Source organism: Polyodon spathula, chromosome 6, assembly GCF_017654505.1.
Source record: "Polyodon spathula isolate WHYD16114869_AA chromosome 6, ASM1765450v1, whole genome shotgun sequence".
In the NCBI taxonomy this organism is placed as follows: Eukaryota; Metazoa; Chordata; class Actinopteri; order Acipenseriformes; family Polyodontidae; genus Polyodon; species Polyodon spathula.
The window spans coordinates 64,427,589-64,542,647 of NC_054539.1; the positions used below are offsets into that span (position 1 = coordinate 64,427,589).

Below are 115,059 nucleotides of genomic sequence, written 5' to 3' on the forward strand. Positions count from 1 at the left end.
GCAGATGCACAAATATGCAGGGAGGTGTAACTTCACTAATGGTAAATTTGAGCGCCAGTCATCTAATTTCCCTTAGACAGCATGTAATCTTATTCATCGTAACATTCATTCGGTGTAAATTGAGCAGTGCCATGTCAGATGAATTCAGTTAGTTTGGTAACTTGTTGATTTTCCATTCTTCCACTCCTTTATTTTAATACGTGTTTATTACTGAACTGAATTCATTTCAAGTTATTTTTTGTTATTTAAGCTGGGAGAAAATGTCACGTTCTCATGTGCATTTCTAATTCTGCACGCCTCAATATAAATAGCCTCCGAAATATCTTGCTTGCACAAACAAATATAAACACTTTATACTTTATATGCCATTACTCAAACGTTTTGTATAATAGAAGGGTTTCAATATTTCTATGTGCGATTATACTGTATGTTTTAATTCCTTGGCTTATATGTGTGCCCCGTTGAGGCAGTCTGCTGCATTTGACACAATTGTGTGAGAAGACTGTATTGAGAACAAAAGGGGAAAAAAAAATCTGTAATTTAGATTTTGAGCAGGATTTTGTGCCTGTTTCCATAGCGATGTGTTCTGAATCAGATCATTTTTTTTTTCTAGTTATTGTTTAATATGCTATGGAATTCTGCTGTACTGTAAATTCATGCTGGAAATGGAAATATTATTTGAGCACTATTAAAAATAGAAAATAAAAAAAATTCTTAAAAAGTACTTTGGCATGTTATTGTGCAATTATTTATTTACACGTCATACATTTTAATTATTTTTAAAAATGAATTAGAATCCCTTGAAAACTAAAGCAGACCCACCATGTCTCATTTGTGACGGCCTATGTATCACCATAGTATATTTTGAGAAGAGCGACATGCCCATGTGTGGAAGGGTGTGGGTATTCACTGACACTGGAGACAGAAAAGTGTATTTGCAAAAGACAGCACAAGTGCCCAGTTTTATTTATTTACTTTTTTCTTTTTCAATGATTTATTTTAGCCCGCAGAGGGCGCTGTTGTCCATGGCCTGAATACCAGCAATGGTAGACAGGACCACAGGAATACCAATTTTGGTAAACAGTTCAATGCGGGCACACTCGCAGGTGCTCAAAAGAATAATGAAAACAAAAGGTGAAAGAAAGATGGAAAATAAAACACAGTAATAAAACTACAAAACAAAGGTGCTGCACTTGGCACAGTCGAACTAGGACACAGTTCGGGGTTCTGCCCGGCAATCCTCCCCAAGGCCCGCCTCCCAGCCACTCAGAGAGAGGGAAAGCCCACACACCTTCTTCTCCACCTCTCTGTGTCACTGTCATGACTGACAGGCAGATCCCACGAGGCTGCTGCCCTCTTCCTGCAGCACCCTGCGTACTTCAGATGGTCAGCCCAGATCTCCCCTGTTACACCATGCCATGTTTTTCCACTCTTTTGTTCAAGCATTGTTTATGATCAGCGATACAAAATCTAAAACTTCAGATGTGGCAGACCTGCATGTCCAGATCATACCCATGCAATGAAAAAAGCACAACCATCACTGTCAGTGTAAACAAGCTTAACTTGTTTTACTGCCGGTCATACCTAGAAAAATCCAGAGCAGCACCAATTTGCATGCAAAGTAATGCGTTTTAAAGTTTTTCGTATTATGTCTAGAATGAAACTCCATCTCCGAATGTTCTCTTTTTTCTGTGTGCTGCAGTATGATAAAGCTGATCTCCTTCAAATACAGTTATGTGGTGGCATGCAGGGCCTGACATTGACTGATAAGGTTTTTTTTTTTTTTTTCCATCAGACTATTAAAAACCTCTGTTGGAACTTTATCACATGCGTTGGTGCTATGTTAGGGTTGGAATGGCACACAAACTAAATTGTGAAAGAAAGAAAAAAACACATTGTAAAATAACAATTCATAAAAACAAGTTTCATTTAACATGAAGGCATCATTTCCATTAACTGCTGAATTAGCTGAAATATTCTCCAGGGAAGGGAAGGGGCTTCTCTCCGTTCTTTGCAAAGGTTATCTTTTGCATTAACCTCCCAGCACTGCATTAGTATGTAAATAGAATAAACTGGCTCTTTCCATATGATTGACAACCAGCTCTCTGGCCAATAGCAGTTGTCTTGTTTGTGGCTCAGTTCAGAGGTGTCAGATTGAATTATCTATGTGGCACTTTGCTGAGCATTTATTAAGTAGTATTTAAACAAACTTCACCAGCACTGAAAGTGGCAAAGCACCAGCACTCACACAAGTCTGCTCACCAGGAGAGAGGGGCTGGCATTTTTCTAATCCAGGTCTGAGCCTAAGCAATAAGCAGTGTTGATCACAAACCAGGTTACCACACAGGTTACATCCAGGGTGCATTTTGTCTGTTTTGGTGGACATTTAATTAGGTGGTCCAACATTCTAGTAGTGGCAATGGTTATCAATTTACATTATTCAAATATATATTGTTTGTGTGAACACATTATATAGACACACAAGTTTTATCAAGTGTAACAATACGTGATGTTTCCCCTTAAAGCCCTGAGGCCACAAATGTGATCATGTCACTCAAGTTTTTACAAGACGTGCAATTAGCAACCAATTTTCTAATCACTTCAGTGGGCAGGTAATAATCAACAAAAATCAATGCACTGGGAACACTTAAGTATTCATTAAGCAAAAAAAAAACATGCAGCCGCTTCACAAAATACACCTGAAAGCATGTGCTATATAATAAATGCATTGACAATAGTGTTAATATTAAAAAGCAAGACGACATCGGATTTTTTCATTAGATTCTGACATTTCTCATCCCAAAACAAATACACACAAAAGAACTTTAACAATGAACAAGGAAAGCAAGTGTTTCTGGGTAACTGAGTCATGGCGATCAATAATTAATTCATTGATTCATTGTTGCAGCTCTAGTTTTTACTCTTTTATGGGTATTTTTTGCATACTGCCAGGAAATATGTAAATCCACTGAAATAAAAATATGTTTGCCACAAGGTGGCAGTCAGGGAAGCTAAAACAAATGACCCCAAATAGTTACAACACTACCGTTCTTTTGACTACTGTACTGTAAGCTGCTTGGTATGTTACAATCCAGTTGTGAATGTGAATCCAAGCAAAACATATGTCTTGTGGTAAGCAAATTATATGGCATTCAAAATAAGTTTAATCCAGTTCTGAAACTTTAATTTCTACAAACAGTATACCTTTATTACTTCATCCATTTCTTTGAATTAAAGCAGTTCCACACCCAATGGAAAAAGAGTCAATTAATAAAACTTAAAAAAAATAAAATAAAATGCCCCAAAGACTTAGGGAACGCATTGATCACCCAAAAGTTTCAGGATGTTAATAGGACATGTGTTACTCCTTTAGCAGTCACATTTCTTTGCACTCTTTCTAGAGCAGCAATATCTTTTTTATAGCGAGGTGACCAGAACTGCACACAATATTCAAGATGAGGTCTTACAAGTGCATTGTACAGTTTTAACATTACTTCCCTTGATTTAAATTCAACACTTTTCACAATGTATCCGAGCATATTGTTAGCCTTTTTTATAGCTTCCCCACATTGCCTAGATGAAGACATTTCTGAGTCAACAAAAACTCCTAGGTCTTTTTCATAGATTCCTTCTCCAATTTCAATATCTCCCATATGATATTTATAATGTACATTTTTATTTCCTGCGTGCAGTACCTTACACTTTTCTCTATTAAATGTCATTTGCCATGTATCTGCCCAGTTCCTGAATCTTGTCTAGATCATTTTGAATGACCTTTGCTGCTGCAACAGTGTTTGCCACTCCTCCTACTTTTGTGTCGTCTGCAAATTTAACAAGTTTGCTTACTATACCAGAATCTAAATCATTAATGTAGATTAGGAATAGCAGAGGACCTAATACTGATCCCTGAGGTACACCACTGGTTACCACACTCCATTCTGAGGTTTTTCCTCTAATCAGTACTTTCTGTTTTCTACATGTTAACCACTCCCTAATCCATGTACATGTGTTTCCTTGAATCCCAACTGCGTTCAGTTTGAGAATTAATCTTTTGTGCGGGACTTTGTCAAAAGCTTTCTGGAAATCTAAATAAACCATATCATATGCTTTGCAATTATCCATTATCGATGTTGCATCCTCAAAAAAATCAAGCAAGTTAGTTAGGCACGATCTCCCTTTCCTAAAACCATGTTGACTGTCTCCCAGTACTCTGTTACCATATAGGTAATTTTCCATTTTGGATCTTATTATAGTTTCCATAAGTTTGCATATAATAGAAGTCAGGCTTACTGGTCTGTAGTTACCTGGTTCAGTTTTGTTTCCCTTTTTGTGGATCGGTATTACGTTTGCAATTTTCCAGTCTGTCGGTACCACCCCCTGTGTCAAGAGACTGCTGCATGATCTTGGTTAGCGGTTTGTAAATTACTTCTTTCATTTCTTTGAGTACTACTGGGAGGATCTCATCCGGCCCAGGGGATTTGTTTATTTTAAGAGCTCCTAGTCCCTTTAACACTTCTGCCTCAGTTATGCTAAAGTTATTTAAAACTGGATAGGAACTGGATGACATGTGGGGCATGTTGTCAGTATCTTCCTTTGTAAAAACTTGTGAAAAGTAATCATTTAACATATTTGCTATTTTTTTTTCTTCCTCTACGATTTTGCCATTTGTATCTCTTAAACATTTAATCTCCTCTTTGAATGTTCTCTTGCTGTTGTAATATTGGAAAAACATTTTGGAATTGGTTTTAGCTCCCTTAGCAATGTTCATTTCTATTTCTCTCTTGGCCTTTCTGACTTGCATTTGCAGTTCTATGTACTCTTTGCATACTTTCTTTTTGGTCCTTTTTTTAATGCTCTGTAAAGTGCCTTTTTTCGCTGAATATTTTTTTTAATTGATCTATTAAACCATTTTGGCAATTTAGTTTTACATTTAGATTTGTCTACTTTAGGGATATAATTGTTTTGCGCCTCTAGTACTACGTTTTTGAAGAACAACCATCCTTCTTCTGTGGGTGTTTTCTCTATTTTACTCCAATCTACTTCTGTTAGTCTCTGTTTCATGCCTTCATAGTTTGCTTTTCTAAAATTGTAAACCTTAGCTTTAGTCTTTACTTTTGAGGATTTAAAAAACACTTCAAATGAGACCATGTTGTGGTCTGAGTTTGCCAGTGGTTCTCTGACCTCTGTTTTAGTTATTCTATCTTCGTTATTTGAAAAGACTAAATCAAGGCATGCCTCCCCTCTAGTGGGTGCCTTCACAAATTGTGTTAGGAAGCAGTCATTTGTCATTTCCACCATTTCTATTTCGTCCTTCGCGCTACCCACCGGGTTTTCCCATTTTATTTGGGGGAAGTTGAAATCCCCCATTAGTATGGCTTCTCCTTTGCTACACACATTTCTAATGTCATTGTATAACAGATTATTGTGCTCACCGTCTGAATCTGGCGGTCTGTAGCATGCTCCTATTATTATGCCTTTTGAATTTTTGTCTGTTATTCTGACCCATATTGATTCGGTTTTATTTTCTTTGTCCAGGTTTAACACCTGGGCTTCAAGACTGTTTCTTATGTATAGCGCTACCCCTCCTCCTCTTCTGTCCTGCCTGTCTTTCCTATACAGTGTATACCCACAAATATTATATTCGTCCCCATCACTCTCAGACAACCACGTTTCTGTAACACCTATCACATCATAGTTACCTGTTAGTGCAGTAGCTTCAAGTTCTAGAATTTTGTTTCTGATACTTCTAGCATTTAGATAAACACATTTAATGGTTGTCTTACCTGAGTTGTTGTTCTTGTTTTGATGCGGTCTCCCTTCTGTTTTTTTGTTGATTTCTCCCCCCTTCCTTTCTAGTTTAAATGCTTCCGAACCTGCTCGAGGATCTTTTCTCCAAGTAGACTAGTTCCCTTGTTATTTAAATGCAGTCCATCCCGTCTATACAGATAGTCCTCGTTGTAGAAAGTGGTCCAATGATCAAGATAGGTGAAGCCTTCCCGTGTGCACCACGTCTTCAACCATTGGTTTTGATTAATTATTTCCAGCTGTCCATATGGTCCTTTGCAAGGTGCGGGTAGTATACCAGAAAATACCACAGTTTTGGTTTTCTCTTTTAATTTCCTTCCTAGCTCTCTGAATTTGTTTTGCAGGGATTTTGGTCTGTCTCTTCCAATGTTGTTTGTACCGATGTGGACGACTACTACCGGGTCGTCTCCTGTTCGTTCTAGGAGCCTGTCCACGTTTTCAGTGATGTGCTTGACCGAGGCTCCCGGAAGGCAGCACACTGTTGTAGTAAGGGGGTCCAAACTGCGAACTGAACTTGCTGTGTTTCTCAATATGGAGTCCCCAACAATCATGACCTCCCTTCTTTTTGCTGTCTGGTCACCACTGTCAATAGGGTCCTGGATGTTGTTCCTTTCATTCTCTTGTTGTTGGTTCTGCTCATCAAAATTCTGAAGTGACTCAAATCTGTTGGTTGTTTTGATTTCTGGTGGTTGTGTTTGACGAAGTTTCTTTTTTTCCCCTGCTTCTGCCTACCTGAACCCAGCTGTTGAACCAGCTCGGACAAAGGTTACATCCTTTAGCAGTCACATGTTCAGCAATGTGGAAATGTTCTTTAACCTGAGGGATAAACAGTGCAGCGCTGAGCTTTGTGTAAGTCAGGGTTTGTATCGAAAGGTCTTGACTTTGCCACGTTTAGATATTCCGCTTTTAAACTGTGCACTGCTGTCACATTTAAAAGCTTGATGAAGAGGAGGTTTGTAATGCTGGTTACAAGAACCTCTCTCTATTCAAATCATAACTTCGTTATTCATCCCTAAATGAAGGAATGAAAGGTAATGGACACTGATGTGTACACAGGAACCATCTCACTACTGTGGCTCTGTAATTAACTAAACTGGCATGTTCCTGCTACTGACTGCTGCAGATCATGAATGCCATCTATAGCAAACTCCAGTGAAGCTCAGGAAAGTGAATGTGCATATTATTGTATGTAGCAACAGGGCTCCTTTCTAGGTCCCTTGTTGTTTTCATTGTATATGCTATCGTTAGGTGACATTATCTGCAGACAGCTATATTTGTCCCTAAAGCTAGGAATTTAGTTACTTGCCTTACAGACGTCAAGCAATGAATGTCATAGAATTTTCTAATGTTGAATTCAGATAAAACAGAGGTTATGCTAGTGGGATCACAGAATCAACTAAAAGGAAAGTGGGATTATATGAGCTTCACCCTTGTGGTCTCTCATCAAAACTTAAACTAGAAATGAAGAGTCTCTGATCCTGATCTCGCATATTTCATTTGAGACTCATATTAGGAAAGTATCTCGTCTAAATGGTTATTTATGATATTAGCAGTTGTTTTAGGTATTTGTTTTTGTCTTACATCTTTTAACTCTAAATTTTGATTTAAAATTTCAATCTTGATGTGTCTCTCCTTGTCCAAAATGAGGTTCAACAGCAATAAATATCTAGCAAATATCATTTGTGATCAGATTGTGTCAAATTGTAAAACCAATATTCTAGCTTGCTGTTGCTTTTGCCCCTAACAACCTCCCTTCCTTCTATTACATATCCTGGAACTTTCAGAACTAATGTCATCTTTAACTGAAGATATTATTTATGCTGAATAATTATAATGTATTAATTATGTTTGTATAATTTATGTGGAACTTACATGAACTGACAACGTCCGTGATATTCCCTCAGGATGCCCTTGCAAATAAGGTAATTTTATACCAATGGGTAAGCCATTTTAATTGAACTCCTCTAATTACAATTCATATCCAATCCATTGGGTACAATGTATTTAAATATACAGTATGACAATATTAACTGGGTGATTCCAACCTTGTTTTTGTACAACCCATCCAGAACTATGATGTATTTGTTTGTATCAGGATATTAATTGTTTCTCCTTTTATACATTTGATACAGTTTATTTTTTTTCCCCCGAGGTCACATCCCTGGGACTTTAAGACATTGCTCCACAACAATTTAAAGATTTATCCCTCCAGAACTGGTTCATTATTTTAAAAAGAATTTTCCGAAAAATTCCAAGATCCAAACATTTTAAAAACCTCTACATGTGCCATTCCCCTTACTGCCTATACCTAGCTGGTTGCCACCCCAGGTTGACCCTCTGTGACCTTCTTACCCAGCACCATCCTCTTGTGCTTCAATTAGATTTCCCTTGCCCTGCCTGTCCACCACCAGGTAAGCTACTCCCCTCCAAGGCCACTGTGAGAGTGACTGTACATCTAGCCTGGATTCAATAACAGGGTTATCAGGCTGTTCCTTGGGGTAAAAGGTACAGGGGCAAAGTCGATTTCGGTGGAGTGTTCTAACTGGGCCTTCTTTCCCTTCTGGCCTAACACTATATACTGGCGCCCCCGATGATGATTGTCCTATAAATGTCTTGGGTGTGGCATCCAACTGACCTGCCAGTTTCCCCCTGCTCTTGATTCTACTGGTATGAATAAGCACCCTTTCTCTGGGTACCAGGGGACCCCCTCTAACCCCACAATCATAATGTCTCTTACAGCACTCCGTCGCCTGGCCTGCTAGCTCACTAACTTTCTGGTATGCCCTCACTAGACATTGGTGATGATTTTTAACACAATCCTCCTTCCTGCCCTGTTCAAGTGTCTGTAATAAGATCCTACCAAGACATGCCTACCAAATATTACATAGACTGGGGCAAAGACCTTAGAAGTGTGGACTGTACTGATATAGGCTTGCATAAATTCTGCAAGAGCCTCTACCCATTTTTCCTGTTTCTCCTGCTCTAGCATGCCCAACATATTTATCAGGGTCTGTGTGATGAGTCAAAGGGATTTCGGTCTGTGATTCAGCCTCCCGACAGTAGATGGCATCAAACCAACTCGGGACTTCCCTTACCAAGATCTCGTGACCATGGCAAAAGTCATCTTTTGAGGGGCAGCACCTTGGTGAGGGGCGGAAGTACGAGTATGTAAATTCCAGCCACTGGAGTCAAATGAAAGATAAGGACACTTGTCAGTTGGGGATTGGTGTTCCACTGACTACAGAGGCGGGACATTACATACTAAAGGGAACGTACTACTGTGTTCGGGGTTGGTCCGAAAGTAAAAGAGGAGGAGTAACGGGTGGAGGGAGAGACTAGTTTGGTGCAGCGGGATTTTTAAAAAAATAAAACATTAACATTTCTTTTGTCTTTTTTTGTTTATGTATGGTTTACCACGAAGACGATTAAAGACGAGTTATCACAATCGGTTTTGGATTTCACCCCTGCACTCCTTCCCTCACACCATTTTTCTTTTGTTATTTAATTATTTTTTTGTGTATAGATAATAAAAATAAATTATTTTATTTCTGTACACATAAATTACTGTCTGGACATTCCATTTAATACACTCTCGCCTTACAGTCTGATTAACCCTCTCACAGGCCCCATTTTCCTGAGGGTGGTAGGAGGTTGTCCTATTCTTTTCAAAGCCTTAATACTTGCACAGTTCCTTAATTAGCCTCGATTCAAAATTAATGCGCACTGGGGTTCTACCCTGCTTTACTATCCGTACAGTGTGAGCCACACTCACAGAGCTTTGTAGATCTAAGGGCTCCACTATTCTACAAAAACTTTTTATGCCCAAGACCTGTAGGCACCCTAGCCATTACATTAATTTCACTCTGTGCAGGGACCACCAATGGGTGGCTATGCCCAAAGCGAGCAAAGTCAACACATCCATCTTTGCACACTGCAAATGTTTCTTCCCATAGCTTTTTACTCCGTCTTTCTGAGATGAAAAGACCCCTGACTTAGTCAGAGAGCTCCCAAACAGTTCCTGCCAGCAGGCACTATTTACATTCATTCCCAAGACTGGCAAACACTCAACTCCAACCCCACACCCATATTTAACCACCACTACCCCCCTGGTAGGTATCAATAGCTCACCAATCTTGAAATCCAGCAGGGCGTAGCCCACATTCAGCACCTCCAATCCATTGGCTGCACGGAGTCGGTATCAGTCAGAATTACTCCACAAATGTTTGCATGGTGGTCGGAGAGGCTCATGAGCATAAGCTCGACAGAAGAGAGACTGCGTTGCAAGGATATAATGAATTCTGGAGAATGATTTATGTCTCAGTGAAAAAAGAGTACTCCCTAGCCGAGGGATTAATCACTCATCAAATGTCAACCACGCCTATATCTAAGACGAGTTTTCTCAGTGCCGAAGAGGCTAAATGGTGTGAGGTCCCTTCTTGTGACACAAATCTGTCCAAACAATGGTTCATGATAGCATTCATGTCACCACCGATAATCAAAGAAAAGTCAGACAATTTCAGCAAAAGATTGGTCAGAGAGTTAAAGAAACCTGCTTCAAATATGGTGGAAGCTTATACCGGTATAAAAGTGATCATCTCATCTCCCCCTGCACCCAAAATCATGGTCTGGAAACTGTGGCCTAATAGAATTAATGCACCTTTAGTTTTGTTTTCAGCTGAAGAGGTATGAACCATGTGAAAATATTTATTCGCTAATCTAGGTATATCTTGTTGTTTAAGGTGGGATTCCTGTATTATGAGAAGATCTATTTTTTTCCTGCACAGGAGATCTAATCAAGCTGTGCATTTAATCAGTGAGTTTAGACCTCACAAGTTCCAGGACAGGATAGAAAGACTAGTCATAGGAGTTGAAAATAATTTTAGTATTCAGGGACACATGAACATGATGTCGTGTAGTATGACCAGTGATAAGAGATGCAAGTCTGACAATAGGAACAAGTATAACAATCTTGTCCTCCCTGATAGTCATAATTATCCATCCTAGCTCAAATATTGAGGTAGCCACCAGTATCCCCATCAACCACCCCCGTCCGCCCGTCAGTCCGTCCCCCCCTAAAGTCCTTGACTTGGGCCGAGCACAAAAAAATCTAATTTTTAAACCTCCTCCCTCGCCATATAAAACCTTGACAATATAGCAAAGGAGAGATAACATGCAACTTATATACAATCAACCCGAGCAGCTAAAGAGCATTCGATGTGGTTAGAACCTAACAGTTTCAACTGGAAAATATCATTGCAAGGAAATGAGAAGAAAGAGAAAAAAAGAAAACTCAGCTTGCCAGTTCAGTCAGGTAAAGAAGATCTCCGGTATTGCCTACAGTGAATGACCATTCTTTTAAGTCTCATCTACGGCACAGACAATGGTCCTTAGGCTTTGCAAGGGGTCATGGCACAATAACCAGGCCCAGGGAAGTGGCTCCCCCATGTCAGAGTTAAACTGTAGCTCAGATGAAGTAAGAGTTGTTACAAGTCCTGTTGGCGCCGGGAGGATATTGTCATTGTTTCATCACACTCCATCTCATCAATAGGAGGAGAAGAGGTTCAATTATGTGAGGTCCTGGAACGAGACAAACCAAGGATATCCAGTGAGTCCAGGTAAATCGGCCGAAGACTGGAACATATCTGTCTGTAAGCTATAAATAATCTTGCAGATTACAGGATAGAGGAGGAAGGCCTGCACCCCCTGGGAACGAGCCAGAGCGAGAGACTGGGCAAATGCACGTCTGCGCTGGGCAGTATAATGACTAAAATCCGGATAGAACTTGAGAGTCTTGTTGAAGTGGCAGGGGCAGGGGGGTGGGGGCAGGGGTGGGGGGGGCTTTCTGGCCGGAATTGCAATATTAGCTAATGGTCTGAGTAATGCAGTAGGTTAAATATTAGTGTACAAGGCCTGTCATTAGTGTCAGATTTGTCAGTGTAAATACGATGTGCTCTCATAACGTCTATCTTCTTGTTTGCCAAAGATGGGAACCATAGAGGAAGGTACTTGTTTCGAAAAGTGGTGGCACTTTCAGCTTCCGATCCCTCAGGTAGGCCTACGAGACTAAGGTTATTTCGGTGGTTCCGTCCTCCAGATCAGCGATCTTGGCTTCCATGCGGTCTACTCTGGAGTTGCAGAGGGAGACTGCTTTCTAGTTATCCTCAGCTGATGTTCACACAGGGGTGATATCAGCCTTTATTTCTTTGAGCTCGAGCTTAAGAGAGGATAGTTCCTTATGTATCGAGCTGAGTTTAGAGTCCGACCATGTACATATCCTCCAGTTGGGAAAACTGGTGTTCGAAAAATAGACTTTTTTTCTCCATATAGGCCTCCATCACAGTGGTTGAAAGAGAGTCAAGGGTTGCGTTTTCAGCCTTGGATGGTGATGGTGCCTATGACGAAGGTCGTTTTTTCTGCAGTACCAACATTCTTGGGTGTTCAGGAGACCGTAATAAATTTAACGGGTAAGTGGCAAGTTAGTATTACTATTTTTCTTTCCGTTTCTCTCCCTTTAGCGTGTATATTAGGGCCAAGAGATGACGGGAAAAGAGGAGAAAGACTATGCAGCCATTGAACCAACGGGTCACGTGACCTTCCTATTGGCAATTATTTTAAAGTTACAAATATTATATGAAAATGACCATGCAATTAACTAGTCATGTAAATTAACATATAGTAATCCAGGCTGTAGTATCCTTTGTTTTATGTTAATGAATACAGTGAAAAAATTCAACACTTTACCTTTTGAAAATGTTTTAAGAAAAAGATTTGCATAGCTGTTACACAAACTTTAACATAAAGGTTTGGACTATTCATTTTAGTAAACATTTATAGAAGGCTGTGCAGTCTAGTGGTTAAAGAAACAAGCTTGTAACTAGCAGGTACCCAGTTTAAATCCCAGCTCAGCCATTGACTCATTGTGTGACCCTGAGCAAGATGGACATAGAAGACAAGCTTGCCACTGTGTCTGACATAAATTAAAAGTGTGGCAGAATTCCTTAGAATAACTCAGGTCTGCATGGTATCCTGATGTTATTGCTGTCCTTGAGAAGTGTATCTGGGCTGGTTTGCTGTGAGGATGTTAAAGGTGGTATTTGTAGGTAAGGTGAAAACAGCCTCTATAACCATTTACAGTGCAATCCATATCTGTGAAATGAAAGTGTTTCATCATCGCTGGGGATCACACGATCAGTTTGCACGACTGAAATTCATCAGATTGTTTTAGAGCAATCATTTTACTGCTGGTAGGAGGTCAGAGTGAAAGCCTCTCAACAAATTGCCAATTGGTGGTTGTTAAAACATTCAAGTTTCAAGTCATTATATAACAAATAGCCTCGGAGATACAACCAACACATCAGGCATCAATTAAATAGAGTGCTCTGTGGACTGCTTCCTGGAAACCTTTCTTTTTCTTAAAATCTTGTAGTGATTATTGATGTTAACTTTAGTGGAGTTCAGGGGGCATGAGCCAGGGCTTCCTAATTTCATCTGCCTATCATTATTGATTAATTTCACCTGTCTATCATCATTGACTCCCTATTTAAATCCAGTCACAGCTCAGCTCTTTCTCTTGCATTTCGCTTTTTCCCTCCTCCTCCTCACTTCTCTCATATGCCGCGTCCTTCTGTGTCGGTCCCCTCTTGGGGGATAGTGAGTCTCACTTCCTGGACCCAGAGTTCCAGTAACTCTGCAGGTTCTTTGTGTGGTCAGAGGGGACCACTGGCCACAATAATCTTTCGCAGCTCATGCGCTATAGCTTTTCTCAAACTCTTGCCTCTTTATCCTCCTTGGACATGGCCCTCATACTCTTAGTGCTCAAGTCCCATAACTAAAACAATTGTTTGAGTTATTTCAGATTCTCTTTTCTTCCTTACGTCAAGGCTTCGTATGAGCCATTCTGTCCTCTGAGGGTCGAACCCAGTCGGTAACTAGGACACAGTCACGAGGCAACACCTATAATGACTCTCCGAGAAGTCAGAGGACACTGTTCAGGGGCCCGGAGTCCATTAGGGGTAGACTCGACTCCATAGGGAAGGCTCTCTAGGTCGGAGTCCACCCTGTCCATTTCTCTTTCCTTTGTCTAGAGGCCAAGCCTCCAATCCTAAATTGCAAAAAATACTTCCATCCTCCTGCAGCCCTGGCTCCTGCCCTGTGAACTTTCTACTACTTGCCTCAATTACTTTTTTTTATTACATTTTTTGAAACTGGCTGAAAACTGGGCTGCAGCAGGTGGGTTAATAATTGTGTACCTACTGTCTTGTTTCCTATAAACAACAATACAAGGATTGAATATGGCATACAATACAGATGCAAGTCCAAAGCAAAATAAGCAATTATAAAAATAATTGAATGCCTTGCACAAAACTTGCTGCCTTGCAAATTGCTGTTTGCATTGTGTAATGAACTCTTTCCAGTAGCTAACTGAGCTGATTGATACCAAGTTGCATCTGCCTCTTCTGCAAACCGAGCCCATCTCTACTGGCATAGCAGTCAGTTTATTTTCCCGTTATCTTGTGTTATATTATGCTAGATTACCATAATCCACACTGGATAACAGCATAGCCAAGGCACATTTTAAAAGTTCTCTCTTTTTTTCAGACAAGTTAACAGCTCTTCATGGGTCATAATGCTTTTTTTTTTTTTTTTTTAGCCTAACTGCTCTATTTCAATACAGTTGAGTATTTTTGTGACATGTGTTTTGCAAATTCTCAACAGAGCATGATAAACAAGTGCAAAGCTGAACATGTCTCTCTGGGAAATGAGAGACAATGGTTGCTATGGGTAACAATCGGTGTTGATCATACAAAGCCAGTCTCAGTACACTTATCTACAGCAAGAACAATTGGCTGAGAGAATCATAGAGAAAAAAAAAAAAAAAGCATTATTAGTTTTGTATAAGCCATTCCCATATAACCTTCTCAGGACATCATGTCAGACATAAAGTAATATTGTTGTTACAGTCTGATCTGTGAGCTCCATTTTTAGGTTAGGCTTCATAGTTTATTTTTATATGGTATATAAGATGCACTGTATTATAAACTAATGATAAATTATGTTTTCCTCTAATCAATAAATTGACTTTGACATTAAAATGTATCTATTCAGCAGGTATGTAAAGAAAACTAGACAAAGTGTAAACAATTGTTGAAGTGCACTGCTTTCTTTCAGATGTCACTGTTCCCTGTAACACAGAGACATGCATTGGGGTTTAAATGTTAGAGCCCTTGTCTAACAGAACTAGCTTGCCATGAAAGGCTTAAATGCACTGTTATTTTTGTGCTCCTTCTGGTGGTCATTCTACAGTAGTACATTATCAGACATTGCATACTATAATGCTCCATACTGGCTCTACAGTATGTATATCTATCTATCTGTCTATCTACAGTACTGGTACAAATTATGGAAACAGCAAATGATTTACAGCAAGACAAGGGATATGGATTATATAATATTGCCCATGTTTCCTCACTCAGATCCATTACTTACTAAATACCCTGTTATCTCTGAATAGATAATCGTCTTTTATTTAAAAAATATGCTAAATATTTTAATGAGAAAGACATCTCAAGTAAAATTGTACCCCAATGTGATGTTCTCCTTTGGGGATGAGGAATTTGTTGCTGGATAACCTTCACTCAGAGTACTTTCTTACTAAATATATTGGTATCCCTGAATAGAACATGGTCTGGAAAAGAAAATATGCAAGAAATTTTAATGAACAGTCTCCGACAAGTGCTGAGGCACCCCAAATATGACTGGATATGACCTTTGTTCTTAATGTTACCCTCCATAATAAGTTTCTGACTAAGGACAACACTACATTAAATATTATACCAGTCTTGGCAATTAATACTCAGAAAAATCATTTTTTGGGTAAAATAGAGAGCAAACGCTCCACCTTTGTCATTCAGTATTGTTAGTAAATGGATCATATTTAGGGTACCTCTTAATCTGTGATATGGATTGCTCATTGAAATCCTTATCATATTTTAAAGAGGAGCCAATGATCTATTCAGAGATACCAAGGTGTTTAGTAAATAAGTTATATGAGTGAGGGAAAATAGCCAATACAATCCACACCCCTGTTCTTACTGTAAATCATTTGTTTCCATAATTTGTACAAGTGATGTGTCTAGCTATACAATTTACAATACAATAATATTGCACATATATTGTGAATTTAAAATGGTCAATTAATATGTAAATCACACATTCATACGTAAAGCAAGAAATTAGAAAGAACTGTCAACACTAAATACCAAACACATTGTGTATTTAGCAGGGGGACCAAGAGACAAATGTCCAATAACAGGTGGGATACATGCAGTGATCCAGAAAGAGCAGTAGTACAGAAAGTACAATAGATAACCAGATAAGCCTGGACCAGCCGGTCAGACAACTAATATTAGACAATCTAGATAACATCAGTAGCAACCTAAATATTTTATGAGCGATTAAACATTATTTAGTGAGAACTGCATATTTAGAAGAATTATTATTTTATTTAATTTTTTTTTGGTGTTACTGTGTTATCAATTTCCCATTGTGAATGTAGATTAATTCTACTAATACAGCAGTAACGTTGATATTATTGAGTTATACACAGTGGCTTGCAAAAGCATTCAGACCCCTGACCAATTCTCTCATATTACTGAATTACAAATGGTACATTGAAATTTTGTTCTGTTCGATATTTTATTTTAAAACACTTAAACTCAAAATCAATTATTGTAAAGTGACATTGGTTTTATGTTGGGAAATATTTTTAAGAAAAATAAAAAACTGAAATATCTTGCTTGCATAAGTATTCAACCCCCAAACATTAATATTTGGTAGAGCCACCTTTCGTTGCAGTAACAGCTTTAAGTCTTTTGGGGTAAGTATGTACTAGCTTTGCACACAGTGTCGGAGTGATTTTTGCCCATTCTTCTTGGCAGATTTGCTCCAGGTTGTTCAGGTTGGTTGGACGACGCTTGTGGATCGCAATTTTCAAATAGTGCCACAGATTCTCAATGGGATTGAGATCAGGACTTTGATTGGGCCACTGTAGGACATTCACCTTTTTGTTCTTGAGCCACTCCAATGTTGCTCTGGCCTTGTGCTTGGGATCATTGTCTTGCTGAAAGGTGAATTTCCTCCCAAGCTTCAGTTTTTTTTAGCAGACTGAAGCAGATTCTCTTGCAGTGCACCATTACTCCACTCCCAGCCACTGAACTCTAGCTCCTTCAAAGTGATTGTTGGCCTCTCTGTGGCTTCTCTCACAAGTCTCCTTCTTGTTTGAGCGCTGAGTTTTGAGGGACGGCCTTTTCTTGGCAGTGCCTGGGTGGTGTGATGCAGCTTCCACTTCCTGATTATTGATCCAGCAGTGCTCACTGGGATATCCAAACACTTGGATATTATTTAGTACCCTTTCCCTAATCTATGCATTTGTATTACTTTATCTCTAACTTCTGTAGAATGCTCTTTGGTCTTCATTTTCCTTCAGATTCACAGCCTTACCAATGATCCTTCAGCAGTTGAGTTTTTTTTTTTTTTTTCAGTGTTTAAAAATAAAATATCAAACAGAACGAAATTTCAATGTACCATTTGTAATTCAGTAATATGAGAGAATTGGTCAGGGATCTGAATACTTTTGTAAGCCACTGTGTGTGTGTGTGTGTGTGTGTGTGTGTGTGTGTGTGTGTGTGTGTGTATATATATATATATATATATATATATATATATATATATATATATATATATATAATAAAATTCCTGAGAACCCAGATGTTTCCACTGAGACATACATCCAGTAACACATAATTGTGCTTCCAGTCTGAAGGCTAAGCTGGAGGCGTTATTGTGGGAGTTACTGTAAACAACATCCCGACAGCACACAGCTCACCCTAGCGTGCTTCTGCACAGCTGTCATTTGTACAGTAAGATGACGTCTCCCATTAAGTCACATGACCAGCCCCTTACAGTAAGAACCCAATATGGCAGCAGCAGTCGCTCCTGCCCTGTAACTACAGCAATATTTCCACAAATACAGCAATAACACGCACCGACAGATAGTAATTACAACCCAACTGCAGGCATGAGGGAGAAACAGAGGAAGAAGAAAGGGAGGACCTGGGCAGAGGCTGCCAAAACGGTAAATTGCATGGTTATTCGCTGTTGTTTTGCTGTACGTATTCAGTGGCCAAACAGCCCTGTGCTCACCCAGCGACTGCAACTGTGTAATGGTGTTTATGAGTTCATGACCTGCTGCTGCAAATGGATTCTTTCTTGAATATACAGTAAACAGAACACGGCCTTGCAGTTGTTTCTCGGGCCATGGGAGTGTGTATATACCGCATACATGTTGTTACGATGGTGTTTACCGTTCTACAAGCTTTGAAGGCTCGGCACCTCTAGATTTATGTTTTTGTTTTTGTAAGTATTGCTTGTGCATGACACTTATTCTATCGCGTACACGGGTTCACACAAGAATTCTGTACACTGCAGTACATTGAGTTTACAATATAAACTTGTAATTTGTACTTTTTGTTGTTTGTTTGTTTGTTTGTTTGGATAGCCATTTCACCCCTTTCAATCAAGGTGGCAGTGTCAAGTGCGCCTGAGCAGACTAGCGCAGGTTACCACCAGTGCCCGGGGCTATGCCTGTTATCAGTTGTGCGTGGAAACATTGCTTACATTGTTTGTACTCACAGAGTTTTAGAATGCTCACACGCAGTTAAATTCTGATTGATCGGTCTTGAGTAAGGCATTAGTACGCATGTTTCTAAGTAATACGTGTTAGTAAATCTCAATTTCACAAAAAATTTTCGCACGTGGAAATTTGCATTTAAAATGCCCCTGTACAGCCTATGGTAAGTGTAGCAGACTGTCACGGCTCTGTTTTCTCCTCGAGAGCCCTTACTGCTGTTTTGATGAAGAATACATTAATCGTGGGCTCTGCCTGGCCATTTAGCTACGGCATTTAGTAGACCGGGTCGTACGTCACATTTAACCTGCACATTCTTTGTATGGTACTTGTCTCCATTCACGAAATTCAATTCATTCAGTGTCAGTGCTTTGCAATTGCTATTTGGGTGCAGTCTGTAACACCAACGACATCGGGAACCCAGCAATTAAATAAACATCCCTTTTTATTTATATATGCTCTCCATCAGTATAAGGAAACTGAATGTATGCTGCTGAGAACAAAGGGCAATGATGGGATCCAAAACCATCGGTACCAATGCACTAGAGGCTTGTGAAATGCACCTATGTCTCCGATCTGCCTTTGAAAGGTACTAGTGGCCAAAAAGCCAAGAGTAGGCAGAACTTGAATATGTGTGCGCTTATTTGATCTGTATAGCAGCATATTGCACAATTCCAGTAAGACTTCCTTGGGAAATCGGCGTCTTGCAAAAAAACAAAAACAATAAAAGTGTTTCTGTGCTTTGTGCAAAGTCTGAACGAGCCCTAATTCTCTGTCGACGAAAAGTGTAAGGTCAGCCTTTTTCAAGTGGTTTGCAGTTATTCTGTGAATTTATAGTGAAAATGTTTACGTGTTAATAGGCTGCACGTTTGTTTCTGCTTATTATATTATTTTGTAATTCACGAGGACTAACAACAATGTTGTTTTCTATTTAGTTTGTACTCACGGTGGTGATAATCAATATTGATACCACAGCATGAATAATATGGTCGATCACACGCATGGTCCAGAGAGTGCGTGAGTCGACGAACATTTCCACGCTAAATTGTATGTTGATAAATCTCATAGTTTCTGTTAGACTGTGCCTGTGCACAGTTGATAAATACAGCCCCTGGTCTGTACCAAAACAACAGTACTGACTGTTTTTGACTGACTGGTCATTTGGTTATATTATATTGAGGGATCTGAATTTAAGTACCTTTGAAACAAATGGAACACAAAATATAATTGTTATAACAGAATTGTCAACAAAATGCTTCACAAACCTTAGAATATACATTCGTATACAAAATATACACAGGTGCAAGCAAATAAAAAAGTTCCCATCTACAATGTATTTAATCACATTTATGCAAATCTGTGAAGCATCAATTGGTATGTATTAAAAGTAAAAGTAAAGTCAACATTTCTGTTTTTGACAAGAATGTGCCTCACTCCATAAGAAATGTCTATAGCTACTGTCACGTTTCCCATTACAGTTTGTGAAATGGCATTTGTGGAACTTTTGCTACCTACTAGGGATGGGACAAATACAGCGGTTTCGAATAATTTTCCTTTTAAGGTCTCACTGAACCGACACATTTCAGTTGAAAGCTGGTTAAACTTTTAAATCACAGTTAGATTGTGCTGTGTGTATAATCTCCAAAGTGCTTTCAGTTAAAAATAAATTGTTGTCTTTTAATGTGCAGACAGTTGACTTTCGCTTGGCCGATGCAGTTCCACTTTTTAAACACACAAGTATAACAGCAGTGTGTAATGGCTTCATGTAGGGTTTTAAAAAACACTATTGTTATGCTCGTGTATTTATAATGTGGATCTGCATCAGCCACGCAAAATTCACCTGTCTACAGATTAAAAGACAACAATTTGTTTTTAATTGAAAGCACTTTGGAGATTATACACACAACACAATCTAATCTCTAGTAGAGTTGGCATTTTTGGTCTTCTGGCTAGTTCAATACTCCCATTAGCAAATACATTTAATATAATACTGAACTAATTCCCATTGCTACAGTATAATGGGAAGTCTGGCAGTCCATACTGTGGTCAATTCCAAAGCTCTGTTTGAGTCTGGACATGACATTAGCAGTAGCTAGAAAGTACAGTAACCAATTGAGTACCATCCGTCTTGAAGGCAGATTGAAGGAACAGTACATAATGCTGATGAAGGTTTGTGTCAACACACACACACACACACACACACACACACACACACACACACACACACACTATATATATATATATTTATTTTCTAAATCACTGTAAATGTGAAAGGGACATTTCACACTCTGTGGGAGCTACATTAGGCTATTTCAAAACTGGCAAATAATATTTTAAAGGTTACAGAAAACTACAGTGCATGAACAATGTGGCAGGCTGGCAGCAAACACATTGTGCTTGGATTTGCTTCATACCTGTTTAGTTAGCTTTTTTGTGTAATGTAACATACTGTAAATGGTAGTAGTTACCGTATCCTAACATTTTAAAGACTGTAAGCATTATTTGCAACGCTCTCAAAATATATAGATCTGGACAATTGAAAATGTGAAAGCTTTGGACAGGTGCTTTCAAACAGTAAAAAATTTTAAACCAATAGAAAATGGAAATATTTAAGTAACATTTCAATTTAACTTTTCAAGGTGATACTTACAAGAAATGCCCTCAATTTGCAGAGTTCAAGCTACAAACAAAATATAAAGTAGACTAATCTTTGAAAGGTGGTGATTTGACAGCATAAGAACATGAAGATCTACTGTGCATAGTACAATGAGAGACTCCTCACACAGCCCTACAGTACCAGTGTGTATTAATACTGCACTAGAGGGACTGCTGTCTTAGGGAGAGAGAGAGCAGGCTTTACAGTACCCCCATATGGGAGACAGGGTACAAGTGTACCAATTAGTGCAGATTGTGAGACTGGATGATGTCAAGAAGAGCACAGACCCTGTACCATGGTAATTACAGTAGAACCCGTCATATCCAATTTAATTGGTTCCAGCGATCCATCGGATATGGAAAAACATCAGATCTCAGAGGGAGTCGTTGTATTAGATTGTAGTTGCTTTATTAACATCTGGGCATTATAAACTAACAATTCATGTATGGTATACAAATAAAATAGGTGAAAATTATTGCAAAACAAAGCACTGTAATACAGTATTTGAAAATTTACAAAGCAACATTCCAAAAAGGAGTTTGTACCATGCTTTCTCATTCTGTGCCAAAGTAATTCGACTGCTTTTTTATTTATTTAGCATGTGAACCTGAGACAAACAAGAAGAAAGCGTGTATACAAACACACACTGGCTTTGGAGGTTGGCGAAAAAATCTTGTTCCAGCTTTTTAACAGTACAGTAATTGTGTGAATCATTTTTTTTTTTTAAATTAACATGGTTAAACTGGGTAGTCACGAGATGTGTCAGCATGTAAAAAATGAAACTGAATTTCCAAAAGTCTTTTCTTTTTTCTTTTGACCTGCAACTGAATCCATTTTGTCCTGCTAAGAGCACTGATCATCAGTTTCCATTAGTACCGTTCTCAGCATGTGTAAATGGCACATGCCAGAAGTCTGTCGGTTAAATACTGTACATACTTGCATTTGTTATAGACTTATATTGGACCTGTAATGTTACTTTGAACTACTGTACAAAAACTTGGTCTTACAATATATTTTTAATTCCAACGCTGCAGATAGAATATACTAAACAAAAGGCCTGCATGCACATACTACAGTATATATTTCCAGTGATTTAAACTAAAAAAATGTTTTTCTAAAGTATTGTGTTGGAATTGTATTGATTTATTTATGTGTTATTTATTTTTAAAGTTTAAATCAGTAAGTTTTCACTGGGTTTAGGTACAATACTGGTGTTTACTATGGAAAGCCATCCAGGTCAAAATCACGTCATTTAGTACAAGTTTTAAATATTTAGTACACATTCTAATTTAACTTTAGTGCATGTTGTAATTCTAATTATTACACATGCTAATTTGGCCAATCAGAAAATGAAACGAGAACCATTGAATTTAAAGAAAATAATAAGTGTAATACATTATCGAATTAAAAGTCGCCTTGCATCTGCCATTCCTGCCCAGTTCGGGGCAGTATATGGACTTGACATTGGGTAAAGTCTAGTAAAAGATGGATAGACCTGGACCCTCCGAGATGAGCATCAACTGGTGGTTTTAGGGCCTTAGAAATCGCTTTAATTCAGTGGGAACCCCACTGTAACCAATATGTAATTTTAAACAAGTGTTGAAAGATCTGACATTGAATCTAATATTAACTATGGTAACTCAATATTTTAAAACATAAGAAAATAAGAAAGCTTTCAAATGAGGAGGAGGCCATTCGGCCCGTCTTGCTCGTTTGGTTGTTAGTAGCTTATTGATCCCATAATCTCATCAAGCAGGTTCTTGAACGATCCCAGGGTGCCAGCTTCAACAACATTACTGGGGAGTTGGTTCCAGACTCTCACAATTCTCTGTTTAAAAAAGTGCTTCTTAATTTCCGTTTTGAATGCCCCTTTATCTAATCCCCATTTATGACCCCTGGTCATTTTGTTTCGTTTTTCAGATTGAAAAAGTCCCTTGGGTCGACATTGTCAGTACCTTTTAGAATTTGAATGTTTGCGTCAGGTCGTCGCATAGTCTTCTTTGTTCAAGACTGAATAGATTCAATTATTTTAGCCTGTCTGCATGTGCAATGCCTTTTAAACCCAGAATTATTCTGGTCGCTCTTCTTTGCACTCTTTCTAGAGCAGCAATATCCTTTTTGTAACGAGGTGACCAGAACTGAACATAATATTCAAGATGAAGTCTTACTAATGCATTGTGTAGTTTTAACATTACTTCCCTTGATTCAATTCAACACTTTTCACTATATATCTGAGCATCTTGTTGGCATTTTTATAGATTCCCCACATTGTCTAGATGAAGACATTTCTGAGTCAACATAAACTCCTAGGTCTTTTTCATAGATTCCATCTTCAATTTCAGTATCTTCCATATGATATTTATAATGCAGTACCTTACACTTTTCTCTATTAAATGTCATTTGCCATCTGTTTGCCCAGTTCTGAATGCTGTCTAGATAATTTTGAATGACGTTTGCTGCTGCAACAGGGTTTGCACTCCTCCTATTTTTGTGTTGTCTGCAAATTTAACAAGTTTGCTTACTATAACAGAATCTAAGTCATTATTGTAGGTTATGAAAAGCAGAGAACCTAATACTGATCGCTTTGGTACACCACTGGTTACCTCTGTCCATTTGGAGGTTTCTCCTCTAATCAGTACTTTCTGTTTTCTACAGTTAACCACTCCCTAATTCATGTGCATGCATTTCCTTAAATCCCTACTGCATTTAGTTAGGAATTAATATTTTATGCAGGACTTTGTCAAAAGCATTCTGGAAATCTAAATAAATCATGTCATATGCTTTGCAGTTATCCATTGTCAATATTGCATCCTCAAAAATCAAGCAGGTTAGTTAGACAGGATCTCCCTTTCCTAATATTGCATCCTCAAATATCAAGCAGGTTAGTTAGACAGGATCTCCCTTTCCTAAAGCCATGCTGATTGTCTCCCAGTTAATTTTTCATTTTGGATCTTATTATAGTTTCCATAAGTTTACATAGAATAGAAGTCAGGCTTATTGGTCTGTAGTTACCTGGTTCGGTTTTGTCTCCTTTTTGTGGATCGGTATTACATTTGCAATTCTCCAGTCTGTCGGTACAACCCTTGTGTCAAGAGACTGTTGCATGATCTTGGTTAGCGGTTTGTAAATAACTTCTTTCATTTCTTTGAGTACTATTGGGAGGATCTCATCCAGCCCAGGGGATTTGTTTATTTTAAGAGCTCCTATTCCCTTTAACATTTTTGCCCCTGTTATTCTAAAGTTATTTAAAACTGGATAGGAACTGGATGACATGTGGGGCATGTTGTCCATATCCTCCTTTGTAAAAACTTGTGAAAAGTAATCATTTAATATATTTGCTATTTGTTTATCTTCATCTTTGATGTATCTCTTAGACATTTTACCTCATCTTTGAATGTTCTCTTGCTGTTATAATATTGGAAAAATCTTTTGAAATTGGATTTAGCCCCCTTAGCAATGTTCACTTCTCTCTCTCTCTGCTTCCTTTTTGACTTGTGTTTGCAGTTCCAGGGACTCTTTCTGTTCACTTTGTGCTTGGTCCTTTTTAAGCTCTCTGTAATATATTCATCTATTAAACCATTTTGGCAATTTGGTATTAGATTTAGAACTGTCTAATTTTGGGATGTAATTGTTTTGCGGCTCTAGCACTACATTTAAAAAAAAAAAAAAAAAAAAAAAAAAAAGCCATCCTTTGGATGTTTTTTTTTTATTATTTTATTCCAATCTATTATTTTTTTATTATATTCTAGTCTAGTTTGCCTTTCTAAAATTGTAAACCTTAGCTTTAGTCATTACTTTTTGGTTTTAAAAAGCACTTCAAATGAGACCATGTTGTGGTCTGAGTTTGCTAGTGGGTCTATGACCTCTGTTTTAGTTATTCTGTCTTCGTTATTTGAAAAGGCTAAATCAAGGCATGCCTCCCCTCCAGTCGGTGCCTTGACAAATTACGTTAGGAAGCAGTCATTTGTCATTTCCACCATTTCAATTTTGTCTGTCTTGCGCCCCACTGTCATCCCCCTGTCGCCCACCCCCCCCATTTTATGTGGGGCACGCATTTCTAATGTCATCATTGTATAACAGATTATTTTGCTCGGTGCCTGAGGTTTCTGTAACACCTATCACATCGTAGTTGCTTGTTGCAGTAGCTTTAAGTTCTAGCATTTTGTTTCTGAGACTTCTATCATTTAGATAAATACATTTAATGGCTATCTTACCTACATTGTTCTCCTTGTTTTGATATGGTCTCCCTTCTGTTTTTTTGTTGATTTCTCCCCCCTTCCTTTCTAGTTTAAATGCTTCTGAACCTCCTCGAGGAGCCTTTCTCTGAGTAGATTGGTTCCCTTTTTATTTAAGTGCAGTTTAGTGTAAAAGTGAAATAGATATAATTAGAAAATAAAAATAATAACAAAAATGTGTACATTGTTAATACAAACTGAACCGTGTCATAGTCAACATTATCTGTCTCAAGAAGTCAGCAGCACTCAGCAAATCTATATTTGCACCATAGAAGAAAATCTCTCGGCACCATGATTTGCATTTTTTTTTTTTTTTTTTCCGTATTTCATGTCTGAAATTAAAAAGATGTTATCCCCAAGTTGATTGGTTACTCTTGTAATTACGCTGCATGACTGTAAAATGGCCAGCCCCTATGTAGGTACTACTGTAAATTGAGCAGCTACTACATAGGTACTACTGTAAAATGACCATCCCCATACATAGAAAATGTGTAGTTCATTTACATTTATTTAGAACACGTAGTATTTTATGTTTGACTTTTAAAACGCTGTGAATGTAGAAGCTGTTAGGCAACTTTCACACAATTTGATTGGCTGTTGTAATGCTTTATTTGCATCTTCCTACAACAGATAGTATTTTATGTATTCTGATTGGTCCAAATCAATACATGTGCTAATATTTGAAATATGTACTAAATAGCGTGTTTTGACTGGGATAGACTTCCAGAGTTCACTGGTGCCAACACACAAACGTAGTTACAACAATGCCACGGTGTCTCTTTCCGCCTTCTCAGCCTGGTCCTGGATTAGATCCACAGTAGCCGTCCAAACCCCCTTGGTTCTCCGGTCCATGGCAGCTCTTAATCCTCCTGGAAAGGTAACTGCCAAGAGATATACCTCGCTCCCGCACCAAGGTCCCCTGACTGAACCAACTCTCTTAGCTACACAGTTCTATTATATTCAAAGTCCCGCCTGTTAACCCACTGCAGCCAATCGCTATTCGATATAACTGCCATTGAAACCTCGGTCTTAACTAGTACGAAACTCAGTACACGTGTATAGCCGACCTGTCCAAGATGGCCACCACACCCGGGCTCAATATCTACTGTCTTGTTGAGGTCATGTCTATCAGAGCCTAGCGCCTCTGTTGGGAGGCCAGTTTTTTGACCCTCCATCTTCCTTCACCCTGTTACAGTTACAGTCAATTCCATTTCCCTTCCCTTAATTCTCTTTAAATGTCTGGATGCTTGTACTGCATCTCTAGTGATTTAAATAAAATAAAAATGCACTTTTGCTTTTTCTGAATACTGCTTGCCTGTATATGTTTAATCTTTTTCTCCCTTGTTTTCTGCAAATCTGCCTTTCTCAGTCTCTAGTGCTCTCCCTTTCCAAGTTGACAGACATGACCCCTAAAAAGAAGAAATGTTTTAAAAAAACAGTTTGGCACTATTGCAAATAAAGAAACAATAATATTGCATTATTTACTTATTGCCTTGCTATACAGTAGCAATATAAATCTCCAAACACAGAGTATTTTATTTATTATATGGATTTACCTTCCAAAAATTCAGTTAACATAGGTTATCTGATAGGTTGGGTAGAGGGGGATTAAGACAGCACAGAGAAATCCTAAAGATCAAGAATCCATTGGTTATTCACCCTTCACAAACACGCATTACAAGTAATTCACAATTGCCCATTGAGATGCCAGGAACCAATGAAGTACAAGAAGCTTGATAACATGCAAACTCAAGCTGTGCTGCAAAGTTGCTACGCGTAGTCGTTACGCATTACATTTAAATATCATGCATAATTCATATTTATTGAATGCATTATAAATATCCCACCATGAGAGCTTATAATTAGAAATACATTACTTCACGCAAGTATGAAGTATGAGATTTTTATTATTTATTAAAAAAATGGGTTTGATTGAAACCCATCATTTCCAGAGCAGCACTAAAGTTTATCAAGCCAACATCTCACACACATCAGCTTGATAAACTACTGGTGTTGCCTGCAATAAGCAGTACATAGTGCAAGTCTATGAAAAATAAACAGTACCTCTTGTACTGTAAGTGAGGCACCATCAACCAAAAACATCTTGATGCAGTAGCTAATTGAGGAAGGCAGTACACCACATGGTCCCAACCACAACGTTGATATCAGGCACCTTTTTGTGCATTTGGAAAGTATAAACTGGGTGTACCAGATGAGTTCTGATCAGTTCCATTGCTGCGTACTGATGGTTGACTATATACTGTGTATTTTATTTTGTACCCAGGCTGACATGGCATTAGTTTTGAATCCACTCATTTAAGTGTAATTTTTATGAGCTGGCCAGTCTGTTTTTAAATAAAAAAAATTTGAGCTGTCACTGGCTCCCTCTAGTGGACCCAAGACAAGGTGAATTTGAAGGATGGTTCTGTCCTTTAATAATAGTACCCCAACCATGTACAGTACTGTAAAATGTTGTTATTTTCACAATAAGTGTGAACAAGAGACTATGAATATTTAAACATGTTCATAAAACCTACAGGTTAAGGGGACAAGGCTCATTTACAGTAAGGTATTGTGTGCATGCTTTTAAAAGATCTGCAAGAAAAAAAATAACACTGTTAATTGCATTGAATGATTATACTTTAAAACTTTTAATTCACTTATTTAACCATTTGGAATGCTTTTTTGAATTCTGATCACTTACAGTAGCAAAATGAATTTGGTCCCCTTTTGCATACCCTCTAGACACCACTGGTCTGAAGGGATTAAGGGATTAGTATCAGCAATTACAGGACTTACCTCCCAGACTGTTTGGACTCTTGACTTTTAAACTCGTCTCCTCTCTCAGTTCTCTTAATAGAAATACCTAATAGCAGCAGTAGATGTTTTATTTTTACCATTACTAATTCTACACATGCGTACATTATAAAGTGTTGTGTGCAATGATGAGAAAACTGTTGCAGAACCAGCAGCTTGCCCAGTGTACACAAAAGTGCTTAACTCTTCAGGAATCGTAATAATTACCTGAAAGATGGTGGGCAACCCAGATCTAGGAAAAAAGGAAAGGGCAAAAACCTAGCAGAAAGGAGTAGAGTACAACTTGAGTGAACACTTGAACATTTCCACTGTCACACAAGTATGAAATTGAAAAGGGGCTATCATGTTCTGGTTCCATTGGGTATTGATATCTTGTTAGAAATCTTGATTTGCCCATTAGATTCCCATAATTAGATATAAATGTGATCTGTGCTACATTCAACAGAAGTGCATGGCTTTGTGTTTGGAAGGGAGGACAACTGTATGTTGTCAGCAGTACTGTAGCAGTGGTTATGCCCTGGACAATTTAGCAGTTTTTCTTTTTAAAATTCTGAAAACCAAAAAAAAAAAGCAATGTCTGCATAGGAAATAAGTAAATGCTGTACATTTCTGCATCCTTTTAAAACAAAGCTTTATGACATAACAGAGGGTTCTGTTTACCATTTCTTAAAGGTTTTACTTTGAGAAACAGAAAGGAAATGTAAATGTGTTCTCAAAATCAGATTGAGATTACATTGGGCAGTAAACAAGCCTAATTTAGATGTGGGGAAACTAGAAAACATACTCTGAAGTGATTTATTTTTGCATCTTAAGACATTCATTTCAAACAGGGGCTGCCGCCCACTCCAAGCTCGCCAGGGGGGCCCCCAAATGTCAGTTTCTGTGAAAGTTAAAAGGCTTAAAGGAGAGTGTGCATGCTTTGGGACATCGAAAGTGCAGCCGCTAGCCTGACAGTGTAACGTTGCTGAATGAAACATTCCCTTTTTTCTGGCCAAAAGCTGCTGTTTTACTATGAGATTGAGTGATTTAGCCACCAGCACTAATTTTTACAGTGAAATCCCAGTGTTAAGCAAGCTCTTGAATGCATAGCTTCTGAGATCCTCATACACACACACACACACAAAAAACTGTATCTGGAAAATGGTGTATTATCTTTATGCTGTAATTCTTCTTGTGGGGAAAGAAATATGAACTGATAAGGTCCTAATAGACAACAGAGAAGTAAACTGTTTTTTTTTATTATTATTATTTTTATTCAGTGAGTTGTAACACTAGATTACATGCAGTCTGCATGTGGGTGTCATTGTTTTTGAGCCAAGTCAGCTCCATTGCTATTGGTGCAGGCTAGTTTTTCTCTCCGTATAATCTTTTTTTTCTTCTGTTCATTGGCCCAATAAACTATATTGTTTTTTGTTAGTGAATAAATGTTATTACAGCAAAGGTTTCCCAGTGAACTACAAAGAGCAGGACCATCTAGTAACAAGACATGATAATAACTTGCAAATAGCTGTGTTTCGATAAATCCTGATACTTTCTTTACACAATATATATTGCATAGTACAAGAGGTATGTATTGTTTGTATTGTGATAGAAGAACAAAAGCATAACATACAGTAACTCATTGCAGTTGATGGTTCTTCAATGAAGTCTAAGTGTGTTTTATTATTGATATGAATACATACTGTACTGTTAACTGGTCTTTTAACTGAATAATCTATCATTAAACAATCATTTGATCTGTATGTATCATACAAGTAGCCTATCTGGACCATCACATGTATAATGATACAGTACTTATAGTATCTTATTCTGACATTAGGGTATTACTACACCCCTTTTTGTAAATAGTATTTAAATTTAAATGGCTGAAAATACATGATTGCACACTTTCAATGTTATCATTATTTGTTGCAATGGAGATAATACTGTATGTTATAGTAGTATTTTTATTGGGCTGGCATTCCAGACATTACTGTAATGGGGCTTCCCTACCCAAGCCACCTTCTCTCTGCCTCTGATCAAGCAGAATATGAATTAACATGAAACGTACAGTACCAACCAGCAGTCCAGATAAGCTGCATACTTGTTGTTTTTACTCAATAAAAAATCTGAAATACTCACTAAATTTTAATTTAATGCAATAGCAATTTTGCTGCACAGCTTGTCTGCCTCCCCTCCCACCTCCCCTAAAACTTCCACTAACAATTACATCTCCCAGAATAAAATGTCTTCAGTTAATAGGAAACTAGACACAGGAAAAGCCAACCCAACAAACATTATCTCTGGCTAGCCCTGTTGTCTTTGCAGCCAATCACAGTAAGAATAAGAAACATTTGAAGCTACACAGGTTAAAGCGTAAACACCCCAGTCCAGCTACAGATCCAACTGGAACCATCATCAGAGGCAACCACTAAAAAATGGTGCCTATAATATTAAACAAATTATTTTATAACTAATTAATGCATTTCCTTATTTTATGCATCTGCATGGCTTTATACTTGTTTTAACATGTTCACTGAGTTTAAAAATGTAATGTTAAATATAAGTAACGTAATTAATTTGGAGAGTCAGTGTTATACTTTGAAAAAAAATGCATTGAGGTGTTAAAGAACCTTGTAGAACACACATGTGGTTGTACAACAGTTCAATGTAATATTGCAGTTAAAATCGAAGGCTCTTTTTTAATGCCTGCCATTAAAGATTGTAAAGTATTTATTAAGGTTACTCATGACTTCAAGGTAATGTTGCATTTCCCCCCCTGAAAATACATTTTACTCTCTCAGTGTTAAAATTAGAGGTTAAGTTACTCCCAGACCCAAAACCTTATCTGGAAGTACCAACATTTATTTAATTGTGCTCGCCTTGTATTGTAACATGTTCCCCATTTTATACCTACCAATGTACAATGTGAATATTGCTGACATAAAGCTGGACAGGATTTTGATCTATCTCAGTTGCCATATCTTCCCACATCTCAGCGTGAATAATAATCTCCCTTGAGAGTTAAAGTCAGATAAATTTACAATGTACAAAGAAAATTGAAGACAAATTAAAGAAATTTTAAAAAGACCGTGTTGTATAGTGCAGTTGGAACTGAGATGTAATGTATTAATACACATTTAAAGTATTGATAGATGAAATGCAAACAGGGCTGCAACCAAGTGAAACTACTCAAAAAGAAACAAGGTACTCCATTTTTAATGTCCCCGTGGGCAGTATGTTGCTTTTTCACAAAGTATCAAAAAATCTTCTTCATGCCACTTGTTAATTTGCCCCAAATTTTGTTATGAAACTATAGTGTCTGTTTTAATGACTAACACAAGAGAATGTGGTATGCAAGTTAAGCCGGATTTGATTGCATAGCCTCATACTGTAGCTCAGAGTAATGGGTCTACACTTTAATCATCCCTGGCTCACTGTTATGAATCTTTGTATGGGTTTTAAGACATTCTTGTTGTGCCTGTAGGCTACTACGACAGAGTGTAACTGAGTCTGAAGCCTGCAGCTTCATATAGCTGAACTGACTCAGTTTTCAATTTCAGCCGAATCAATGTTCCTTAATAATCCCTCTGGAGGATTAAATGGTTATAACGTTCAGGTTCTGTTTTTAATTTCTTCTCAAATAATAATAAAACAAGTGCATTGAAGGGGTGCCAGCTAAAACTGTAATGACATGTAAGTACAAAGTGGTCAAGTTTGTTTAACCCTGGGCACTCGAGGAAATATTTGCCACTAGATCTGTATCTTACAGTTGTAGTTGCTAAATATTGGCTAGTTGCTAGCCTTTATTCACTGTACTTTTGGTTTATCTGAGCCCTTTTGGGATTTACAGTGGAGAGTGAAATTTCCAGTACCCTTTTCAGTCATTTCCAGTACCTTTTTCAGCTGGGCTTGAAGGATCTTGAGACGGATAGTAAGTTTTCATTCACAACATTTAAAAGACTTGAGCTAACTGTCAACAAGTCATTTACTGTAAACCAGGTTTGCTTTTTAGCTGTTAGTACAGTATGTAAAGCATATTGAGATACTGATGATCACAATTCAGTATTTTGGGTTTCAATTTTACAAATCTCTCTCGTTACAGGGTAAATTATTTTTGACATTATTGATAAGTTATTGAAGCACATGGGTTTATCACGAACCGTTGCATATTAGCTGGTGGAATGATGTAGCAGAGTGCTTTCAGGAAGTTGCTGATTTCATTTTCTGGGTGGTGTTTGATTGTGACAAATGTGCTGCTTGTGTAAGGTGAGGGCTTGGCAGTACCAGGGAATTGAGCTTCCTTTCTTTCCTCAGGCAGGTGCAGTGCAGTAGAGCGTGGGCAGGAAGGATAAGTGCCAGGTTTCACCATGCAGCTTCAGCACAGTTTCCTTATCTCTGGCCTGGAGAGATCACCCCTTTGTTAGGCAACAGGATACATTTTTTTCTCCCGTCTGGTTCAAGCTAGGGGCTCAAAACTACAGCCAATCTGTGTGACAGGTATTCATAAGTCCAGTGTATGTTTTTGCCTGTTCTATCTAATATACTAAATTCAAATGGTTGTTGGGTTCAAGGGCTGGCTTAGACACCTGTTTTATGGGCCCTATTCATGTTACTGTTATTGAATTGTTTTTTTTAAAGAGACAAACAACAGTGTACTGTAGAACATTATTTTAAATATCAAACTTTTATACAACAGAGCTGACTTTTTTCAGTAAGATTTTCAGTGAATTCTGAGTGGTATTCTGGAATACTGATGCTGACAATCACTACTTTTACATGGCACAAGTATTCAGAATATTAAGAATATTCCGAATGTTCTGTATATATGCAGGCGGAATTCTCTTATTTCTTTCATATTCTGCGTTTACATGGTAAACAAAATATTCCTTTTATGCCATTAACACGCACCTTGCTTCCCACTGCAAACCAAAAGAGAGCTGATTATGTAGAATAGCTTGTTGTTAACTGTAAAGAGCTGGTGGTGTGGACGTATATTTCTGTTAGTTTTTGTTTTTTCAAATATGATCTCTGATATTTTGAGATTGTGTAGCTTGTGGGTCTTAATTCAGTGAAATTTGTTCACACAGACATGTACGCTTATATCGTTATTAATATAACAAGGAGACAGATTGAAGATGAGTTGCCACTGTTTAGCCAAGCACATCATCAACAGAACCTACAGTAAACAAATGAACAGTAAAATAATAACCATAGTAAATAAATTAATAAAGCAAACACTGTGTGTGTTTTGTGTGTGTGTGTACAATTATGTCCTCACATGCACAGTTGCTTTTTCGAAGAGCATTTGATTGAATCTATGTTATCGAGAGCTGTAATTTTATATAAATAAATAAATATGTGATGTTTTTAAATTTAGATGTAGGCCTTTATTTGCAGATCTAGCATGTATTGATATTTGTTTTCTATGTATTCATTTTATACCTACTGGTGAGTGGCACTTTATAAAATTTGAAAAATAAATAAATAAATAGATAATATGTATGTGATGGCAAATATATTATAATGTGATTACATACTGATAGAATTATTTTCCTTCAGTCTCGTCAGTCAGCTGGTCAGGTTAACTTTCTTCTTCAAACCCGATGTCCACACCACACCAGAGTGAAAATGCACCCTGTGAGATAGTGCACCCCTTACATAATAAATCTATTGTTCCTTTTTGTAATTTTACTTACTTTACTTACTTATATATTGTTCCTTTTTGTAATTTTACTTATTTTTTTACTTACTAGTTATATACAGTTTTTGATACACTTATTGTCAATTTTGCAATACGAGTAAAAAGAAAACACACCTACAGCAAAAGTACAGAAAAGCTTGCAAAGAGGAAAATGTACAATATGTGCTTGTTTCTTCTTCTATTTTTAAAATGTTAAAGTTAGGGTTTTTTCCATCGTCTCCCCTTTACATCGCATGACGTGCACATGTTAAAGCACACCGCTGCACTGAAGGGGTGCACTATCTCACGGGAGGCACTTTCACATGCTTCACCAGGTCGGTGATTACCCAGTATGCAATTCAGAAGGCTGAAGTAAGGAACAATTGATAGATTCACCCCACTTCTTTTTGCTTTATAATACTGTGCTTTTAAAACTTTACATCGATGATGAACTGGATCCACAGTTCAAATCCCCCATCATATTTTGCAATCCTTTTAAACATTTCTGCACATCTCTGTTTCTTGCCATCAAACTGTTTTATGACCAAAAGTAGCTGCATTTTCTCGCATGTGCCGTCATGTTTATTGTGCTTTTCTGTTGTGGGCTATGCTGCATAGTCGGAATATGCTGTTAACATGGCTTTATATTCCACTAGTATTCAGCATTCCTCCAATATTCTGAATATGCAGAGATGGGATATTCCTCTTCATATTCCTAATATACTGTTTACATGACGGAATATGTATTCAGATTATTCAGTATTCCGAATACTAGTGGAGTATTAGTGGCCATGTAAACACACTGACTGATGATTCAACTCTCTTGACTCCCCTTCTCTGTGGCATAATGTTATTGCAACTATCTTATTAGTTGTAGAGAAAAAAAACAATACATTTCACTGTTAGAGCTGCTCTGAACCATCATAAAAACAACAACAACAAGAACAACAACAACAGCAACAACAACATTAATCATAAAAAGGGTAAAATATCAATTGCGTTTTTTTCAGTACACTTTAATATATTGAAAACTTTGATCAAAGGGACAAGGGCAAAAAAAAATTAGATAAAGAAAGATAAAGACAATGTTCACCACTGTCTTCCACTGTAGTTCAGTATCTACAGTAATGTCAAAGTCATATTTGGCTTATCAATGTAACGCAGCACCGGGGAGCTCATTAACATTCAGTCTCAGCGGGGAGCTTGTGATATTCATCACACTCTGGGGGATTTTCAAAGGCAAGGTCGTCGGATCTAAACAAAGAAAACACAATAAAGGTACACTGTTTAAGTATATTAAACATTCAACTGCACTTTGCCGCATAAAATATACTGCAAGATTTAGGAGCCATGTTCCCTGGAGCTGTCTGTGGTTTAATATTATTATTTTTGAAACAGATGGTGTCAGTTGCACAACCTGTGCACATCTTAACCTTTTTATTATGTACAGTACAATATAGTCGTTCAGCATGTGTTGGCTTTAGGGATTAAAATTAAACTTGGTTTGATTTTAAAAAGACGACAACCATTACAAGCTGTAAAGAGTACTGTACAGTACCAATCCAGTTGGGGCAATTTAAAATACTTTATTTTAGGCAAATTGAATGAGATCTCTGCTTCTTCCCATTGGACCGGAAGACATTAAAGACATACATCTGTTCAAGTGAAACTGCCTCTGCTTTAGCATCCTGTGACTTTTTGCTTCTGTTTTTTTACTTTGTATGCTAGTTTACTGAGCAGGTACATGGAAGTATATTTATAAGCATATTTGGATCTTTTTGTAGTAGTATACTTATTATTAGTCAGTATGGTATGCGTCAGTGCTGCAGTATAAGATATTGCATTAAATTCAACAGATGATGGGTAACTACATATACACTTCACCTGGTACCGAATACTGTTCTCATACAGTTGCTATTGTGTCTTTGTGATGATTAGTTTTAATTGGAATGGTAGTCTGACAGGTCTGCTATATTTATCCTTGCGTTAGTTATCCTTCACAGTGTGTGAGGATAGCGTTTACTTTATCACATAGGAGGAATTTTCTCAGAACTGTTACTTGCGCTTGATAAGATTTGTTGAGTTCATGCAGTAGTTGACTGTGTTGCGTATAATATTCTCTATCCATTTTTGTGACAACGTTTGTTTGTTGGCATTTGTATTTTTGCAGTTAGTTCTCATCAATTTCTTGAAAACAAATGTAATGTCAGGATATTTTTCTGCTGCGAGTGATGTGTCCACTAAATGCATTTTACATGAGTAATGACATGAGTATGAGTATGACATGATCAGTAGACCCCGCCCCTTTTAAACCACAACATTGGCAAGGCAAGAGGAGTATTACTTTAGCTTTCCCTAGTAGATAGTTATTTTGTTAAGTGCCAGGAGATGCAGGAGGGTTTGGGAGGAGCAGCCCACTCCTCCACAGGTAAAATCAGGGGCTGCTTAATTAACAAGGAGCAAAGTTGCCAGCTTCCCACATACAGTAGAACCTGCAATATCTGATTTAATTGGTACCAGGGGTCAATCTAAAAAGTAAAAATATTGTATCTCAGAGGGAGTCATTATACTGCATTGAGGTTGCTTTATTAACCTCAGGGCATTAAAAATTAAAAATGTCAGGCACATCAGTGTGTCTCTACAAAGAAAATCAGTAAAGATTATTGCAATACAGCATTCCAAGAACAGCTGTTGCCGTGCTTTCTCAGTCCATGCCAAAGTTATCCGACAGGTTTCTTTGCACCATGCGTTTTAAACTGAGACAGAAACAACAATTAGAAAACACACACACAAACACAAACTGGCTTTGAAGGTCAGCGAAAAAAATCTTGTTTCAAGTAATTATATGAATCCCTTGCTGTCTTGTTTTGTTTTATTTAACATGGTTAAACTGGGCAGTTATGTGAAGTGAAAGCTTGTAAAAAGTAATTAATCTGCAACTGAATCCATTCTGTCCCACTAATACCCCATTTATCACTGGCACACCCGACCCGTGACGGGCTGGGACCCTCACAGGTCGGGGGATTTTACACTGGCAATATACTTGAACCGAATTGATCCGTACCGCGAAACTCCGGCCCGATAACATATCTGAATCTAGCATGGGGCCGAGGCACACCGTGGGAGGGGTTACTGACTCTCGTCATGACGCTGGTGCATTTTGACTACTGCATCTGTAACCTTATTGCATTTGCCTTTATTTTATATGTTTAAGTTTATTTTTCCATTGTATACTGTCGTTGAAGTTGTCTTTTCACAGATCAATAAAACTAAAGTATTACTGATTTGTACTGTATTTATTGTTTTGTCAATTTCACTAAATGTGAATCTCCATATATTAACAGTTTGTAATTATTTGACGAGCGAGTTGATGTTTTGATTTAACTTGGGCCCTTCTGTTAAGTACTAAACAGAAATAATGAAACTCCTTTAAGTTACTTTAGATGACATATGGCTTTAATGTCGCTTTATAAATAAGTAAATCATAAATAAAATAACACAGAAAACTAAGGACCATCTTTGTATAAAGCTATAATAACCAACATATTCAAGCATGACTTCATGGTTACTTCTTATTATCATTATTACTAAATTTAGGCTAGAAAGTTCATACTGCATGCAAATGTTTGAATGACAAAGCGTGAGTTAAAAAAAAACATTACGTTTTTTGCCATACGCCTCTTCTCTATTCTCTGCAACTTAGCATGTTCATTACGCATGATGTCATTCGGTCGTCTCGGATCTTCAGTGTAAAAGCAGCTCAAGGTACCCAAGCCGTACCAAAGTTGAATTTACTGTTTTGGTAGCAGCGTATGTGGCAGATCTGCAAGGTGTGTCAGTCAGCACTATTGAAAATTTTGCTTGGTGCTGATTGCCACTCATAAGGTCTGTCACAGCGTCTGTGGGGAGGGGAGAGGCTAGAGCTCAGTAGGAGCTCCAGTGTGGTGCTCATACAAGGTAGCAAAGCAAGCTGTGTATAGAGATTTTGCATGCTCTTCCAGCCAGTCTGGACTTAAAATTAAAATATACAAGAACTCTTAAAATGCATAATTTGTTTTTTTTTATCTGATCCCTACCTGCTAAACTGAAACTATCAGTGACATCACATCCTGCTCAGGCTTGTTACACTGAGCAACCAATACATCTACAGTGTGCATAATATCTAAAACCAGATGTGAATCATTTTGTTTACATGTTACAGGAGAGAAACTAAACAATATTGTTTTGAACTGGTAAAAGTAGTTTTGAAGCTAATTGGTTCAGGATGGAATAAATGCCTATGGTGGTAAACACGTGGAGAATGTTTATTGAGGTGCAGCGCAGGGCAGTAATTCTTAAGATAGTCTTATGTTAGTTACTATATTTAATGAACATGATTCTTATCAACATTACAGTGTGACTGTTTTCAACATTTTAGAGTTACATTGTGTTTCCTCTTGTCAAGATAAAAAGTATAACATTTCATCAACTGTAGTTCTGTACAATACATTTTCTTTTTTTTAACAGGCAAAAGTGAGTCAGCAGGAGCGAGCTCTTTCCACTGAAGCATTGAACTTTACAAAATACTGCAGCACAGCACAGGTTTAACAACTGATCTTAGCACAGTAACATGAAGGACAGGGCACAGGGAAACCAAAACCATTTACTGTGTCAGACTTTTACTTTTGTAACTGTTCTATTATTGGAAACAATACTGTAGGTAAATGATGATTTTATTGCTTTGAGAAACAGCTTAGAAGCAATGCTCCAGATACATTCAACATTTACTGTACACTAAATAGTCCAAACTTTGACTGTAGCACAAGTGTAATTTTCTATCTGCTGTACATCAGAAAACCCATTATTCTAATGAAACTTAAGGATCGATTATTTGGCTGCACTGTACTTTTAAAGAACATTACTCAAAAGTATATATTTAATATGCTTCAAAATATTTAAACTTTGCTACAAATTAAGAACATGAGAGCAGAACTTAAGTGACTTATAGCAGATCGGTCGATGCTTTCCAGCATAACACAGAGGTTACGTCACTCCTGTCTATCTCAATTTTAAGCCTGGCCAACAAGATAAGGTTAATCGGGAGGGTGTCAAACTGCACCAACTGATTTGAATGAGGTTCTTTGGTGTATGAGATAGGTTTTTTACTAAATTTATCGCTCAAAGATTACTGTAGTTAGAAAAGGCCCCAAGTGGATAAAAGGAACTCTTTTTCCACCTGTCTGACTGAGTAAAAACATATTGACTTGTAAACAAACCCTTTAGGATGCTGACTTTGGGAAATATGCTTGTCTTCTAAAATGTTAAGGTACAGTACATATTGAATAGTGAACACGTTTAAGGACGAACTTTGGGCCATAATGCAGCTTCATTTTGCAGTAGGATTCTGAGAATTATTTCCACAGACAGAGTTATACTGCATTATTGTATCTGCAGCCTCTGTAAAGAAAATTGCATAAAAAAACTAAATGTATTCTGGGAGAGTAAAAAGTCTGTACGTCTCCAGATACCAATAGGTCGGAGGCACTGTGGCAGGGCGGAAACAGCCTTGCCAGTGATGTTATTCCTTCACACGTGGTGAAGGTTTAAAAAAAAAAAGAAAAGGTGAACCACAGAGAAAGACCAGCAGCAGCACCAGTTGGAGGCAGAAGGAGCTCCTATTTGCAGATCATGTGGGGACTTTGGGCATTGTTTCAGGGTGTGTCCATGGGGAGACCACCTCACATGGAGGCCTACTTTTACCATGAGATGGAGTCACGTGAGGAATGGCTCTGCCTGAAGGCTGTCTAAAGGGAGGGTTAATCGTTCCCAAAGGCGAGCAGGGAAGCCATCTGCAGCTGCACGTCAGCTGCACATTTCCACTGTCAGCACTGCTTCCGCCTGTCTTGCCAGCACCAGCATTGCCACAGCCAGTGTTGCCACTGCCGGAGTGCCCCACACCGTTGTCAGCCTTGCCACTTCCAGCATTGCCAGTCCTGGAGTACCCTGCACCGCTGACAACTTTGCCGCTGACAACATTTCTGCTGCCAGCGTTGCCACTTCTAGCATTGCCACTCCCAGTGTCCGCACCTGCCAGAGGGCCCAGCACCGTTGTCAGGGTTAGGACCCCCCCTTGACATTGATAAGGTTACTCGGGCTTAGGGGGTAGAGGGGGTTAAACGGGCAACCTTTACAGAATACCCAGAACCATTTCGGCTGAAGGAGGAGGTGATAGGAGCACAACCACCACAGCCCCGACCACCACCCCTACGTCCCGACCTGGTGCTGATGGATCAGAGCTCTCAACCCGGGCTCCAAGACACCAGGCATTTGTGTCCGGACCTTTGGTCAGTGGGCCTAGCTCCTGGGTCGCTGCATCACCACGCACAGTTGATCGTCTGGTCTCCTGCTTTACTCCCCCTGCTGGCCCATGCGTGGCTCCACAGTTGCCGGGGCTCACACCTCTGCTGGCTGCTACACCTACGCTCCCAATGCCTCGTCCATGTCGCCTGGGTCCTCTGTCACTGGTTGTCAGCCTCTGGGGTCGGGATCAACCTGCCCACAAGAATCCACACGTGCAAAGACGGACATGAAGGGAGGGGTTGATGTTTCAAGGGTGGGGGGTGGATGGTTGTGGTCAGATGTGCTGTGCACATGAGGGGAGGTATGTGGCAGGGTGTATTGTGTGCCGGTGTATTGTGTGGGTGTATGTGGGGAATTGGGTTGGCAGGGAGGGCATTAAATTACTCCCTGCCAGAACACACATGGCAATGTGGCTGGGGCCATAATGGGATAATTCATGATTAATTAGGCTCCAGCCACAGGTGTATAAAAAAGGGGAACTCAGTGGTCAAATGTTAATGTTGGTGTTAATGTTGGTGAAGGTGCGTTGGAGATGTGTGCTGTGCTGTGTAGTTATAGTGTAGGGCATATGTATAGTAGTGTTTTGCTTCAACCGTTTATTTTGGCCACTGTGCCTAAAGTGCACAATAGCACTTAAACCTGCAGCTTCTTCTGAGTCTCTCTCCCTGACGGATGCTAGACTTGCCAGTGACTCTGTCCTTTCACAGGCACTTCTGACAGTTTGGTGCCCTTGACTACTAAGCCTACACATGGCGGAAACCGTTATGCAGTGGCCATTCAACTCTGCTGGATTCAAAAAGTATGATGAAGGTGAGGCAAGCACAGTTGAAATGTCATTGCATCATGTGAGCCTTTAACTCTGAGCAACAAAACTCAGAAATACTCATAATCATAACATATGTAAGAGAAAGGCATTTGAAAGACAATAAAATGACAGTTTGAAGCTACTTACAGTTGCCTTTACTTTTTTACAGTTTCCTGACTGATGTAAATATTTTACGGCTCACAGTGTTTATCAAGTTCCCCTGGTCAGGTCCTATAAAATTAAATATACATTACTTGCTGTTGAGATCTCTTTCACATCTAAAGCAGGTTCCAAAAGCAGATCAAAAGGAAGAAAAATATATTGGCAAAAACAACACAGTGCATTCCTGCTGTGATAAGAGTCCCATTGTTCTCAGTGAAGCCCTGGTGCCCATAGACTTCTATGGAATGAAAGCAATAGCAAGTTCAGACAGGTACAGTAGTACAGTACAGTAGGGAGCACACTATAAACTATTGTACTATATACTGTTGGTGGTTCTGATAAACACAAATTAAATAAAATTAGTACAAACATTTTAAATTGATGTGGCAAACTAATACAGTACTGTATGTGCAGCGTTAGTTAAGGTGTACAGTACAATTTGCTGTATCGATGAAATACAATATATTGTACTACTTTGTGATGAAGGTGCCACCTGGTCCATTCTTTAATATTTGCAGACAGGAGTGATAAATGGAACTGTCATGATCATTCTTGTTTGTATCAACAACTATTTGTGTACTCAGGGAAGAGGATATACTCTAATAATGATGTATATTTTGGGATGTTCTGTAGAAATCCATACCATCATATTTTCCACAGATCTACTGTACTGTACAGTAGATCTCTACACACTATGCAAAGATTGGATGCATAAGAAGTCAATGACTACATATACTGTATCTGTCTAAATACAGAATACACTGTCAAATGTTCAAATTACTGTAGTTATTGAGTACGATTTATCTAATAATTTGCTGGCCTGTGATTGTAATTTAGTTTTGAGTTTTGATCTATTTCAAAATAACTAAAATTGAAGTGAAATAATAGCATTATTAAAAAAAAAAGTTTTTTCAGATTTTTCACATGTGGCTTAATGTACTGTATACTGTAACATAATGCACACTTTTGTATTAATAGTTGTTTTACAAGTTGGTTCAGTTCTGTGCAACTTCACAGTAATTTAAAACCAGACCTTAAACATCTCATATTATGTAAACAAGCATCCATATGGTCTTGTTTCACTATAATTATTATTTTCTTAATTGATTATTATTTTGTTTGTAAAGGATCTTATCAACTCAAAAATCCAGAATGTTCTTTTTATTTTCCACAAAAACCTTTTGAAATGCTGCAGCAGTGGGTCTGTAATTACTGTATACTATACTGTAGCACTATTATGTGCTATCATTTACCAAAGGCTGTGGATGGATGGTACTGTACCAGGTGGGGAAGTGATAGCCCTGTAGTTAATCAGAGCACTTTAAGGTATTCTGTGTAAAATTTTACTAAAGATTGTGGTTATTGGACCAGAGAGTACAAGCTTCTCCTTTTCTGTTAAACTTTATTCCCATTAATTTTGCACCTGACAGTGTGTTTAGGGTGCATGATGAGTTTGTCATAACTGTTCAAGGGTTTAATTCCGCAGGGGCTCTGGGTGTTGTCTCAGACACATTATTATTATCTACTCTGGAGCCCTGCAATAGCATTACAGCTGAGAGTGCTCAAAATGAGATGCAGCGGTATTATGGATATTTAATTACATTCTGTCAGTACCATCCATGGCTAGTGGGAATAACTAAAGGAGCTTATTTCAAGTCATGGAAGAGAAGAACACAGTTACTGTCAGAACTATTATGGTCAGCTCTAAAGCCTTTGGCACCCGTATGATACTTCACTTGTACTCTACTGTCCTTTTCTCAGATCAGTTTTTGTATAACAAAATCTGAAACAAAAACACATTGGAAATGTGAAAAAACGCCTAGCCATTTAAAGTGGAGATATCAAAAACACAAGCCAAGTTTCAAAAAACCATTGGTGCAACTGATCCATCTGCGTAATTGTGTAAAGACAACCGTGACCAGCCAACCTTCACCAGCTGGCTGCAGCTGCACAGGAAGTGGTGGAGCATCCCACTTCAGTCTATCCAGAGGCTTGTCAGGTCTACACTTCAATGCTGCCAGGATTGTGTTAATACTCAGGGAGGTCATACCCAGTTCTAACTTTGTAATGTTTTAATTTTGACAGTGTGTCACGTTTTATACTGAAAACTTATCATGATTCTTTGATCTGTATTTTTGTTCACATTTTCTGTGATTTTGTTTGATATCTAGTTTTTTGTGTGTGTGTGTGTGTGTGTGTGTGTGTGTGTGTGTGTGTGTATATATATATATATATATACACACACACACACAGTGCCTTGCAAAAGTATTCAGACCCCTGACCAATTCTCTCATATTACTGAATTACAAATGGTACATTGAAATTTCATTCTGTTCGATATTTTATTTTAAAACACTTAAACTCAAAATCAATTATTGTAAGGTGACATTGGTTTTATGTTGGGAAATATTTTTAAGAAAAATAAAAAGCTGAAATATCTTGCTTGCATAAGTATTCAACCCCCACACATTAATATTTGGTAGAGCCACCTTTCGCTGCAATAACAGCTTTAAGTCTTTTGGGGTAAGTATTTACTAGCTTTGCACACAGTGTCAGAGTGATTTTGGCCCATTCTTCTTGGCAGATTTGCTCCAGGTTGTTCAGGTTGGTTGGACGACGCTTGCGGATCGCAATTTACAAATAGTGCCACAGATTCTCAATGGGATTGAGATCAGGACTTTGACTGGGCCACTGTAGGACATTCACCTTTTTGTTCTTGAGCCACTCCAATGTTGCTTTGGCCTTGTGCTTGGGATCATTGTCTTGCTGAAAGGTGAATTTCCTCCCAAGCTTCAGTTTTTTTAGCAGACTGAAGCAGATTCTCTTGCAGTGCACCATTACTCCACTCCCAGCCACTGAACTCTAGCTCCTTCAAAGTGATTGTTGGCCTCTCTGTGGCTTCTCTCACAAGTCTCCTTCTTGTTTGAGCGCTGAGTTTTGAGGGACGGCCTTTTCTTGGCAGTGCCTGGGTGGTGTGATGCAGCTTCCACTTCCTGATTATTGATCCAGCAGTGCTCACTGGGATATCCAAACACTTGGATATTATTTAGTACCCTTTCCCTAATCTATGCATTTGTATTACTTTATCTCTAACTTCTGTAGAATGCTCTTCGGTCTTCATTTTCCTTCAGATTCACAGCCTTACCAATGATCCTTCAACAGTTTTTATCCAGAAAATGTGACAGCAACTTTAATGGTTCACAGGTGGAGGCCAATGGTAAGGTAATTGTGTCCTCGTTAGGGCAATTTCTTTCATCGGTGCAAACTGGGAGCTTCCATAGCACAGGGGTTGAATACTTATGCAAGCAAGATATTTCAGTTTTTTATTTTTCTTAAAAATATTTCCCAACATAAAACCAATGTCACCTTACAATAATTGATTCTGAGTTTCAGTGTTTAAAAATAAAATATCAAACAGAATGAAATGTACAATGTAACGGATGTGTAATTCGGTAATATGAGAGAATTGGTCAGAAGTCTGAATACTTTTGCAAGCCACTCTGTGTGTGTGTGTGTATATATAATAAAATTTAAAAGCACAATAATTGCAAACAACATCCATCTACCTGTAATTTTAAGCAACTTGAAAACTGAACAAAAATCGTACCTTACATATTGTTAATACTGTGCTCGGTTTTTGCACAGTATAGTCCTTTTAGTACAGTCTCCTGAGCTTTACCGTTTAGCTGTCACTCGCTGAAGTTGATTTTTCAGAAAATCTACAGATTCTAGTTACTGATGCTTCGTAGAACAAAAGGTTCCCTTAAAAAACGCACATTAGGGCATTCAGGCTTGTTAATTCCTGCCACCCGGATACAAATGCCAGTTCCCGGACTGTCCGGTCAAACCCGGACAGGTGGCAACTCTAAATCAGGGAGATGGTGTTGAATTCTCAAAATGCTCTATAACCCCCTGTAAACAACAACACACATTCTCCCCACTCATTCTATCACTCTCCCCTTATAGTACATGTAACATATATAAAAGACAGACGTGACAAACTGAACAGACAACAAGTCCTCCAACAAAGCAATTGTCTGAGTCATTACAATATATTTTGAAATTTGAAAGTAAAAGTATATGAAACCATGACAACCTGTATGTATAAAAATCTTCACTATATACAATTGAACAAGAACTGGTGAATATTTATTTTCATTTAATACAGTATTAAATGCCAGTGTTTATCTGATAGTGAAAAATAAATAAGTACATATCAAGATAAATAAAGAAATAAATGTCTATATTAATGTATTTCAATATTTATATTAATGTGTTTATTTATGTTTTACTTTTACCAAATATATATATAGGCTATCCTTCAGTATAACTAATTAGCAGAAATGAATGTTCCTTTTTGTCCAGTGGGAACCACAAGCAGCATTACTCTCATCAGCCAGTATCGAGAGAGGAAACCGTACTTCCTTGTGCCAATAGGGAACACAAAGAGCGTTACACTGACAGGAAACCAAAAATTTTCAGAGCTGAACATCAGAATCTCAGAATGATGATGAAGATGATGAATGATGACTTGAAAAAATCCTGAGAATTCTCAGCTGGCTGACTTCATCTTTCAAAATACTGCTTGGCTCAACTAACCATGTAGCACTGATGACATTAACACAACACGCTTGCAAACTGAAGGTTATAGGTTCATATGCCACGTATACCAGACCTTTTTTTTTTTGTATTTATATAAAGAAAGAGTTTTTTGCAGGCAGCTGTTCCATTTTAAAACAGAAATACATAATTTAATATAAAAGATACAGTTGTCACAATAAATGCTTTCCCTAATATATTTCCATGTTGACAAAACAAGTTAGTTGTCATTACACACGGATGTCCTGTAATGTACATGTGTGTGGATAAAAGTACCTGGGGTCTCAAAAAAAAATACGTGGGAGAAAAAGGAGAAGGGCATTTTTACCTGACTTTGGTGACTTATTTTTCTTACTGTATGACAAGTATTGTCTTGTTTCCTACATTTCATCTAAGAGTGTTGGGACCTACAAATTAAAAGTGTAATGGAGCTTAAGGCTGATTTACCTTTGTTGTGCCAATACCCTGAGAACACAAAAACTATCCTTGCTGTTGTCAATCTCAATTGAGGAACTGCCTTTCCTCTCAATAATATTACTTTGTAGTGTAATAAAACAAGGAATAACATGTTCCTGTTTCATTTAGGGAAATTTTAAACCTACCAAGTTATGGTTGTAGACAAGGTACGATTGCAGTTGGTAGGATTTATTGGAAATACATCTACAGAGGTTAAAGCCTTCTGCTTGTTCGAAACAAGGACTAGCTTTCTAATATAATATGTTACCTTGCCAAAGTGCCTCTGTCCAGACCTAGGAGGACCAATCCTGTGGGGCAGTGTAAAAGCAAGCCTGTACGTTCCTGATAATGCCTAACATGCATTTTGTTAAATCCAGCATGTGCACACTTTGCAGTTGTTTTGATGTGTACAGTAAATTATTAGCTGATGAGTATGGGCAAATGGAGTATGGATTTCTGCAGAACATCCCAAAATATATGTAATTATTACAGTATATCCTCTTCCTTGCGGTACACAAATAGTTGTTGATACAAACAAGAATGAGCATGACAGTTCCATTTATCACTCCCGTCTGCAAATATTAATGAATGGATTAATGAATGGACCAGGTGGCATCTTCATCACAAAGTAGTACAGTGTATTGTATTTCATCGATACAGCAAATTGTATGTGTCTGTACTTGTAATGGTTTCTTAATCTACTGTAACACAACTTCTTTTCACATATGTCTGTAACAAGTTAAACTTTTTGCTCTGATGAAAAGTAGATTATATCTTGACTTGTTTCACATGCGGCCTTCTGATTGGGCACAGTTGTTTTTTTACACACAATCTGTACTGTACTGTAGGTGTTTGGTAAAGCAGGGATGTTTGTTGAGGTATGAATTTGTGTGGTAGTCAGGTACTACAATATTAATGTTGGGAATTATCTCTACAGATCCAAAGCATAAACCCACAGATGGCATGCTGCAGTAACTACCCATACACACAATAGGTGTGTATCATTCAGGATCCCTAGAGAGCTGGAACGATGTGCTTCTGGGTGGACCTTGTTGTCCTGGAGATAGCACAAGCACTTTCATCAGCTCATCAGGAAAGAGCAGATACAGGCACTACCTATAGAGATTGCTTTACTACAACCATTTCTACAAAGAAAAATAACCCCACCCTTTTTTAGTACATGCCTAGATAAGTTAGTGAATGAAAAAAATAGGAAGAAAAAAAGGATTCTTCCCATATCGATACATTAAATCTAGTTTCTCGTGAACATAACAACATTTCACCATATTGCTTTGCTATTGATCTTTTTAGTAATGAAGTTTTTTTTTTTTATTTGTCTGCCACAAAGTGTTCAGGTATATGATCCCAGCTTAAAACTTTCTAACAGTCTGTAATTTACTCCCCCCTTTTTTTAAAGCAGAAAACAAAAACACATGTGAATTTTACTGAATTCTGCAGCTGGATAATTTTCCCTTGAAAAATAATTAAAGAGTGGAGTAAAGCATTTTGCGAATAGGCCCTTACTGTATGTAGACAGAGATGTAGTGCATTGGGAGATCCCAGGAATGATGAGAGCTTGTGATCTGCTGGTTTTGAGATGCTCGTGCTGTTTCAAGCGACATGCTGGTTGGGGAACGTGTTAAGCAGGTCCATAAAAATCCTTTTACTGCAAAGTAAACTGTTGTCTACTCTCCTAAATTGAACTGTTTGGATTATACACCAGTAAGAGGCCAGTAAACACTTCCCATTCCCAAGTTTAAACTCATACATGTACCAAGACTGGAGCTGCTAGAATTTTTCAGCAGGACTTTTAGAGTAGTTCTGGCATGTGAAGAGGGATTTCACAAGTTTACCATAGTTAACAAGAGCAAAAGTGGGAAACAAAGTGATCAGCAGCAAATTAATAAGTGACTTCTGAGAAAGCAAGTTATTTAATTTAAAATGGTGTTATTGATTCCTTTCATTTATGAAAGAGGGATTTCCTCTGTAAAACAGACTTTAGTTTCAACAGGACTTCTTGAATAAATACAATTGTCATCTGCAGTCTGTTCAGTAAATACCTCTGACAAAGCTTCAGTCTTAAGTACATACAGTATACCGAGTACTGCTTTAGTGAAGTTAAGATTAGCCCAGTTTTAAAATCTATAGCACCGATAAGTCTATAATCCCTCTGTTTTTCTTGCTTTTTCAGGTACTGGAGAAGTACTCCAACACACCCATGAGCCATAAAGAAATTCTTCAGGTGATCCAAAGAGAGGGTTTGAAAGAGATCAGGTAAGAAATGCACTTTGATTTGTCTCTTATTATAGGAATACATTATGTGATAGTGTTGAAGTTACACCACACCGTCAATAAACAAGAACTGTCTATCAAAACCGCTTTCCTGTCCTCATTTATTTATTAAAAACATACCAAGATCTCAGGCAGTGAAAAATACTTTCTTTTCATGACCGTCACTGGGCATTAGGGTCATTTTAATGATCTAAACTATCTGATTGTGCATAATACAGTAATCCGTTGCGTATCCGCCCTTCACATATCAGCCATAACTGTTTATCTGCCATGATCAATCTCTTCAACAAGGCTAGTTTAATATTGAACAGAGAAGATTAGTTCAGAGGTTATAAATCCAACCAAAGTTTTCGTACACTGTGTTGTATGTGCTCTGTGCGCAACCATTGCTGGTAGCATCTGGTGAGCTGTTCAGTTTGTCGATATGTAAATAAATCCTGTTCGCCTGTGGGGCGTATCAACCTCAAATTCCATCTCGATCTCCTGCCTGTCACTCAGCAGCAAGTGCACACACCCACACTGCAGATGACTACCCTGTCACAAGCATTAATACCCTGTATCTTTTTAAACAAGGCATTTTAAAGATTTCATTTATCTGCCTTTTTACATATCCGCCCTTACTCTGGTCCCACCGCAGTTGATAAAGTACTGTAATACGAGGCTTAGGTTGGCAGTACTATCTTGTGCCACTGTTTAGATTATTAAAAAAGACCCTATGGTTATTACATCCTTGTTCAGTGACTGCCAAAAAAGGGAGGTATGCAAGATTGGTTCTGGATGTTACAATAAGTGTATACTATCAATTGACTACCAAACACTGTCATTCTAAAATTTGTGTGGCCTAAAAATATGAACTTTGGCATTGATTTAAGCAAAGGGTATTTTGTTTTATCAATTTCACTGCAGAATTTTGTTTATATGAAATAACAATTTAAATATGATTACTTTTCTAATCTAAATTAAATTAAAAGAAACGCATGCAGAAACTATTGGCATAAACATAGTGCTGGCAGAATACGAAGTGCAGTTCCTAAAGCCTGGGTTTTGGAGACCATTACTGATCTCCTTGGGGAAGGCTGGTATCTTGAACTCATTCTGGGCAGATTTGTTTACTATAGGGCTTTGTCTGGTTTCCATTGTGGTTTATAAGATTATGAGAAACAACTTCAGTGTCACCTACTGTACATAGGGTATTGAGCCAACGTCATCAGATTACAAAAGCTCAAAAACGTACTTAGTGCTGAAGAAATGTAATAACAGTAATGACGGTAGAGTTGTGTATTACTATGTTAAACACACATTTAATTAGCAACAGGCATACTGAATATTACACATGATACTTAATTAGGAATCTTACTGAATTTCAGTTTTCATATCCCACATTATATTTTCAACTAAAATGTGTCTCACTCAAGCATGTAAAAATACTCATTTACACCAAGAAAATCCATGACTTTACATTCGTTAGATACAATTATATACGTAAAAAATTATAGTTTTAGTGTATTATGGGGCTGTCAGTTAATTACTGATACAGGTTAACCATCTTTATATGGTTTGAATTTACAGAATAGAATCATGTCTGCTTGTCTGACCACTCCCAAATGTTACCACCAATTTTTACCTGAAAACTTGGAAATATATATATATACACACACACACACACACACACATACACAGTGCCTATAGGAAGTATTTAACCTCATTGGACAATTTTCACAGTTTGTTGTGTTACAACCTGAAATCTTGATGCATTTAAATGGGATTTTTGTGCTTTGATTTACACAACCTACTCAACACTTTCAATGTGTGAAAAAACTTGTGGGTGAAAAAACAAATCAATTAAAAATAAAAACCTGAAAAGTCTTAATTCGATAAGTATTCACCCCCTTTGCTGTGACACTCCTAAATAAGCTCAGGTGCAACCAATTGCCTTCAGAATTCACACAGTAAGTTAAATGGAGTCCATCTGTGTGCAATAAAAGTGGTTCACATGATTTCAGATTAAATACACCTGTCTCTGTATTGTCCTGCAGTTGGCTAGTGCATTCGAAGCAAAGATACTACCATGAAGACCAAGGATAAAGTTGTGGAAAGGCACAGATCAGGGGAGGGGTATAACAAGATTGCAAAGGCATTGAATATCCCTTGAAGCACAGTCAAGTCGATCATTAAGAAGCGGAAGGTATACGGCACCACCCAGAATCTGCTTAGAGCAGGCCGTCCTCACAAACTGAACAGCCGGTTAAGAAGGGCATTGGACAGAGAAGCCACCAAGAGGTCAATGACAACTCTGAAAGACCTACAGTGTTCCATGGCTGAGATGGGAGAAACTATCAATGTGTCAACAATAGCTGAGGTGCTCCACAAATCTGGCCTGTATGGAAGAGTGGCAAGAAGAAAGCCATTTCTTTGAAAGAAGAAATCCATGTAAAATCCTGCTTGGAATTTGCAAAAAGGCATGTGGGAGACTCTGAAAAGATGTGGCAAAAGATTCTGTTGTCTGATAAAACAAAAATTGAACTATTTTGCCTCTGGCGCAAACCCACACAGCACATCACCCAGGTAACACCATCCCTACTGTGAAGCATGGTGGTGGCAGCATCATGCTATGGGGATGCTTTTCATCAGCAGGGACTGGGAAGCTAGTCAGGGTAGAGGGCAAAGTGGATGGAGCTAAATACAGGCAAATCCTTGAGGAAAACCTGCTTCAGTCTGCAAAAGACCAAAGACTGGGACGGAGATTCACCTTTCAGCAGGGCAATGACCCCAAGCACACAGCCAAAGCGATACTGGAGTGGCTTAAAAACAAGAAAGTTAATGTCCTAGAGTGGCCCGGTCAAAGCCCGGACTTGAATTCGATTGAGAATCTGTATCAAGACTTGAAGATTGCTGTCCATCAAAGATCCCCATCCAACTTGACAGAGCTTGAACAATTTTGCCAAGAAGAATGGACGTATATTGCATGATCCAGATGTGCAAACCTGGTAGAGACTTACCCCAAAAGACTCACAGCTGTAATTGTTGCTAAAGGTGGTTCAGGGGGGTGAATACTTATTTTACCAAGACATTTCAGTTTTTTTTTTATTTTTCATTAACGGTTGTTTCACAATAAGAATTCTCTTGCCGCTTCAAAGTGTTGAATAGGTTGTGTAAATCAAAAATCCCCTTTAAATGCATCAAGATTTCAGGTTGTAACACAACAAACTATGAAAACATGCAAGGGGGTTGAATGCTTACTGTAGGCAATGTGTGTGTGTGTGTATATATATATATATATATATATATATATATATATACACACACACATTAACACACACACACACAGTGTCGTGAAAAAGTATTTTCCCCCTGTCTGATTTTCTGACTAATATAAATCTGACTAACTTTGGCCCTTACCATCAGAGTGAAGTTGTCAGCACACAGATTCTAGAGGTACATTATACCACAATCAAAATAAATTCCTAAAGACCTCCGGAAGAAAGTGATGCCTATCAGTCTGGAAAGGGTTGCAAAGCCATTTCTAAGGCTCTGGGGCTTCACCAAACCACAGTCAGAGCCATATTGTCCAAATGGAGAAAGTTTGGGACAGTAGTGAATCTTCCCAGGAGTGGCCGTCCTGCCAAAATCTCTCTAAGAGATCATCCAGGAGGTCACAAAGAACCCTAGAACAACATCCAGGTTATCTGCAGGCCTCTCTTAACTTGGCTAAGGTCAGTGTTCATGACTCCACCATCAGAAAGACACTGGTCAGAATGGTTTTCATGGCAGATTAGTAAGGCGGAAACCACCGCTCACTAAGAAGAACATGAATGCTTGTCTCAAGTTTGCCAAAAAGCACCTGGGTGATCCTCAAGAGTTCTGGACAATATTCTATGGACATGGGCCCCGTTATGTCTGGCAAAAACCAAACACTGCATTCCACAGTAAGAACCTCATACCAACGGTCAAGCATGGTGGTGGTAGTGTCATGATTTGGGGATGCTTTGCTGCATCAGGACCTGGATGACTTGCCATCATTGAAGGAACCATGAATTCTGCTCTATATCAGAGAATTGTACAGGAGAATGTCAGGCCATCCGTCCATGAGCTGAAGCTGAAGCGCAGCTGGGTCATGCAGCAATGATCCGAAACACACAAGCAGGTCTACATCAGAATGATTGAAGAACAAGAAATTTAACGTTTTGGAATGGCCTAGTCAAAGTCTAGGCCTAAACCCCATTGACATCTTGTTGCAGGACCTGAAACGAGCAGTTTATGCTCGAAAACCCACAAATGTCACTGAGTTGAAGCAGTTCTGCATGAAGGAGTGGGCCAAAATTCCTCCCCGGCGCTGTGAGAGACTGATCAATAACTACAGGAAGGGTTTGTTTGCAGTTATTGCTGCTAAAGGTGGCATAACCAGTTATTGAGTCTAAGGGGGCGATTACTTTTTCACACAGGGGCATTGGGTGTTGCATAACTTTCTTTAATAAATAAAAGAAATAAGTATCAAAATTTTGTGTTATTTGTTCACTCAGGGTCCCTTTTATCTAATATTAGATTGTGTTTGAAGATTTGATAACATTCAGTGTCAAAAATATGCAAAAATGCAGAAAATAAGACAGGGGGCAAATACTTTTTCATGGCACTGTATATAAATGCCCTCTGGCAACTGTTGTAAAATAAAGGTTGGACTCGTAAAATCTATAGATCCGAGTTATTGAACATCCCTATATATCCACCATCTTTATTGTTGTCACTATTATTAGTAGTAATTGTAGAGGTAGTTGTAGTAGTAGTCTGATTTGAAGCTTATTACATCTCCAGCTGTCAGAAGACTGCTGGGCAATAGTAGTATAGTTGAACTGATATTTTCAACAAAATTATTTTATTATTGTACATTTATATATATATATATATACAACTTACTGCAATCTCAATTGTGTTTCTTTAAAAATTCCTTCTTTGATCCAAAAAAATTGATAATTAAACTATAATATTATTATTATTATATATTATTATTATTATTATATATTATTATATATATTATTATTATTATAAATACCTGTTGCTGGAAATGTTGCAATTATCGGCCTTAGTTTTACGAGCTATAGAATAGCAGGACCTCGATAATATTTTTGTTTGTTTGGTGAATCTCCACAAAACTTTGCTTTATGCATATATGAAAGCCTTCTTCTGTCACAGATTTGTGCCACAGAACAATTTGGTGAACAAAATGTAATTTATCATAAAAACAAACAAAACATTAAAAAAAAAAAAAAAAAATTAAAAGCCAGCAAAAGTGCACATTTTCCATTTAAGTGCTGGATGTGTAGACTGCATGTATGCTCTGGTTTATTTTTGCTTATTAATAAACCTATTTTTATGCAACTTACATAATCGGGAAAAAAAATGTCTCGGAGCTGCTAAATGCACCACCTGCAAGCCATCCAGGCATTGTCTTTCTCCTGGATGTCTTTGTAATTGTTCAATTTGCAGTCATAAAATAATGGATACTTGCTGCGGCTCATAAATTAACTTTGTCGTCCATGATTAACTTGTTTTGAGGCGTGACGTGTTTTGAGGCATGTGTTTGATGTATGTCAAGTGTGTTAACCTTGCTTCTGGTCAGTTTCATTCCACTCGCGCGATGAAAAAAACAAATAGAAACAGGTTCTATTTTAGAGATGCAAAATTTTCTCAAAGCGAAGTTGCTCGCATCGCTGGTGTGGATACTTTCCATTTGCAGTGACTTCTAAATTATTCACTCGCATTGCTCACGTCCAGTGTGGATGCAGCTTTAGAAGAAAAAATTATCATGTGCATTCCCTATTGTACCTTGCATACTGAGTCCGGAATCGAAACAAGTTCGATTTGATGCGATTTGGTGTGCGTTAAAAACGCCATTGGCCAATGAAAAACGACTGGGAAGACATGTGGATTGCTGCAGTTCTCTGAACAAAATAGAAAAACTAACTGTGTGTGTCACCAAACAAAAGTTCACCTATTACCATCAGTTCGGACACGACCTCTGGAGACCTCCATGACGTGACCCACCATCTGTTTCTTTATGATAAATCCAACAAAAGATTGCAAAGACTTTAAATAAAAAGAAAACATATGGAAAGACATTGCTGCTGATTGGCTGTGAATGATATGGATTATAAAACATGAAATTATAAACTGATAGCACATAAACGTGGATTTTGTGCACTATAGGTTATTACAACCATATACTTTCTATTTCAGTTGTAGTCGAGGAAGTAAAGAAACAATGGCCTAACCTGGAGACACATATCAGAGAAAGAAGTTTGGCAGGGCAAGAGCGGTCAGGGCTTAACAGTCAGAAAAGAGGGGCAGTACATGAAAGAGATGGAATTTCTGGCTCCATGCACAGAGAGTAGTAGAAGGTCATTGTTATAAAGTCTTTTCAGTAGGTTATTGCTAGCTTCCCAACTTTTAGATATATTTATTGCAGGAGAAAGTGTTTGAAAAATTAAATATTGGTCATATGGTTTCTGATGCTATGACAGCTGTGTTGTATAATATTTTATATTTTATTTTTTATGTATTGCCTAACTTCCATCAGCATTTGCTGATCATTAAGTTTATATTCATTAACATTTTTTGTGTTCAAAGTTATGTAAGAATTAACAACAGAATTGTATTTATTTGTTATTATAATACTGAAACTAGGTTTGTTTACTACAAAGCCTCCACTGCACATCAGCGCTCTGAAGTACGATATTAACTCATCTAGTGTGCAGTGGATTGATGCACGACTTTTTCAGATGACTGGTGCTAAATGACAGACTGGATCCAGTTTGCAATGGCCTTAAGTGGTGGTGACTGTATCATAGTTCCTTTATGTCTGTAGACATTTTAATTATTACAAAAAAAAAAAAAAAAAGATACTGTACCTTTAGTTTACAAACCAGCTTAACATAGCTAGTCAAAGCATTCACGTTTTTTAATATCCCAAATTGCATTGATGGCAAAAATATTTAACACATTTCAGAGATCCGATTGATTAGGCTATAATTCAGCACAGATTGGGAGTTTAGAAAACCACCTACTTCTGCCCTTGTTAACTGCAATCTTGCTGAGGCTGGAATAAATATCTTTGCTGCTGAAAACGGAGATGTCCTTGCTACATAGAGTACAGCACCTGCTGCACTGGTGTATCAAAACCATTACATCTCCCAGAGAAAAAGAACCATGGACGACGTACTGTATTGTTCCCAAATAAAATACACAAGCTACTGCAAGTTAAATTTGAACAATTTTGTATGCACATGGTAGGAAGTTATACTTGGTTAAGTTAGGTAAGCTTCCCCTTGAAAACCAATGCTTATTATAATTGCATTTCTAACTGAGCTTTTCTGGTAGTAATCTACTTTATGAGAGTAACAGCACATTTTTGTTAGGAGGGTATTTTTTGTTGTTGCCAAAGGAATTTCCCTTGTTGTAATTAACAAAAGACTTTTACAGAAAAGACTAGTCAGGTAGCTAGTCAGGCTTATGGGAGTGGTTTACAATGGGATCAGTAGCCTGCCTGTTGCAAACAGAGCATCATCTCACTGCTTCTCATGTCTAGACATGCTGGGGGCTCATTCCTCTGTAAGGGGTGGCAACAGTAATGACTGTAGTGTATACCCCAAAGTGAACCAATTCCCAGTTAGAAACATGTTGCTACAAGGCTGCCATCCTTAGGTTGCAATAAACTGGTAACTGTGTTTTTCATTTTTTATGTAAACGTTTCGACTGCAAACAGGTTTGTAGTATCGTGGAACAGTTCACTTATGTACTGTACAATGATTGGGAAATAGTATGCCCAGTAGAGATGGGTTACCTTTTAACTACAGCAGAATTCAGCAAATCCACAGGTATTAATTTATAATGAATGGGAATGGGACTTGCAGCAGCCATTCAGGGTGCAGGACATTTCCAGGCTTTTAATACACTTTATACCTCTTAAACACAACTAAATGATCACAGGTGTGTACCTGTATCACTCATAAGCGTTATATCTGTGGAACCACTTGTCTTATTGTGGTGGAACTTGCTGAGGACATTCATAGCACAAATAATTGGAGGTATATAATAAGTTGTCTGTATGTAGTTTATGTCACACTAACATTTTAACACGCCTAGATAACCGCTTATCTAGTTATGATAAAACATAAAAATGAGACCGATCGCTCTGACTTTATATTTACAGTTGTGGTGGTTCCTCTGTTCCTTGGACATTACCACTTTATGAACGGATGCTTCTGCAAATGTTTAATGGTTTTTGAAATAGGAAGTAAGAATCATATGTTTAAGCGCTCTTAACACTTGCCGTACAAGTTTCCCTATGGATAGCCTTACCGTTCCAACACATGCTGATTACACTAGAGGCTAATGGGTGTAACTGTCATTTCAACAAGGCAATTAGAAGAGACATAACCTTAGTTTAAGTCTACTGCAAGGTTCACCTTTTAATGTTAATGTTAATGAAATGATGACTATAAACTGGCTTTTGTGTTAGAGTGCATTAAGTGGCTAATACATTTTATTTCTTTACTTTTTTGTTTCATTATGTCTGTTGTCCTCCAGAAGGTAAGAGAAACTGTTGTATAAACCGTCTTAAAATAACTCTTCTTAACACACTTTAACTGCATGAATTTAAATTAAATGTCGCCCATCACTTAATAAATAGATGATGACAATGCGGCACTTGCAGTTCTGTAAGCTTCAAGAAAGAGCAATTCATTCGTAGAATGATTTTCAATGCATGGTGATGTCTGCCTTGGTAGCTTTAGGTTTTTTTTTTTTTTTTGCAAATTAAGAACATCTTCAGCTTGTGTCTGTAACTAGAGGCTGTCAGCAATTCTAACATGATCTAGCATGCTTAGCCACTTAGGATTTTGGAATTGAATCTTCAGGCATCAAAGCTACAACAAGTATGTGTCTTCTTCCTTTGTTTGAATCAAGGAATAATTGTACTGTTTTTGCAGACTGAGGTACAGTAACCTTTTTTCCCTCCCTTTCTTCAATGTAATTTTCCAGGGCTGTTTACTCAGGAGTGATGCTTGTGTGTGTTTCTGTAAGCCCAAAAATTCTACCATTTTACACACAAACAGATATGTTATTCTGACATGTTTACATTAGGAAGAAAAATCTAGCAGATTATTTGAACTACTGTATGTAACTAGACTCAAAGGGAAAGGATACATCTGAGTCCTGTGACTAGAGGAGAGGTGATATCGGGAAATCGAGAAGTAGAATGGAAAGAGATGCAGAGCAGTTTGCGCCTGATTCATTTAGTATAAAATAGCAGTTTCAGTGGAGTGTGCCGGGCAAAAACCAGCCTGGAGGGGGTTGAGTAGAGAATGTGTTAACGGAGAGCAGAGAGCTGGCGCGCAAGGGTTTTAGAGAGGAATGGGAGGAGGGAGACAGGACGGTAGTTCTGGAGGGATGAGGGATCCAGGGAGGGTTTTTTTTTTTAAGATGGGGGTGATGCAGGCTGGTTTGAAGGCAGAGGGGAAACAGCCAGAGAGCAGAGAGGTGTCGAGTAGAGAGGAGATGAAAGGGAGTAGAGCAGGGGCAACAGATCGGCATCTAATTTCCAAGGGATCCTGTAAAACAGCAGCGGTAGTACACAATAACAGCCAGCTAAATAAATAATTAGGGAAAATAATGAGTGCACATACACTTTCATTTCCCTTATGGGCTTGAAAATTATGATGCAGCACTTACAAAATGACTACTCCAAATAGTTATTAACACATTTATTTTTAAAGAAAAAACTCACCCAATAAAGATACCAAACAGAAATAAACTACTGAGACAATAAATTAATCTTAAACTGTTTATTATTTGTTTTAGAATTATTATTAGTGGGTTTTTTTTTTTTCCTTTCAGAAAAGAACATTGCACAAATGGCGATTTGGAGTAAAAACAACATGATTTTTACAGTACCAAAATGAAAACTGAGATCACTATAGTACAATTCAGTTACAGTTGATCATTTTTTAAGCATGCCATCAAAATAAGCCACTTACGTTTCTATATTATTTAACTAAGTACCGTACAGAACTGAGCCTTGTTGGTTGAATAATTTTTTAACGTCAGTGAAGGCTGCAGCTGTTGTCTAAAATTAGCCATGACAGTTCTTTAATCAGTACATGGTGCAGCTGTTTGTGAAATAATTGCAGGATGTTACAAACCGGGTTATGTTGTATAAAACCTAAATTTTGTGAAAAGAGCCTTTTAATACTGCTTTTTGCTTTTTATAGCACAACAATGTAAAGGGGGAAAAAGCAGGGTGAAAGAATCAAGTGAATTAAGATAATGTTCCAAATAACAGGAGAACCATTTTACACTATTTCTGTTTTGATTACCTAATGTATCCAATAATAATAACACAGACACACTGTAATAAGCACAGTAAATATACCCTTAAACTTGAATGCGGTATGCTTTCACAGATAAGAGGTACCTGTGCCTGTTCTGGTGTAATTGGGTTTCTTTCCTATTTCTAGTGGGACTTCCCCTCTGGCATGTTTAAATGCAATGCTACACACCAACTCCCGAGGAGAAGAGGGAATTTTCTACAAAGTACCCGGTCGTATGGGAGTATACACATTGAAGGTGAGTGTGAAATAATAAGGCTGTATGGGATGTGTTTGGCCTCTCTTTCAGATAAATCAGGCTATATTTTACATTAGTTAAGTGTATTTCTTTACTCTGAATCGGTTACCTATTACTCTGTTATTTACTTGGTAATGTAAGTACAGCGCTCTGTTACATACACTGTATACTACTGCACTTAAATACAGTATAAGCTATCTTGATTTCTGCATAATGAACGAGTTATAATTTAGTGTTTTATATTTTGCAGATCATTTCATGAAGTTAAATTATACTTTTTTCAACCTACATAACAGTAATATCCATTTAAACAAGGCATCCATCCTGACCAGCATGCCCAAGAAAATGGATTTGCTGCACAGAAATGAGAGATTTGTGTCTTTTTTTTTAAATCCATTAATTAGGTAGTAAAACTACATTGGGTGTTACTTGCTGCCCACTATGACAACTACGTTATATGATGAGAAATTACAGTTGTGGCTCAGCTGCGTATTGTTCTCTAAATGAGATAAAAAGGTGTTACATGTGTTAAAAAGGCTACTGCAGAAAGAGAAAAAAAGAGCTGTCTGTGAGTTATGTATCAAAGACTCGACTTGCAGCATTTGACTGGAACTTTCATCAGCTGTTAATGGTGAAGGAGGATAACATAGTTTATTAGTACATTGGCCTTCCACTTTTTTCAGCAAAATTATTTGGTACAATTTATAATTTGTATTCAGCATTTAGTTTTCCCATACCATCTATACAGTTTAAAACTGCAGCTACTGTATAGGTATCCATTCAGTCATTTAGTGATTTTTGACTGCTTGCTGCATCTTCTGTAATACGTAATGTCTTTCCTGAAGTTGTCCACAAGGATTCCAGTTAGAGTTACAGGATTAAACAGCCCTCTGGAGATGTCATGCATTCATTGTTTGGATCAGGGAATCATCATCTTCCTGTCAGAAGGTGTTCTGCATTGGGGAGAGTACAGGGTTCTTTGAAGTTGTGAAAACTTACTGTAGACTGACCCTCAAGTGTTCCAGAACACCTCAATGTAATGCATACACACAGCTTTAGCAAACGGCCATCATTTTCACCATGACCTGTGTTCATTGTAAACCAGTACATCACTTTGCAACAGAGTGAACCATGGTTTGATGGAACCACAACACCCACTGCTGCAGTAATTGTGGTTAATGGAAATTATTTCTTTACTGACTGTTAAAGGCAGTGGCAAAGATGAATCATGTTTAAAATTCTCAATACGGCATAGGCGTGCATATTATACTGATTCAACTGAAAATAAATTATTCTCCTATAAATAATTGTCAGCTTAATTAAGAATCAGTATCAATTTCCACAGTAATGAAGGTGCTCAGGCTTGTATTTGCCTCAAGATACTGTATACCAACTTGGTTTTCAGTAGCACATGGGTTTAGATGGTTTCATTGTATTATAGCTATTTGCTAACATTGCAGTGGTCACTCTTTTCAACCTGCAAGTATGTACTGTCTTCAGAATGCAATGAAATACACAAGATTCTTTGTTTAAAACAAAAAATGAAATGTTACTCAATAGTATCTCTGACATCCCTGTTATGTCTGACATCTCTTTATTGATTTTACAGGCACTGTCATAGCCATTGCAGAGTTCTTTATTGATCTTACTGGCACCATAATGGCAGTGCCTGAGATTTCCATTAGATGTACTAAGATGGGCCAGTCACAGCGGAAACATTTTGCATTTTCGTTGCGACAATTTACAAAGTATATATTTTGTCGTGTGTACTATATTATACTACTAGAAAATATGTTTGTGAAAAGAGCCGCAATATACTAATTTAAATATTTATTGCATCTTTGTGAGATCTCTAGCATTATACATTGCAAGAGTTGTGCGACTTTGTTTAAATAAATAGCAAGAGTTGAGTTGTGGTTTGCTGCAGCAGTGGGTGCCCGAAGGATAATGTCTATACATGCAAGAGTGAAGAATCAAAATAACATTGTTTTTGTTTAATGTAAAAGTCATCTGTATAATGCATTCTGTTCCATCTTACTTTTACCTATTGTAATACTGTGTGTATATATATATATATATATATATATATATATATATATATATATATATATATATATATATATATATATATATATATATAGAAAATAAAGGCAGTTTAATCCCATCAGATTATACAGTGGGGGCCCCCACCTTCACCTTGCTCCCAACACGTTGGGTGTTCGCCTCAAAAATGCATTGAGCACAACTGGCAAAGCATGGGAAAAAGCGGACTAGGAAATGCCAGCAACAATTGCCACTGTTTAAAACATGCTTTCAAAAGTTCTTAACAAATTGATGCAATTGTAAGTGTCGCAATTGCTGGCAGCTTTAGTACATCTCATTATAATATTTGAGAACCCTCATTTGCACTCTCGGTCCCCTTGTTGTGAATTTATGCAGGATCGCCCACAAGTACATATTCCTCTAAGGTTGGACCGCAAAGAAAAACTGCTGCCGCAAAGCATTCCCTAATAAGCTGCTAACAGCATTGCGCTTGTTCAGTACATTTCACCCTAGACTTCCGACTCATTCGCAACTGGTTTGCGACTATTGCGACAGGTGCAACACTATAGTGCATCTACCTCTTAGTGCTCTGTATACATTTTGCTGTCTGTACAATGACAGCATTGAGATCTCTATTGAATTTACTAGCATTTTGATTCTAGTTCTGCGTCATAATATTGGTTTTAACACTGCATAGAAAAAAGTGATTCACATTCACAAAACACAGTTTTATGTCCTACACTGTTTCCCCACAGTGCACATTATTCAGTAGAATTCTCTTAAATGACCATCTGGCTCTAACTATTATACTCGCATACAAAAGACTTCCTTTACTTTGAATGTTTGTCATTACAACCTGTGTGCCAGCCTAGCTTGATTGGTATCCACATGTTTTCCAAGATTACAGATGTTTATTTTGGCTGAAGTTTTGAATGGGAACTTTGTCAGAAGTGAAGTGTGTGGGTGAATTTTTTCTTAAAACCACCCACATTGTGCTGCTTTACAAGATAAATATGGAAGATATTCTATTGCTCTCATAAAGAAGAATAAAAACATGTTTTTGTATTTTTTGTTTTTGTTTGTTTTTGTAACCTTGCTTGATTTGCTTTATCTGGCTTAATAATTATAATAATAAATTACCAGCATTATAGTGTGACAGTAAGCCTTGACCTGGGTGATGTTAGCCAAATATATCTTACAATACTATCTGTTTAAAGCTTCAGGATGCCTTCCAAGGACGCTTTAGCAATCCTGTATTTTAATCTTAACGTGTGGCACGCTAATGCACAAGCATCAGAAGCTGCATCCACATCTATGTAGATAACTACAGCAATAACACAATGCAAGTAAACTGAGCACCCATTTTACTGCCTGATTAGATCAACCAAGATAATATTCGAATGGGAGTTTTTAATTGCAGCACCCCCGCCCCTTTAGTTGTTTGGGTATCACGTTAGTTTGCTAGTTCAGTAAAATAAAAATGTTTTGCATTCATTTGAGTAAAAAAATATATATTTTTTGTACACTTTTCTCCAAAAATGTATATGTATAAAACTATATATATATATATAGTTAAAATAATTGGACAAGTGTACAGTAAATATTACTATACTGTGTTACATTTTTGGAGAAAAGTGTTTTTGCCTTTTGGTCTGAGGGGTAGATGTACTCAAGTGTTGCGCCTGTCGCAGTAGTCACAAACCACTTGCAAACAAGTCGGAAGTGTAGGGTGAAATGTACTAAACAAGCTGTCACAAAGACGGCTGCAGTGGGTGACGTCAGACCAGAAACAGGAAATAAATGACAGAGAGAGGTGGAGTTTGGTGGAGCTGAGCGATTGGTCTCGCTCAGCATTTAATAAGTGTACAGACAGACAGAAAATAAAACGGTTGTAACAAACAAAAACAGGACACGGCACATTCGCCAAAATAAACAGACAAACAAAAACGGACTAAACAAAACACGGTGAGCAGATATTTTACTACTACTACTATTATTATTCGTATTACCTCTGTCTCCAATCCCGTTCTCCACTCACCGAACACACAACCCCGAGTGAGTGAAAACATGCTGCTTTTATGCAGCTGTACCAAGACTCGACTGCTAATCAGTCATTCAGTTGTAGTCATGGTACAACTGCACGTGAATTAATAAAGTGCAATTCCCCGTGCTCATATATTATTACTTTTTTCTTGCACGTGAAGTGCTGTGCAATCCTCGTAAAATTATACAAATATACATTTTAAACACTTGTGTTACACAGACCCGTTTATATCCCATGTACCAATGACTATACACCAACATTAACACACAACATATAATAGACACAGGGGCGGGCACTTTGCCACATAAGTGCAATACTGTTAGCGACTTATTAGGGAATGCTTTGCAGCAGCAGTTTTTCTTTGCCATTCAGCCTTAGATGAATATGCACTTATGGGCGTTCCTGTATAAATTCACAAAATGGGGGTGCAAATAGTGCAAATCAGGGTTCTCGTATATAATAATGAGATGTACTAAAGCTACGGGCAATGGCAACACTTACATTCTATCAATTTGTTAAGAACTTTTGAAACCACGTTTTAAACAGTTGCAATTGTTGCTGGTATTTCCCAGCACACTTTTTCTCTTGCATTGCCAGTTGTGCTCAACGCGTTTTTTAGGGGAACACCCAAGTACCTAATTTTCAGTAAAGGCAGCGTGTACTTACAAGCTTTGAAAACACATTTCTATGACATTTCTGGATTCCTCAACGTGTTGGGAGCAATAGATTGCACACATGTGCCACTAACCCTCTGAGCATCTGTATAGGACCATGAGCTATTTTGTGTTAATTGTCTAGGCTACTAAGTAGGCCAAGTTAAAAATAATAATACAAAAATAAAACCATAATTTAAAACAATGCTAAACATTTAGTTTCAATTTAAAATAATGTTTTATTCTCATTGTACACCAATGTGTACAATGCAGCAGAATGATTTATTCAGTGTTACCAGTAGCCTGCAGGCTAAAGTAAAAGAATACACCAGGTATTCATTTGATTTTACTGCAGTACTCTATATTGTATAGGCATACTGTACAGATTTATATTTTTACATAATGTAATGTGTAGCATACCCAAAACACATTTGTGTTATTTCAGAGCAATGATTTACATTTTAAATGCATTGAGCACTATAAATGTATTTGTGTGCAATTTTATTGTATTGTTTTTAAACCAGACACCTCGTTATGTCTGACAAACATGTCCAGTTTAGCAAGGGACTACTATATGAATATGAAAAGCTTTTAGGGGGTGAAGGTGGGGCCCCGCTATAGAATCTGATGGGATTAAACTGCCTTTCATATATATATATATATATATATATATATATATATATATATATATATATATATATATATATATATATATATAAAAACAAAATTAAAATTAAAATGGGTAAAAAGAACACAGAACAGGATGCATCATTTACATTTAACAAAAACAATGTTATTTTGATTCTTGCACCCTTGCATGTATAGACGTTATCTTTCGGGCACCCTCTGCTGCAGAAAATGACAACTGAACTCCCAGTATTTATTTGAACGATGTCGGACAACTCTAACAATAGAGATCTCACTAATAAGTGTATTGCAGCTCTTTTTATTAACACATTTTCTCTTAGTACAGATGTCAAAATGTACACTTTGCCAATTGTCTCAAGAGAAATGCAAATTGCAGTATGTTTGCACTGCGACTGGCCCATCTTAGTACATCTACCCCTGAGTTTGCTCTGACACCACATTGATGGCCCAAGACAGATTAGGTGGGACACCTCCGTACAGAACAGTGTGCTGTACAATAGGGGGTTCAGCTAGGGTTGCCAATTATCCAGTCTTAAGGGAATTTGTACCATGTATGGTCAGAACCACTGACCGGACAGTAAAAGCCTGGTTCTTGTGAATCTTGCATACTCACTGTTCATTGCCATTTGGGTATTTTCATTCTCGCTGAGCCAGTCCACTGTGCAAATGTTTTTTTTTTTGTTGTTTTTTTTAATTATTTTCAGTCCGTTAAGTTCGGGAACTACATTGAAATGTACTTTGTGTTATTTTGCCATTCAGTACCTAGCGGGATCCGATTACTGAGCATCTATTATTTAAAAACAATCACACACAGCACGCTCCCACCCCCACCCCCACCAACACTTTGCTTGCATTGCTGGTTTTGTCCAGTTTTGGAAAAATGGAAAGTTAGCAACCATAGGTTCAGCTGGACCGTGGCAAAGGGGAAAATCAGGTTTTCCTGAAACTAAACGCTCTGTACCTGGGGCTATTTATTAGATTTTGGTTAAAGCAGGAGAGTAGTGTATGACAAGAATCAAGGGTTTTGTTACCAACCTGATAATATATATCTGAATGAATGTTGGGTCCAAATTGGCTGGGGTTATGTCCAGAATATATCTGACAGATTACACTCGTCAGTAACATACTGTAACTAAGCAATGTCTGAAAACAGTTTCACATTCCTGCTATTTATTTTAGAAGGAAAAGAACCAGATATACAGTATATTGTGTGTCATGCATGAGTAATGTGGGCTGCTGTCCTTGTTTGGCAGAAGGACATATCAGACAGTGCAAAGGATTTGTCGGAGGAAGGCTCTGAAGATAGCAGCGACAATCATTCAGATTCACAGAGCACAGAGAACAACAATAACAGCAACAAAGACATGAAGAAGAGCAAGTGGAAACGAAAAGGTAAATGCTACAGCAATTCTCTTGGCTTCCTCTCGGTTGTATTGATATTGCCTAAAATAAGGTGGCATGCGTCCTTACATGTGGTTTTAAACTGCTCCAAAAAAAAAAACAACACTTAAACCTGCAAGACCAAAGATTTCTGCCTACTCTGCATTGCCTTTGGCTGGGAAGTATTACAGTACAGTTGCTGCTGCAGATCTATCTGGAGGAGGAGGGGGCTGTATTTTGGTACAGTATTTTTAGTTTCTAGTTTGCCATAGGTTTGCAATGGGGGTGCACGAAACCTCTCTTCATCTTATACTTAATTGCTATTGAAATCCGTACGTGTGATAAAATGTAAAATAGTACAGTCAACTGTTGTATCTATTTTCATGATACCTTCTTCTAAACTATTTTTTGTGCAGTTGGGGATATTTAGATATAATAATAACCTAATGACCACACTGTAGTCGAACCCTCCTATTTCCCAAATTAGTTTCTTATCAGGATAGAATCAAGGCCTGTGAAGGTGGAGCGAACAACCTTAGAGCACACTGGCATGTAACCGCCACATCTGTTGCTTGTATCCATATTAAAGCAACCTACTTGAGAAGAGCTGTTTAAACAGGTACTATGGATAATTATGTATTGGATGCTTAGGCATTCTGCTAGACATTTTCACAGGCTGGTTCAGAGCACAGTGAACATTTCTGCTGTAATCTCGTTTGGTTAATTCCCCTGCTGATGTATGGTACAAAATATATTTAATGATGTGTATGATAATATAACTTTAAAGTAATTTAAATTCGGCCCGTTCAGTAGAGTTATGAGCATCAACATCATGCATTTTTGTGTGTATGTAAAAGACCTTTGCTGGATGGTGGCAGTGTGGCAGGTTGCAGAAGCCCTGCCGGTGCACAGGTGTGTGTGTGTGTGTGGGGGGGGGGGTGGGGGGGTGGGTGTATTGGGTGGCAGGGAGGAAGTTAAAATCCTCCCTGCAAAAACACACGTGGGAATGTGGCTGGAGCCGTCAGTTGAATAACTGTTTAAACTAGCCACAGGTGTATTAATAACGTGATCACGGTGAAATGGTTGATTTATTAAATGTTGATGTTGGCGAGAGGTGAAGGATTGTCTGTGTTCTGTGCTGTCTCATCCTGTCTGTGTACGTTTTTGTGCAGCTTTTTGTTATTTTGTCAAAATGTGTTTTAAGTGTTTGTACAGTTTTTGTTTAGTTTATTTATGTATTAAAACATGCACACCAGCACTTGCCTTCTCTGCCTGCGAGTCTCTTCCTGGTTACTACAGCCTGACCAGAGACATCATCCTGTCACACGGATCTATTTCGATAAACTAAACCATGGCTGTATTTAGATGTTGTGATGTTCACAACAATTGAATATACCCTATAGTGAGTTCTCAGTTGCTATGATTCAAAAACAAGATCTCATGGTTCTTTGTATTTTGCTCTAACCTATTTATTGTGTCAGCACACATCCACAGAAACACCATCAGGCATGATATAAAAATGATATAAATTGCACCACTGCAGACAGCTGTTAAGGAAGCCATCAATTAGAGCAACACTTGCTGTAAGGCAGATTGAAGTAGGTTGACAAGGCAGTGTAAAGAATCCCAAGTTGAAGTATTGTACCCGCTCTCGGGATAACTAGTAGGCTTTACACCAAGTGGACATCATTAACTTTCTAAAAATGAATACAAATAAAACAATAATGACCAAGAAGAGTTATTGTGGCAATCTAACAGTTTATTTTAGCAAAGTTGCAGTTTGGGATGTCATTTCTTTCTCAAATGCACAATGAAACCGGAAGAATCTTTCAGATAACATCTGTGACCACTTCCTTATAAGCACAAATGTAAAGAGCCGTTTAAGAAAATATTAGCTTTACTTCAAAGTACCAGGGAATCCACTGGTTTTATTTGGGTAAGCCAACTGCGAGCAAGACGATACAATAATTACAAAACTAAATAAGCTTATTAGAAAATCCTGCCTTTCAGCAGTGAAACTGAGACCAGAAAAATGCTGAACAGACAACAGCTTCAAGATCAGCTGGCATGTAAGTTGCTTTAGAAGTTCTTCAAAATGGTTTCTTTTTTTAAAAAAACAATGAGGTAAATGACATGGTATAACCAGTTCAGAATATCTTAAGAAAGACAAATAGGAAACGCTAAATAAATAACAGCTGCGAAAATCTTAGATGGTTTCTACAGTATGCTAAAATCCTTGTAAATTAATTATGACACTTTTGCAGTATATATGGGTTTGATTATTAGTTTATATGTGACTTACAGTGCACTGGATATTCAGTTTGTTCTTGTAAGGAGGTCACCCAGTGACATTTTGAAACTAAAATGTCACACCATCAACTGAAGTTTCACTTTCTGGTTGAATTGAGATACTGTCATTCCGAGTGTTAGTATCTGAGAACCATTAGAAATATGATACTCTAAAAGCACAAGGTTAGGAAGCCTAGAACATTATCATATTGATGTTCAGCTCTTTGGTGATGGACAGCGAGATTAAGACTATGTAGTGTTTATAATGGGTGCTTTGTAGTCCCAATGGCTAGTAAATCGACATCATCTTTTTGGGCATTTTAGTCATGCCATGTACAGTTTGTGATATGCCTGCAAAAAAAGTGACAGAAATGAGCGGCTTGCTATGGGCCCAATTCATAAAAACATTCAGGGCTGTTTTAAGGACTGTAGGCTCTGTTCCCAAAATTTTAAAAGTTTTTTTTTTTTTTTTTTTTTTTTTTTTTTTTTTAATGCCCATTTTGACTAGTTAAATCATATAGCTTTCACTAGCTATTGTAATCAATGTGTACTGAACGCACACAACTTGTATTTATTCATTCAGTGTCTAGGGGTTCAGATGGGTATTTTATTGCACTTTATACATTTGATATTGTCTTTGATGGCAATGAAATCCACAGCAAAGGGGATATAGTGGAAGTGGTCTTGTGTACTTAAGTATGTAAGCATGTATGGACACTTCACACATTTCTGCATATATTTGAAGTATCATGAAACTTGATATTAACATTATATACATAAGTTATTGAAAATAACTATTCAACTTAATAGATCCAGTTTGCAGCATATTTAATATCTACTCTTTTGAGGGAAACTTCAGTGGGAATATTTTAAATGAATTGTATTTTTTTAATATAAAATAAGACTTTATAACTACATATAATATATTTGTACCTGTCAGACTTTGTAGCTGCATATAATATATCTGTACCTGTCAGATGCAGTTTTAGCAATTGAGATTTGCAATGCAGTAATACTGCAATTTAAAGCCTCGATGTAAAACATTTTCACTGCTATTATTCATCATTTAATTTACGTTTAATGGAACAACTGAGTGTGTGTGTGTGTGTGTGTGTGTGTGTGTGTGTGTGTGTGTGTGTGTGTGTGTGTGTGTGTGTGTGTGTGTGTGTATGTATGTATATATAAGTACATGTAAGTCTAGTGTGTAGTGGTAGTGAGATAAAGGAAGGAACTCAATCACTATAATTCCATCTCTCTCTTGGTAATACGTCTTTTAATATTACTTTACAAAAAATATGAAAAGAAATTACAAAGTAAAAATGTGATTGTTGTAACTAATTTGAGCCAACAAAAATGTTTTCTTCCGATACCTGATATTTTTTTGTTATGAGAAAATATGCCAATGCTCTTTTGCTTTACAATCGCCATTTTATAATCATGTGCTGATAGCTTTCTCCTTTTTTACCAAAGCAAGATATATACTGTACCATTGTCACAGTTGAGAGAGTTTAATTTTTGTTCCTAATGTTCACAGTACTTTGTTGCAGAAATGTGTCTTTGCTTTAGTGAGCTTGATCTCAGAGTAGAATTATCATAGAATTCCCTGAACAGCAATCCTGGCAAGCCCTTACTCTGCGAAGGTACAGATGTTCAGTAGTTTAATTAAGTTGATGCATGGCAAGTGAAGGATCTTGGTCAACATATTCATATATGCAGCGCTCTAGATAAGGTTTTGGGTAATTGAGTAATTTACTCTCCAATTTAGACACTATGGGGGTGATGCAAGGATACGCTCAAAGTGTTTTGCGAGTGCAAAACCCCTGTAATGCTGCCGTAAATCGTGTCTAGCAACCGGTCACTAAAGAGCTTAAATTGGGCGGGATCTGGATATTAAGCGGACGGAAACATTATAATGTGATGTAAGGATTTTGCCTTGCACTTAGGCAATTGCTGATCCCCCAAAAACTTTACACCACTTCTTATAAAGTGCAAACCATTGGAGAAGCGAGTAATTTAGAGCTGTATAAAAGCACACACCTGCAGAGACCTTGCAGATGGCTGCTGTGGTTCACTTCCTGATGCGGCGACACTTGGCTCTTGTTGAGGGGCGTCAGGAACACGTTTGGAGGAGTAAGGCAAGACGAAGAAGACGACTCCGCATATTCAATCGCAGGGTCACTTTGTATGGGATGCTAGAGGATGCAGTGCTAAAGCATTATTGTCTCACTCCACAGGTCATCCTGGCCCTAATAGCTGAATTGACAGATGAGCTCGATCCCTGCGTCGGTCTAGGGACCACTATCCCTCCACATGTGAAAGTGCTGTGTTGTCTGCACTACTTAGCCTGGTTCCTTTCAGAGTACAGTTGGAATGTCTGGAGGGATAGCCCAGTCCACCTTTTCTAGAGAGCTTGGCAAATTTCTGGATGCCATGCTGAAAAGGGCAGGCCAGTACATATCATTTTTTAAGGATATTCACATAACATGTTGGTTGAGGCTTTTCCAAACAACTCTGTTTCAAGTGACCTCAGCCGTAAGGACTCTCAGCTCCTCAGGAAACTTTTTTTGCATGCACCGAGAGTACTTTGCTGCCCTTCCTCTGGCATACTATTTTTTGCTTTGTATTTTCGTGCTCCACAAATGTCATACAGAGACTACTGCTCTCTGTACTCCTAAATCTCCAAGTGCAGCCGCTAAATAGATCGATGTGCTCGTTATCATAATTGCGGATCATTATTTGTGCGTGTTGAGTAATTTGCCTTGCTCTTAAGCTTATATAGGGCCCAGTCCAAAATAATTGCCAAGACGCACTGCAATTTGATTTTGCTTCCACAATTATTTGCACTGCGCCTATCACTCCCTGTGTGAGTAAAATGCATTTTGGATGAGCAAAAAACAACAGTATCTTAAAGTGATGAGTATTTTCAATAACTGCTGTACATAAGTTAGTGCTGACTTATGAGTAATGTTCTGCGTTTTTGGTTTTTATCTGGGAATTTTTCTGGTTTACATGTATTAAAATAGGGATGAATTCAGTAAAAAAAAAAAAAAAAACTGTTTTTTATTTGAAACATCAGTAAAAATCGGGGGGTAAAAAAATCTCAGTATACACACTTTACATGTGTAATATGATGCGCTGCAGTTTTGGTTTCTGATTAATAATGTGCCTGGCGTGTATGATGAATCATAATCTCTACAAGTCGAAGCCATATTTTCCAAAGTTAGCTGGTGCTTTGCGAACGTTTGGGCAATCGCTGTGCTGAAGGAAATAGTATCTGCAGAAGCTATGAACATGACATCAGCACAAAACAGGTCAGGTTTATTCACCTTGAAATCATAAAAAGAAAATTGACAGAACTGGTCAGTGCAAGCCACCGGGAGACGCGTCAAATCACACTGGACATTTCCATCAATGCGTTCCATAAGTTTACCAACTAAAGCATCACCATTTTCTGTCAAATATTTATGATTAAGATTATCAGCATTAGGCGGTGTTTTAGCTGATGGAGAGACAGTACTGTCACACAAAGTCACCAATACATACCTCTCTGCATTAAATAGTGGCTGTCCAGCAAAACTTTCTTTTTAATAAAGCACATGTAAAAGTCTCATAAATGGATTGCTTGCCTCTCAATTCATTTTATCCTTTTAGTTTAATGTGTCACTTATATTGCAGTATGTTCTTTTATTGTCAGCGCGAACATGTACCTCAATGCAGCAGTATTTGCAGTGCTGTGCACCCTCTGCCTCATCTGAACCACATTCGTTTTCTTTTGAAGATTAATAAACTGATTTACATTTTCTCCCCATTTCTCATCCACTAAAATTATTATATTTCTGTATAAGCATTTCAATTTAGTTTTTGATCAAGATAGTAGTTACTATGTCCATCAATTGCCACACTAATCAGACTTTGATTGGCCAACATAATCAGGTGATAAGTGGCAGAGAATCACTTTTGAATATTATTTGATCCTCTGACCGCTGTATCCTAGGATACAGTGTAGGGTTGCTTATCTCAATGTCAAATTAAAACAGCATTTTAAATCAAAATATTGAGTATTTCCTAGAAAATAGTACCAGGAAAACATTAATAGACAATTGGGTATAAATCAGTAAAAACCGACGTCCAGTTAAAAAAAAAAAATTCCTGTCATTTTTTGGTAAAATTCGGTATAAACCGGAAACGCGGAACACTACTTGCATTAACTACAGCCTTACATTTTAAGTTTAATTGTATTTAAGTACTGTACGAAAATTCCAGTGCTGCAGGTGGGATGTACTTAACAGAAGAACTGATGCACATACTATATATTTTGTGAAAGATTGCGCAACTCACGGTTCGTTGCCCCTTTAAGACCAGACCCAGAACACAGAAATGGATTTTTCAGCGCTGACGCACACCTTTAATAAACACAAATCAAATAAAACAGAAACAAACACATAGCTGTCTTTTGGAGCTCTTACTATACACCACCAGGTCCCTGACTAACCCACAGGACGGCTAAGCCGTTTACCTCACAAGCAAAACACATAACAAAAGGTTTTCACGCAATACCTTTTCCCTTTGAAACGACTGATCGATCGATCGAACACACACACACACACACACACACACACACACACACACACACACACACACACACACACACACACACACACACACACACACACACACAGACACACACACACACACACACACACACACACACACACACACACACACACACACACACACACACACACACACACACACACACACACACACACACACACACACACACACACACACACACACACAGACGGTCAGGCTCTTCACTCAGCAGCCTTGAGCACGCTGGCTGCCTCTCTTAAATACCCTGCACCTGGCTCTAATTTACAATTACCACCAGGTGCAGGGGATAACTAAACAATAAAACAATTAAAACCCTTAGTAATAAAACCCCTTCACCCAGAAATTTTAACCCCCTCCCTGCTATCTTACAATTTATAATGTTTTGTAATGTTGTATTTCCTTATTTATCGCCTTGCTATAGCAACATAAAACACCCCGACTCTCCAAACACAGCATATTGTATTTATTTTTATTGCTTTACCTTCCAAAAATGTGGTTGACAGATAGATAAATTGGTAGAATAGGTTGAGGAGGACTAAGATGACGCAGAGAAATCCAGAATCCAAAATAAAAAAATCCGGTCGCTTATTCACCAGTCACAAACACACATTGCAAGTGAGTGGTTTCAACCAAACGTTTGTTTAGAATTTTTTTTATTGAAAACCTGGGCTTATTAGTTATGTGTTTCTGGCAGGCTACAAGCTGTCCTATCATTTCTCTAGCTACCGCATGCAGTATAATCACAACTGACCATTGAGACTCCGGAAACTAACAAAGTACAGGAAGCTTAATAACATTCAAAGTCAAGCTGTGCAGCAAAATTGCTATGCGTATTCATTACGCATTACATTTAAATAATATTTTTTCATGTGTAAAAACACCCTTTACACAGCTTCTCTGTAGCGCTGCATATATGTACTACTCTGTTGTTGAATGAAACAAATGAATTACCAGGGTATAACTGGCATGCCTGAGAAATCCCATAAGACATTGCCTCATTGCAGCAGACCCAGGAACATGGCAGCAAAGTGGGAAGAAAGACATTAACGGAAGTCCAATACTGTGAATAAAAATGCTTCAGCCACTGGGGAACGAAAAGGGTCTGTAATCCTCAATCCTATACAGCTCGGTATAATGTTACAAGTGAATGTGGGTGAGCAATGAATTAATTTAATACAGTAATAGAAGAGAAGGGGAGATTGAACAGCAGATTTTGATGATGCAGGATATTTCTAGACAATAACACCTGGTAGTTTAATTAGCTTTCCCCATACGAAATTTGTCTCAAGTTTACAGAAATATTGCATGCGCTGTTCTTCTGAGGTTAACAAAAAAGTAAAAGAAAACTAAAGACATAAACTACAGTACCTAACCAATGAGCTGATAAGGGTCAACAAATAATTTTGAATGTTTGTCACACATAGAACTTCAGTACAAACAAAGCACTGTATGTGCTGGTCAAAACTTGCAAAGAGTTGTGAATGAGATGTTGTATCTCAAATGGATGGTCCTTTATTTTATCAGCTGTGCCAATATTCTGATATAAGCATTATCTGTTGGTAAGGTTTGAGCTGAATCTTTGTCAAGCATGTTTTAATTCTTTGGTTCCATTGTTTTACAGTGCCCCCCAAACTCCAATCACAGCCTCCATCACCTCAGTCCAGATGCCAGTCTCCTTCCATTACAGCGAGTAAGGTCATCTCCCCATCACAGAAACACAGCAAGAAAGCACTCAAACAGGTAGGTGGTTTCCTATAGAACCCCCTATGCTCAACCCCCTTTGGCTAATAACTTGCGTTAATAAATTAAGCGTATGGGAAGCTTATATCTGTATACTTAATATTGCTTTCATGTTGAAATCATGTGGACTTCTACTGTTAGTTTCAGGGGTTTAGAGACAAAACAATTTAGTACACAGCTGTAGAATATGAACATTTTCCTTAGCTGTGTTGCTCCTAATATTTACCAGACATGCATTTTTAAGCAGCCAGTAAAGTCCCAGGTCTTTGGAACACTTTGCATTCCGAAAACTAGTCTTTTACTAAGGATGTCTGTTTTGGCAGATCAGACTATAATGACACCACCAACACATGATATCTATATAGACTACCACTAGAAACTACCCTATTGAAATGATTCATGATTCACAGGGAGCATTGTATTACATTATATTATCCTTGTGCTGTTGTGTAAAATAAAGGATTTTGTATTTTAAACATAGCAATAGGGTCAGTGTGAATTGCAGTCTGCACATATTTGTGTCATTAAATAGGACACAGCAAAACCATTTCACTTCCTGAGTTTCAGTTGCCTCTCAACATATTAGTACCATCAGCTTTTCACCACTTAGGAAGTATTTTTTTTAACAAAGGTTTAAGTTAGGGTATGCAGGCTGAGTGTTTGCATATGCCGGCTGGCACCAGCACCTTTTATAAACAAACTGTATGAAGCTGCAGTTATCCCTACTGAGGGCTGTCAGAATCAGTGAGGTAAGTCTTGTCATAACTTTAGATTTATGTTATTATATTAAAATTATGAAGGGATGTTTATATTAACTACTTGCAGAAAAGTGAGTGATGAGCTCTTGAAAATGCCGCCGCCTTAGTGCAGAGACTGCCAGCGCTTTTTCATTGTACAAAAATGTTGGTTTGGTTTTATCTTTTGTTGGTATTGTTCAATTTGGAATTTTAGGAAAATGTCATTTTTGGTTCGGTTTTGTCTTGCTATTATATATATATATAAAGCATTTCTTGGAGGTGCTTGAAGATTTACAGTATATTCTGCAAGCAATTCTGATATGTTCAGAGGTCAAACGATCAACAGTGTACTAAAAATCACCATCACCCATTTTTTTTTTATCCCAGATAATTTTCTCAAAGGTCCTATGATTAAAAGAATATTGGTATGATCTGTACTGAGATTCTACAGTTCAGCAAAATGCTACGATTGGGCATAACCAAATTGGGGATAGACAAAAATATAAAACATAATTGTCAAATCTTCAAAAAATAAGCCCCTTTCACCCTGGCTCACCTACCCGGGTCCCGACCCGGGTTCTGGCTACCAAGGTCGCAATCCCGCATAGTGTGAAATCACTTACCTGCGTCTTATCTGGCTTCACCCACCTCTGGATTTGGGTCAACACGTTTTGGCCTTGGTCATGCGAGACAAAATGCTTTTTAAATAGCAGCATGAAATCATGTAGCCGACCCACGATACCAGTTTTCAACCTGGATAGGGTCCGACCCGGGTAGAGCATGCCAGTGTGAAAGAGGCTATGATGCTTTGAAGAAAGCATTTGGAGATATGTCTAGAAATACCCATCACTCAAAGGACAAAACGGTTATTTAACGTGGTCAAGGTAGCCATGAGCAGACATCAAAACAAGGAAAAATACCACTTTCCGACAGTAAGGGCTATGACAACACCAAAAGGTACAAACTGATAAGAACTATTACCTAATATAAATGCACACACTGTTATATCAAAGTGCTACTGGGTTATTTTTTGTCTGCTTTACTCACATACCAGACATTCTAGCTCGTTTTGCTGCACTCTTGGGTGCACTTGAAAAGCATTTTGATATGCACACCTATCAGAACACACAGAAAATTGCACAATAACCATATTATTTTCATGAGACCATTTTCCTTTAGAATTAATATAAGACACTTCTGTAAGGGTAGACAGATGGTATTTCCAAAAGAAAAAGTGATTAAAGGCTGCACTCCAGATAAGGTTTTGAATCACTGAGCAATTTACTCTCCAAGTTATGCACTAAGCAAGTAAAATGTACTCTGAGTGAGTAAAATGAAACATTACCTTGAAGTCATGTGTACTTTCAATAATTACTGTACATACTTTAACGCTAACTTATGGGGTATGCATTCACTACAGCCTTACAGTTTAGCTGTAATGTTAGTTGTACAAAAGGACTTAAGATAGAAACATATTACTCTGATAGCCATCAGTAATGCACTCCAGATTCCTCTCATTAAAGTCTGAAAGCAGCCAGTAACATTGGGTGCAACTGAGAGTTTTCATTTGTAAATGAAATTATAAATTATAAATCATTTTCTCTTACATTGATATGTACTTGACAACTGCTACGCACTCCCTTACCTCTAAAACTGTACTGTACTGTAAAGTTTTATAAGCTTGGGGAGACAGATTATAAAATCGATTACTACATTTTATGTGAAACTGTCATGCTAAACTTACAGCAAAAGAGGTAAGAGATTAAATAGCATTGAAGCTCAGAATAAATTCCTAAAGCCATATTTAAAAAAATTTAAAAAATACAAAAATAAAGCTCATATAAATTACTCCACCTTCCTTTGCCAGGGAAAGTGACTTGAAGAAACTGATAAGGAATGCCTCACACTGATCTTTTCTGAAAGTGACTATGTGCAATAAATTTAATAGAGAGTGATGAATGGTGTTATGGCTGTGGCAGTATTGGATCATGCTGCTCAAATGGGTTTATGAAGGAAATTACATGAACACTTTTGTAGCTTATGAACATAGCTGTTATGGACTGTTGTTTTATGCAAAATACATGTTTCCATTATTTCCATGCACTTGTACCATAAATATCACATCTGCACCCACCTTCCTGTTCTGTATGATATTACCAGAACACAAAGCTGCCATTTGTCTAGTATTTCTATCTGCTTGGGTGCATTCTGCTTTAGGTGTACAGTATACATACAGTAGCAGTCATGATCAGAACCAGCAGTCCTATGTAACCGCCTGCAGCATTTCAATTAATAGCTGCAGCAACCTTTCTGCTTTTAATATACATACAATTATATCCCATACCCACCTGCCTGAACGTAAAATATAATCTTTATCTACAGAAAAGGACATTATTTAGCTATTATATTCCCACATTGTTTTCCCTACCAGTTCAATCAGTTAGAATCAGCAGAGCTCTGATTATTCATGAGAACAATCCTGGCTACATTATCACACAATTAATGTGAATGAAAACATAACACTTATTCAATACAAGGTCACCAACAGAGTATATTGTACAAGGTCTGTAAATTTGTTCCTGGATTGGACCCGTAATGTGAGAAATGCAAGATTCGGAATGAGACTCTCAGACATGCTTTTTGGGGGGTTATGCAAAAAATTAACTGTATTTGGCATCAAATTCATTATTTTATTTCCCAAACATACAAAACATATTACACGGTAATTCTTGTTTACTGCATTTTGGGAAAAACATAAGCTGTATTAGCTGTATAGGCAGGATTTTCAGAAACTTGTATATATCAATATTTATCTATAGATCTATAGATATATAATGATGGAGTTGGAACCAAAAAACCGAATTGGATCTTGGGATGAAGTCACAAGTCGGATTAAGATATGTTGGGCAGGTGTTATTGTATCGAACTTGTGGTATAGTAACGAGAGCTTTAGTACCAAGTAATTTTCAAATGAAATGTGTTATAAATCAATCATGTAATGCTTTGAAAGTGAGTTGATGAGGTTGCTAATGAACACATTTCTCGTTAAAAAGCTTAATTGTCGCAGGTCACCTACATCACTTCCTCTGTCAACAACTAGATAAGGGGAACTCATTAATCAAAATGCATGTTAACACGATCAAGAAATAATAAAATGAATGGAAGCAGAATTTGCTGTTATGGAAACTACTAGCGTACAGGGAGACGACTCTCCCACCAGCGAGCAGCAGCCAAATGGGAATAAAAAGGGCACAAAATCCTGCACCTCAGATATATGAGCTGCACCTGCCGGTTTGGATGGAGCGCAGCCGGTTAGCGAACACGGTGATCAGGTGATCAGCGCGCATTGTGCCAAGTCAACAAAGGCTGTAAATATGAGCAGCGCAACGACTTTGTCTCTTCTCAGTCTTTCACGGTCTGTTATTTTGCGAAAAGACAGAAAATGTTTAAGCTGTTTAAAAATTAAAATTATCTTTGTCTAACTTTGTCTAACATTAAATTCATGTTTATCATACTCTTATTTGTTCAACTTCGTTCTTTTCACAGTTTTACTCTGCTTTTATTTTGTGCCTGGCTGTCCCTTTTACTCCCGAGGCTGCTGCCCTTCAGCAGTGCTTAACTTAACATCAGTTATATCTTGCTGTGTTCTGCAATTTTTCTTGTTTTGTTTGTTGTTAATTTACTGACCACTACTGCCTGTTTGATGTAATCGAAAATTTTAAAAAAAAATCTACTTCATTGTTAATTACTGTGTATGTTTTCTGTTTTTTTTTTTCCTTTGTCTTTAATTGTCACTTCCATTTCAGGTCTTATTTTTTCACATTTATATTTCCGAGTACATTTAGTGTGCTTAATATATTTGTCTTATTTCAACATCTCAGTTATATTATTATTATTTTTTTTTTTTAAATGTATGAAAACCGAATGATTAAATGGTTCAGCCATTTTATCAATTGAAAAAGACATGATGGCTGACATTCCTGACTTTAATATAAAGTAATCGAAAAATGAAGACATCGCAGAGCAAACTTTTTATCACTTCCAACAAGAAACAGATCCACTGGATCACTTGCATCTGAGGTGTGAACACCCAAAAATGTTTTCATTCAACTTTTTCATTCATTAAAAACCTCTTTTTCCAAGTGGAAATTAACTCCTTATAAATGCTTTTAAATTCCCATGCAAACAAAAGAAATAGTCGCAGGAAGCACTGCTTGTTAAGATATTAACATTATTTTGGAAATCAGTATAACTTCGGACATGGGGAGGATTATTTAATAGTGAAATTGGCACAACGACTGTTTGAACATACCAAAGTCAATACTACATACCGATTTCTTGATTAAAAGTGGCATTACCATTTACGATCCTTTCAAAATAGTGCCCAGTGTTTGTTATTCTGTGTCACTTATTTAAATCATTTGCCAAATTATTTCAGAAATATGAATTTGGTATTTGTTTTGTTATTATTGTTATGTACTTTTTCTAGTCAGTCATACATTTTGCACAAATGTAATACAAATAATAAAAGCAGTGTTACAATGTGATTGTTGTGTTACAATAACTTAAGAAAAGATATGAATGAGAGGAGACAATGTAGCCCATCTGTATTTGAACTCCGTCTAGTTGGCACTTAAAGGACTGCGGGGGGATTTCTTTGTCTTGAGACCCCCCAGTCCACATAGAAGGTATAACAACATCTGTTGTGACATTGACTGTGACTAATATGGTATCTTGAATTACCTTGAGTTCAACTCCAATTGAATGAATTTTACTGAATGCTTTTTGATCTCTATAATGTGACCTGCCATACTTAGTATTACGGTTGTTAGTTCATCTGTATGTCAGGAGTCGCTTAAAGGGGAGTGCAGTTTTGTTTTCTTAGTTGACACCTGTTCATTAAAAGGTGCACAACTATTGTTCCACTCAAGAAACATCTAAGTGTGTGTGTTAATAATATAGATGCTCGAGCTACAAAGTAACAGATTTGTCATGTGGAGTTAGTTTGCCGACTAACTGCGGCAGATTTCCTTCAAGGTCAGACTTTGACATTTCAGTATTATTTCATTCAATTATTCTAAGTTATTGAAAGCAGAATATTACATTACATTAAATTTATTTTGGTAGCACTAATCTAGGGAAGCCTTTAATCTATTCAACAGTTTAGATTCTGTGTCAGTGGTTTTCAGATGTTGTGCACAGGTGCAACACTCAAACAGAGGCATTCTTCTGTTGCATTAAGTTCAACACACACAGGCATCAGGTGCTGCAAGAATTCAGTTGGTTTGATACTGCGTTCTGCAGAATTTACATATTTCCCCTCCCCCCCTCTACACTCACACATATGTAGGCCCTGAAGCAGCAGCAGCAGAAGAACCAGCGGAGACAGGGAGCAGTGGCTGCTTCCTCGAACCCACGACTTCTCCTCAAGACCGTCAAAGATATGGGCGACCAGACGGCTTCCAAAACCGGTAGGTGCATCTCATATATCTGGGGTGCAGGATTTTGTGCCCTTGCTTTGTACTACAACATTTTTACATGCACAGGATGAATTTGCCAGAGCCACGTGACTTTCCTTGCAAATTCAGAGCTTAGCAAAATTTGTATTCTAAGCATTTTGCCCTCTTTTTGCTCACTAAGCAGTTTCATATGGGTGTTGGAATTTAATTAACCGAGGCTCATGACTGTAAGTGAATGGGGGTTTCTCAAGGGTACTGAACAAGCTTATTATGGAGCAACTGTAGTGGGCTTCCTTAAATACATGTTGTAAATGTTTTCTTCTAATCTTCCACTGAGTAATCAAATGCATATATTTGCATCTGATCCAGATGCCATTGTGTTAGCATTTTGATTGAATGTCAATAAAGAATTCAGGCAGGAATACTGGTATTTAAAACACAATTATTCTTTTCATGGATATGATCTTATTTTGTCTTTTGTTCTGCTTGTAATTTCTAAAGACTTCTTCAAACACTAGTGTGATTCTCCTGAACTGGGAGGAGTTCTGTATCCACATTTAGCAAAGAGTGCACAAGAAGTCTTGAATCCCTGTTACAAAAATACATAGTTTCCATTAAGACTTTAAAATAAAATGTATTAATATTAAATAGCAGCATTTAATTTGACTTAATTGGTATAATTTACTGTTATTTATTACTCACTCATAAAGTCATTGATGCAAAATACCAGTTTGGTTTTAGCTGGAGTACTATTGGCATTTTCAGAGCCAGTTTACAGTATCTCAGGTGACAGGTTGCTGTCTATGGTTTAACACTATGACAGTCTACTAAATTAGAAAGGTATTTCAGCTTTCCCTTGGGGAATACACTGTTAGGTTATCAGTAAGATATTGGTCTCTGGAGTGAAGTATTACTATTTCAACACCTGTCCCTTTCACTTAGATGTAATGTAATAAGCTGAAAAGCAATTCCCGTTTCCTAGCCACTGCTGCAGAGTCAATGATACATAAGTGTACATACTAAAAAGATTCATGCAGAAATGGAGATCTAAACTGTTGGCTCTTGTCCCAGTAATCTGCTAGAAACACAACTCTGGAGTTTGAGGGATTATTAACCCCTCCCTGTACAGATCATTGATGTAGTTGAAAATACAACTAAACAAGTGTAGCATATTTGGAGTATGCTGGTTTTCAGTAGCAGCTGAGAAAACAGCTATTGTAATGATGCAAGTATGATGACTTGCTTTTTCTATGTGTTTGAAAAATTGGGGCAGTATACTGATGCTGCAATTCCATCCATCCGTTTGATGTTGACATCTGATGTTTTTTGCATTGCAAAATGTCGGTTTAAAGACTTTGCTTAAAAAGTGGCTAATTGCCTGTGTGTTCTGCATACAATTCATCTCAATGGAAAGAATCAATGTTTGGTATTGCTAAAAACAAACTGCACTGGCATTCATAGTACTGTGTCTATGTTTCTGTAATTTTAAAAAGCTTGCATCAGTTTAATATATTTAATTTAAACTAAAGCAAAAACAATGCAATGCATAGTATTGTAAACAATTGTTTATGTGTCATTTTCTCTTTTTATATTTCTACATTTAAGTAGTACAGTTGTGCAACACAATCTGGAAAGAAATTAACCAACTAGCAGAATTGAGAAATATTCATAGCTCATGCTAAAATGAGGAATAAAGCCTAAAGACTAAAAATAAATCAGAATTCTTATAAGAAGTCCTACAGACAAAATCCTTCCAAAAGGGAAGAATCAATATTAAAGAGTTAGTTGCAGATATTACTGTTAACCCTATCTTTTGTTTTTTGAGCTGTAATAAGACAATCCTTTTGTTAAATCTAACTACAAAGAAGGCACAGTTCTGAAAATTAAAACATAAATAAATACTAATCATTTCAAAGCTTCACACTGACTTTCTTACAGCAACACTCTGTAATGCTTCTTTTCCACTGTATACCGAGCCGTGCCGTGCCCGTACCGAGCCCTCGTGGTGCAGTTAAGGAGAGCTTGGGTTGTTTTTCCTCTGCAGAGCCGAGCCGTGCTGCTGACGTCACACACAACGAAAGACAATTGTTTTTAATTATTGTTATTAACTCAGTTTGCCAAAGACAAACAAATGGTGTTCAAACATGAATAGACCAACAGTACAGCTATATCTTGTATCATTTTGTATCAATACTTTTTCTTGTATCAATTTGTATATATATATTTAGGAATTTCTTTATGATCGAGAAATGTTACTAATTTATATCAACTTAATAAAGTTCAGTTAGTTCTTTTGAAGGGGAAAAAAGAAGGTTTTAAAAATATGATTTGCCAAAGATATCCTGTTTAAGGAGAGTTGTTGTTTTTTGTTTGGGTGTTTGTAAAAGAAGCTGTGCCAGCGCAACAAGAGCCTTGGTTGTATGGCACAAGTACAGCTGTGTTTTGTGTTACTATATTTTTGTAAGTACGTTTAGAATTTTTTTTATTTATATTAATATAATAAAGGTCAACGGTGAGAAATTTGATAGAATTTTGTGTTTTTGAGTGTGTTCTTAAGTGTACTGTACCCGCAGTTTATGTCCATTAGCTTCAAAACGTAAAAAATTAGGGTATAAACGTTCTCATTCTGACGCAGGACTCCAGATATTCCTTAACACTTTTATCTGCCCACAGATAAACTAGAGCCTACACTTCCTCAGTGTCCGAAGGCTGTACTTCTCTTATCACACTCACTGCCCGCCAAGTTGTTTGTCTTTCTGGAGTATACTGACTGAAGCAACGTAATGATGAAAATCCTTAATCCCGCCCGTGAAGCCAGATTCAGATGCCTTGTGAGGCTGTAGTTTCATGGCTTGGTTATCGCTTGGCTCGACAAATAGCCAGTGGAGAACCACCTATACCCGTACAGTAACAAGTCCTCACGGGTCAGATGTGCCAGTGGGGAAGGGGTTTAACTGTATCTTCAACAAACCTGGAACTATGAAGAAATTATGTGTAGGAGTATATTTGTGTTAAGAAATATAAAAGGAGGACATACATTTGCATGTAACACACACACACACACACACACATATACATATATATAAAATCAAGAATTGGCTTTTGTGCAGTTTTATTAAAAAAAGCTATTTATTGTTACAGTTATCAGTTACATTTGTGAAGAGGATGCTTGATCTTTATTGAGATATGTTATGTTCTCTTGTGTCTTCTCAGGGTGGGAGGTGAAGCAGTCGGACAGACGATCGTCCAGCCCTCAGAACTCCACCTCCAGCTCATCATCTTCTGTGAAAACAGACCTGTCCTCTTCAGCAGCTGGCAAGAAAACATCTCAGAGGTCTGACAGACTCAATGCAAGTGAGTGTAAGGCATTTACAAATGAACCTGGGCTTTCTCCTCAAGCACAAAGTCTGTTTTCGTCCATATTAATGTGAGTCTGTTTGCTTGTTCATGGTAGATATGCTGTACTGAACAAAATCTGGTATTTCATACAAATCCTAATCCTTCTGATGCAAGATCAGGCTCAACTTGAAATGCAATACCTGTATACATTTCTTACTCTAGTGGGCTAGTGGCACATGTTTCTTCACAGGCAAACTGTGGTGCCCTTATAGATGTTTACATTATTAGAAAAAAAATATTCACAGGGAATTCAGGAACTGGTATGTTGCTATGGTACTGTGTTGGTGGTACATCTAGATTAACTAGTGTGAAGTAATGGCTTTGTGAAGTGATCCAGTAATAATGATCAAGGTAGTTATTAAGTCAAGGTAAGAACACAAACTGTACAAGAGAAAACCAAGAAACCATTCATAAACAGGATATTTTTCAGAAAAATTGAAAATAAAACAAATATCGATTGAAACCCCACATTGAAAGGCTTCTATTACAAAGCTTTCTCTTTGTAAAACATCTTCTGCATACCGACTTCCTTTTTATACAAAGGGTATGGTTTCTATTTGCTGTTTGGTTTAGGGCAGCTGAAGCGTTCAAAATGTGCAGAGATCGACGTGGAAACTCCAGACTCCATCTTGGTGAACACCAACTTGCGGGCCTTGATAAACAAGCACACTTTCTGTGTGTTACCCCCGGAGTGCCAGCACTGCTTACTGAGCCTTCTGCCAGAGGTGGATAGGCAGGTTAGTCTCGTCACAGAATATTTATTTCATTATTCTATTGATTCTGTAATGTTCACATTTACAGTAAAGCAAAACAAGTACTATTATTGAGTCTGGTGTTCAGTGTAATACAAAAAGGAAATAATTTCTATTGTAGACCGTGCAAGTCATTTCCTTCACTTGCATATAAAGGTAAGTCAAACATAATCCTGCCTTTGTGGTATGCCCTTGTGAAGCTGGTGTAAAACAATATTACAGGTTGATTCATAGGGTTTAGAAAAGTCCTCATTAAGGGTTTTTAAACAGCTGCAAATAAAAGCAGCCCTCCTGAGCCAAAGGCTAAATTTCCCTATAGCTTTGTCTCTTTTAGCTAGTACAGCCATTTTTTTTTTTTTTTTTTTTTTTTTTACGAGGACTAACCATTTATAGCCCAAGCTGTTGAGAAATTTGTATTTCTAAATTGCAAAGCTTGTTGTTAAAGTTACATATTCTATAATTTCCCTTAAAATGTTATTATTTATTTATTATAATGTCGATTTAATATAAATGCATATCTGGGTTCTATGACATTTAAAAACACTCAATGGTATTACAGCACTACTTCAGAATAATTATGCCAAGCATTGTGGGATAAATTATTGAACCAAGAAGCGTGTTCTGTACTTTAGTACCCTCTATATTATAGGTTGAGCCTGGCATATCTATTCCTTATATTCTAATAGAAACGTTCAACTGAGGATGCCTTCAAATGTAGCCTGAAATATATGAAAGTTGGAAGAGTTCATTTTTGCAATAGGTTCTGCATGCTAAAACATTTTAACCTTCCACTGGGTGAAAAATGTTAAATTGCACTAAACTTTATGTGCTGCGTAAATGTTTTTTGAAAATGTGTTGTATCAACCAAAGATTATTAAGAAAATGGTGCCTTCTATTATAATAATATACTCTATAGTCAGTTTGTCGCTCAAGTGCTAGAGATACACCATTGGCATTGAAATCATGCTTGAAGTAATAATACGGTATATATTGTAACAGTGAAACACCAGGGGAATTTAATAGTATTTTAGAATTTCATGTTAAGTGATAACCACACTTTCCAGTGATAACCTGAGACTTTATCTCAAGTTACTTATGCCTGTCTTGAACAACAACAAACCTCAATGGAAATTCTTAAGAAGACACCCATTGTGTATGTTCATTTCATGAGACATACAGAGGTTAGCGCCAGTATTGTTTCTGATTTAATCACAACCTGAATTGGATCTGTTTAAGGAGGTTAAAGGGGAAGTCTTTCATAGCTGGAGAAGGGCTTCAAACAAGTGAACTGTGAAGGAGGGCTGCCTGTATATATTAAGGGTGCCAAATGGTCATCTGGTTACTAAAAAAGTTCTGGAACTGGAGATGACTCCATGTAAAATCTCACAATGAGGCTAGTCATTTTTAATAATGAGAACTTCCCTGGAGAAGCTCATGAGAACATATTTTAAAAAGCAGACAAGGATCTTATAATCAAAGTCAAGATTCATAAATCTTGTTTGACCTGATGCACGATTGACTCTTCCTCTATTAGGTGAGTGCGGATGGATTGATGAAGTTGAGCAGCTCGGCCTTAAATAATGAATTCTTTACATCTGCAGCTCAGTCCTGGAAAGAAAGATTATCAGAGGGTCAGTATCAAGTTCAAGGCTTATTGTACTGTAGTACTTTTGTATAAAATTTTGTCTATATTTGATTATTAATGTCTTACTTGATTTTCGAAAAAAAAGTCTGCAGTGTGTAGTTGATGCAGTAGATGGTGCTATAGAGCATAGTGGGTTATGGTGGGACTGCACCAGAAGCCGCTGTGCTAATAAATTGAATTACAGGTGTTTAAATGGTTGAAAACTGAATTACACATTGAAAGATAATTAAAAAGAAAACTTTTTTTTTAACTATATAATATAATAATAATAATAATAATAATAATAATAATAATAATAATATTAATAATATACATGTTTTTAAAACATTTTTATAATGTTATTTGTTTGTTTATTTGGGATTACTGTTTTATTTTTAGAAATATAATTAATATTTACTTTATAAACATGATTTGATACACATTTTCAATAAACTTCATAACCACTTATAAGCAGAAGTAAAAGTATTAGCATTAAGGTACAACACTAACTAACATAACTAATGCGAGCTGAAAGTAATTTAGTCTGTTTTTCTTTTCGTAGTTGATTTTCTTGATAATTGACCAACACTAAAAAGCAGTACGGATTCCAAGGCCAACAACTACTGCAGTCTTCTAGCTTCACCTACTTTAAAAGCTTAACACAGCCAATAATGAACCTTGATTAGACGAGCTAACTTATATGCAGGTAGTGTAGAAAGAGATAACTGTTAAATTGAAACATAGAAATTAAGTCGTGTCGTTTTATTTATTATAGCATATACACTGGTAGCTAATTCTGTCAGTGTGATTAGTGCTTAAGGTAGGGCTAAGTAAAGACCACATGTATACAACAAATCAGTAGGAGCCATTTGTACTAAATTGTATAGATGAGGGCAGTTGCTTTGTTTAACACCTGCTGACAAAAAAATAAAAACATGTTAAAGGGAATTACTCAGATTTCCAGATTATCTGCACTCCCTTAGCAGCCAGCCAATCATCAAGCAAGAAGACATTCAAAGAGGTGTTAACAACTTCTTAACCAAAAAAAAAGACCAACTCCTCATTGAATGTATTTGAACTCAGGAGAGATACCTGCCAGTTGCTATGTAGTTTTTTTCATTTCCTTTCACCCAGGTGAGTTCACGCCAGAGATGCGACTGAGAATACGACAGGAGATAGAAAAAGAAAAGAAGGTGGAGCTGTGGAAGGAACATTTTTTTGAGAGATACTATGGCCAGAAGTAAGCTATGCTCGATGTTTGCAAGATAAACTATTTACAAAATGGAATGTGGTTCCATACAATGTTGTTTTTTTGTTTTGTTTTGTTTTTTACTTCATTAGTCTTTATTATAATTAAGAAAAGTTTTTTTTTTTCTACATATAGAAAACCGCTGAGAAAATGCTAGAAGCATGGACTCCAGTAATAGAGACAAACTAATTCTGATCTAAACCTCAGAGCTGCATTACATACGCATTCCAACCTCATCTGTACAAAACATTGAATCAAATCCTCAAGAAAAACAAAACAAAGTGGGTGGCGAGACACTGGTTATTCTGTGGCTAATCTAGGCTCAGGGCAGGATCAGCAGTCCTGAGGGTGGTAAGTGAAAAGGAGCAGAGTGACTCAAGAAGATGAATGTGCTCCCACCCCCAATAAGAACAGAGTTCTTAGTTTGTTTATGCGCATTCTTTAGAAGTAGCATTGATACTGGAATTGGGTCTGGATGTAATATTTCTTTGCAGCAGTTTGTTTGCTTTGGACGAGCAAACTTAATTGATACTTTAATTTGCCCGTTTTTAATTTAATGCACGTCTAGTTTCCAAAATCAGTTCTTTCAAATTCAGCAGGGTCACATGTCATTCTCATCATTATAGATTAGATTTCAGTCAAGAAAAACACAGAAGTTACATGAGGAATGTAAAACATTACACAATGAACTTAAAACAATCCATTGTTTAGTTTTTGCTACATGATAAACTCAGAAATCGTTTATTTAACATGACAGGCCATGATCTTGTACACTGATACTTCATGAGATTCGACTTCCATCAGATTTGTTTTCTCAGTGGCTTTAGTAAGTATTATAGTTTAATGTCTTCTTGGGACAAAAAACAAGATGCTGAGCATTCATCTGTTAAAACTGTTGCAGAATGCCTGAATGCAAGGCACAGTCCTTACAAGCTGAAACGGTGTTCTTGTTTTGTCAGCACAGCATGTTTTAAAATGCATTGCCCTTTTGGTTGCTGTGCAACACAAACCATCAGTTTGATGATGGAAAACATTAATCATGAGTATATATAGGGAGTAATAGTTACCAAATACAATTTCAGGTTACATAAAGCACTTACAGAAAACCATTTGACAGTGTGTCTAATGGTTAACAAAAGCTATAAAGCTTTCCCAGTTTTGGAGTCAAATTATGTTGTTCATAAAAATGTCTGTGGGTGCCGCATCCGGTAAAGGCGCTCCGCGTGGAGTGCAGGATGCGCCCCATAGCCTGGAGGTCACCGGTTCAGGTCCAGGCTATTCCACTGCCGACCGTGGACGGGAGTTCCCAGGTGGCGGTGCACAATTGGCCGAGCACCGCCCTGGTGGAGAAGGGCTTAGGTCCTCGAGAAGGGCTTAGGTCCTTCTCCACCAGGGCGGTGCTCGGCTCACTGCGCACCAGAAAACCCTGTGGACTGGCCAGGTGCCTGCAGGCCTGCCTGTAAGTTGCCCAGAACTGCGTGATCCTCTACAACTGTAGCTCTGAGGTGGGTGCATGGCATGCCTACAGACTGAAAAGAAGCAGACCGTTTCGGAGGAGATGTCTGTCCGTCTTTATCTCTCTCCACTTATTTGTACACATTTGCCCAATTTCCCTGATATGATCAATGAGTTACAATATAATAAAAGGATATAGCAGCCTTTACTGTACTTCACAAAGAGTAAACAGCCAGTCAGCAGTGGATATTTTTTAACGCAGTTTTAATCTTAAATATTTTGCTTGGTTAGCACAATTAAAAGAGATACATGCACACTAGATAGACGTATTAGAAATACAACTGGAACAGACTTTTTTAATTTATTTATTTTTAAAAACGCCATTAGATTGGTGCTCTGGTATTGATCTGCAGGTGCAAAATGTTAAATTGCTGCCGTCACCAAGCAAAATTGAGTGTTAAACACAACAGCTTTTTTTTTTTTTTTTCCAAACCAGACAAAATATGACCTATTAGGAAAGCAACACTGAAAACTGAATTGTTGGCAAAGTAGCAGCAATATTTTTTTTGTTTGAGCAATCATATTTGCCATCCAGCCCATTCTACCATTTTTCATAATTTTCCAAGGAACCACATTCGGTTTGAGTGCCATCTGGTGTTTTTCTTTCTTTAATTTATTTTTCTTTTCAGTTCTGGTTTAAGCTTGGAAGAATCCAAAATGCTGACAGCAGCCACGAAGAGCCCAGAGGCCGCCATACATCAGCCCACCCCCTCAGCCCCCAGGCAGCCGCCTGCAGTGAAGACAGCGGTGAAGGCTGAGCTCAAGGAGGAACTCAAGGTTAACATAGACAAAAAATCTGTCTCTGAAATTAAGATAGATGACAAAAAAGACTGTTGCGCATTAGAAAATTTAAAGACAAATCCCAGAGATAAAACACTTAAAACAGAGAGGGCACAAGCCAGAGCAGGCCCTGAAAAGACTCCAGAAAGCCCTGTAGTCGAGAAGCCTGTTGTAGCCGAAGCAGAAGCAGTTTCAACACCAGTTGAAGTCAAAACTGAAGAAGAAGCAAACGACAAAGAGTTCCTGACAAGAGAATCACAGGAGCAGGGTGGATCCAAACTAAAGGTGTCTCCACAGAGCACTAAAATCCCCAGTCATGACAAAATGGAAGTGACCGTGACAACAGTGGACAAACAAGAGGGTGATAGACTCAGGAAGATGCAGGAGGCAGAGCAAATGGATGTCGCCCAGGCGGGACTGAAGAGAAAGTCCCCTAGTCAGCAGGAGGAGGTGCTATCAAGCCCTGAGAAGAAGCCCCGGGTGTCAGAGCAGCAGTTATTTCGGACCCCTCCCAAAAGCCCTCCCAACAGCAGGGAAAACACTCCAGAGCCAAAGGTCCCTCCGCTCAAGGTAAGCACAGATGGTTCTGTACATGCAGCTGTTCTGTAGCCCTGCACTTCTACTACAAGCCAGTTGTATATGAACTAGCTAGGGCTGTGTTCAAAGGTTCTCCAGCTGGGAATTCAAAGGTAGATCTGAACCTTCGAAGGCTCGTTAGGCGGCATTCACACACTGTCAGATGGGTTTTTTTTTGTTGTTTCTCTTTTAACAGAAACCGTTTGACAATGTATGAATGCTATAGAAGTCACTGCAAAATGTTATCTTTTGATTTGTATAATGCCTATTACTATTACAAAAGTTGTTGTATTAAAATCCACTACCAGATTGTTACACGTAGCACCTCTTTATCAATGACTCCGCCGTCATGCACTGGAGCAGGGTATAATACCAAAGCTTTGGGGGAGTACCTATAGCGGCAATATTGCTTCAATAAAATATACACTGAAACAGGTTTCAGAAATATAGACAGAAAAAAAAAGACAAAAAACATATAAACCTCTCATTTTATCTACAGTTTGCAAAAACATGTTCACCCAGTCTGAAGTATTTTGTTGAGCAATGTTACATTTTGGAGAAAATTAGCATTTATTTTCAGCAGACTAGGGTGGGACAAGGGGAATAAATGTTATTAAAGATATATCAGGGTACTCTGCATTGTGTAATAAAGTGTAAGTATTAATTAATCATTATTTTATAAAGGCTGCAACCCTACTTTTTGGGTTCAAAAATAAATTGGCAAGAGCTGTATATGAATTGCCCAACCGGAGGGAGTACCTGTACAATAATAGGATTTTCAGTCACATATAAACTAGTAGCTATGGTGACATCACCAGTATATTGTGCAAATAAGTACTATCGAAGGTTGGAACCTGCCTTCGGTAGTGTGTTCCAAATCTTTGAAGGTCAAACCGTACCCTTCGTTACAGCCCTAGCACTTTAGCCTGGAGGTGTGCCTGTTTATTGGTGAATAATTTATTGATGTTTTATATATGTAAGCAATAAGGGACGACGGGGTGTGGGATATACTTTAATATCCACACACCCATGGTGCGTTATAAGTCACAAGGCGAAGCCGAGTGGCTTTAACCACCCGGGGCGTGGTGATATTAGAGTATATGACGCACCCTGAAGTGCCTTATTGCGCTTATAAAACGGGACAACTAACCAAATAAAAAAAATTTAAAAATGTAATTTTTATTAAATATCCTTCTGCCTCTGACCTAAAGAAAAATCAAACCAAAAATACATTCATTATTATTATTATTATTATTATTATTATTATTATTATTATTATTATTATAATAAACATTGAACTGATTAAATATAAGAAGCAGTATTTATAGATGTTAAATTGAACACTGCTATTGAAATTGCAGCTTTGAAGATTTACAGGCCCTTTTTTTAGATGTTCGTTCTGAACAGTAGGTGGAGCTGCAGCAAGCGATTTTAAGCAACATGGTGTTTGAATCATTGTTGTCCTTGTCGTTGTCTGAGGAAGTGCAGCAGGACAATCACACAGACCTTCTTTGCCACGTCTGGCCATATTTAGTTGCAATTCAAAACAAACCTTTCTCACGAGACTTGCGACAGTGTCAGGTGACTGTGTTTTTTTAATCGTCCTTTGTGATCCGGGAGAAGTGACAGGATGTATCCATGCCAGATTTGCAGGACCATTTCACAGTGGCAAAAAAGATGTTGTTTGTATTTTGAAATACTCGGACAGCGGCGTAAAAAGGACACCCGATGCCCAGGCAGTGGACTTCTGTGTATTGCTTTTTTTCATCACTTGAAAAGTGTTGCTGTCTGATTCAGACTCATCCAAAATCTCATCTAGAGTTTGGTTTCCCAAAAGATCAAAATTGAGATACCTCATCAGTCATCTTTATTGCCAATTTAAAGGCTATCGCTTTTTTCAAAATTATATATTAAATGTGGTTAGTCAGGTTTATTAATATAAATTGAAATATGGCTACTGTTTTTTGTTTGTTTTGTTTTTTTAAAAATTCTAGTGTCTTATGGATATCTACAAGTGATTCACATGTTTTTGAAAAATGTTACAACCCATGGGAATATGCTGTAATAGTCACACACCCATGTGACCTGTTTTGACCAATCAGGATAGAGTTTTTAAAAGACCCATTTTATAATTACCTGTATCCCCCAGATATTACTATTGGTACATTTTAAAGACACATTTTGATTTATTGGGTATGAAGTGTTGGGTATTAAGGGTATTAAATCTAAATGTAAAATATATATTTTTTCTCTTTCAGATTCCAGTCTCAAGAATCTTGCCTGTGGCAGCCCCTGCTGGTCAGGTCTCTCCCAGGGCCCTGTTTACATCCCCAATCACCAGTCCTGGGCGTACAGGGGCACGCACCTTGGCCGACATCAAGGCTAAAGCCCAGTTGGCCAAGGCCCAGCGGGCAGCTGCTGCTGCTGCAGCAGCCGCAGCAGCCACAGCTTCATCTTCAGGGGGTGCCGTGCCGGGCCCTGGGCCAGGGGGAGGAGGTGGCCCTGAGGGGGCCAGTGGCACAGGAGATGCAGTTAGTGAGTTGGGTACAAGGGGGATCACAACGGATCTGGGAAGAACTGGAGGAAGGGGAGCTGCGGGAGGGATTCTTGCTGCCCGTCCAGAGGCCCAGACCAAGTGCTTATCCTACACTGGCTGTGACTCAAGAACACAATTACAGCAAACCGCCACACCAGAGGCCAAAGCCTGCTATACTAGTACAGCCTCCAACTCGCTGTCTGCAAAATCCCCACCAGCCACAACATCTCCGATAGGGAACTCCCGCACAAAGAACGCAGCTAGTCCGTTGTCGACGTCATCGCAGTCATCAAAGTCTGGCGGAGCATCCAGCTTCACTTTTAAAGAGCAATCGAAATCAGCAGCTTCTACTCTAGATGTAACTCAGCCACCAACACAATCATCAACAGTACCAGTTACTGATGATGGTGAGACAGACACTGACAAAACTGGGAAAGCAGCAATAACAGAAAAAGTTGTTGATTTGTCTAAGGAAAAATATGCATCTCCTTTAGTACAACAGCCGTCAGCTTCTGTTGTCTCCACGGTGAATCCCCCTGCCACAGTTTTGGTCTCTAGCATGCCTACAATGTCTCCGCATTCTAGCATTGCAGTAACCCTTGAGACTTCAAGTCAAAAGACACCAGAGACCCATCCTGCATGCGGGCCTGTAACCAAGACTAGCTCTTCCATCCCTGCAAACAACCCACTTGTCACCCAGCTTCTGCAAGGAAAAGAAGTCCCCCTTGAGCAAATCCTTCCAAAAATCCTAACCAGAATTGAAGTGAAACCCCTTATCGTGGCCTCAGGTGATAAAGGGAAGATGTCTAATGCTACCACAGTGGTAGTGTCTGTGGCAAACAGCGAGCACCAATCCAGAGCCTACCCAGAACTCTATGGAAAAGCGGTCAACTCACAAAGGCAATTGTGGCCAAGCCATGTGATGATGGGTAGAGTGGACCTTGCCCAACAACAAAGAGAAATGCTCAATAAGACCACACAGCAACAGATACTGCAGACCCTTATTGAGAGGGCCCAGAGTCAGCATTTTATCCCGGTGTCACATCCTTCACAGCAGGGGTTCTGCCACTTTGGCCTCCCAATAGAAGACAATTCCAGCAGTCAAAGATTTGCATTGGGTTTCATGGGCCGGAAAAGAACCTCCAAGCCTGCCATGTCAGGCCATTACCTTCTCAACATCTCAACTTATGGGAGGAGTTCTGAGAGCTACAAACGGGCTCAAATGGCCAACACAGAGAACCGTCTGGGAATGAATGCCCCCTTTGCTGCCTTGAAGAAGGAATTCAAAGAGGGTGATATTACTGCTGAGGAAAATCAAGAGCAACACTCATTTGAAAAATCTGATGATTTAGCAGCAGGCCAGTCTGAACTTTTACATGTCAAGAAAGAGCAGCAGGGGCCTCTGGATGTGGAAAGAATTGGAGTGAGCCTGAGTAACATTAAATCTGATGCTTTGCTTGACGTCAGTTACAACCACAGGGTGAAGCTTGAGTCTGCCTTGCTAGATCAGTTACCAGACAGGGAGGAGGGCTCAACCCTGTCAGCCAGCAAGGATGGTGTCGCCATAGCCAAAGAAATCGACCAAGTATCCAAGTCTAGCATAGCGCACAGTGAAGCTGGCAATCACCTGCAGGGTAACTCAGAACTTTATCAAATGCCAGTTTCTGCAGGAAACCACCAGCATCAAGAGTCTATTCACCAGCAGAGGAAGTTGTATGAAAACCATAACTCAGAGGTTGGACATTTTTATGGTGGCAAAATCAATTTGTCTACATCACGTGCCCTGAATCATAGTTCCAAGGCACCCGGGAACTCCCCAGGCTACAGCCCAGTATCGAGTAGTGGCGGAAGTGTCATGTCTTTTTCAGTGACTGTCACAACAATTCCTGCCAGCCATACATTAGACCATGCCAGCCATGGGGAAACAACACCAATGCAGGCTTTCACAGAAGGCTCTGACATAGAGGACTCTCCTTCAAACTGTTACTGCAGGCTGAAAGCTATGATCATGTGCAAGGGTTGTGGAGCATTTTGTCACGATGACTGCATTGGCCCTTCCAAACTGTGCGTCTCATGTCTAGTGGTGCGATAAGAAATAAAGAAATAAACACTGATTAGTTTTAATCAGGATTATTTATTGTAATCTCTTATTGTAATTATATAAAAAAGAAGACCACACCTTATACTAGACTTGAGTCACTTGTGTTTGTGAATTGTGACAGATTTTGCACTTAGAGAATCACATCGCTGTAGCGACAACGTATTTTATTAAAAAAATTATATATATATATATATATATTATATATATATATATATATATACTATTATATATATATACTTTTTTGTTCTGAACTAATTACAGAAAAAAAAGTTATTGATTGAACCGATTTGGAAAGAATCAGTACACAAAAAAATACCATTAATGACAGTTACAGTAACGTCGTTTGACAATTGGCTTGTTGGGCTTGGCCAGCATTCTTGGCTGACCTCATCTGAGAATTACATCCTAATTTTGTTTTCCTGAGTAAATTAAAAATGGAAATGAAAAATGAAAAATGGAAAGTTACATTGTTTTTTCTTTTCAGATAAGTGGGTTATTTAGCATATGTTTTTTATTGCTGAAGATCATATTACAAGTTATACATCTTTACTGAGGCCATACACTGATCAGTTCCTGTAGTGCCAATTAATTTTAGGAAGCGGTATGGAGTGGTAAGTTACGGACCTGAGTTTGCATTAAAAGAAGTATGTGCATATTTGCCATTTCTGTCCAAACTGCTGTTGAAGGCAGTGGATGAAGCTTTCTTGTGATTGTGCTCATTGTACAGAATACTGATGGATGCAGGCATGAGTGGTGTGTACAGACAGGGAGTGCTAAATGGGTTTTAAAAGGTACACAATTAGAAAGGAACTTAAATTGCGATAAAATAATTAAAACATATTTTTTTTAAATATTTTCTTTATAGAAAACAAAACTTACCTTTATGCAATGTAATTATGTAAAAGAGTAATATTAAACATGTATATCTGGAATTGTAATTGTAATATCTATGTTGTTTAATCACCAGCATAATTGCATACCTGGTTAGATATTGTCCATCAAAATGGGTGACATTTGGGATGTATTGCCTGATTCTTTATATTCTTTAGCCTATAGATTGAGTAAAAAGACAGGATCAGTGTGGCTATATAACCCAGTTTTCCATGCAACACATTTAATATTACAAGACAATATAGGTCATATATTGTAAGCACTTGTCATTTACCTCAAACTTAAATTGATTATTTATAAGACAGACATTACAAAAAAATCCAGGGTATGCATGCTGTCGAGCAATATAAAAATAACTTCAAATCTCATTACTAAACAAATAGCCCACAGTATGTTTTGATGTATTTTCTTTAATAATTTGACTTGCTTTTGGTATTCAATCAAAACCATGTGAATGGGTGTCCAGGTAGTAATATTTTTTAATGGCTGACAAACGTTACCAGTTAAACAAAAACTTACAAGTAATTTATTTTAAGTGGTATATTTTAATATAAGAACTCGTATCTACAAATAGCTGATTTCATTTAAGAGACATACAGGGTATTCAGCTGATATCTGGTGTGATGGCTGTCCCATTTTTTATTTTGATTTTTGTTTTATTTAGTTTGGGGGCGGATACCTGAAATCCACCTTTACTTACAGTATATATATACCTGACAATCATTTTCATTGGTGATCAACGTTAGATTTATATCCTTGTAAAACACTAGGGAAATGTAAAAATATTATATTGCAGCCTACCTGGCAGTTACATTGAGACAAGCCATGCTTGGCCTTTGAGTTAACCATGAGAGTGTAGTGAGAAAAGTACTGCAGAAAATGACTTGAGGGTGAGATGGAATAATTTATAGCAGGGCTCGCTTGAAGGCAGTCATGCTAAAAATTGAAACTCTGGCTAACGGCAGCTGTTAATGAAGTAATTGAACCCCAATTAGAGACCATTACCATCAGTTACTTCAAGGGTGGGCTATTCCAGTCTATTCTATTGCAAAGCATTGTTCCAAACATGTCCTTGGTTATTCATTGGTCTTAGCAAGGCTAATTGCAATAGACTTGACTAGGAGAGCCAAGGTTACCTATAACCTATAGTGAGGAAGATATGGAATGGGCATCTACCATACAGACAATACCCTAAAATCAAGGTTCTAACCCGTGCTGCTGCTGCTGCATGTCAGTAGTTTAGATGTGGTGTTTTGTTTTGTTTTTGTCAAGACCATTCATTCTCATAAAAGGCACAGCTTAGGAATTGCTCTGGCTCTGTCAGACTCCCACTCATCTGTATAATATACCGCCCTGTCCCCATGTCAATATCGACTGGATTTTACGTAGTTTCCCATAAATGTGTTTCTGGAAAATTTTGAGGCATTTGAACCCTTCAAGGAGTGATCAGTCCTCATTGTGAAACTTAAATACAATAAAGTGAGTGATGAATGTAAAGGAAGTTTTTTTTTTTTTCTACTTTGTAAAATTACATTGTTTGAAATATTATAATTATGTATTATAATTAGACTTCTGCTCCTATTTGAAACTGTTTGATGGGATTTTGGACACTTTTAATTATTTTTGTAATTGTGGGCCTAGGTTTCAGAAGATTGTAGAAATGTTTTCCAATGAGCACAATAGCAAACATGTGAACTATAAATTATGTTAAAAAAACGTTTTCCCTTAATTTTTCTTCACATACTGCAGATGTCTTATTACTCACAGCAAAATCAAAATGAAACCCCACATAACCAGAAACTTTACCTGTGTCATGTCCCCTCGTCGGTTTATTCTTTTACTCATTACACAATCATGTAACCTTTACTGTTAGATTTGGGTAATAGTGTTCATGTCATTGCCACTGAAAAGCAAGTGGACATAAAGCACAGTTTGCTTCATACTGGCTCATCCCAGAAGAGACACTCAAGCTTTGAAAATCAAACCCTGTCTTTTTTGCCTCATTCCTGGCACCATTTTGTAACATACCTATTAAAAGGTTAAAAGGCATGCAACCTTTGATTTTGGGTTTGCTAATTGTCATCCATCCTTCCCTCCTGCCATCTTCTTTCCCTCGTCCATCTGGGTTTGTGAAAAAGGATCTCGGGGGAGCATGTCAGGCTGTTCTGTTATTGTCTGATGCTCTCTATTGCAAGCACAAAAATGTGCTCAGCTACTATATCATCGCTTGACCGTTTTTATCATATGTTCTAATTTGAATCCATTATTAAGGTATTGGACAATGTTTCAGAGTTCTACTGAAGTGTTTCTCTCTTGTCCTTGTGTTTCATCAAACAGTGGCTTAGCCAAAACTCAAAGTAGACAGATCTCACTAGAATTTTAAGAAAAGGTGGTCTGATCATTCCTGTTTTATTTTTTCATTACTTTACACAACGTAATTCCAACCATAACAAACATTGCTCCAATGGTCCTCCAAATGCTTTGTGTGTGTGTGTGTGTGTGTTTGTGTGTGTACGGTTGTAGTGCCTATTTTAGAGAATGTAAAAATGTTTTACTGCATCACCAATGAAAAAGCAAGTTTTTATTTCTGAATATGTCTTCTTCCAGATCATTTGTTTTCTTGTAAAGCTAACTGTTAAACAAGAATGTAAAACAGTAATCAGCACATGTAAAAAAATAAATAAATAATTTTTTTTTTTAAAAATGTATTTTATCCTAAAAGTTTTACAATCATTAACAATTAAAGCAAGACGTTGCAGTTCTTTTTGTTCTGATTCTTGAATGCCTCAGACAATGCTTGTTAACAATAACAATGAAGTAACTCTTCATTTTTTTTTTAACAGATAAACAGTGCTAACCAGTAAAAAATATCATTCTGTGTTATAGTAATACATGGGCAATATACTGTGTAAATAAGATGTGATTGATTTCTATTCCTGCTTTTTCCAGCTAGGAAGTTTGCTAGCGGACCTGGCTGCTTTGTCACATGTTTGTTGCAGTTTCATATCAGAAAGTCAAGGTTTGGGCTAGATGTTTTCCATGTTCATTGGAATTATGATAGTTTTGTCTTTTCATCGGGTCAGGTTTGCGTAGGTTAGGGTATCAGGCTGGCTCTGGTTCAGATTAGTTTTGGTCAGGACCAGGCTGAATTTAGGTCCATGCAGATCGAAATCATGGATTTACAAAACATCTTCACTCAAACCAATGTGAAATGGTTCATGTTTAAAAACGCAAAGGACATAGAAGCATGAATAAACTGTATTGTTATAAATTGATTTTAAAGTAAAGAGTCTGAATGCTTACATGCTAGTTCTCAGGAAAGATTCAATTACGAAACTTTGCAGTGTGATACAAAAAAAAAAACCTGTTCAATGTGGCTATCAAAATGTTATGAAGCACTGTGCCTAGTCCAGATTCTTTTGAACTTTCTTTGGTGTTGGATTTAGTTGTAGTTCTGTACGTTCCAGTATAGCCAAAGGATCAGCAAACAGACTTAAACCAAGAATTGCATGAACAGTGCGATTGTGACGTTTGTATAAGGGAAGCTTACAATCTCTGGCTAATGATGGAACTGGATCTTTAATACACTGCTATGTCACCTCCATTCTGTCCTGGGACCTTAACGCTTGGTCTGGTTAGCATCCTTTCCAGATCAAAGTCCCTAAAGTAATTTCAGTTTCACAGATGACAGGTCACGCATAGTATGAGCTCAGTTAGTCTTCAGAACAGTCTCCAACATTAACCTGCTTTGCAATTTTTACTGGAAGAACCTTATCTGCATTCTGCTGTGCTGTTACTCCTTTTTTTTTTAATAGTTTCCAATAATTTTGATTTGTTCTCCTAAATTCTAAATTCATTTGCTCCAATAATGAGTTTTATTCATGTTTCCCAAAACCTACATTCACTTTTGTACTGTTGAGCAAATTATTAAATATTGAATCACCTGACTAGATGTACATGAACAAAGAAACATTTTAATTGTGAGGCAACAGTTGTTCTTGACAGTTCTCATGACTTCTGCCAGTAAGACAGATTTCCCAGTTACTGCTCAACTTGAAATCCCTGCTCTATGACTGAAGGACAGCACAATAAGCAACTATACTGTGTCATATCAGACTATTCATACAGACAACATATCTGCCATTTTAAGGAGTGTGGAGCGGCTCCCACAGTCAGATTTCACGATGCTGCAATATACATCATATGACTTTGGGAATTGAAACCTGCGGGGGTTGGAAAGGAGTACAGTCTAAGTTTCTCCAGCACAGCAAGATGTAACTTACAATGTAGCTGTGTCTTTAGATTGTATAGTTATCTTACAATTCCAGCTCCTTTCACAAGGTTCTTAGTGATTTATTTTGTCAGTTTATTTTGTGCTTATTTGTTATCTTCTCGTGATCTTGCTTTCCAGACACTGTTGTGATTAGAAACATTGAACACGTTAGATTTTTTTTTTTTCCTATAGAGTGAATTTAGAAAAGGTAGATTATGAAATAGATGTCATCACTTTAAAGAAAATTGAAAAAAACATGACCACATTTAACCATAAACTTTCTCAAAAAAATAAAGCAAATGATTTCCTTGTTGCTGGAATAATAACATAATTACAGGAGACACAGCAATTTAAGAGTTACAAAGGTAGCTAGGAGTAAAAAAACAAACAAAAAGCAAAAAACAATCACCACCTGTATAAGAACTAATGCAGGTACATTATGAGCAAGCAGTCCCTCATTATAGCTCCGGTTTTGTAAGTACTGTACTAATACTATAAAATCAGATTAAACGGTTCTGACTGAATGGCACCCTAGTCTGAAGGAGGCAACAGTAATGTATAAGAAGTTGAGGGATTCAGGAAACAACTGTAACGATGCAATATTGTTTCTGGACTGGTGAAGTCGAGTGATATTTATATATATGAAACTGGATGAAATTTATACACAGGATATATCCTGACTGTTCTTCTGCCTTAACAAGAAGCCCACTAAATTATTAATAGACCAACCTGCAACAAACTTGAGATCACTGACTTTCATCAGTTCATTTTCAAGAGGAAGTTTTGTAACCATGGTAATACTTTTAAATTAAATGTTTTGGGATGCCGTTATTTTTTAATGGAAATCAAAGGAGCAGCCTAAATATGAAGATTAAATTCTAGAAGAGGATGACAAAAAAGGATGGCAAAAATAATGTCATTGGCAGCTAACTCAAAGCTGCCAAGATATGTGGACACTGGAGACTTGCACTAAACATTTTCAGCAGTCAATATTTGTGAACAGGCTGGCTGATGTTGACGTCAGTCCACCAAGGCAATTGCAGGTGAAACTGAGACGATACGGCACTCAACTTTTTATTAAATCAAATACGATGTTTACACAAAACAAAAGACTCACAAAACAAACAAAATGGCACGTTGGCCAAAATAAACAGCAAGTATCGTGCTGGTCCTCCAGCACGCATAGCAATTGTCATCCTTTAGATTTTTAATTCATTCTCCTCTCTCTCGCTCTCCCGTTCTCCACTCACGAACACCCAACCTCGAGTGAGTGATCCATGCATCTATATATACAGCTGTGCTGGGATTCAATTCCTAATTAATCACTCACTTGAATCCCAGCACATGAACTAATCTGTGCACTCCCCGTGTTCACATCTTAATAGACACTTTATCTGCACGTGAAGTAATTGTGCAACTCCCTTGTCTAAATGCAACTATATATTTTAAAACACTTGTGATAACCCACAATGGTACAAACATAAAACCAAAAACTGGCATCACATATACAGTACAAGTAAAATGATAGATCTGGAGTGGTGCACATGTACTGGTACTGCCTGTTTATTAGGAAACGTCAGCAGCAGACAAATCTGTATTAGGTAAAGTCAAAACAAATCTTGTCATCACGATTGCCCCTCAAAGCTTTACTGAGCTTTTTCTGAACAGCTGGGTACCTCATCACTAAGCTCTTTTCAGCTAACTCTGGTGTTTATAGTTCTTGTTGAGTTTATCTTCAGTCATAATGTAGTAATTCCAAATGCAATCACATAAATGACTTAACTTAAAAACAAACAAAATGCTGTTCTAAACATCGGATATAGGATTAGCAAATCTAACACTAGTTCCAGTTTCATTTACTGAAATGTCAAGAATTCTACTTCCTTTGTGTTTGTCATGAAAATAGTCATATAATCTATTATGGAATTGTTGACCTTCTCTTTAAAATCTCCAGCAGCAGCAGTCATGAAATTTCATCTCAGCTGAAAGGTCACACAGCAAAGTGATTATACCAGAAAGCTGGGGAGACAGAGATAGGGTGGCTGACTCTTCTGACTTTTACCAAGGTGAAGAGGCAAAACAATACAGTATAAATGGCTTCACAACATATTCACCATCAGTACTTTCAGATCATAAAATAAGCTGAGTAGTTAAGTAAAAAAAATGGGTATTTTACTTTGTTTGCAAAATCAGACGACTGAATGTCTCAAGAACCTTAAGGTTCAGGTTTAATCCTAAAACTTAAATATTTAGCAGGAAAATATGACAATGGCCAATGGGCTTTGCTGTGGTAAAGAGCAAACTCTGCCATCGGGCTTTTATTTCCTTCTGTAAAAGAGAAGCTTTGAAAGAAGCCCAAAAGAAATTAGAACACTGCTTTTAATTAAGATTGTTTTGCAATAATCCAGACATTTACAAATAAATAAATAAATAATGTTGTTTCTAGAATAAAACAAACATTTTAGGCTAATGAATACACATACAAAAACAAATACAACTTTTCAAATCTAAACTAACATATAAAATGCTAAAAATGTATCTTCATTAAAAGTGACCTCTATTGTTGTATCACTGTCATTTCTCTAGCTATAAGCTTCAGTTTTTCACAGCTAGTCCTGGCTGAGTTAAGGAAATGGGATGCATGTTTCTTTTCATGATATTCTCTCCTTGAAATCGTTCCTGTCTGGAAACACTAGAAAACATTTTCAACTTTCTCCTTGACAGAGAAGATGGCATCACATCATTAATAAGCACTTCAAACAGAGGGACTAGATTAGGCCCACGTAACTCATAATGCAATAGACCAGCAAATTGCCATTCCCTATGATTTCAATGGATACACATTATACAAAAAAGCATGGTTCTAACTGAGCAGGAATAGGAGTATGTGTATATATGTGTGTGTGTGCTGGCCACACAGGCTTGCTCGGGTTCTTTTTCCCTTCCAAATCACGACCCAACACACACACAGGATTTGAAAGAATAAGCGCTGATGCGGACTTTTAATTACAAAAATAAACAAAAACAAAACAAAAACCTAGCTCCCTCAGAACTCTTACTAAACATTTATGCAGGTCCCTAATTAGCTCGCAAGAAGGCTAAGCCATTAATAATAAATTAAATTAACCAAAATGTGCATTTCCACGTGTTTTTGGCAGGGAGGATATTAACTTCCTCCCTGCCATGTTACAATATATATTGCACCATATATTTGGTTTGTTTTCTATAACTTCAGGATATTACTAACTGTCAGAGCTTAATACATTTGCAAGATGAAAACAGCCTCCACAAAATTCAAAGTAGACAGATAGTGAACACTCTTCCCTGTTGTGTCAGAAGATGTCTAAATTATATCCCACATGTTCACAAAACCATGGAACAAAAGGATCCATTAATAATGATCAGAGGTTAACAGTTGGCTGCAAGGGGAGGAGTTATCAACCTCCTCTCAACAGACATCTTTTTTAATGTATCGTCATCCGATAAATTAGCAGGCTAATGTATTTTCAATATTGGCTTATAATTACAAAAATGGAAAAGCTGCTGTATATCTATCTGTGTTGTTAAATTACATTTTCCTTGTGTCCTATTTCCTCAAACCATTAACACCCCTACCAGAAATTACTGATTGCTGATTATTTGGAGGGTTTCATTTTTCTCAAATGGTAGGATATAGAGAGAGAGACCTCATGAACCTGCTGAATGTCAGTTAAAAAGTATATACAAAAGGCTGGGGTCTGTTCAAAATAAAATAACATAAATACCGTTTTGAGACTGAAAAAGGGTACTTTCATGCCCAAGATGAGGCCCTTGATAACATCGTTGCAGCCACCCTGGGGTTTGTAAAGGTGTTAATCTGGATTTACCTGTTGGTTACAAACTACTTAGACTGCAATGATAATGGCTGACCATCAGAAAATCCACAAAGCGTGTAAGAGAGAGTTGGTTCTCGCCAACATCCGCTCTCGAGATCCTGAGCTTTGTGGGGAATCGCTATGGCAATGGAACAAAATTAAACCTTCTAAATTTATGAGAAAATCATGAAGAAAATAATTAGGCACATTGAATAAAAACAATTTTTTAAAAAAAGTGGAGAGAAATGCATTGTTAATTGATTTTTTTATAAATTTAGGTATGTTGAACTTCAGGAGTTAATACTGCCTGACCCTAAAAATGTACAGTGCTTATAAATTATCTGTGAAATCACTGTAAATATTAGATGGAAGGGTGCAAGTTTAACACCAGATATAGTATTTTTTATTTTTTTAATTTTTTTATTTTTTTTTTACGTTGAATCTTTAAAAGGATTTTTTTTTAAGAATGCATTCAGCAGATGTCCACAGCAGCTACTTCTGTCTTGACGGCCCCCTGCGACTGACAGTGAGAGCACTGGTGCTAATCACACTGGCAATGTTCAGATCAAAACAGCACCCAGATTTTTGGAGTGAAACGGTACAATTTCTCATGTTAGAGCCACCTCACAGCAGAACAAAATTTGCACAGCCTTATTATTTTATTAACTTTCATTTGCCTCTGTCCAGCAGACGTGCATGCTGGTTAGCTCCCAATAACCTGTAAAGCACAGACAAAGCTAACAAGCAAATAGGCTCTTCCATTGTGAAAAAGGCTGCCCTAGTACTTATTGGTGAGCAATAGAACACTGTGGAATGCATCTTTCTACTAACAGCACACATTTAATAACATTCTTGCAAATGAAGCAATTGCATATTTTTAATTGGTCTTTATTCTTATTAACCAAGCAGCAAAGTTAACTTGTACTGTAGTTTGAAAACCAAAACAAATATCTGGCTGTATATGAGTGTGGCAGAGGTGAGGCCTGCCCTGGTAAATTAATATATATTTGGTGGTGTTTTGATTTTTATATGTTAAAAAGGTTTCATTTCAAAAAACAAAGTGTTGGATGTGGCACGGCTGGGAGGTTAAGCTTTCCTCCCTGCCTAATTGAAATGGTGGCCAGGTGGCAATTGAAGAATTAATAATCAATTAACCCTGGTCACCTGCATTTAAAAAGAGGCTGCAAAGCCAGTTTCCTAGTTCTTCTTTGTTCTGTGCTGTTATTTGTTTGGTGCTGGTGGAGGTGAAGGTGAAGGTGAAGGTGAAGGTGAAGGTGAAGGTGAAGGTGAAGGTGAAGGTGAAGGTGAACTCTCATAACTGTGTGTGGAACCAGCGTGAGCTATCAACAATCATTGTGTGCTTGACCAGGATCTTCGATTTATCATAAGGATTATTTTAGGGGAATTTTAATCCCACAAAGGTTTTATTTAGTTTATGCAGGGAGAAGGTTCCTGAAGCAGGACCTCCCTTTTAGTGGGAGCAGGGCTTGGCCAGAGCTTGGCCACCTTTCATATTTTTGTATATATCCATGTACCTGTGTGTTTGTATCCTCCCGCCCTAGGACTACATTGCGGCCACCAACACTGCAGCTCCTTGTACTTGATAAAACCTGGGCACCTGTGCGGCATTTCAACGTCAAACCCTCTGTCTCTGTGACAGGGTACACCCTGCCCCTGTGTGTATTGTATTTGTTGTATTATTATTTAAAATGTATTGTTTGTGTGTAAAAACATGTTATTTTATTGTTTTGAAGCATGGATGGAGTTAAACTTCTCCATCCATGCTATACTCATGCAGAATGTGACCATCTCCAGTTTGATTCATTTATTACTAATCTGGAGACAGTCGCATGTATAAAAACCCACAGCTTTGGCTGATTGAAGTTAGTGTCTTCAGAAGCGGAACGAGAGACGTGAATCGTGAGATAAAGAAACTAATATCTAAAAACAATTGCTACCATGCTGGTTTTACGCCAGCATGACACATGTTTGGTTTTGTTTGTTTTGGCGACCGTGCTGTTTTGTTTTTGTTTGGTAAAAGTGTTTTTGTTTGTTCAAGCCTTCAATTTATTATTAAAACATGCAAGCAATGCTTTCATACCCTGCAGTATTGACTGTCTGTGTCCATTCTCTCCCGGGTCTGACATCACCACTAACCAATCTGTGACAGTCTCTTACAATGACAAACCACTACACACACACACACACACACACACACACACACACCCCTGCATGGGTCTAATTAAGTACAAATGCCCTCACTTGCTGAAGAGAAAAGCTTGTAAGCATATGTGGTTCCAAAAAAAAAAAAAACATGCAATCCTTATAATATTCATAAAGCCATCTGGCCAATAGCTTCCAAATTTAGAAGTGCAAAAATCACTTTATTTATTTTTAAATATGAATTGCACCAGGATAATAAAAAAAAAACACATGAGGGGTAGCATCTTATATACAAGGGGGACCCAGGGGTTAACAAAACAAACATCCTAGCAGATCTGGCTCTCATTCTGTCAATATATGTGTAAGACGTACAATTAGGTGTGTGTGTGTTTGTGTGTGTTTGTATATAACCGTTACCTTTTACCACCCACAAAGCTAAAATGCCTTTGACCTTTAGCTTGGGATTACTTTGTGTTTCATTTTGATTTCCCTCACTGCTTATTGCTTAGTCTTTATTAACCCTATAAAATGCACATATTATTTGGAAAGTTCTAACAATCCTATTGTAGTTATTGAACTCCAACCTAGACAGAAGATTTGAGTTGTGACAGAGAGACTTTAGACATCTCTAGAATCTTTATTTTTGTGTGTGTGTGCTTTTGTTAGAACATATCATGGTTCGCCAGCCTGCACCTACTCACTTATTTAAACTACACTCAGTCAATATTTTGTCTTTGGGCCAATGGAAAATGATTGCTTCATTTCCTTTAATTGACTGAATAGACCTAGAATACTGACGCATTATAAACTGATTCATTTGATCCTTAATCACTGCATATTAATCACCCTTTCACTAGAAGGAGACTCCATTATTGTAATTCCTGATAATTAAAGAAAACAGCTTGGAAAGCACTTCATATAAAGTTGGCCCTTCTTCTGAACATATTACTGGTAGTCTCCAAAGGCTTTTTGCATTATTAAAAAACAGTCCAAACTGAATTCTCATTGAAACTATTTATTTTCAAGCACAATTTGAAATGCAAATCCTGCCATATTCTGAAATTAGAAGCAGTATTCTAAATACTGAAAACTGTATTTAAGCTACAGATTACTCCCATTCAACTTGTATTAAGAATACTCAATTATTCAGAACTTCTATATTACAGGTGTCCCATAGTTAATGGCACCAGAGGTAATAGAATGTAAAATGTGACCAATGACTTATTCTAACCCACCTTTGGACTAAAATACTTTGAACTTTGAAAATGCTACATTGGTACTGGGAGTGAAGTAAAAGCTTGCTGATATACCAGGTAGAGGCTACAGGCTAAGGCACCCACATTTTTTCTATCTCTTGCAATGGTTTACCCCAAGATTAATCAGATTAACCTTTTCATATAAACTCAGATTGAATCTGCAAGCATTTCTAAATTCTAAGAATCATCCCTTGTTTCAAATGGAGTCTGAATGTAGAATGTGTGTACACTGTAATTAACTTTGTGGCTATTTTATTTTTGAAGCTGAATAAATGTGTGAAAAAAAAAACTGAAAACAGCTGATTGGTCTGGAAGTAAAAAGGAACTGTCTTGTGGTAAATACATCACTGATAGTGAACATAAACGACAACATCTAAAAGGTAAGAGTTCAGACAGCAATTTATTTCTGTGTGTGTATACATACAGTATATATTAAATGTAATTTAGTCTATAAATAAAATTCACATGTGAATACATTTGCATGTGGGTGGCTGTTTGATTCTTAGCATTGCATACAGATCTTTGCATGTGCTACTGTGCACAGGACTCTCATATACAGTACTGTGTTATAAATATCCTGAAGTAGTTGGGGAAGTGTTTTTTGTTCCAACTGTTCAATGTGTTCACCTACTACAGGAATTCACGAGAAGCTGGCAGGTGAATATTACCCACGGCAAAAGAAACAGACAGCTTCTGTGATCACATAAAAACAATGTTTCAAACAGTAGCGTTTCAGTCAGGGAAAAAAAAAAAAGAAGGAAAATATGTGCCCAACTTTGCTTGCTATACTTTACAGAACATTCTTTACCATGATATATACACTTTTATATTTCTTTACTCTTAATAATTTTCTAATCATTTGTTCAATCACCAGAACTACCTGAGAGTTAGAGAATGGTCAGAGGAGGGTTATGCAGAACCTAGCAAGTACGGTCTTAATGCCTTGTGCCAACCTATGTGTATGCACTGCAGCTTGACAAACAGCAACTGGGAGACCAAACCAAGTCCCACATGATTTACGATGGTAATCGTAAAAAGGCCAGTAAGCGGACCTGCTTGGAACTGCACATGTCTGTGTCTGCCTGATGGACCTTGACCACGGCAAGGAAACATCACAGGTCACATTGTGGAAGTAAAGGTCAGGGAAGGAGTGCATCAATACCCTGGATTACAATAGCAGTAGCCAGGGATTTAGTAAGCATCATTTCAAGCCACTAACTATTTACTCTTGCACTGATACGCTTTTAAAATTAAGTCAACTGCCTGATAAAACCAACAAAATCCTCAGGGTAGCACTTGAACCAGCCTTCTTAAACGAATCTAGTGGTCTGCTGGTCTTTTTTTAATACACACAGAGAGGAATTTAATTAACAATATATGGACAAAGTGATTTCTCCGAGCTAAATAAATAAATCATTCTCTGCTGTTACTCAAACAGGAAAACCAAAGACAGATCGGTACACCACAGGAAACACTCGACAGTGTTATTTGAAATGAGCCCTTTAGACATGCACTGCATGAGATTGTGAACAACGTTAAACCAAAAAACCCAGTGACCAATCATTTACTCATGTGATTTATACTTGTGTTTCACTGGTGCTTTGTGTAATTAAATAGAGGTCCTCAAGTCCACCCTTCCTTCAGGTATTTCATTGCATGTTATCATTTTTTTTTTCTCCAGACGCACGCATTTCAAACTGTTCACTGCTCTGTAAGTAATTGTAAACTTCATGGTGGTCCACCCACCTTACTCTTACATGCTTATGCACATTTAATTTGGCAGAAATGAAAAGGAAGAAACTGTAAAACATTTCATTTTTCAGGGATATATAGAGTTCCCATTTTGAAGGGTTCAGGAGTTTTAAAATGTAATTAGAATGGAATACACAAGACCTAATAATAATGATGTTTAAAAATCTATCAGACTGTTTCCTCAGGCAACATTGTTAAAATGTTCAGTCCCCTTGAGCTTATGTCTGGACAGACCAATTTACAGTAACAGCCAAAAGAATGGGAATGAGGTCCATTTATATTACAGAGTAGATAAAAGTGGGTTCATAAATAACTACATTTACAGACTAATATCTTTCCAAAGTATTTTGGAATTTTGGCATGAGCTACTGTTTTTTCAACATTGTTCTGTGGTATATTTAATGTACAGAAAGAAGACAGGACATAGATTCCACAGCAGTATATCTCTTTAATGTCCCCTCCAAGTGAAGATCAGATCCAGCCATGGTTAGCTTCTGAGCACTGTCATGTTCAGAATCCAAAGTGAAAGACCTGCTTAGACTGTGAAATATCAAATGTGTCAAATGCAACGTTTAGGTAAAATGAGAATAAATAATATGATCTTCTTATATTCCTTCTGTTTGCATTTTTCTGTTATTTAGGTGTCTTAGAAAAGTAGAAAACCCTAGCATTATCATAAGACCTCTTCATTTTGCAGCACACGTTACAGTTTCTGTATAAAGAGAGCGATAATTACCTTCATGAATAAAGGATACGTTCAGAGTTGGTATTTTCACTTGTATGACCTCTATTGTTTCCGTGGTGCTATGTAACAACTGCACTTTAAACTGGATTGCGCCAGTTTATTTGAGAATAAAGTGATGATAAACAGATACGGTACCTACTTGAAGTGTTTTTTAAAACCCCAAAAGTAATGACTAAAGCTAAGGTTTACAATTTTATAAAAGCAAACTATGAAGGTATGAAACAGAGACTAACAGAAGTAGATTGGAGTAAAATAGAGAAAACATCCACAGAAAAATGATGGTTGTTCTTCAAAAATGTAGCACTAGAGGCGCAAAACAATTACATCCCTAAAGTAGACAAATCTAAATGTAAAACTAAATTGCCAAAATGGTTTAATAGATCAATTAAAAAAAATATTCAGCGAAAAAAGGCACTTTACAGAGCATTAGAAAGGGACCAAAAAGACAGTACGCAGAAAGAGCACACGGAACTGCAAACGCAAGTCAAAAAGGAAGTTAGAAAGGCCAAGAGAGAAATAGAAATGAACATTGCTAAGGGGGCTAAAACCAATTCCAAAATGTTTTTCGAATATTACAACAGCAAGAGAACATTCAAAGAGGAGGTTAACTGTCTAAGAGATACAAACGGCAAAATCGTAGATGAAGAAAAAAAAATAGGAAATATATTAAAAGACATATAAATTACTTTTCACAAGTTTTTACAAAGGAAGATACGGACAACATGCCCCACATGTCATCCAGTTCCTATCCAGTTTTAAATAACTTTAGCATAACCGAGGCAGAAGTGTTAAAGGGACTAGGAGCTCTTAAAATAAACAAATCCCCTGGGCCGGATGAGATCCTCCCAATAGTACTCAAATAAATGAAAGAAGTAATTTACAAACCGCTAACCAAGATCATGCAGCAGTCTCTTGACACAGGGGTGGTACCGACAGACTGAAAAATTGCAAACGTAATACCGATCCACAAAAAGGGAAACAAAACTGAACCAGGTAATTACAGACCAGTAAGCCTGACTTCTATTATATGCAAACTTATGGAAACTGTAATAAGATCCAAAATGGAAAATTACCTATATGGTAACAGGGTCCTGGGAGACAGTCAACATGGTTTTAGGAAAGGGAGATCGTGTCTAACTAACTTGCTTGATTTTTTTGAGGATATAACATCGATAATGGATAATTGCAAAGCATATGACATGGTTTATTTAGATTTCCAGAAAGCTTTTGACAAAGTCCCGCACAAAAGATTAATTCTCAAACTGAACGCAGTAGGGATTCAAGGAAACACATGTACATGGATTAGGGAGTGGTTAACATGTAGAAAACAGAAAGTACTGATTAGAGGAAAAACCTCAGAATGGAGTGTGGTAACCAGTGGAGTACCACAGGGATCAGTATTAGGTCCTCTGCTATTCCTAATCAACATTAATGATTTAGATTCTGGTATAGTAAGCAAACTTGTTAAATTTGCAGACGACACAAAAATAGGAGGAGTGGCAAACACTGTTGCAGCAGCAAAGGTCATTCAAAATGATCTAGACAAGATTCAGAACTGGGCAGACACATGGCAAATGACATTTAATAGAGAAAAGTGTAAGGTACTGCACGCAGGAAATAAAAATGTACATTATAAATATCATATGGGAGATACTGAAATTGGAGAAGGAATCTATGAAAAAGACCTTTTTTTGTTGACTCAGAAATGTCTTCATCTAGACAATGTGGGGAAGCTATAAAAAAGGCTAACAAGATGCTCGGATACATTGTGAAAAGTGTTGAATTTAAATCAAGGGAAGTAATGTTAAAACTGTACAATGCACTAGTAAGACCTCATCTTGAATATTGTGTGCAGTTCTGGTCACCTCACTATAAAAAAAGATATTGCTGCTAAAGAAAGAGTGCAAAGAAGAGTGACCAGAATTATTCCGGGCTTAAAAGGCATGTCATGTGCAGACAGGCTAAAAGAATTGAATCTGTTCAGTCTTGAACAAAGAAGACTACGCAGCGACCTAATTCAAGCATTCAAAATTCTAAAAGGTATTGACAATGTCGACCCAAGGGACTTTTTTGACCTGAAAAAAGAAACAAGGACCAGGGGTCACAAATGGAGATTAGACAAAGGGGCATTCAGAACAGAAAATAGGAGGCACTTTTTTACACAGAGAATTGTGAGGGTCTGGAATCAACTCCCCAGTAATGTTGTTGAAGCTGACACCCTGGGATCCTTCAAAAAGCTGCTTGATGAGATTCTGGGATCAATAAGCTACTAACAACCAAACGAGCAAGATGGTCCGAATGGCCTCCTCTCGTTTGTAAACTTTCTTATGTTCTTATGTTCTTTACCAGTCTTTTGAAGCAATATTCCAAGTTTTACTTATATGCCATTATTTCAGGCTTTCAAAATACCTTTTCAAACTTATCCTCCAGTCAACTTTATCATTTGAATCTAGGTTCAATCAATATACGTACAGTATATGAAATGCAGTCCATCTAGTGACTCCTCCTGTAAGTGACTGACAGGTAGGTCAGGGAAAGAGAAAACACAAGTCAGTAAAAATAACCTACAATTTGATACAGTTGAATGAATCAAGGAAGCAAAAGTAGTGAACAGATTGCCAATAGGAATACAAGACTAACAAAAACTAGAAAAGGCTGTCCTCATAAAAAAAAAAAAAAATTGTTTTTTTTAAATGACATTGCATTGGCCTATTTCAACTCAAAATGTTTGCCATCAAAACCACAGGGCAATTCCTAAGCATAAAATATTAATCATAACATTTCTATATTATGTACAGTAAATATTCATACAGCGGAGCAAGGACCTGACTACATATCTTAATATCAAATAATGTTTACAAAAAACGCAAAGTCTTGATCTTGCTTCAGCAAATTCCATATTAAAACATTCCATAGTAAAATAAGTAATTATCTTTTTGCTGTATGTTTCAACCAGAAAGGATTGTTCCTGTATTAACACTTAGGCTTTCACTATACTTTTCAAAATAATGCACTGTCTTTATTGTAAATGTTTATTTGAAATAAATTAATATCAATATCAAAGTTGTTCAATTATAGTATTCAGGTCTTCCTAATTTGATACATCACTTCTGAGCTGAAATGAATTTTCATATAACTAAATCACTAAGCCGTTCTTACCAGTAATTCTGGAACTCAGCTGCTGCAGGTCATACCATTAATTGTTACCAGTCATTAAACATGGAAGTGGTTTTAAATAGACACTGAAACAGAACTTGACAAGAACACATCACATCTGCAGTAACCCTACAACTCTAGGGGATAGACTACATCTCCTTTTATCTCAAAAACGACAGCACTCTAGTTCACATACTTGCGTAAAAAAGGAAAAAAATAATCTCATTTATGTAATAAATGTATACAGGTAGGGAAGATGACAAACTTTATCCATTGTACGCTAAGTGACCAAGACATAAAAACCGAATCAGTCTTTGTTCAGTTAGCTTGGTAAAAGGTTATACAAATGAAGTGTGTGTTACGGCCATCATTATTAAATCTATAAATATCCATCAGATATTTAGAATACAGTTGTTCAAAACAGGTTATTGCTCTATTTGATGACAATTAATGCCACAGTTGTTTTGATTGGATGAATAGAATGCTGTTAGACAGGAAATGATTTAGTACCAGGAAGCAGCAGCAACATTTGATCAATATGCATTGAAGTAAAATAAACAAGCAAAACCAAGGAGGACCTATTACTTTGTTTGTTTTTGCTAGCTTGACCTGTCGTCCTTTAATTGATTTATTCAATGTTTATATATCTGGGAACTACCTGGATTGCTAGTCACATTTCCTTATCTGTATTATCATCATTACAGACCCTTGTCTGGTGTTCAATGGCCAAATAATATACAATGCCATTACATGTACAGTACAATAGTGAAAAAAGTTTAGTGCCATCTGGGCTATTTTCAAAACTTTTCTTTACCCTGAAGTACAGTTTGTGTAACAAGACTTAAAATACTTTTTATTCTCAAGATTGTACTGTACCATTTGTGAGTGCTTTCATTTTATAATATGATTTTTTTTGTTTTTTAAATCAGCTTTACATTTTTTGTGCCATTGCCTTCAAGCTGCAATATTCCGTAATCGTGTTCAGTTTACTTCTACAATATGATTCCCTTGTGTCTGTTGTAAACATTTTACTGTAGTGTAGCATTAACCATTTGTGGTACTCCTTGCTGAGTTTGTTTGCCGTCTCAGGTTTTCCTGTAGTAACACATAGCTCCACCCCCTTCTGAAATTAGCTTGCCACTGCCTCTGTGAGGAAAATATGTGTGTGCTATTAAAGCTTAGGAAATCAAACAGTAATTAAGCACTGGGATCACTTTTTGCTATATTATCACATTGCCTTATGTGGTATGCAATACTTGAATACACTGTACTGCAATGATTCCTGTCAACAACCAGATGTCACACATACCCAAAATAGACAAGAACTTACATTTCTTTGTAATGTACACGACCACTATGTCCAAAATGTTAGAACTGATCTGTTTGAAATGCAGACTGGATACAGATCCTTGGTTGTTCATTCTGGGCATGTTCCCTAATTTTAATGAATCTTTAAATATTTTTTGACTATTTCAAATGGATTTTTAACAACCACCCACTGTTGCAAGTTTATAAGGTTTTTTTTTTAACTGTGCTGTATCTGAGGGGTTCTGAGGAGTCCTTTTTGAACACCATTGGCATCCATTTCTAACTATGAAATAACCTGATATCATACCCATTGGACCCTATTAGCAGCAACTGCAGCTATAATTTCGCAGAGTAGATCTTGCTTTTCGAATGTCAATGACAAATCATTCTAA

General features: G+C 37.5%; 1 protein-coding gene across 3 annotated transcripts; it reads left to right on the plus strand.

Annotated features, from left to right (window-relative positions):
• Positions 1–17,743: 17,743 nt before the first annotated feature.
• LOC121317466 (putative Polycomb group protein ASXL2) lies at positions 17,744–95,416 on the plus strand. 3 transcript variants are annotated; one of them, XM_041253421.1, is made up of 13 exons: positions 17,744–17,938; positions 48,413–48,495; positions 54,903–54,905; positions 59,022–59,130; positions 65,772–65,910; positions 74,423–74,541; positions 80,629–80,749; positions 83,951–84,091; positions 84,710–84,873; positions 86,423–86,519; positions 87,647–87,752; positions 89,906–90,626; positions 92,891–95,416. In XM_041253421.1, exons 1-13 carry the CDS (start codon positions 17,882–17,884, stop codon positions 95,258–95,260), a joined length of 4,230 nt encoding a protein of 1,409 aa, XP_041109355.1. In that variant the 5' UTR covers positions 17,744–17,881; the 3' UTR covers positions 95,261–95,416. The 3 variants fall into 3 exon arrangements, with proteins under 3 accessions (XP_041109355.1, XP_041109356.1, XP_041109357.1); XM_041253422.1 differs by lacking the exon at positions 54,903–54,905; XM_041253423.1 differs by lacking the exons at positions 17,744–17,938; positions 48,413–48,495; positions 54,903–54,905; positions 59,022–59,130; positions 65,772–65,910 and adding an exon at positions 67,735–67,967.
• Positions 95,417–115,059: the final 19,643 nt, after the last annotated feature.

Bases quoted from the DNA above. Each gene is read 5' to 3' on its own strand.
- LOC121317466 (XM_041253421.1), top strand. From the start codon at position 17,882: ATGAGGGAGAAACAGAGGAAGAAGAAAGGGAGGACCTGGGCAGAGGCT. The intron at 65,911-74,422 runs GTAAATGCTACA...ATTGTTTTACAG, and splicing joins GAGCAAGTGGAAACGAAAAG to TGCCCCCCAAACTCCAATCA. The intron at 84,092-84,709 runs GTGAGTGTAAGG...TGTTTGGTTTAG, and splicing joins GTCTGACAGACTCAATGCAA to GGCAGCTGAAGCGTTCAAAA.